This window comes from Tetrao urogallus (assembly GCF_951394365.1).
Source record: "Tetrao urogallus genome assembly, chromosome: 6".
Lineage (NCBI taxonomy): Eukaryota > Metazoa > Chordata > Aves > Galliformes > Phasianidae > Tetrao > Tetrao urogallus.
In genome coordinates this window covers 24,582,164-24,723,338 of record NC_136819.1, presented here as the reverse complement: position 1 = coordinate 24,723,338, position 141,175 = coordinate 24,582,164, and the positions used below count along the sequence as shown (strand labels likewise).

Here is a 141,175-nt window from a genome sequence, read left to right as displayed (position 1 = left end):
CATAAAGCTTTACATTTGTGCTATGTATAACATAAATAGCATTAAGTTCTCTTGCTTCATTTAGCTAAGAATCCACCCCTAAGAGAAAAAAAATGCAGCTGTTGGTTACATTTTTATATATTATCTTTACAATGTATTTTTTAAATAAAAATGATGGGATTCACAAATAGGTATTATACAGACCTTGTTAGCATCATGCGAGTTGTAAGCTCACTTTTAAACTGCATTTGGCTTATCTTTTGAACTGGAAAGACTTCAGCTCTACTGAGTCATTGTGTGGTACTTTGTGCCTACTTGTCAAAAGATGTTTTTTCCTGGCACTGACTACTGCCCAACTGACCTGCTGGCACTCAGCAGTACAGTTTTTTAAGTAAAACCTGTTTTGAAAAGCAAACCACCTTAATTTAAACAAATAAAATGCAACTGTATTGTCAGCAGTCTGCAACAAACATTTACTAAGACAGTAATTTAAACCTAAAGCTCCAGTTTAAGTAATGTTTGAACTTTTCTTCCTGAAAGATTCGGCTTTCAATTTCACCCTGTCCCAGGCTCAAATTCTGCTGGAATCTACACTTAATGAATGAATATACAGTTTTACAGTGTGCAACCAAATCTCTAGCTAGGTATCTTGAGATGTGTAGCCAGGGCCAGGCTGGCTCAGAATGGATGAATTCTCTATTTAAACAAATATTTGCTTGAAAAGCAAGTCTCATGGTCAGGCCACAGCTGTCTTTATTCCTAAATGAGCTAACTGGCTGTTATCTTCTCTGGAACCTATAAAGAAAAGCAAGCAGAAAATGAAACAAATTAAGGTGAAGTGAGTTACTGAAGCAACAATCATACAATTAGTGTTTTATAAGCTAACATAAGAGTTAGCAATCTCTGAGAAGTTTTGGAAAGTTTACAGCAGTGTTAGTAGCCATGGCTTCTTCAACACAGTCCTCAGGAGGTGGTGTCCTACTGCTGTCTTATAGAGCTTCCCAAAATTGCTTCTAGCAGCAGTTGCAAGTACAGTTGTGCCTACCTACAGGTTGTGAAATATTGACTCTGAAGGAATTGTTGAAAAGTTTCAGTCACCAAAATAAACACTCCACATGCATGAGAAACAGTTTCCAGAGTATTAGTCCTTGTAGGCAAGCCACTTTACAAGCATCAGAAGCTCTCTGCTACTGTCTAAAACAACCTTTGAAGCTTTTATTGATAACTTGCCCATCTTATATTAAGTTGCAATAGAGTGACAATTATTCTTCGGTTGCATTCCAGGAAGCTGGAGAGCCTCTTGTGACAGAAATCTGCTGAAACAGCTGGATCCAAAGCAGCCATACAGCAAATGGGTGTTTATCTCAAATTGTTAAGCACTGACAAAGGTACAGCAATGTTTCAGAAGTGCAAGAAGCACCTGACTGAAGATGCAGTGTATTGCAACTTGGTTAATCTGTCTTTTGAACAAATGACACATCAAGTCTTCGTGCATTCTCAGCCTGTGCTGCTTTATTGCTAAAAAAATTTGTATACAGGTGCAGAGTTTCCAAGTTCATTTTTAAACAGTTCCTCTTTACAGCGTCAAAAGAATAAAATCTTATCTTGAAATCCTCAAAGATGCATAGATATAAAAGCAAGCTGCCTTTTGGAAAAAACATCAGAATTTGCAGGGAAACATTCTTTTACTGTTACCATGTAAAACACGTGCAATGCAAGTACACAGATCCTAGTGATACCAGCAATTCTCTCCACTAACCCGCGTGAGTAATGCCATCAGAAGTTCAGTATAAGAAGTCTTCTCTAACCTGGTTTGTAAGTATTAAGCTTATTTTTAACAATCTATAAACACCTCTCCTTTGCCGTTAGATCACATTTCTCAAAAGGAAGATGTCTTTACTGAAGTCCTAAAGTAGCTTACTCCCCAGGTTTTATATTGGAGAGGATAAGCATGAGCAATGGATTCAAGTGTTTGCTCATTACACAAAAGAAAACAAACATAACAGTGTTTAAAACCACATGAAATGTTCAAAAAAAAACAAAAACAAAAAAAAAAAAAACAAAACCAAAACAAAAACCCAACTCAGCATTAGGTGGCCACAATTAACTGCTGGGCTAAACTTGTTTCACCAATTCCATTTTTTCTTGAAGAAGTCGGCTCAAAGGATTTCATTTCATCTAACTTCGTACAGTAAAATAGTTAAATCTTCTCTTATAACATTCCTATATTTATTTGGCAATTCTTGTATATCTAGAAAGCATTCGTGAGAAAAACATGGCCCCATTGTAAACCCAAATCAGGGTGCTTTATGGATGGTTGGCTACAAAGTATGAACAGGAGTTAACTTGACACAATTCCTTCCTCCAAGACACCACCTCTTTCTGCTTATGAAAGAGGACCGAGCCTCTGTACATGGAGAAGTTTTCTGCACAAGTTAAGCCCACCTGCAAAATTAAGCTAAGCTAGAAGTATGGAATTCTGCAGTAACACGCCAGTATTCTACTTGAAAATAGCAAAAGCGTCGGTGACATCCGCTGTGCTGTGTTATTTTCAAACCACCAGCAGAAATCCACTGCATTATTCACTAAAGGACTTGGGAGATATTACTGAAAGCAGAATAAAAGTTTACAGAAAGATGGCACCCAAGTTCCCTTTTACTTAATAAGTGAAATAAAGAAAAAATATTATATTGCAACCTGTGTTGCAGAAGATAAAGACCTTCAGTGATCAAATCTCATTTTCTGTTTTTAAAAATCTCCTTTTCAAAGAACTTAAAAAATATACAAGATTACCAGTATTTTCAGGTTCGTTCCTGCAGATGCCATTATTGCTGGCTGGTACCAGTATGCTTCAGTACAGCTGCCTATGTGGCTAGAGAGTTACCTGAAAATACTGTCTATTAAAAAGCTATTCAACACCTGAAATATATGTACTGTGCTTATTAATTTCAGTCTTCTCCAAATAAGTTCTCTCACCACAGACAAGCTTATTACCTACTGTCTGGCAAACACTACACTCATTTTAAGTCTATTGTTTCTGTTACTGTTTTTTCTTTTTTTCCACCAGTTGCTCCCCCTGCACCATGTAAGAAACTCTGCACCCTTTTCTTTGCTACAGCTGCAGCAGGTGAGAAACCTCATCTCGCCCCTAAACATGCTTAGTTCATGCCCTGCTTTTTACATGCTCAGGGCACTAATATGAACCAGACAAGAGGTTATGAAGGCGAGTTCTGCTGATCCTGGTTCCTGATTTACAGTTTTGGTGCCATGCTTCTGACCCTATCTATACATTCTGCCCCCTTCTCTACAGAGGCAGCACATTCTCTAAGAACAAAAACAAAACAATCCCAAAATTTGAGAATCAAAGCAGGAAGTTCAAGCTATTGGTATATAATTTCCTATTGCTTCATTATGTATAAATGCATATCTCAATTTACTGGTAATAACTACATTACACTAGACATTGTGAATCATGCATAATTAGAATACTAGCTCTAAGATTTGGTTTGTGGGCCTGTGCCATTTTCCTTCAGTTTCTCCATGCAGTTCTTCGTGCCTAAGGCATCACAAACCGGACACCTTTTATTTGACCTGCAAACGTGCTCATTTGGAGGGGAAGAGGAGAGAAGCAGACAAGACTTACACGGGACACGCTAAACAGTAAGCTACCTTTTATCTTTAACCTCACGTGTTGTAAAGCCTTGGGAAATCTGTCTGCATTACAACCTGGTACGTAGGCTCAGAGACAGAAACACACTCCTTGCTTATGTCAAGTACACCTACACTTTCTCAAAACTCAGGAGAAAGTGCAGAGCAGAATGAAAGGGAACAAATTATGGTAGTGTTCTGCACTGTTAAATGAGACACCCTGGTTAGACTGCTGGCTTTTGTGTGCCAATCAAAGTGCTACAGGGGCAATATGCTGGATTGTTCACTAAAAGAAAAGCAATGGAATCTAACTTGAACTGCCATTATGCAGCTCTGTACCCGAACAGCAAGCTGGATGAAGCTCTGAAGGAAGCCCAGACTCCTTACTAAAGAAGCCATTATTTCTAAGACTGGTTATCCATCAAAAAACATTCTCTTCCACACTTTTTCATTTTCTGCTCAAAAACATACTGCCAGCTTTTGTTAACATAACCCTTGTATAACATGTTAGTGCCCTAAAGCACACTACAGTTTGTTCTCACTCACCATCAAGTAGCCTTTGCAAGCCTTTTATTTTTGTCCTACATTTGATAATTATGCTCAGCTGCAGAGGTTGCAATCTGTCAGGTTGCAGCTCCCAGCACAAGTACTGGCTAGACTTACTGCAGCAGCATCACTGGGCAAGAGACTGTACTTATATGTAGCTTTTGGGGTTGCTACTGCTAAGTGGGTGGTGTCAAGAACAACCTCAGTGGTGGTCACTACACTTTTGATATCTCACAGCGTTGTAGCATATAACACTGCTACTTAGTTTTAGAAGCAGTGAAGCAAAGGAGTTCAGTTTGGAACAAAAGTCATGCCATAACACAACTGAAAGGCAATGGAATTTCCTTTGCAGCTGTGAAGACTGATTTCCAGGATAGTATACGCTGAAGCCTGAACTGAGAAGAATATGCAGATAGCTTGCCTAGCTACAAGTCTTGATTCCCTCCCCTTCTCTAAGTTAATGAGACCTTGAAAATTTCTATTCCGCCACAAAGTTCATACTTCTGAAGCCTAAACATGACCATGTTTTCATTGTTAATTTGCTGCTATGTAAATGTACTTGCCAATCACAAGCAATTTGTAATTTATTTAATGCAGTTGGATCACAAAGCTTCCAATGTTATCAATAATTCAACAGCTGGAATTTAAGCTGATTTTAACTTCCCAGATCAGTTATCCTTTCATACTCATTACATATGAACCAATTTAGACATGTTTATGCTTATCTTGGTTACTTTATACTGTTAAAACGCTCACAGCCATTAGCAATCCCACTACCAACTTATGAAGAGCCAAAAGGCTTCATTCTAGGTCACCTCAGAACATTCAAAGCCTCCCTCCAGCTGGAAACTGCATTCCAAATTACTTCAGCTTTCTAGAATAAATCTAGCCAGATAGATCTAAGCTTCTGATGCAGTAATTCTGTTCAGAATACAGTACCATCTGTGGGCCATATAGTCTCCACACACTTCTGTACCTGCACTGAAATCACAGTCAGCTATGGATGCTTTAGAACTCCTGTGGCTCCTTTATGTAACACTTCTACAGCAAATGCTTTGCTGGGTGCAGAGGCTACAGCTGTAGATCAATATCCCTTTCTGTAACCAGAGGCTTCACAGTGCTTGCCTTGGCTAGACTTCAAGCACTAACAGAAACCAATGGTCTGAAACAGAATGTTTAGCAAGTCTAAAATTATTTTTGCTGTACAGTAACATTTTTAGAATCCTGAAAATCTCCTTTGGAGTATACAAATACTCTCTATTTTATTTTATTTTTTAAGACCTGTCATTCATATAAAGATCGGTCTTTTTAAACAAAGAAGTACCTACAATAAAATTCTAATTTCAGAAAGTTTCTTTCCACAGTCCAGTATTTGGAAGGGTCTAGTTTCCCTTCAGAGGCAGAGCAAGCACTGGACTACGAAAAATGAAAAAGAAACAGGGAAACTTCAGCTATCTGAAAAGATATTTCAGAAAACACTGCCTGCTTTTTCCCAGCACTCACTGACAGTGCTTCAGATACGTGACACAGCTCAACAGTAGTATAAGGTTAATGAACTAAGTATTGAAGTGCCAAATTCCCTCCAATGAGAGGAACACTAAGAGGAATTCACCCATCTTAGGGAAAGAGACTTTTCACCCAACTCCCTGCAGCACAGAGCGCCACAAACTTATTTGGTTATTACCCACCTACTCTACTGTACAGCCTTGCTAATGCAAGTTATTTACTATCACATGCAAAACAGTTATTGCTACTAAAGTTCTATTTTCTTATTAAATCATCTTATGGCTTTGTTTGCATCAGGGATTCTTCCCCCTACGTACTGTGCTATTTTGCATTCCAGTTTCAGAGGTATTTTTTTCAATTGATTCTCCCAAGCACTAAACTACTTTATTCAATGGTGCAACTACTTCTGTTCAGAATTGAACCTAAATGAGCACAAGTCCCCCAGAACTCTGCTGTAAATGGCCCAACCACCCAATTTTCCTGGCAAAGCATTGGATGCAGAGAGACAGGGGGGATGTTGTTATCTACACTAATTCTGCAAGGATTACTGGTTTTGCATCAAAGAACATGCTACTTGATTAATTACTTTAGAGATATATCCTATTAAAATTACAAAACCGAGCCACCCGTTCCATCCCCCCTCCTAATGGCCATTTACAGGCAGGTCTCAGGAAAAACAAGATGCAGTATCCTCTCTAAACCGACAAGAGAATTTTGTTCTCGTAAAGAGAGAAGTGTGTGAAGAGCAACACTGGCACCAAATAAAAGATTTTTTTTCCTAGGAAATCAGAGGATGCCATCCACAGAGCACTACACACCTCAGGAATCACACCAGTCTCTTATCTGACCAGCCCAAGCTGCCCACTGAGTGCTAAATCAGTTCAACTTCCCCGGGTCTAAGTTTTCCTTCTGAAAAAAGCAGAGGGAGAAACGTAAGTTATTAAAATTGAGATTAGAGCTGGAAAGCAATGCTGGGAGTTACCCAAAATACGAGATACTGAATCCTCAATAGGTGGGGAATCTACGATCCATAGGCTAAATATTGCCTGCTGAACAGATACAGGCTGCAATGTTGATTTTCAACAGCCCTTAACCCTACTACATTCTCTCTTATTAAGATGTGTGTAAACGCAGGATCCACCAAAGGTGTTAAAAGATTCAATAGGACTTCAGAAAAGAAAAAAAAAACCAACATATCCATTATTGCACAAATTGATTAAGTCTTCTATGTAAAATTGGCAGATAGCATTTTGCTACCAGCAACTAAATGAGAGTAATGTATTGTTTATTGTAATTACATAATCAGATTCGAAATATATGTATGTTTTTAACTTAACAGATTTTGTAAATAATATTAAGGTAGCAGAGAGGTGCAAAAAATGTATGCTAACTCTTCAACATATTCATAATTCTGATAATATCATATGATGGGTTATACTAAAACTGAAAATGCTGCTCAGAGAAGAAAACACCTTCAACAGAGACTAAAAAGAAAAGGATAACCTGTGACAGAGATGAGAACTTTGGATGCTTACGTACACTAGTTTACAAAGATACACTGAAAACAAAACACTAATGATGATTCTATGAAGCCCATTTCTAACGATAGCATTGTCAAAGGGAGGATACTGCATACTTAGACCATGTTTGTGATATTTCTACTATATCCTTTCTATTGTTAATTACATTATCATCACGGTTTATTAATAAATTTGTCACTCTGAAATTGTAAAAATACTACTAGGCTCATGCACTGATCCTAACATGGCACTACAGTTTGCTACAAAGCACTAATGCTTATGGAACTATACACATCTCAAAATGGAAGACATTGGTGATTTTGTTGTTTTCAAACAACTTGTAACATCATTTTGTCCACAAGTATTAAAATATATATATGTATATATATATATGATCTATTGCACATGCCCCTTGTTTCTGTAATCTTTCACATAGGAAGATTTCCAACCAACACAGAGAAAAAGTGGAGCAAGAAAAAGTAAGTATGTTGAGGCAGCATTTCCTAACAGCGGCTTTATAAGAGGCTGCTGGAAAGGTATGGCAGTGGGGTCTTCTGGGCACACATTATTGGAGTATTACTTCTGCGAAAGCCACAGATCTTCAGCCCCACTAAAAGTATTATGTTCTAAGCTACAACTTGAAAACTAACGTTGTTCCATTGCCAGGGTTAGAAGTCAGTTCTATTTTTTTTCTGTTACAACACAGGGTTCCAAAACGTTGAGGGTTATTCTTACAGAAGTGGAAAGGGCTGAAAGCGTCTACTCTCTAGTCAGAAAGATCTTTAAGGTTTTGTTCATACCCACAGAAGAAAAAATTTCATTCCTGTCCCCCAGTATTTTGTTATCAAGCTATGCGAGAATCTACTGCTAGCTCTAATGTCAGAAGGATGAGTATGGGCAAGAGGAAGTAAAAAAGTACCAAGATTCAGAATCAGATGATTTTTATACCAGACACTTTTCAACATATAATCCTAAGATATTAACAGTATTTTCCATCAGTTAGAGATGGATCCTGCTTCTACAGACATCTACTATGGTAGATGTTTCCTATTGGTTTCAACATAAGAAGGTTCTAAATGAAAAATGTGCTTTTCTAGATGCATCTAGTACCAGAAAATTCAGATCACATTCAACGAAGAAATCCTATATTCTTAAAAGAAATCAGGCCAAGTTGGTGGTTGCCTCAACAGGATTAATGTAACTCATCTAAACTAATAAAAGGAACACAGCTTATCACAATGTTGCATATAATTTAAGTGCACCTCTGCTCATTACAGTGGGCATAATTTTGATACGCAGTGTCTTAACCACCCTGCTTAGCTTACATGTTTCCATGTATCAGACCCAAAAAAACGGGAAGGGCTTTCACTAAATCTTACTGTTACAATGCAAGTCTAAACACAGATCTAACCTGACTCTGAGGAACAGGATCAGTACCAACATCTGTCCTTCCTCTGCCATGGAAACTTGGTCCCCATAAAATTTCACCACATTTTATGTTTCAGAACACCACCCTTGCAATTTATCAGTAAGGTTTAAGAAAGATTTCAATTGTTGGCTTTTCCAGCCATTTTCAGTCCGTCTGGCTCTCTCCAGTAGTCTTCTGAAACAAAAGACAAAACAAAACACCCCACCCAACCATGCTATTTTTCCCCAAAACATAGTACTAGAGCCTATACCCCTTATTTGATCAAGATTTAAAAATATTTTAAGCTAAATCATATTTTGTAATGTTTGGATTAAGGTGCACTAAGAAATCCAGACTTGAAAAGGAGATTATTTTTTGTCAGGAAATCTTACTTGCCATATCCAATAACACAACAAGGAGCGTGTGAACAGTGTAAGATCCCACCTCAAAATGATTGAAAATATCTTATTTTATCACAAACAACGGAGACAGAGAACCCAGTGTAAACATAAGAACAACAGATAGCGCCTTAATTTGGGAAGGAATAAGAGGAACTAGAAAAAGGCCCACTCTAAGCATTTCTGCTATCTCTCAACTCGTACCTCTCATATGGCTGAGCTCATTCTGGGCCTAGACGATGGAAACACACAAGCCGTCTCAGTTCTCAGTCGCAAAAGAGTTAAGAATTTGATTCCATCAGCAATATGAAAAAGCTGAATCTGTGTCATGGAAGCCCAGGGGGTAAGCTGCAGCTTTATACCTTGGGTCTCTTCCATCTCATCAGAAGTTAATTTCTTTAATAAAGAAGTTCTGTCACATCTTTTCAACTGTAGAATGGTTTTGTTCCTTTTGCTGCTAAGGATCCATAAAAAGCCCAAAGGAGGGAATGATTAATGTGAACTTAATCATTATCTTGTAACCCTAGAGGTTCTTAAAGCTTCATTTTTCTTTGCTAAAAATGAAGTGGTGCAGAGTAATTTCTCCTTCTGCTCAAAGTTCTTCATAGCCAGAACTTATGTGGGTTTACACACGCAAATATACATTTTGATCACAGATTGGGATGATGCTGTTACACACTACAGACAAGGTGATTCTGCACTTGTTCCTATGCATTAGCTGCTTTGTGTGAGTTAACATCAAGACATTTATCTACAGAGTCAAGCCAGGATCCTGAACTACAGAATACCTGTTATGTGTGGGACTTCTCCAGTTGCTTGGCAAGTTTCTTCCTCGTAACAGAGCAGAAAGTATGTCCTGGTTTCTCTCTGCATACATGGCAATGCATACAGATACTTTATATGTAAGGAATTTCAATATGACACAGTGAAGAACTTAATCTTCTGAAAATGAGGAAGATATCAGTGAAGAACACCAGCTTCCACTTGCATCTGATTGCAAAGTTTTTTCTTATTTTAAAACAGAGTGCAGACAGCCGAATGAAGAGCTGGCGCTGAAGACATTTCTTCAGGTAAACTAATGCTGACTTCTGTTACTTTGCTTTTGAGTTCTGATGAAGCAGTAGGTTCCTTCTGTAGGAGACGTAATCTCAGGAATCAAATGTTGGGTAAGATGGCTGACACAAGAAGGGAAGAGATCTTTGTTCATCCAGCTCCATGAAAGTGAAGGACAGGGTTTTGTTCACTAAAACAGAAACAGCCTGTGAGCAAGCAAAAGGACAATCATCTTAAATGCTAGGAGAGGATCTGGAATTCCAAAATGAAAAGGAAGAAAGGTAGTTTAGGAAACAGAATAAAACATACTTCACATTAATACAGTCACTGGTTCATTAATTTTTTTTTCTAATGGACAAAAATAGTTGGCTTCAGATTGCAATTATCCCTTGTTCTATAAGACCTTATATACCTCATTTGGATGTCCATAAACTGGCTAATGATATACTACAGAAATACTGAACTACACACTTACTCAGAAGCAGTGCATCCGAAAGTACACCAATGTTAAAAAGCTATGAGACTTCTCAACTGTGGCTCTGACATATACTATGACAATGTTGAGATAGTACTGGAATGCACAGAGAGAATAAAGTTTGCTATAGCAGGTCCCAACTCAAAGAGACACTCTAAAGTGTTACCTAATTAATGACAAAATTGTCAGTGCTGTAGCGGGAAAAAAAAGCACTTATGACAGCTGTAAAATCACAGATCAGGTGGTTGTTTTTTTTTTTTACTCATTTTCTCCACACTTGTCCACAGCATAGACATAGTTCGCCAACTGCCATCTTGTCACTGATCTCCTGGCCTTTCGTCAGTGACACACCCAGAATTACCTAGTCACAGAAGCTGTTAAAATATGTTTGTTTTTTTTCCTTTAAGGTTGACGTCAGCCTGGATTAGAAGGTAACATGAGTACAGTCCTGCATTCTCCTATTCAACAATGAGAGATGTGAAAAAGGAAGCGTTTTTTCTCTCTACTTTCTTTCTCAGATATAAGAGCATGAGGATACGTCACGTTTTCTAACTTTTCCCACCCCTCCCTTTCCCCGGTCTGTCCTTGTGTGCCTTTCTCATATTACTCTAATTACCTTACTCCTTTAATTGTTCAGAAACAATCTTCAGGTAATAATTTTCAACTCCTATATTAGAAGTAGCGAGTAGGCCATGAAAATGGCAATACAGCACACGGCCATCACCTTTCACCTTCTTCATGAGGCACGCAAATATTTCAGCGGATCATGAGCTTGAGTATCCACGCCCACAACTGATGGGAAAGTCTTATTCTTATCATGAAGGTGAGGAAAAACAGACCTGCAGAGATGCAAAAAACACGCCAAAGATTTATAGCTAAGCTGAGAATGGAATCTAACAGTCTGTTATATATCTTAACTACCAGAATATGCCTACTTCATTTACAGGGAAAAATAAACAAATCAAAATTCTAGAAGTTGATTGTCATACTCAGACATTTTGAATTCGTTTTCTTTTACTTGATAATTGACATTTGGTGACATTACTGTTCTTCCAATCCTTCTGTTTAACAAATCTACCTTTAAGATAACTACTCTAAGATAATGGAATGACACAGTTGCTGTCTCAGAAGAGTAAAATGACAACATGGATAAGGTACTTAATAACTTCCAAAGCATTTATTCCTGTTAGCATATACACAGTTAAATCAAGGTTTACTACAAGCAAAGCCCAAGTTGAAATCGATGCTGAGACAAAATTCCAGTTCTCTAAAAGGATTCTAAGTTTTTTCTTAAAATCTCACTAACTGATGCATTCAGTAAGGGAAAGAAAGAAAAAAGGGGAAAGAAGGGAAGGTAGAGAAAGAAGGAAAGGAACAAAAAACCTGGTAAGTTTAGTATTTTATATTTAGTACCTACATAATCTTTTGGTTCGCTCACCACTATTTTTCAACACAACATTCTCTTCAGAGAATCTAGAGAGAGAGATGAAAAATTAAATGAAATTTACATCTAGGAAGCTATTCAGATAACAGATTATTATTTGCACAAGACACAGAAGATCATCTACATCTTCAAGGAACTAGTTAACACTTTGAGGCCTTTTACATTAAACACGAGGTTACTTTTCAGATGATCACTGCTACCGCCTTCTTTCAGTGTAAGGGAAAGGACGGTTAAGTGAGTCAGAGCTAAGTACGGAAGACCCAGGATGGGTAACTTTAACAGGATGGAGTGGGAAGCACATGCCCAAAACATACCTGGAAAGCTTTGGTCCAGAAACCATTCTGCTTCCTGAACTAAAACCATGTGTGTAATTCCTTCCATAGAATACAGTATAAGCAGTACTGAATTACCTTTTCCCTGGAATCTGCTTTGCTGATAACAGCCCACAGCCCATATTCATCTCATTATATCTGGAGAATTAAGTATACACCAACGCTCACATTAATTGATTGTATATATTTTGAAAATAAACAACAGTTTATAGTAAGCTATGACATGTGTCAATTTCATAGGAACTGAGGAGGACACAACAATTTCAGCCTCCAGTAAGGCAAGGAACTCTTGTATAAATATAAGCCACTATAGCAAGGAGTCAAAATACCTTTTCTCAAGGATGCTGAGCCACCAATTACAAGTGTAGTTGGTTGCTCTGAACACACCTCTCAGACCACACAAAACTACTGGCAGCCTCACCAAAGTATTCCTGAGCTTTCACCCTCCTGCACAACACAGCGCCACTCTCGGTATTTCTGCAAGCAGCAGAGACCGGCACCTCCAGAAAATCTGCACTGAGCAGATGATCCCTAGCACTGGGCTTCAGGCTGCTTGGACCATCGTCCTGTTGTCAGTTCTGACTCTCCTGATTTGAGCCCCCCACAAGAACTTGACAAGTACTGTGCAGCTTCAAGAGGCTGAGGAATCAGTAGTAACTGATTACCAAAACAATTGATTTAATAAATAACAGTTATCTAATTCTCCAAGCTTACTTATCAAGCAAATGGAAACAAGACATTGTCCAAGATTGGTCTTTGAGAAGTTGGGTTTTCCTTCACTCGTCCTAAACCTACAACTTCAGAAAGTCTTTTTACAAAAAGGCCACAGGTGACATAAAGTAATTCATGCAAAATAATGTCGCACCCAATACTGATTATTTATTTTAAGTTCACTGATTTTGGATACCCCAGTTTTTAACCAGTCTTCTTGATATGCTTTCTATCTGATTTCCATAGGTGATGTGGGAGAAGGTTCACAACAGCATCAAAAGAACTTGCTAATGCAACCAGATATAAATCAAGGCTATTTAAAATTAGCAGGCACTGAAACTGACAGTGACAGCAGCAACTCCGTAATTAAAATCTATGGGAAATGCAGGGAAAAAAGTTATTTTTCTTGTTTCATACATTACCCTGAACATATAATCTAGAACAAGAAATACCTGTGAAAACTCAGCATTATATATGTAGATTCTTTCCTGTTAAACATTTCAAAACTACTATTTTACAGAGTTTTGACCTATTGCCCACTGATATTCCTTTCACTCTACTGTAACTAAAGGTTAATTTCCATGAACTCTGGGGGGGGGAAAAAGGTCAATCTATTGACATAACCAGCACACCAGAAGTAGAACGGACACTAAAATGAAGAATATACAACTGCGTAACCTGAGAAGTTTATGAGGAAGACTTAGAAACAGGCTTATGGAAAAGGGTCACAGAGATAAACAGTCAAAAGTTATATTTGATGGAGATATGTGAAAATGCATAAAGCAAAATTAGCACTTAGGATACCATGTCCATTGAGGACTTTCCAATAGCTTAAAGTGCCAAATGTAACTAGAAAGCTGATAATGACAAAAGCTTATATTACAAAACAAGAAGTAGCATAATCATAATATATATATGCATATATACATACCATCACAGAGCAGGGACAGGGCTCTCAGAAGGGCTTGCATTATCAGCACCTTAGTTAGTAGGTCCTCGGGTGCATCCTTCTGCAATTTCAGGAGACATCCCATCTGGCAAGAGAAAACAGTGACAATTCACAGAACGGGACAGGGTGAAGAGACAGATCACTGTCAGCTCCAAAAGGATACACTGAGTGCACCAACAGTACAGAATAGACAACACGTTGGGAGTCCATAGGACATAAGAACTTGCCAGCTGATGTCCCTTGTCCTCTGCAAAAGATCCCTGACTGCTAGACAGATGAAGTAAGCCATACTCTTGCCATACTCCCTTGGCTGCTGGACAGACATCTCAGGCAGTGCACACATCCAGCTGTTAATTAGATTCCAAGCCGAAGTCACTGTAACCTGTTTCTATTTAAAATAAATTTACCCTCACCTCCTCTGAGGTTCCTAAGGATATTTCCTATCTTTTTGGTACACTGCTACTTCCTACAGCAGTAGATAAAATAGGCAACGCTGTTTCACAGCTGCAATTTCTATACATATCATAGTGACGGAATAGATAGGTCCTATGGTTCTCTACTTTTCAAGCAAAGAAACATCCCTGGTTGCACATCCTATTTTAGGGAAACTGTTTGTGCCTTTGCATCTTCCATTCAGGTAACCATCAGCACTGCTTTCAATCATCATTTCTTTTCTAGTTTTACAGGATGAACATGGGAGGTGTTGAAGAGATACTTCAGACTCTTCACAGACTTGGTCAGAAAGTTCAGCCTTAGTCGGCCCCTAATTTTTGACATCCCAATGAGAGGTGTAAGATGCACAGCCTAGGCACATATTGCATGGGCTCACAGCACCACAAGCAAGACCGTAAAGCAGTGCCATCTGTCAATGTGGCATACACTAGGGTAATTTCTTTTTCTAATTTATTTTTGTACGACTTCTGAAAGTTCTCGAGCATTCAAAGCAATTAAGAATATATACTAAACCAAATGTACTTAGTTACTGCTCAAAACTGTACAGCTTCACATGAAGAGAGCCGATAGGTTACCATTCTTCTAATTACAGTATAAAGAAAACTTATCTTTATACATTATACAATCAAGGCAAATTGCTTGGTATATTTCAATCATTTGATTTCAAACCATTCATACACGGACATGTCTAAGCAGGTATACAGCAGCAGTCTTAACATTGGGTTGCTCACAAGCTGCCCTTACTGTTACTAGGAGAATGATACAGCATAAGGGATAGAAACATGCTGCAGCACATACAAAGCATTCCTTAGGAAATGGTCTTAGAAGTAGCTACTCCTTTTAGAACTGGTTGCCAAATCACACTTAACGTTTCTTCCAAGCTATTCCATTCGTTACAAACAAATTTCTTATTATCAGGTCATGCAAGACGACGCCCCGTGTCTACAAGGGATCTAAAACTTCTCATTTAGCCACTTTGGTGGGTTATCTTTTTTTTACTTTTACCTGACAGGGAAAACGTAGCCACTTCGAACTCTGTAACAAACTAGATTTAAAGAACTATTATAAAACATGAGACAAGGCACTCCCGTGCTAGAGACGGCTTCCGACCCGTACACGCAGAGAAGGGCAGGAGGCTCTCAGTGACAGCTTACCGACGTCTAAGGCCCTTTTCACCTCCCTAGCGGTTGCCACCCGCGCCGCTCGGTTCGCCTCGAACCCCGCAATGGGCGCCGTCCCGAAGTTACTTTGCCCCGTGGATCGCTCCCGCTTTCCGACGGCGTCGGCTGGCCCGGAGCCACCACGTCCCGCGTTAAGAGGGCGCGGAGCCTCCGGACGGCAGCGCAACCGCCCGGCTCGGCTCCCCGCCCCGCCGCGGCCCGGCTCCGCTGCCGAGTTCCCCTCGCAACCAAGGCCACCGGGCGGTCGCGGCGGGCCCGGCCCGCTCCCACTCCTCACCGGGGCGCCGCCCGCGGCTCTGCCGTCCCATCTCGCCCCTGAGGGCCGCTCCAGCGGGGAGGCCGCGCTGCGGTGCGGGGGGCCGGGAGTCGCCCGGGTGCGCGCCGGATCCGGCCCAGAGCCTGGGGAAGCGGCGGTGCGACCGTGCCCAAGCCCGGCCCGGCGAGGGATCGGGGCGGCGGGATGGGCGCGGCCCCCTGATGGAATCCTCGTCCACCTGCTGCACTCACCTGAGCGCGGCCAAGGCCGCGGGGCCGCGGCCGGCCCAGCCCCTCCGCCTCTTCCTCTCACTCCGCCATCTTCCCCTCCTCACCGCGGCCACCCGGCGGGGGGCTCGCGGCTCCCGGCGACGGCGTCCCGCCCCCTCAGCAGCAAGCCTATTGGATGCCGCTCCCAGGCATCCGCCGTCCGGCTTGGACGTCGATTGGTAGCCGGCACCGTCCGTCACAGATGCTCACCGCCCACCTCTGAGGCTGCCCTTTTCGATTGGCTCCGCGAAGAGCACACGCCCGCGGAACGACTGGCTCGGGCCGCGCGAGCGGGCCGCCCTCGAGCGAATCCTCCCTTGACCTCCACGGAATTGGAAGGAGCGGCTCGGGAAGGGCGGCCCCGGCAGAACGGGCGGCGCCCGCGGGCTGAGGCCCTCCGGCCGCAGCTCGGCGGGGAGGAGCGGGCCTGCTCCACAAAGCATGCCGGCGGCCGCCCCTGGCGCCGGGACCGACGCTCCCCGCCCTCCATTCGGCGCACGTTAACGGTCACGTCCTCGGTGCCGCGTGCGGAGCGGCCGAGCCGAGCTGGGGCGGGCCGCTCGTTGGAGCGGCTGCCTCCGCTCCCACTGCCGGATCCCGTGGCGCAGACGCATCTATTTTTATCGCCCCCGCCAGCAACTGTAATTTTACGCTTGAAGACGACCGGTGAACGCATCGAGTAGTGTGAAGGAGTACGGATCCATTCACAGAGCTCCCGAGAACCACCCCCAGCGCGCACTGACTCATCACGGCTACAGGCGGCCCGCTCCGCAGGAAATCCCAACCGCGCTCCCCTACCGGGCAGCTTCGTGCCCGCGGTCGTGTCAAAGGAAACCTGCCTCCTCCACTGCTAACATCTGCACGCTATTCCCAATTTTTTTTTTTCCGGAGATCTGCTTATACGTGTACAGATTCCTTTTGAAATATTTTAAATTAAACAAAACATGAAATCTCCATTCTGTACAACTTGTCTACCACCTCTCACTTCACAACTCAAATACATAGGCTGCAGAACACTGAATAAGATACTCAGTTGTAGACAGCCTGAGCTGTAAACTAGAGAATCATGTTTTTGTAGTTTATCCTTGACTAGCAGGGGGTATGGAAGCCTCAGGAAGGTTGCTAACAATACTTATCAATCAGCTACTTCTCATGAAGATAAAAACAGCTTCTCAATAACCAATGCCCATCTCTGAAACTAGCCTATAAACTTCAGTAAAGACAAAATTCCACAAGCCTAAGGTTGCCTTCCTATTGCTTTGCATCCCATGCAACTTCTAATTGATTTGAACAGCTAATAGGAGAGTCAGATCTGCTTTTTTCCTTCCCCTTTCTTTCCTCCACCCTCAAGGAAAAAAAGCACCAAAACACCCCCCACCCTTGTTTGGAACCATGGAGAAATGTAATGCTCCTGTTCTTACAGAATCCATGTTGTAGTGCTGCATGTGCTCCTGTGGAGGTCCTGTTTTAGACTACTGGTTTCTTCCACTTTACCAGCAGAAAGAAGGATTTTGGCAATACTCTCAAAACAAAGTTACAAGAATTCATTTGTAAAGCATGCTAGCTATACTATTGCACTATTTTCTAGCCTGAGGATATCCATTACAATAAATTGTGTGTGTTTGTTTTTTAATACAGTGGAAGGTTTATTTATGGGTTGATAAATACAATATCCAGTCTCACTGGGACAATAAGGCACAACTGTAGGTTACAACTATACAGCCAGAATAGGAGAGCAACACTTTAAAGCAGATCACAATGCGTACAAGTTAAAAAAACAAAAAAAAAAACAAACAAAAACAAAAACCTACTTCATTAACATTACAATCCTATTTTACATGACAGTCAAAACATTTTTCCTCATACAGAGGTTTTTAATATGTTTCTGGACTTGTGCTGCACACTGCAAAACAAAGGAAAGCATTTTATTCTGCAATTCCTTAATTTAAAACAAACCAGAAATCCTTCAGAGACCTGCATGTTATTTTACAGAAGTAAATGAGTCAAGGAACAAAGAAAATAAAACTAATATTTGAGGGTAGTTTGAGACTGGCAGTATTTATAGAAATATAAACAAATGACAAAGAAGCAGTTGTAACACTGATTCTTCAATAAAGAAGCTCCTAGGGCTTTTTGGTTTTACTGTAAGGTCTTCCCAGACCATAGGCTGCTCCAGCTGAACTAGGTGAGATCATTTGCCAATCTAACCACAGAAAAGTGAGCTGCTGTTGAACCTTCAATACTTCTGACATCTTGATTTGATTGGGAGTAAATATATTAACTGTATTAAATGAAAGATAAATGAAAGCATAATTATCTTATACTTGCAGAGAGATTTATGTAGAAATATATTCTGAAATATCACTAGTAGTACTCAAACTTAAAATATGTACTTCCAAGCAATATTTGCATGCCCAACCTTCCATAAACACACCTAGTACAATCAACACAAATCTAAAAGACCAGGACTTCCATACTGAAAAGTGCAAATAACTGCTAGTGTCCAGGTCACTAGAATTAAGAAAAAAAAAAAAAAAAAAAAATCAGTAATGTTCCATGACACTTATCAGGGCAGTGACAGAAAGACAAATCCCAGTTTTTGGCATGAATAGTTTTCTTGCATTATGTATGCTGGTAAACAAGTTCACACCTTCAGAGGCAAAGCCACCCAAATGGGAAGAGGCATCTTAGAGTAAAGCAACCTGGGAAAGGTACTTCATGTTTCACCTGACTTCATGTCAAGTTTGGAAGCTACTCATAGGAAAGAAACATTCCTGCAGCAGATGCAGAAACTATTTAAGTGACTTAGTGCAGAGCTCCTATTTCCTTTGAGGACACCACTGTCCATCTCTACCACACATTCTCTTACTGTGCTTATTCTCCTACTGTGAATCAATCCCCAAAAGAAGAAAGTCTCCACACCATACCTCTGGACTGTTACCATGCATTCTGTGCTAGTTTGCAATGACACCATAAGAACTATATCATCTTTTTGTAGAAGTCAAGATTTGAAAGCAGGGAAGAAAAAAATTAAAGAGCCAACTAAGGAAGAAAGAGATAGCTATGATGTGAAGCCACTACTGGAAACGAAGGTGAACAATTATCATTGCACTTAGTATTTGAGTAGATACTCATCTTCAAGAAGCATTGCAGAAGGCATTTCTGTGGCATTTTCCTTTTTCCATTCTCAGATTCAGAACTCAGAAGAATCAGTTTGTAGATTAAACTGCAGTACACCAAAAGGAGAAACATTTACTCATAACGCACAAGGAGACAAGGGAAGAAGTAAAAATTAAAAATGGAAGGATTTTTTTTAATGCTCCTTTCCAAGTTCCATGGCAGCTATTTCTCTTAGTTCCTGATGCACAGGGAATGTTCACATTGGTAGAACAAATCAGTGAAGGGTTGGAGATGTATTTTATATGCACCAGTAACAATGCTTTGGGGGAAGGTGGCAAGGAAATAATGAAGTTCTATTCATTTTATAGTAAGGGTAGAAAGGAATAGGTTCTCCATCCATCAGTGAAGAAAACGAATACTCATTTTCTGCTCTACGTCCACCTTCTCCAAAACCTGCAATAAGATCCAGAAACAGTTATTTTAGTTAATTTACACAAGATATTTCTTTCTTGCAAGTAAAAAGGACATGGGCAGGAACACAGAGCATCTTCAATTTGGCATGACATTCATCTAGAGACTGCTGTACTTTGTTCTGGAAAAAAACTCCAGCCATTTAAACCTGAAGAAGGATGTCAACTAAAATACAACTGATGCAGGTTGCCAATAGTCCAGAAAGGGCTGAGCTATTCTCAAAAGTAGATTGTACAAGCATGCATGGTGAGGAAACAATGGACTAGAAGAAGGGACACAAGCAGTTGAACTGAAAGACCACAGCAGACCATTTTAAAGCTGAATTCAGAGTAATTTAAGTTCTAAAAGATTCCTGGATGTCATTTAGTTCAGCTTTCTCAGTGCTGAAAGCAGGGCCAGCTAGACTAAGTCACTGAAGGTCTCACCCAGTTGAGTTTTAAATTTCTCAAAGGAAGAGGGGTTCTGTATCTCTAGCACCTGATCCTACTAAGAATTTCCCACATTGCATTTTGTTTATGCTGCCTCATCTCAGCTTTGTCCATACATCCAGGATGTGTCCGATTCCCATCATCCATCCCATCCCACTACATTAAAATTGTTACTTGGAGGACCACTTTTTTCTGCTGACTACATAATGGCTCCTTACTGCTAGCTATTCCTGCAACCATCAGGAGATGCAATTAACAGGACTACAGCTAGGAGTCCGTATGTTAGTATATAATTGGTTGTGTAACAGAAAATATAAAGTGAAATTGGACCAACACAACTATACAGAATTACTTTGTTGTTACTGCTAGTCAGGCTATTTGTGTAGAAAGAAGCATTTATGATAATATTACATTGTTTGCTGCATTGCAAATCTCTGTTGCCTCATTCTGAGCTAGTTTCGGGAGTATATTCTTATCTCATTTTTCAGCTCTTGTCACTATTTCATTAACACCTTATTCTACAAGATACGTTTAGGATCAGATGCCTGAAGTAGTCTTCGCATGAGATGAAAATTCTGCAGTATGTTCAGTGCTGTAGCTTACACGAGACAAACATGGACTAATTATTTGCACCCTAAGAGAACAGCTTAAAAAACATCTGTCCTAATAAGCCAAATGCAAGCAGAAGAAATACTTCAACAACTTATTTTTCCATCTGCATTTAAGTCTGAACGGTCTGTTTACTAAGCAGCTGCATTTACTTGTGTCAAATATGTAATTTACCAACCTTTACAAACTCTGCAAAGGAGATGGCACAATCCCCATCTTGATCAGCTTCCTGGATTGTCCTGTCAGCAATGCTGCCAAGCTGCTCATCTGAGATGTTGACACCAACCATCATCCGTAACACCTGTAACATATATAAGTCCTTAGATTATTATTTTTTAATCATAGGTGGTATAAATACAAGTATTCTTAATATTATTTCTCATGCATGCTGCCTAGGTAATGACTTAGAAGAACAACTCAAAGATTTCCATGGAAATATTTCTGGACAGTTTGGGTAGTTTTTTTTTTTTATTATTACTGGTCCTTATACATAAATGATTTCAGGAAAGAAAGCTTTCTTCTTCAGCCAGCTTTCTCACTAAGCAGCTGAAAGACACAGAAGTAGTAAAAAAAAAAAAACTTCTGAAACTAGAAAAAAATAACATTTTGTTCCAATGCTTCTAATTTTTCCCACAAAATGTATGAATACTTGATTTGAACATCTACCATTCAAAATGCTTCCTACAGGAATTTTCTAAGTATATGCACAAGTGATAGCAGCCATTACCCCCTAACGTTTAGTAAAGCATCTTCTGCACAGATTGAAAGTGGGCAGTTTCAGTCAAAATCAAAACCTTGTCTTGCATCAAGAACCGCAAATTGCCATGTCTACCTCCCAGGATTAGCAGTATGTAATTACTCCTAGCTTAAGCCTAGCTTAAATACATACAGCCACTGATGAACTTTGATTATCTTTGCTGGTCTTTGCTGCAGTTTCACAGAGTTTTATTCTAGTTAGAGAGTACAAAGACAACCAGAAGAATGACTGCATTCACCCTTAGCAATGTCCCCTATGAAGTCATGTTAGAAAGTTGCAGAAGACAGCTCTTAAGAGACTTAGTGTATTTGTTGGATTTTTAAGCATCTCTATCGATAAGACCTTCCTTTTAGGAATCATTTCTAGTAAGATCTTATTTAGCCTAACACTGTAGTTTAAATCTAGAATCCGTGGTTTGATCAAACAATCTGGGTTACCAAATGAGATTAAGGCTTCATATATCTAAAGCTTTAAACCAGAGATAACAACCACAAATTCCTGCAAGAATTCCATCAAGACCGTTACCAACACCCCTCTTCATTCTAAATGGTGTGAGATGACAGATGATGGAATTGTCTGAAGTACCTGAAGAAGCTCATCCCTGGAAATCTTGTCGTCTTTGTCTAGATCATATAACCGAAAAGCAACTGCAGGGAGAGAAAAAGAGCACTGAATTCAAGTGCCATTGTTTTTCTTCCTGACAACTACCTACAAAAATAACAACTCATCACAAATCATTTTAAGATAACTCATGTAGAATTTTGACTCCACACAATTCATGTTCAGTTCCATAGAAGGTTATTACCACATTTTTGCCGAGAAGTGAGGAACATTAAGTACACACGTAAGTACTCAAAGTTACAGAAGCATTCTACTTGCAGAGTTAATTCTTTCAAGCCCTTAATCACAGTGGCTCTATCATGTATTCAGTGCTTTGACTTCAGAGCCAGCCATTTTTACAATTGTCCATTACCTTCCACTATACTCTAGCTGAGATTTACAACAACTTTTAAGTGCTCTGGGAAGCGCTGCCTAGTGCATTCAGTAAGCACTATATTACACAGAAGACTGGAGAAAGAAATAGAAAAGCCCATTTGTGCACAAAACATGGCTTCTTAATATGATATAACCATTGCAAACCATTTTAAAACATTTCCTAAATGTTTTGTAACAAAAGACATATATGAACTTAAGATTCAAACAATTCTATCAAATCTTATACAAATATAGGTTGACTACTGATATTCTGGACAGGTAAGATTGCAAGTTCATTTAAAAAAAAAAAATCAGGTTATTATAGGGTATCATTCCACAGGGAAAGACTGGGTAGAAGACGCTAAACCCCTTTGCTCTCTTCTCAGAGAGAGAAAAGAATCTGAATTGCTTCTAACAGAAGGTCCCTATTTCTTACAGTGCAGCTTGTTACTTCGGCTGTTCAGTGGTTCTGGTCCATTCTGGTCTTTGCTCTTTTCATTATCTTCTATGGGCCGGAAGTGGGCTAGTGTCCTCATGAATCCACGGAAATTCACTTGGTCCTCCCTGCACAAGCATTTTAGCCAGTCAGCTTCAGCATAGTTCATACAGGTTTTTTATTTCAATAAAGAACAGTAAAAATGTCTCAACTGTCCATACCATGGAAATTCTTAATTCCTATCTATCCAGGGTTTAGCAACCTGTGATCAAAGGCAACAAATATCTTGTGTGATATACAAGGAAAAAAACCTGCAAGAAGTCTTGTTACGGACTTCTCCCCTCTTTGCCCACAAGCAGTGTTTAAATTCAAGCTTTCACCTTTTACCTTTGCCTAAGTTATCCTGCAACTACACCCAAGTGTAGCAGTATGTCTTGCTGATCTGAATCCTGGCCTTCAATACTGGAAATCTGCCTCTTTGGACTCATGCTGTAAATGTCATAAGCTACACCTTAAATATGATGCAAATTAAAAAACAGAAGTTGATCTGTTAACTAAGGCACACTTAGAAGGCAAAAAAAGCAAAGAAAAAATTTAATTAGTTAACTGCAATGCTACTTCACCTAAAGTATTACTGCTACAAGTTTGCTTTAAGAATCAAAGTCCATGCCTTTGACCTTCCTCAAAAGCAGGATAGCAAGAAGAACAGACAACAGTGACATGCAGGCAAATCTTGTCACTGAATAAAGTATACAAAACTCTCTCAAAAGAGACAAGTGTCTCTTATTATGTAATGAAAGCATACAGAGGAAGCAACATACCAACATGACTTTGAGAAGTTTGAGATGTTATCACCGAATTCAAATTCTGTGCTTTAATCATCATTTCATTCCTATCAGAAGTAGGAATGTACTGACAAACTGTACATTTTGTGACTATTCACAAATCCAGGCAGTTGGAACTCACCCTTCTGAAAAAAAGGCATTGATAATTCGGTCTCCCAGAGGATTGATGGCAAGCTCCGGAATCCGCTGGAAGTCTTCACGGCTAAGTGAGGTAAGAACACAACAAGCCTTGTAAGTCACAGGAGAAATAACTGCTTAAGAAGAATTGAGATGCCAACACTATTTGTGCTAGAAGCATCCCTAGAAATGGTGCTCACTAGTTTTCAATTTAAGGACGGAAAACTTCTGAAATGGTTTTGAAGGAAAAGTAAACTTCTTAAACTATGTGTTTTGGAGCTACATCTGGCAATGATTTCTCCAGACTAGTTCACTCCAGATTCTAGGACAATATCATGCTATGCTCCTTCACATATACTTGCAGGTGACCTGCACTGTTCAGTTTCACGAAAGAACTTCCTACATGATGAATGCTAAATTTCATATTTTTATCTCCCACTAAGAAGCACTTCTATTTTAAAACAGTAAGTTCACTCCTAGCTTGTGTACTAGATGCTGCTTCACCAGTTCACTGCCAAGATTCACTGCTCTTGCCAGCCATTCTCCTTTCTGCTCGTGATTATATATATAGGCACATGCTAGAATAAGCATAGCTACACTTATTGTTAGAACTTTTTTTCTGAACTAGAAGACAAAAGCTATGCTGATCTGAAGTAATTCCTTCATGCCAGTATGATTGTGAAAACAGTGTCCATTTTATTATTAAAATTGCCCGGATAATTTTTCTTCCAGCCTAACAATATCTCCTTGACAGGAAAGTGGGGTAATCCTGTCATTGCCAAGGCAGGCATAATAAGCAACTCTTTGTAAATACCTCCAGAAACAAAGTTTTTTTCAATATAATAGAGCGCAGCAGTTCATTGGTATAAGATATATTTCATGGTCATCTGGGCTTTAAAGTACAATAACAGCACCATATTAAGGCTACAAAAACAAACAAAACCCACAAAACCAGCCCCCCTAATCCCAGACTCTTCTGTCCACATACATAACTTAACAGTTACTGCCTGATCTCTAGAAACATTGGCTGTTCCCTTAAAGTCAAATGCAACCCTGCTATTTCTGACTTTTGAGTCAAACTTTCAAACTCAGTCATTCAGAACCTGCTACTTTTAAAATCCACTCTCTCAAAAATGAATCAGCAATAAGTTTGCACTAAAGAATCTGGCAGAGGAAAGCAAAGGAGAACAAACCTATTTAAGCACACTGGCCTTCTGAATAACGGTGCGATCTTAAAGACAGGAGGAAAAATGTCTGAGAAAGATCAAGCAGGATGTTCTGACTGTAAATGAACTCTGAAGTATTCCTAGTACTTAGTTACACCACTGCACAGTTAGTCCCAATTATAGCACATCTGTTACAACATGGCTAAAACTGTTTGACCTTCTAATAGAATGACCTGATCATATTTTTAAACCTACATCTACTCTGACCAGGTCTGAATTATTTTTAATTGGCAAAGTCACCATCGGCATAACACAATCAACTTGTTACCCTACCCTCCAGGACTGCTACCTTTTCAAGCTATAGCTGAAGGGCAGAGCATGCATTAATGACTCAGGTATGAAAATCAGTGATGTGGAAAACATGCACCCTAGAAGCAACATCTTAGTAACATAACTTCAATGCTAGCATTTAGGATCTAAAAGCAACAACTGCTCTCAGATTCCATTCAAGGCAAAAATCTCAACATTTCAAGGTTTTCTACTTGTATATCACTATTTCTTAGTATCAAGCCTCAATTAACACTCAGCATTCCAACTTCCAGTTCTACTTTATAGCAGGAGATTAACAATTAACCACAAATAACTCCCCAGGTTTCAAACCTATTTGTCCTGTCATTATCAGGATTGCAGCAGACCATTTTTGCTTGTTAAGAGCGCATTACTGAGTGAGTGTTATAATTGAAATGGCTCTCATGGCCATAAAAGTAAATTAATGCATGATGCAAGTTATTCTCCACTTCATAAAGGAAAACTTCCTGCAGTCATTTGGGGCCAACTTCACGTGGCTGAGGCTGGAACTTGCAGGAAACTCAGATGCCCTCTGCTTCTTCTGTTTTAGTAACATAGCAACAGGCACTTCTAACATGGTTATTTCCAGGGCTAGGCTTCAACTAAACCCTTGCTTAAACATAACATGCAAAGCAACCTTTAACTGCATGTTATTGTGGAGACCGGATGTTTTATATGTATTCCAGAGCATTCACAGATTGCAGCAAGGAATTTCTCAATTTTAAGACTGGACTCTATTTTCCTCCCATTATTTCTGGCTGTCCACCCTTTTACTTCAAAATGAGTGGGTGAAACAAAGTAAAACAGTACATTTAACATGAGGGATGGAAAAAAGGGGAAGATGTCCACAGAGTGAAGACAATAAGAAATATTTAAAGCTTCTAAAAAAAAATTAAAAGGATATAATTCGAAGTAGAGTAAATAGCACCATGGTCAGATTTCACAGGTTACTACTGAAAAGACATTTTATTGTTCTCTTCCCCCGTCAACATCAGCTTTAACATTTGTCAGACTGTCTGATGGTCTAACACACCTCATTAACAAAAAGGAAAGTTCCTCACTTTTCCTTCTCCATTCTCTCAATTATCTTTGATTAATTAGACTAATTTTTGAACAGCTTCTCTTTGCAAATACCACCACAGCTGACAAAGATGTGCTGAGAACATGGAGAAGTGATACAGAAAGAACAATCACCCTCCTCTTTCAACAGCCATGTCAGCCATCTCATCTAACTTCATCCTTACACACAGTTTATAAAAGTTTAAAAATGGTTTCTTAACTGGGGAGTAATTGCTTTATAAACATTAGGAAAAGAACGCCAAAATAACTAGAAGAAAAGCAACAGAAAGCATTATAAATAAATGAATGGACAGTCAAGGACAGAAGCATGAACTACTATAGTAACCCATCATTCACCAATCCAAATCCATACGCTTGTTTTGTCAGTGTTAGACAAAGCTAGAAATCCTTCACATTTTCTTAAGCAAAGGCAAAGAATTCCATACTCGGAGAGTTAGCTTGTACACTGTTGTTTATGCATGCACTATCAGTTTGAACTATTAAGAACAAGCCTAGAACTTTCTCAGTCTGAGCTGATTCAACTTGCTGACAAGTCAGCAGATGGCCCTGATAGTTCATTACCCTTCTCTCAGCACCAAACGCTTTCTGAAAGTTCTCCAAGAGACAGTCTTGTGAACAGCATTTTTAAGTGCATAATTTGCATAAATAGCACAGTATGTCTGCTCTACCATCAGCTTTCAGAACACTTGCCTACCGTCCTTCACAACTCACCAGGCTAAACCGATCGCTGTACAGCAAAAAAATACTTTTGAAGTGTTTAACATGTCATTTCCCAGTGCAGAAGTTGCTGCTATACAAGAGGCTCCTAGACACAACATTATAACAAAAGACAAGAACAGTTACCCTGGCTTTTACAACCTGTTTTCATTCATATGGCACAAGTCAGTTTGGCAATTTTGTTTAAGAAAATGAAGGAAATACCATGTTTTCTCTACACTTCTAAAGAACTGATAGCATTCACCAGTTGCTGCAATTCTAAACAGAAGATAAAGAGGGGGAAAAAAAAAAACAACATTCCTTCAAAATTATCTGATGACAGTAAGCACAGTAACTTCTTGCTTACCCAGAAGTTATTTGATAGGTATTTCAGAAGCCATGCTTTCTAAGCTTCTGACCCACTACTATCCCCAGCACTGTTTTTCAGGAAATACTTTTCCATTACTTAAACCTAATGACTGCTTCCACATATTGTGAGTGCCATAACAGGTTTCAAAATTTGAATGCCACTTTAACACAGCCATGGCTGGATACGGCCACACTCAGAGGCCAAGAATGCAAGTTCACAGAACAGTTTGCACACTTGAGGATTTTTCCAAATGAACTTCATTTCCTTTTCCAAGTACCACATGGTTATCAACAGAGACAGTAAAACATCTCATATTTAACCCTATGAAACCAACCAGGTTGCCCAAGGAGGATGTGAATGCCCCATCACTGGAGGCATCCAAGGCCAGGCTGGATGTGGCCTTGGGCAGCCTGGTGTAGTTGTTGGCAACCCTGCACACAGCACAGGGGTTGAAACTAGATGATCATTGTGGCTCTTTTCAACCCAGGCTATTCTGTGAACTACTAAGCAATATGCATCTTTCATAGCGTATATGACTAACTATTCCTCTTACACAAATCAAATATGATCACTGTGAAGCTTATAAAACTTTAAATCCATCTACTGAATCCTTAAAAATTGAAGGGAGGAACTGAGAAAGCATGTGCATCCAGGTTCCAATTGTGCTGGACTGTTGTGGATACAACCATCTTTAACCAGCAAAGAAAAAATCCACACGCAGACTTTGAAGATGCTGTTAGTATTCACTTCAAGTAACTCAATTGAGACATCAGTAGTATTTTTACCTATAGATCATCAGCTAGTCTGTTAGTCACAACAGCCAGGGTTACAATTTATGATACATCAGGTTCAGTGACAGGACAGGTTTAAGCAGCTCCCGCCCATCCCGTGTCAAGACAATTGTTTCCACCCCCACACTCCATCTTGCCATCCCTTCAGCTATGCCAGTCCACGTACTTACAGTACAACCACAGTTCAAATGAGAGGCTAAAAATATCTACACAAACTAAATGGGAATTAAGTGTACTTTTAACACTGATCAAAACTGATCACTTAGACATGTTTACACAACAGGACAGCACAATTTAAATGTTAACTGAGAAGTCGGCAATTTGTGGCACCCAAAGGAATTGCATGAGTCATGGAAGTAAATGGCAGGAAGTAGTGTTATATGTAGACAGGTTTATAGATAGGTCTAGCTTTATAGGCCATTCTACAGCCACACTTTGCAAGATCAGATCATGGAAAAAACCCAGGTGATCGCTGAATCAATGTTTACTGGGTTTGGGAGCAATGGAATAGCTATAAAGAAAATTAATCCCATTCCCACCAGACCAGTACACTATGTTAGGAGGTCTTTCCTCTTCCCGCTCTGTCCTGCATCATCTCAAGCTTCTGCAGTGGTTCCAGCATATGTGAAGCAAAACCTGTCTGTAAACAGGTTAGATTCCCTTTTTTGTTCATTCTTTTGGCAAGTTTTCAGAAATGTACATTAGCTTCCAAAGATGAGCCTTGAACACCGAAATCAACACAGAAAAGCAAGAGACTTCCAGCAAGAGACTACAGCCTTAGACCAGTTCATGTTGGTTGCAAAACTGCAGTTCTGGCATGTTCAGTCATGACCAGCTCATCTGTTAGACGTCTGTAGGCATCATCAATAGAACAGTAAACAGTCAAGTATAATAAGAGTTTATAATTAGTCCAGTAAATAAAGAGCAAAACAGTAACATGTTATACAATAACCAGATAATGCTTTCCAGCAGTTTTGGTGGATCAAAGTGAAAAATATTTTGCAGATGAGATTTAAGCTTCATTTTTATTTAACTGTCTATTAGGCTTACGTGATAGGTTTTGGTAGCAAGGGACCCTCTGTCAGCAGAGCACAGCAGCTGCCTCATGTTAGGTGAGAGCCAGCTCCAACCAGCTCAAAAAAGCACCTATCAAAGGCCAAATCTGAGCCAGCGTGCAACACTGTTTACAGCTGTGAGAACATATTTAAGACCAGGGAAACAACACTGCACAACAGCTGGGAGAGAGGGGTGATAAAATATGAGAAACAAGACAAGCTTGTTTCATCACATTTTCTCTCCCAATTCTGTTGAGGAGAGGGAGTGAGAAAACAGCAAAGTACAGCAGAGCCACCAACTAGCATGAAACCACTACAAACAGCAGCTAACCAGCTCACTTCTGTGCAGCATTGGAGCATCTTGCACATTTTCCGTTAGCTACTGCTAGAAAGAAAGAATCAAGTGAGTACTTATTTAGTTGCAGTGACTTAGTTTCAGCACTTTCATGTTATTTTTGAGCACATTAACAGACATGGTTGTTGTTAAAGACATGGGGCATCATATATAATTAGAAGTTCTTGCTCTCAAAATATCTTTCTCTTGAAAACCAGGATAAGGATAACCTAGTGGAACAATTCTTTTAATAATTACCTATAAACTAGAGGCAGCTTGTAGTATAAGAAGCGACAAAAATATGGTTAACATTTCTAAACATGTGTTGTTAAATCCTCAATATCAACTGAGCTTTCCTGTATTAATTACTACAAACCTTCAGCTCTATGGCAAAGAGAATTGTTATTGAGAGTACCTTTACTCAGTACAGCAATCAGATTTCTTTCATAAAAGAAGTTTGAAATTCCATGCACACACTATGTGTGAAGGAACCTTGTTATAACAGCCTCAGTGATTCACTACATGAGAAAAACATGCACACATCCCACAACAGCAAGCCACCGTTAAAGACATTTCAACAGAAAGAGACAAATTAGTGTCAGTACTTACCTAAGAGTGCCATTTTCTCCTTTGTCTAGGCTGGTGAAGCGACTATACAAGCGAGTGATTTGACTGTGGGAGACTGAAGAAAGAAAAAAAATGAGCACATCAGTGATTCCCTGCAGGAGCACACCACACTGCACCAAACTGCACTGCCAAGAGATCTGAATCACAGTTTCAATGTTTCTTTTATTGCTGGAAATTTTCTCAACAGCCTTCACCAGTCTTCTCCATGTCATTCGAGACACTGTAGACCTTTCTTGTAGTATCTTTACTTCTTTTCTTTGTCTCTACTCCTGTTGGTTTCTTTCCTCCCACCTTTAGGTGGGAAATGTATTATTCCTCCACCTCTAGAAAAATGACTAGGCTTGATACCTGATCACTTTTTGTTCGTTACAGGATTGTCTGAATCTAAACAGTTTATTCATTTTGTGGTTCAAAGCATGCTGCAGGCTTCTAGAACAGTGAATTCAAAACTGAAAAGTCAACTTCTAAACAAGTTCAAGAGTGAGCTGAAAAAGCAAGTGGAAAGAAAAAAATTACTTCAGACTAAATCTGCAATTTTAAAGAGTTATTCCAAGGCCACTTATTAAATTTAGCACAATGGCATCAACATTACCAAAATATTAGGCATTTCAAAGGTACCAGACATCCAGCACCTTAGGGGAGTCCACGGTCAGAACATCTATCTAGAATATTAATTCTGTAAAACTGAAAGAATATTTGACGGAATATGTTGGCTACTCAGAGCCCCCTCACAACAAGTTAGTGAATACATGAAATAAGACTAATTGGGCTGTAATGTTTGCTCAGTAAAGGTGTGATTACATCCAGTGTTGAACTAGCACATACTGCAATGTTTGGATTGAATTGTTTTAAAAGCCTTCACCAGCCCACATACAAAATTTATTTGGGAACAGGTTGCACAGCACTTGTCTGATCTGTAACAACTGAAGTAAAATTATTTTTATCAGGTCTGTTCTTTTCCAGCCTATTTGTTTAGGTTCACCTGCTCCCTCTTCTAGGATGACCTGCCAACAACTGTTCTTTTTCATGTCTCCTAAGCAACCTTCATTCTTTGCACTGGGTTGGGCAACTTGCTCAGTTCCACATAAGGCAACTTCTCTCCCATCAAACAGGGCAGCTTGCTCAAGTTCAAGTTAAGCAACACACACAGCAAGTAAATAATGCTATTTTCAAGACTTCCAGCATCTGCACTTTCTTTTAGATACCATACATGCAATCATAACAATGGATTATGAAGTGAGTACCCTGGGGTTACAACTTTGGTAAAAAAAAAAAAAAACTTTCAACTCCTCCATCTCTCATTTTCAAGTCAGTGTATCCAACTCCATTTTTGGAACACATCCACAACAGAATATGATGAGTTGGCACATATTGACAGGAGACAGCATTTGTTGATATCATACTGGACAAACAGCATATCATAGCAGTATGACAAAGGAACTTGATTCAGATCCAGCACTGCACTCTTTCCTAATTTCCTATTTGACTCTCATCCTTCATGAAAGCTGCAGCATCGGACACTTTTCAAAGCTTCCTCAGGCAAAAGAATTCCCTGCTGACCTAAAGAAAACCAGAGCAAGGTTTGCAACTTACAACCGCTTCTTATAACCAAAAACTAAGACTTAAAGCTTCTTGAAACATGACTTTATCTATAATACTCATTAAGGCCCTTCTAGAAGTTTAAGTCAAATCAAGACTGTAGCTGTATCTTCTATTTTAATTTTGCTAATTAGAAAATTTTTAGTAACGAGATATGCTGAAAAATGACCAAAACACTAGCACAAGATCATATAAACATATGATGTTTATCTATTTCCAAATACATCTCAAAAATGCAATATATACAGAGAAAAAAAAAAATCAAACCTGGAAAAGCATTGCAGATTCACAGTTCTTTTTTTTTTTTTAAAGTATCTTTAACAGTGACACTACCTTTATTCTATGATATACGAAAATATATTTCCTAGGCACATAAATAACCATAAGAAAATCCATTACCTCTTACTACTTAAATAATTCTCTTAAATCCTCATATAAATGCTAGCTTATTATTAATCCTTAGGTGAACAGCTTCAAAGCATGGGAACAAAGAGTATGAACCAAAGGCTTTGAACACTGTTACATTCCAATGGCTTTCCAAAGAGCTTGCAAGAATGCTGACAAGCAACATCTTGGACATCCTATCTGTTTTTCTTAATAGTGATTACTGAAATGGCAAAGTACTTTTCTCTCAGATTGGAGATAATCTGCCAGCAAGCACAACTCTTAATGGGAACAGCAGTCTCCAGTTCCTGGGAGCACTGCCTTTGCAGATGTTTCTAAACTTACTATGCTAGTGTTTTCCATCACGACATAAAGAAGTATGTAATACAGAACTTCCCTCTGAATTTAAAATTTAATTCAAGAGATTTTTAGTGTCATTGTACGGCTTGTGAAAGACTGTGCTTCAAGTTCCCACAAAGGTATCGTTTTAGTCTGTTCAACTAAGAAGCATTAACACATAGCTTATTACTAATATTAGTATTATCAGCTATTCGGTTTTGTGCTATATAAAATTCTATCACTGAATTCATTCCAATAAGTTAAATGTTAGGTTTGCTCTTTTGTACTTAACTTCGGATGAACTAGAACAGGCATTTTCCTCAAGGAAGCCAAAACAGAATCATTCAGAGAACTTACCACATCAGTCCATCAGCGGCATGTAATACTGCCAAACTGTTTATTTCAAGAAGTCCCTTTCTCAAACTCTTTAACTGAAGTATCATCAGCATCAAGTTTCTAGCAAATGATCAGATAGCCTATTCAGTAATACTACTTTAGTATTCTTCCTGCAAACTTTGTTCCAGGTAACTTCAGAGTCCTGTATTTCTCCTATCTTGTACCTCGCATAAGTAAAGGTTCACCTGTGTGAAGCACGGAACAGTCCTACAGGTTGGTGGAATTTTCCATCTATCTACAGAAGTAGAAAAGGCAGAGGAAAATACATTTCTAGACTCCATTTACAGACTGAAGAGTGAAAAAAAATTTGATAAAGTTCAAGAGGCACTTTATGACAGCTCACAAGCAAGCACAAATCAAAGAATATCAGTAATACTTGATTAACCAAATTGCATTTTACAACAGATAAAACTGAGTAATAAAAACACAGAAATTAAGTAAATTCAAGCAATAGATTTTAAACCTTCTGATCACAAACCACTAACATGGGTATTTAAGTAAAGCATTTAGAGGGTAACTAGAGCTTGATGGGTTTATTGCTCAGAAGGTCATGCCTGTACAACCACCTCAATTTACTTAGCCATTCAAAAAATAAAACTGTAGGAATTAAACCCAATCAATAATAAATCAAGTACGAGAAGGAAAGAAAAGTAAGTTTTCCCTTTTCTTAAACTTCCTGGAAGAGCATTCCAGATTTACAGGTTTTTTTCTTTTTTAAGAGCATATTAAATAGCAAGGCCACCTCCACACTATGGATTTTTGTGGTTAAAAAAGAATATAAATGCAGACTTTTACATTCCCACTTGTTTATCATAACCCTCCTGTACAAAGTTCACCTGACACAGGGAAAGGATCTCGGAAAGTATGTTAACTCACTCAGCTGTCCAATACATTGGCCAATACTATCTTAGTTCTCCTGTAGCCTTTTCTGGACCCACTCATTTCCCTGCCACAAATAAACTATTGCTTATGACATACACAAGACAACATTTCAGTAGAAAAAAAAAAAGCAAAGTATTTTTACAGAGCAAGGAAAAACCAGCAAGCATGAACAGAGCAAGAACACTGTACGAGACACTGATTTGACAAAGAAAAACCAGAATAAAAAGCAAAGAGCAGAGCAATACTACCTCTGCTCTGATTAGATGGAAAGCAGCATCACCATCATCCCTCACCCTGAAGGTGGAGAGGCACTGGGGAAGCAATGGGTGCCCCATGGCTGGAGGGCCCAGAGACAGTGGGGAGAGCCCTGCACACGGCTCGGGGTTAAGGGACAGCTACACTTTGCTAATTGCTAACTAAAACAGAAATTTATTTTTTTCGTTACTGTGGTTCAACACAAGACTTCCACAAGTTATACTAGCTCCCCCATACCCTCAATAGCCCCAGCTGTAGCAACACAACAACTAACGCTGGGAGGAAAAAAAAAAAAAAAAGTACTACAACGAGAGAGCAAAGGCCCCCGGCCCACAACTCTCAGCGGCCTCCACGGGCACTTCCCAGCCCACCCAGCCAGCAGCCCCGCGGCCTTCCCGTCCCCGTTCTACGAGCCGTGCGAGGAGCCCAGCACAACCGGCCCAGACGCCTCTCGGCGGAGGACAACTGCTGCCCACCGCTCCATACTCACAGCCCGTCTCCTTCTTGATCTCCTCAATCTCCTCGTCCCGGAGTAGCGTAGACGCCCGGGAACCCATAGCTGCAACCAAAGGCAGCAACGAGACCTCGGCTCCCCCGGACCTAACCCGACGCGGCACTCAGCAGCGCTGAGAAGCTAGGCGGCGGCACGCCTCTTATGGCGCCGCTCCCGGCCCGGCCCCGCCGCCCGCCCCTCACTGCCTCGCGGCCGCGCGCATGCGCGCTCCGCACCCGCCGATCGGCCCGCGTCAGCGAGGTGAGCCGAGGCGGCCTACCGCTCCCAGCGTGCTGTGCGCGGGGCGGCGCCCGCCGCCGTCTCCGTGCGTGGGCCGTGGAAGTCCCGCCCCCGCATGCTATAAGTAGGCCTCGGCCTCACCGCCGATCTACTTTGCGTCGGTGCGCGTTGAGGTGGTAATGGCGCTCAGCATTCAGCGCCTGCAGGCCGCCCTGGGCAAGAGCGTTAAGCTCACCTTGACGTGTGGCGTGTTCCAGGGCGTGCTGCAGCACGTCAGTCCTGGCCGCGACCTTCTGCTGCACGCAGGTTGGGCTGACGGCGGTCTCCAAGTCCCATCGGTCGTGTGTGGACAATGTGGGGCTGTTGGGTGCCTCGGCCTTACAGTAGCCTGATTAGCGGTGGGGCGCTGCCTTACGGGCTGACGGCTTCTGTTCGTTTCTTTTGTTTTCTTGTGAGTAAGACGGCTCAGAGCGAGTATGGCCCCACAGGGCTACGGCCGGCAGGTTGTCGAGGCGGCGCCCGGCTGAAGTGGATGCTAAAGCAGGCATCAGGATGAATAAATTGTAGCCCTAAGGTTAACAATGACTGCATTTGTCTGTGCTTTCTAATATGAGATTACATGAGTGCAGCAGATTGGAATTTCAACTGTTGAGTGTATAGAACCACTGTGTAGAAACTGTTTTGTAGAGAGGTGGAACTGTTACAAAAAAATACTTAACCTAGTGTTTGTTGGATTTTTTGAGTTACTAGAACTGTGTGCTCCACTTGTCTTGCTTTGTTCTACAAGTGGTAAGCTTTTACCCACGCGTCTCCATTTTTCTACTTCCTTATTGCAGTGAAGAACTTGGAAACTGGCAGGAGCTCCCCAGGAGTAAAGGTGTTTTACAGCCGAGAAATAGTCAATGGTGAGGCCTTAATGAGTGCTGAGGCATGGGGTCACGTGCATTTGGTTCAGTCCAATTTTGGTCGCTGCTGAATTCTTCAGTTGCACAACTTTCTAATAAAACCAATGGGAATTAGTGCTGTGTAAATCACACAACTTTTGTTCCGCTGTTGTTTGCTGGTGAAATAATAATTCCCCACTCTGTGGAGATCTTGTGACTGTCCCGCATTAAAGTTTATGAGTCAAATAATAAACAGCTCAGTAGAACCACTGATGAAAATAACAGCTTGAAGTTAATCAATTCATTTGCATGCACTCCATGTTTATTTCCTGAAGGTGGAAGGAGTAATTACACATTCATTGTGTTACGTTCTTGTGTTTTGTGCCAGGCTGGGAAGTAAAATTACCAAATGTTCTAGTTAATTTGGCTTTGCTTTTTACTTGCACAGGTAAAGGTAGTCTCCACAAAATGCTTATGCAAGCACTTCTATGATTCACTAATGATAAAAATATGGAATTGCTCATATAAATTGTTTCCAGTATGTAAGGGTCCTGTGCACTTCTATTGGCATCTGCTATAAAACCTTGCTTCAGAAACAATGAGCTGAGCAGGAAGTAGCTAGAAAGCAACTACTAAACTTATCAAGTGCTTAACTGTGTCCATTTTTCTTTTTCCCATGTACCTGTATACCTAACTATATGTAAGATAATTAGTTGTAATTCTGTATCGACTTTGGTTTTGGTGGGATGCAAGCCATTAGTTAGCCTTGTTTAAATACTTAAGTTCTGATATACCCCTTTTTACAGACCACTTGTGTAAATTCCTACATCAGAATGAGTTTGAAATTATTTTATCTGCTTTGAGGTTTTTTCTCATATAGCTATGTTCTATTCTGGTTTGTATATTTCTCCTTTTTTGAGAAATAACTGTCATAAAGTTGCTACCAGTCAGCACCAGAATATAAATTGTTTACTTCTATTGCAGTAGAATTGCTGGATGAACCAGATTCACAGAAGAGAACAGCAGTGCTGTCTGAGTATGTTGAAGTATTTCCTTCTTTTCATAAAACAGGGGGTGGGAATGTATTTGGTAGGGAGGCCAATTCCTGCATTAAATATCTCACTGGTGTTTAAACCCAACTGTGCCAAGTTTGTATTTCACCTCAAAAGAGGTGAGCAGGATGATGAGTAGCAGATCTCCACTGTTTAAAAGACTTTTTCAGGCTGTAGCATATTTCTTTTTTTTCTTCCCATTCATGTTCCTAGGTATAATTCTCTTGATTTATTTGTGGTCTTGGGGTGAGTTTGCCATGAACATTTCTTCTGTGTTTGTTGAATAGTTCCAGGGCAGTTGTACATAGGAGTTAAGTTTATACAGTTGCTCTGAAACTTACATAAATGTAGCTTTAGGTAGCTGGTAAAATTATGCTTCGAGCTCCTGCAGTCTGTGGTTCTTAGATGGCTGCTTTTGAGTCTCTTGGCATGACCTGAGTAGTTTTTTCCTTTTAAGACAAGAATGAAATGATATCTAATAAACAGCCTTAAAATATAGCCAACACATGAACTTCTAATCAGCAATAGTCTTCTTGCTTCCTGTTGCCTTGTCTCTTTTTTGCTTTGAACAAATATACATGTGCACATATGCTCACTTGTGTAGCAGGTTTCTGAATTAATCCTTCACTATACCATTTTAGATGAAAGATTCTTCATGTACACCTAAATGTGAATCAGAGTTTTGTTTTATCATAGTGAGATAGAGCGCCATCTTTACAGCCCTATAATCATAGTGGTGTGGTTTTATATCAGTATAAAGGAATGTTTACTAGTAAGTCATATTTTGCTCTGAAGTAATCTTTTTTTTTTTTGTCTTGGAATGTCCTGTTGTAGCAATGAAGCATTGTATATGTGATGTATTTCAAATAGATGACTACTAACTTTTTGGTCTTGACTTGCTACTATTTGTGTTATTTAATAACCTTCTTCTAAGTATAGCAAAGTTTCAGTGGATATAACTGTTTCACCTATTTATGAACTTGTAAAACCAGCCTTCAATTATAATATCTGATCAATGATTTAATTATTATGGATTCAGTGTAAAGATTTGCAGATGTTTAAGCTGTTGGGGTCTTGAGCTTATGTCAGGCAATTCATACCTTGTAATTCTTTCTTCCCTTGAAACCTTCATAGCTGAGCTTTGCAGTGAGCATCTGTTTGGTTTGTGTTTTCACCTTTTACTTTCAGACATATATCCCAAGTTTCATGTAAAATAAAGGTCCTGGGGACAGAATAAGCTCATGTTTGAATAGCTTCAAATTCTCCTTTTAGAATTGGACACACATGATTAGGAAGTTGCTTCATGTGTAGCTGTTTGTTGTTGGATGCAGGTGGATAGCATTGCATGAAGAATTTTTCCTTGTTAAAATATCCAATCCTGTAATCACATATCCAATGTGTAATGTTTTACTTTTGGGCATGTATGTATGGCTGCTTTGCTCCTGCAGGTGCACTTCAGCTGTAGAGGAGAACAAAGGAGCAGACATGGGAACAGCACAGGGTGGCCTGGGGAGTTCTCCATGTGTTTCCCCAGAGAGGCAGCTCAGAGCCTTGAATAATTTAAACATGAACTCCCTCCCAGGTAATGTCAGTGTTAGTTGTAATGACAGAAAGACAGGGATGTTACAAAGGAAGGGAAAAGATTGTTCACTTATCTCTGAGGATCTAGCTTAGCAGAGGAAACTCCCTAGGGGAGGGATCTCCAGAAAGAGCTTTCCATGGTGGCAGTCAGCTGCTAGATGAGGTTCAAGAGATGCAGCCAGGCTCCACTCCTTCTGGTTGCACAGCTGAATTGCCTTCACCTGTGTTCCTGGGGCTGACTGGGTCTTTTCTCCAGGTGCTCAATCAGTGGGTCAGGCTGTGACTCAACAGTTTCCATACACAGTCAAGTAGTGTAGTTGCTTTGTGTTAGCCAGTATCTTCCCTAGAAGCTGCAGTTTCTTGGCTTGCCTGTTATCTGGACAGGCTGTGCTCTGCAAGAACAATGGTCATGGACAGATAGGCACGGAGCTTATCTGCAGGCATTCTTTTTGCCTTCAGATATGTACATGACATCAAAAAGAAGCTCCTGTTTTCAGGAATGTTTATCCCGTGGTTCACATCCACAGTAGAAGTGGCAGAGTAGTATCATTGATCTTTTGGATAAGTCAAAGTGCTTCAGTTGGTAAACATTCCTCTGGTGATTATTTAATCTTGTCCCTGAATTGTATGTGGCATGACAAGTAAATGAAAACTCATTAAGGCTAATGCTCTTTGTTATTGTGCTGGCTGTCATGCCTGAAAGGTGCTTGCATTGAATTGGTTGAGTGATTCCTGCTCTATGTACAACCACAGGTATGGATCTAAAAGAAGTAATAGGCTCACTGTTCTTATAAAGCCTTGACAAGCACTCACTGCTTGTGTAGGCTGAAGGAAGGTTACTTGCACTGGCCTTGGAAGTGGGGGGAGAAAAGGGCAAGGTTGACATGCTTTTAAAATTTTGCCTTATCTTTGAAATTGAACAATATCTCAGTTCAGAACATTTTGTGCTGTCACGGGTGTGTGAATGGGGAAGGGAAAATCTTTGAAAGCCTTTCTTTTGCTGAGATATTCATGAGATATTGTTAGGCAGGTGTTTAAAAATGCTAAAATCTGTCTTAGATTCTGTTAGTGCTCTTAGTCATTTACTTGTTGGTGTTCTATGGTATCATTGTCTTTTCTGTCATTGTTACAAGCTTTCACCTTCCCTGGAATGCCTGGGAATTAGGGCTGTTTTAACAGGTACAATTTCATTAATTGGAATCTGTCTTTTTCTTTTATGTATTACAAAGACAAAAAAACAGAAAAAAACGCACTGCAACTTTTGAGTATCATTTTTTCCATGGGAAAGTAAGAATTTTGATTCATGCTGAGGACTGTGCACATCTGAAGTGAACAGTTCAGAATCTGAAGCTGTGGATTCCCCATACTTGAGGTTTTTTCTGCATCCTGCAGAGGGATTGGAACTGGATGAGCTTTAAGATCCTTCCCAAACCGAACAGTTCTGAGATCTCCAATTCTTATTCTATGATCTGTTTATGTGTGTTAAGGAAGTAGAAAGATAAGAGTTGAATTGCTGAACTAGAGTGATATTATAATTGAAATATATACCATCTGTAAGAGTTTGTTCAAGCAGAGAAAACATCTTCTTTTTTTTTTTTAATTTCATTTTAGGGAAGGAGGAAGAAGAGAAAATAGAGTATACAGTTGTTAATTGTTTCCAGGAGAAATTTGGCCCAGCAGTGAGTATTAATTGAAGCTCTCATGTGGTGTATATGACTTTAAAGCCTCTTCTGTTCTAATTGTAAGTACAGGATTGTGAGCATTGCTACAATGAGTTCTTATACTGGAAATCATTTTTGCAGGCTGTAGTGAAATTTCAGTTCTAAGTAGTAACTGGCTTCTTGAAGTCAAGTAGAAATGGTGTCGGTGGTGGTGTTAAGGTATGTTTAAGTTGTGCATACATGCATAGAAAGACTTTGCAGCAAATATCATTGATTGTTGATTATGGTTTTCAGAATATATATCAGCTGTTAACTGAGGTGAGGGGTCGATATTGCTAGTAAGTGAGCAATTACTTAAAAAGGTAGCAGTACCAGGATTTGTTGGTGTTTGGAGAGAGAATTAGCAGTGCTTTTTTTAATGGACATTTGGAACTTCAGAAATGCCTGGACCTGGGCTTTTTTCTTTAAATTGTGTGTATCATCAGTGAATTTGGAAGGAAGGGTTTGCTTCAGATCTAATGATAGACTTAGTAAACCAAATAGTGTTTTTAGGTCTGAATTAGATCTGTGTGTCCTTGATGCCGTTTTGTCTTGCAGCTAAATCAGATGAGCTTTGGGTACTCCTTATATGTATAGTGCACACGTGGATAAAATAATCCTTTTACCACAGGGGAAGATTTCCTTACTGCAGAGGAATCTAATTTTTGCTTGAAAAGAAGCTGGCTTTTTTTTCCTGCTCCTTTTATATTGCATGTGCAGCATGGGTTAGTTTGTCTTAATTATCTGGGAACTTCAAGTGTCTGTGAGAGTAGCAGTTTCATTTCTTATACCTTAGAAGATGAGTTCATCCAAAAAAATACCTCCTTTGTGATCCTGAGAAAGCTCCTAAAACCTACTTAAGAAAATTTCTAAAGAGGAGATCAGGAGTCTATATTATGTAGTTAATCCATGATCTCTGTTAAATCTGTCATTGTTCCTACTTCTGTAATGCCATGTGTCTCACTGGGCTGATACTGCCTGTTTCTCTTGGATCACTGTATACTTGAGTTTTGTTGTTGTGATTTATATTTACATTTCTTAAATTTGGATCATAACCAGAAACATCCCACCTTACTATTTGTTTCTCTGTCTATTAGTCTCTGGCACTATTCATTTAATCCTATTTTTCATTAGGTGCTGCACCTGAAACAACAGGGTGTTATCAGTGTTGTTGGAGAAGGTGTCACTTTGTGTTGTAATGGGAAACTCTCGTGGCTTCAGGTAAGAAACAGATGTTTTCCAACAAGTGCCCCAACATAGTAGCAAAACTGGGAAATGTTTTGGGATTAGCCTTTGTTTAAGACTTACATAACTGTTTTGGTAAATGGATGTGATTTTCTTCTAGACAGATTAAGCGTTTTATGGAAGACCTGTTGCAGAAACAATTATGCCACTGTAAGGCAATCTAATAAGTAATCTATATTTAATATAAAGTTGTTTTTATATATGGTATGAATTAGAAGGTTTATTAAATATAAATAAACTATATAGCATATGTGTAACATTTGTTTGCAAAAAACAATATAATTTACTTGGCCTGCCATCTATATTTACTTGAATAGAGGTAGAGATATTACAATAATACAGCTGTTGTCCATTAAATAGCTACAAGGCCTACCTAATCACAATGCCAATATAACTGAATTAGATGGAAGGATTAAAATCTATCTGAAGATAAAATATCTTGGTTGATGACTGTGTTATGAAAATTTTTGGGAAAAAAAAAAAGAGATGGAAAGGAGTATTGTTCAATCTGCTCAAAAGCACCTTGGTTTGTTTTTAAATAGGCTTAGGACTGAGCAAAGCAAAAACTTGTGTGGGAGTTCTGTACTTTGAACTTGCAGAAGTGTCCACCTGCTGTGGCATGGCAAAGTAATGAATTTATATCAACTGTCTTTAAGACATCAGTTTGAACATAGACTAAAATTTAAACTTTTTCTATCTGAATGGTGTGGTGGAGAATGATGTCTTTTGTTTTTTTGGTAGCAGTTTTTCAAAACAAAAGGAATGCCATGACCATGAGAATTTTGCTTGATGGTGTCAACTGTTATGTCACCATAATAGTTGTAGGAATTTATTTGGAGTAATTCAGCTAGAGTTTACTTTTGGTATGTCTCAAAATGCTGGCTTAAAATGTGTATAGTAGACTACTGGATCGTTCTTTCTAGCTTCTGTATCTCTGCATGTCTGAAAAAAAGACTTTCTCATAGGTTAGCATTAAGGAAACTGAGCCTGCTTCCCTTAACATAAATGTTTTTGTGACAGATTGTCTTGTATGTAACAGTGCACTTTCTCCTACCTTCAGATCTGTTGTGTTTTTGTTCCTCGCTCATCTCTGCACCTCAATTTGTTGTAGATGGCAACAAAAAGTCACATTTTTCTATTTGATATTTTCCTTCTGGGACCTCAAGCTTTCAGGAATGGATTACGTACTGTGCTAGAAGATAAAAACATTTTGAAGGTAAGGGTGGAGGGGAGTGTAAGGACATTTAAGGTAGTAGGGGTGGTATATAGATGTGTCCTGTTCACCAGAGAAGTTGTGGTTGTACACATACTTGTCTGACGGCTCTTTTGTATTCCAGGTCATGCATGACTGCCGTTGGATCTCAAACTGCCTCTTTCACCAGTACAACGTACTTCTTGACAATGTCTTTGACACACAGGTACCCTTCAGATATTGTGGTTGGGAGCAGACAAGGTGTGCAGTCTGTTTCAGTTCTCACTGTAAAGAGCAAAATGAATAAAACCAGACTGGAAAAAAGCAAACAACGTTCTGTGCAGTTACTGCTGTTGGTTGCTTTGCTTTGGGTTAACAGATAAGTGGTCATAACATTTGAATTCCTTCCATCACAGGTTGCTGATGTTCTGCAGTTCTCAGTGGCAACGGGAGGCTTCTTTCCACACTCCACTTGCACATTACAGGAGTGTCTGATGCAGCACTTGAAGATACCTTCCAAATGGAAAATCCTCATGAAGCATGAGCAGCAAATGGCTTTGGTGGGTGATTTAATGAGGCACCTTCTGAAAACTGACTTGTAAGCTGCGCTTTGCCCTTTTACAGATTTTTATTTCAGTTTTTAAGAGCATAGTACTGTTTAGTGGTTGGATTGCTGTAGTTAAGGACATTTTGTAACAGTCATTTGGGAGACAGATGCAAGCTTCAGCTGCAGTATTTCTAGTATTGCTAGTATTTCCCAATAGTTCATTTGAAACTGAGGTATTGAAGAAACGCAAAACTTGTGCAATAGAGATTATGTGTAAGTTGTAAGAATAGTTAAGTGTATTATGATACCCAGAACAATTCTGAAACCTAGTCCAACAACAAGATGGTTAAAATGAATCTAGAGTCAAGTAAGGAAAAGGAAACTTGATGCTGGTGCTGGAAAAATTAGAGTAGTGGTTCAGTGGCATTTGCTGCATCTTTAGAATTCTGCCTAGTTTCAGGTGGATAGTTAGGTGAGAAGGAACCAACTGGAAAAGATGTATGTTTTTTCCTGTTGCTGTGTTTTAAGCAATTCCACCTCTGAACCCTCTTCTGTTGTATTGGCTGTATGCAGGTGGCCTTAGAAGCTGCAAGCATTCAGTAGCACTAAAGTAGATAGCAGCATCTGGAGATTCAACTGCAGAGGAACATGAAAAAGTTTTGTTATAATTTTTACTTCTTAACTAACTTCTTGTTTGCATTGGGATACACAGGAGAATCCTGATATGTGGTTCCTGAGACCCTTTCCATCTTCTCTGCTTCAAGTACTTGCTCTGAAGGCTATGTACCTTCTGCTACTCCACTCGTCTCTAATGGATAACTTCATGGCAGACCTCAGAGCTGTGGTACATGCTTACTTAAGTACTTCACAGAATGGATCTGAAGATCACCTTGGGAGCATAAAGGTAGGAATGTCCTAGCTTGTTTCTCGGTTCAGTGAAATAATCTAAGGCTCATATGGATAAACTCTGGAAGACCTAATTAAAGTCTTTTCGTTTTCAGCAGATGTAGACCCTGCTTTATGCCACATCTTGCTTTTGGTGCTTGGTAGTGGAAGTGATGGTGTCTACATCTATCTAGCTGCATTTCCAGTCAGTCTGTTAGCATAAATCCACCTTAAGTTTGTGTTGCAGATAGTGAGCTACGGCCCTTAAGGCACAGTTGTGTTCATTCTGGTCTGATATGGAACTTCTGGACTCAGTGGATGGTGGGTGGGTGTAGACATGAAAAGAGACAGGCAGCTGTGAAGTGGTGTTATCTGGAGCTGACAGAGTTGCTTTATTTTGGTAGGATACATTATTCCCCAAGACTTGTTCTATTTTTCTCTAGTCACATCATCATTACTTCTGAGTTATTTTGAATATATTTGTTCTTGAAAAATGTTGTCTTTTGTCACCCAATGATTTTTATTTCTTCCTGATTTCTGCTCTTCTGAGTTATCTGAAAATAAAATCAGGTAACATTTCTCATTGTTAGTTATGTAGATCGAGTACTATTGTCTCATAAGTACACTTCCAAGTATCTTGGAGTGGCTTTTGTGTGGTGGTGGACTCCTCTGTAATTCCTTGGTTATCTTTAAAAGGGGAGAGGTGTGCGATTCTTTTGCTAAGGAACTTGACTTTCTTTGCTAATGGAAAGATCAGTTCTGTGCAGACAAAATAGACAATTGTATTGCTGGGTCTTTTTCAGTGTCTTTAGTGAAGAAGTTATAGCGGGAATTGCAGTGACTGTGAAAAATATTGCAGCTGTTGAAATAAAGAAAAAGGTAAATGTCAGACATCCTTATTCATCATGACAGAACAGAACTAACTTGTGTTTAGATCGTGTCACTACCTCATTTTTTGCAGTTGGAAATATTTTGAAGTATTTATTAGGAAAACTGGATGCAGATCTGTCTTAAAGAATGAAATTATTTCGCTTCCTGGTATAACAAAGCATTCAATCCTGGACTTGAATCCTTTGGGTACTATATTAAGGCTCTGAACAGTAAATCCAATTATTAGGGATGCAGTAGGAGATAAATTTACGTAACCACAAGAGGTCACAGTTGATTCACAGGTAGATCTGAAAGCATGCTTGTTTGCTTTTGTTTTTTTTTTTAGAGTTTTCAATAACAGGAGTTTGTTCTGTGGGGAGAAGGAGGAGCTTGAATCTGGATTTCCAGTGTAAAATGCATGCAAAAGTAGGAGGGATACACGGAGAAAAAAAGCAGTCTTTAAAAAGTGCAGAGGATAAAATAGTCCCTAGCACTGGGTTGTTTGGAGAATTTTTAATTGGTGTCTGAAACAATTCTTTTGTAAATCCATTTACTCCATAAGATTAGCCAAGGAATTAATTTGAACTTCAATTGGCATTTTGAAGGCCTATTTAATATCACATTTAAGAAGAATCTTGTAGAATGGACAGTAAAAGTAGCCATTTTCACCATTACTTCACTGTTAATCATTTTGTTTCTGTATCTTACAAGATAATCACACAAATGAAACTCTTGTATTAAGAAAAAAGTTTGATATGTATTTATATCAATTGATATTTAAACACCAAGCAAATCTCCTTGGTTTAGTTAAATGTATTCTCTTTTTCTGTTGTCCTGGCTTTATGATTTTAGTTATTGGTATTCCGTATCATCACATCATGCAGTGCACTGGGAGTCTCAGAAGAGAAGAAATGTCTACAGCTCCCAGAGAACTTTGCTATTGTTTTTGTTTTCTGGTTGGTGGGAAAGATAAAGCTGACTGGAAGTCCTGGGACTGACTCTCTTTGCTCCCTGGTGGATCAAAGTGAGAACCTCATTTTTTCAGAAACTTATTTGATTTGGCATCAATCCCGGTAACTTGTATGTCTGCTATTATAATTAGCACATTTTCCTTCCCAGATTGTTGCCACTATTTGTTTTTTTCTTTCTTTCCCTCTTTGTTCCCTTTCCTTTTCTTCCCTGCAGCCTGTTTGGGCCAGTGTGCCTGCTGTCCCCCTCTCACAGACACAGATCTAGAAATAAATGAGTCAAACATTGAACTTCAGCCCGGACTAGCATTGTAGCATCCTGCTGATTTTCCTTGGGACACTGCCAGAATCCAGAAATTCATCATGCCAACCACTGTTGTGTATTACAACAGAATCAGGATATACTTAGTGAAAAAAGATGCTTTGGCTTTCCAGTCTGAAGTTGGCTGTATATTGAGTGATACTGAACAACAATCAATGTTGAACAATAGCTACTGGGTCAGTTAGCAACTTGTCTAATTGGGGGATTCTGTTTCTGGGAGCAGACTGAACATATTCTCTGTTGCTCCTAATCTTGGAAATAGTAGGAAGAAGCGAGTGTGCCGCCTCATGGAGGAAAGCCAAGCCTGCACAGTTGCCTTTATGAGTTACTTCATCTTGTAAGAGTTGAGGAAAGACAAGTGTGAATAAGGCTGATGAATATAATTATCTTTGCCATTCTTTGGGCCTCTGTGTGCCAGATCTCTGTAGTCAGTTTTTCAGGGAAATCTCTTCAGTGAGAAAAAGATCCTGTGTATCCAAATAGGCCCCAGTAGTGGCAGAATGCAAGAAGCACTTCCTGAACAAATGCAGAATTCTTAGAAGTGCTTGTTTTCAGACTTACACGTAACTGCAGGTACCAGTGCCTAATTTTGCCTTGCCTGTTGAAAATTCATGACTGCTAGTGAGTGAGCTTGTTTGGTTGCAGCTAGCTTACTTCACTGGAACTGTGGGTAAGATGGTATGAATAAAAATGGATTAGTGATTTTTATTGCTTTTGCAGCAATAAACCTGAATGAGCAGAATGAGTAGCAGTTACGTATTTTGTGCAAGTAGTATGTAAATGAATCTTTGACACAGATTGTAATTTTCATGAACAGTTCCGGCTCTCACCAGTGATAGTGCTGTTTTCAGTTGAGGTTTCATCCATATTTTCTTCCCCTTGTGGGTTTTTTTTTTGTTTTTGTTTTTTTTGTTTTTTTTTTAAAAGCTGTTTTGCTGGAAATGGCAAAGAACCAGAATATTTCTGGGCAGCCTTTCTGGCAAGACTTTCACCTTGCTTCTGGATGGTCAAGTGCAGTCTTCTGTCATTTGATAGCTGTTTCAGCAGTAACAGAAGATGCACTGAGTAGCTGGCCTGTGGACTGGTACACCAGGTTGGGGGAGATATACTGGAAAGGTGGCATGATGCAAATCCTTGGACTAGAGCTTCTTTTGGGAAAGAGTTACAGAAAAGATGGGTATCGAGCATTCTGCTGGCAGTTGTTAGCAACAGGAAAGGACTTCCAGTGACTATAGCAGCCAGAAAATGTGATCATACAGCACTCTAGTTGATACAGTACTGGGAGAAGAGAATGGCTGTGGGGCAAATGAAAAGGAAAGGCATCTCATTGATCTTCAGTTTCATATATCCTTGTATGTTGATGCTTTCTGTGGTTTTGTGTGTCATTACCTACAGGGAGTATTTGAATCTTCTGAGTAGTGGACGTTTCCTTCTAAGCACTTAACATTCCACCCTTGAAACAGCAGCGAAACAGTAAATTCTGACCTCCAGTAGTTCACTGTCAAAATCCTCAGCTGCATGTTTCTACATCTTCCTCAAAGTGATGATCTGCCATCACCACTAAGTAAAAATTCAACCTGGACTTTCCAACCTGAAGATTTATGCTGTTTCTCATATTTTCAGTGCAGCTTTCTGCCAGGAGTATAATTATTCTCCTTGTGGATGCAGACATGAAGTTATATGGGCTCTGTCTGTAGAAAAGAGCTAGGAAAGAAGCGGTGTTAAATTTCTTCTCATAGATGTGTATTGTGTGTGGTTAGGTGCTTTAAAATACTGCTGTGTTCTGATGCGTAGGACTTAAATTCAAAGGAAGAAACACTGCCTGGGAACCAAGCGAATACACTTGTAGAGGTGCAGTGTTTTGAGTGGTGTCAGTTTACAAGGAGAGCTTTGGAACTGTAGAGTTTTTGCTCACCACCATTATCCCTGTGCAGCAGAAATGATTTCCTATGCACTTCAAGTAAGGCTGCAGTAGATAAGATGCAGTGCAGTATGTAGTACCAGATGGCATGTTCATGGCAGGTGATGGCAGAAAGTCTGTTCTCTTTGTAAACAAAATTGCATGCTTGAACAATAAGTCTTCCTAATTGGCACGTGAGTGAGGACTGCACATGTTGTAAAGGGAATTTTCATGCAGCTTGGCCTTAAGTGATTGAGGAAGTAGGTTACCTCTCACTGTAGCATAGATACTGGGGCATTTAGGAAGCTGGATGTAAATTTGAGTGGGTAAACAGACTGTGAGTGGGGTTTTCCTGTGAGAGGTAAGTGCTCTGCTATTTTTTCTATAATCATCTCTGTATTATTTGGCCTTCATCTGGACCTCTGTGAACTTCTAGATGCAGATTTTGAGGGATGTATCTACCCCTTACAAAAGCTATGATAATGCTTTCCTGGTGTATCCAACCTTTGTATTTGTTCTTCCTGCTCTTAGTGTTTCTGCCAGTGAGCTCACAGGGGCATCTGATTTAGCAACATGTATCTTCCTGTGGACCTTCTTTGAATATTTACTGTCTTCCCATTTGTGAGTATCAGGGCAGGTTTTAAGCAAGTTGCTACTGTTGCTTGTTCAGCTATTTCATCTTCACTTCAGGAATCTCGGGTGATCTGTGCCTTGCTGTTTGTGATAAGGTGTTGGTATAAATATTTATACTGTTATCTGAAACATTGTAGGTACATAAATGGTTTTGGTGTTGGAATTGCTACATATTTCAATGTTAAATACAGGAGGGAAAAAATGTTGCATTTGTTCCTGTGCTGTTTTTGGGTTCTGCTGTTGCTTTGCCCAGCAGCGTGGCTGATGCTTTATGTGTTTCTGGAGTTTAAAGAAAGTTTTTAAAATTTGCTTTCTTATACTTTTGCTAAATAGTAATTTTTTCTAGCCTGTCTTTTGTTTGCTCTGCAACTTCATCCTTATTTTCTTCATTTTGATGTGACCTTAACTTTATTGAAGGATGGTTGCTGCATAGTCTCTGTTGCCCTGCTCTGCAGTCCTGCTGGTTTCCTTTTGCTTTCTGTGATATTTTGCTCTTAAGTAATGTTTACTCTGTGCTGCCTGTATCTCGAAGTTGTCTCTATGCTACTTGATAGGATTTAAGCTGTTTGGCTGCCTTTTCCTTCTTGTTAGCAGGCTTTATTTGTGTAATTTCCCTTTGTAAGGATGAGAGCAATGATGAATTTTCTGATGTTTCTCCAAACACAGTGAGCATTGCAATCCTTGTTAAATAGCAGCTCCTTGAATGTAATGTTCTGAATAGTGTTTCGTCAACTGCTCAGAACCATGTCAAGAAGTGCATCTCCTTTTGTGAATTTCTTAGGCAGCTGTTCCAGACTTGCAAACTACTGACTATTCTACATGAGACTTGTTTGCTTAGGATAGAAGTACTATGATTTGGAGAAAAGCCAGGAGAGGTGCTCTTGCAGTGACTCCTGCCAGGAAACCTGAACTGACTGCAAGTCTTTTGAGGCTTTGTAAGTTAGTAGTACAGAAGATCACTGGAGCAATCTCAATCCCATACGCAAAATATCACTTAAATGCTGAAGATCTACATAATAAGGGCATAAACAGTAAGGTAGGTCTAATATTCTTCCCTTTAGGCTGCCTTTGAGAGAAAGGATAAAGTCCTTCCCTGCTCTCCTCCCCCCCAGTATAGTATTTGTACAAGCAGATAGTTAATTCGTGCTGTAGATGTAATGAGATGATTGCTCTGTTTTGTTGCCAAATCAGAGGAAACTCTTATCTGGTACCAACAAAAGTAGAGCATGTGTATGTATATGAATTGTTTTTATTTCTTTTCTTTTTTTCCTTATCAGCCTACTTGCATGGAGCTGCCAAAAGAGCTGCGTCAGCTGGCAGACATCCAGAAGCTGCGAAGAGAGAAGGCAGTGAAAGAGTACAGAATAAGTGAGGATGGTCTTTTGATCAGACCAGTCATAGAATTAAATGAGAGAAATCCACAGAAGGATGAAACCCACTGAGATGACAGGGTCTGTCTTCCCCCCCCATGAAGCTGCGTGTCAAACTACATCCTCCAACAGTCAGGATCTACTTATGAAGTGAAGGAAGAAAGTCAAAAACAAGTGTCAAGTCTGTAGGAGATCCTCAGACCAATCTCAGGTTGGCTGTAAAAATCTTTGGTGCAGGTAAATTGATGTTTGTTATGTATTTGAGGAATACCTATTTCAAAGAATAAGATGGAGCTATTCCCTATGCAGAAGCACCAAACAAATTTCTTCTTTACAAGGACAGGTGAGCAGATTGTTAAGGGGAATGTTGACGGTCTCTCTAATCCTAATTTCTGACTTAAAATCTATTTTGAGATCTCTTTTTCCCATGAGCTATTTTGGCTATTGACTTTTTCTTTTAGTCTATTTTATCAGACTGTTGTGTCGGTGCTTTTGTTGTTTTCAACTGTTGCAGGTATGTAAAACTCTCACTCAAACCAAATGTGTGAATGGGGAAGCTTGTGAGGTGCCTGATCTTTGTGATTGGAAAGGGTTTGCTTGGGAAAGTTAAAAAAAAAAAAAAAAAAAATTGTGGCCAGCTCATGTGGGCTTGGCTTATAGACAGATAAGTCTCTTGGCACAGCTGTACAAGACTTGCATAGGAGAGTGCAGGAGATCACACCCTACTGAGCAGCATTGCTGGCAAAAGCAGCAGAGGTGTACAGATTAAAAAAAAAAAAAAAAAAAAGGTTCTTTTCTGCCAAGACAGAATTACTGTATCCTGACTGGCAAAGGCAGCATTCTGCTTATGAAGTTGCAGCCCACCTCTGTCAGCACTACTGTGTCTTACTCATATAGATAAGACAGTAACAGTAATGTCTGTATACAGAAAAGCATCTGTTCTCAAAGTAAGGGAAAGCGGTTAAATTTGTGTAAACCGTGTCTAGAGTTTTTTTTTTCCCAAGAAAAATAAGGTAGGCAAAACTTGTTTATTTCCAGTGTACTTGCATTGTCTGTTATTCATTAAAATATTAGACCAGAAGTATTTAAATAAAGGTTTTTGAAATTCTAGATGTATTTATTTCTGGAAGTGTTAGAAAAAAAGTTGGAAGGTGTGATTTTTGACAGTGCACTTTTCTGTATTTTTAAAAATTTTGAACAGCATTCTGTAATTGAAGTGTACAGTTGTTTTATCTTGGTTCACTTTAGAAATAAAACAGGTTTGAAATGTTTCTTACAGCTTTTTTTGTGGATGTCGAGACTTGTTTGATTTGGTCTACTAGAAGATGCTGGATTGGGCCCCTCCTCAGCACTGTTCGTCTGTAACAAGACCTTCCTAAGCAGCAGTGCATTCTCAGAAGTCAGTGAGTTGTGACATGAAATATGCAGGGTCTTCAGAACCAGCACAGAAGTGCTTGTAGTGTATTTCCAGAACTGAAATCACCTGGGCCCATCTGGTCCCATTACAGAAAAATGGGGGAAGTTGCAGGGTATTGGATATTGGGGGTTTGGGACTAATTGGATGTGAAGGTGTTGAGTCTGGGATGTAGAAGAGCGATGATAGAGTGTCCTTATGCAGGGTATGGACAAAACTGAGATGCACACCTGGGCTTCTCCAGGAGAAACAAAGTTCTGGTTGGAATAATACTATTAAAGAATAAGGATTTTCAGATAGGAGCTGGACAGAGTGACTACATCTGTGCTGCTTCACCAAAATCCTCAGGGTAAACAGGACTGCAGCTCTCCCTTGTCTTTTGCAAATGGTGTGAAGAAATAGATTGAGACCAACTTGTCAGTCTTGATGCATTAGACTGAGAACAGTCTTTTTTAAAGGAGAAGTAGGACTTCACAAAATATTTTTAAATTGGTAAATTTGTAATGCTGCCCCATGCTAGCACTTGGTATGGTTCATTTTTCTAAGCTTGGTAGTAATGTGGTGCACTTCTCTTCCTTAGTGTAACTGCTAGGCTGTGTGCAGGTAAGGACAACTGTAGAAGCTTGTTTGGGAGGTGAAGCAGTCTTGCTTTTTGTTTCTCAGCTGTTGTGCTACCATATGCTTTCTGATACGTTGTTAGAGAATGTAGAGAAGAGGTACCAACTGCTGTCTCCAAGCAGGGAGTGAGTCGAAGTACGGCAGGTGATGAACGCACTGAGCAGTGATACCAGTCAGTGGTTTCTGGGAGGTAGCCGTGCCGACAGCTGAAGTCCTTACGGTGCATCGTGCCCTCACCATCACATTCCGGCCGGCGTTGTCTCAAGCTCATCTGCCCTAACTCTTCGCGTTTCAATATACCAAAACGCACGCAGCTCTGCACGCGACAGCCGTTCTGCCGGTGCCAACCGCCGTGGGGCCGCCCACCCCCCCGCTCCCGCAGCTCGGGACCGGGCCGCTACCACCCGCCCCGAGGGACTCCCGGCTGCCGTGGCCAGCAGCCCCACCGCCCTTCCGGCGGCTCAAGGGCGAGTGCACGTCACTTCCGGTGTACATCCGCCTCCCGCCGCAGGCGTCGCGAGAGCTGCCCCGCCTCGCGCGAGACTCTCCGGCTCACCCGGCCGCTTCGCCCGAGTCCCTTCGGCAATTTCCGTCACCGCCAGACTCTACCAATCGGCCCGAGGAACGCATCGATGAGCGCAGACCCCCCGCGGGCTACGCGCAGAGCCGCCGCCCGCGGCGCGGGCCCGGGGCTCGTACGGCGGCGGCGGCGACGTCGGCGACACGGCGGGGCAGAGGCGCGGGGCCGGAGCGTCGCGCTGGCGTGCCGGGCTCGATTGTTCAGGCCTGGCCATGGCGCCTCTCCTCCCCCCCGCCATGGCTCCCCGTGTCCCTGCTCCTCTCCTCTCAGTGAGCGAAAGTGGCCGCCGCCGCCGTCCCAGCGCCCGCAGCCGCCGCCTCCTCCTCAGCAGCAGCGCGGGCGCCATCTTGGCGAGGCAGGAGCCGGGAGCGCCCCGCGGCAGGAGACGGGCAGCGGCGGCCCCGCCAACGCGCGGCGAGAGGCCGGACAGAGCGAGCGGGGCGGCAAGCCCCGGGGACACCCCCAGCGCCCGCGCCGCACCGCAGCCGGGCCCGCGCCCCAGGTGAGCACCGCGGCGGCCGCGCAAGGACGCGCGGGGCCGGTGGCGGACTGCGCCTCGCCGGGCCGCGGCTCCCCCCTCCCCGAGCGGCGGCGGCGGCCGGGCCTTTTCTTAAAGGCGCAGCCCCTTCCCCGCCCGCCGCCGGCAGCGCCCCGGGACCGCCGCGGGCCGCACCCCCCTCGCATCCCCCCCTCCACGCGCGGCGCGGCGGCCCCGAAGCCCCACGAGCGGATGGGGGGGGGGTACGGGGGGGGCCGTGCACCTGCGGGTGCACGTGCGCGCGGGGGGCGGCAGCGCGTGCGCGGCGGGGGGGTTCGGACTGCGGGCGGGGCCGCGGGGTGTCGCGGCGGGGGCAGGGCCGGGGAGCGTGGCCGATCCGCTTCCCCCCCCCCTCCGCCCCCGCGCGGCGCTGCCCGCCCGGCCCGGGGGCGTGAGGTGCCGGCGGGCGGCGGGGCGGGCTGAGAGGAGGAGGAGGAAACGGTGGCCGCGCCCCGGCCCCGTGTGGGCGCCCGGCGGCGGGGGCCTCGCAGCTCGGGGTCTGGCGCCGCGTCAGCGCGACGCCGCGCCGCTGTGGGCGGTGGTGCGCGGTCGCGGGCGGGATGTGCCTCCGGGGGTGTGCGGGGAACTGCCGTGGGGCGATGCCGCTGTCAGATGGTGGCGGGGCGGGGAGCCCCTGCGCGCCCCTGGGACGGGGTAACGGCCTTAGACTGAGACGGGGCGGGAGGAGGTTGGGCGCTGGGAGGAAATCCTTCGCGCAGAGGGCGGTGAGGCCCTGGCACGGCTGCCCGGAGAGCTGCGGTGCCCCATCCCCAGGGCGATCGAGGCCGGGTTGGCTGCGGCTCTGGGCAGCTGAGCTGGTGGGGGGCAGCCCTGTCTGCAGCACGGGTGGGACTGAGGGGACTTTATGTTCCCTTCCAGTTCTGCGGTTATGACAGTTCCTTCGGACTGCTTTTCGCTCGTGTATAGAATGGTTCAGCCTAAATCCATTTTCTTAACAAGACTTCTTTATATGCATTGCTAGAATTCTATTTTTCTCTTACACAAACCTGCTTGGATTTTGTGTACCTCATACAGCTGTGTGTTAGCAACACTTATCTGTTTTTAATTTCCGTGGGTCAAAACTGACATTCATGTGGTCACCCCCTCAGTGTGTGCTGGTAGGCTTGGGCTGTGACTTCCGTGTGGTTGGTAAGGCCGAGAGCAGTGAGAGAGAAGGGCCAGCAGCTTGAACTTTTCTCAGTGTTTGAGGATGTTTCCTCTAGGTCACTTCTAGGCCATCTCTCCCATATGTGTTGCTAAGATTGCTTAAAATCCCGCCTTGCGCTTCTTGGCTGTTAAGATGAGCAAGTTCTGTTCTGCTTAGATATAACGTAAAGGCGGTATGTTCCGCAGTAAGCATGCTGCGTGGAGAACTAAATTACGCAGTAAGGGTTGTTTAGGTGGCAAGAAGAAAACTGCCTGGGCATGGTTCCCTTTTTGTGAGCTGGGGCAAAAGGGCGACAGGCAGACAGGCAGGCTGTGTGTTGTGGGCGCAGTGTGACAGCTGTGCTCTGCATAGTGCAGGGCCCACAGTCCTAATGGATTGCTGCCGGGAGATGGGCATTGGCCCCGGGGGCAAGGCCTGTTCTCACCCTACACCACGTGGTGACATGTGTGGCTCAGTCTCTCCTGGGAGCTTTTCCCCTGGTGTAAGTGTGGGAGTGGAGCTGCCACGTGCCAGCTTCTGTGTTTGGTACGTTTTAAAGCATTCTGTGGTTTGGTTTTATTTCTGATAACGCTTTTGTAGGGCTGTATACCTTTTTTTTTTCTTCAGTCTGTGCCCATTACTTAGGTAAATAGAAGACTAGGAGCCTGTGTCACAGTGGCTCTTCTGTGTGTTTAAAAGCAGTTAAAGTGGAACTGAAATCAATGAAGTGCTGTCTCGTTCCTTGGAAAGCAATACAGAACCTTTCTACAAAAGGAGATCAGCAGAATACTGTGTGTATAGCAGTGTCTAGTTTTAACAAAGTACATTCCTTAGAAAAGTGATTAAAAGGATTTCTTAGCTATTGCAAACCAAAAAGATGCAGTTATCTTCAGTCGTGTGTGCTTGTTTGCTCAGTCAGCACTGGGTCTGTGCTATGGAGAACTTGAGTGCCTTATGAAGTGCTCTTCTGACTGGTCTTTGAAAAGCAATGGTCTCTTGGGTGTCAGAGTTGCATTTAGGAGAGTTACTGCCCTAAGAAGGACTATGTGGGAGTTGGTCTTAACTTGAAGACTGGGTGTATAATGTACTGTGGAGAACAGTTGTCAGTGTAACTATGCTTTTATCAAACTAAATGCTGTTTTTCCCCTTTCAGTTTGAATTCTCCTCCAAGCAAAATACTCCGTCAAGCTCCTTTATGCCACTCCAATTGCCTGTATCAGAGATTACACAATATAAGAAAAGGTGACAAAAATGCACCTAACTGATATTGTACTTGTGAATTTCCCAATTAAATCCTGATTTGTGTGGATGTGTATGTTTGTGCCAGGAGTGATTCTGGAGATGTGACTGCAGAGTGTCCTTACAGCATGTGCTGTTCCAAGGAGTGTTGTATGTCTGATTCATAAATTTGTTCAAGAAAAAAAAACCAAACACCTTGGGTGTTTGTGTAAGTTTGGAAAATCTTTGTGTCAAAATGCAAAGCGTAAAAAGATGGCATTAGAAAAAAAAAAACAGAGAATTGCTCAAATTGTGAGGGAACTAAAACAGTGTAGAAGGTTGTGTTCAGTTCTTAATCCTGCTCTATGGATAGGACTTCTGATGACGTAAATGGAGGTGTGAGAAATGCATAATTCCCCATGTAAACTGGGATTTTGGCTTTTGGCCCATTTGAACGTGTCATCCATGTGCTTATTGGTATGGAGGAGAGGTGAGAAACCACTCGTGTGGGTTGAAGTGCCCGAGTGAATGAGCTCACCAGCCGGCCGGTTGCACTCGGCATGCATGCCCTCAGCATGGCAGCTGAGCCCATTGGGATTAGTTTTACTTGCTGATTTGCCAAAGGCTAAGAGCAGGCTGTGTGGATTAGCCGCTGTGCTGCACCTTAGCCCTCCTTGGCAGCTTTCATTTGTGCGTGTGCCCTCAGGAGTGCGGCTACCATCACTGTGTATAATGCTTCATGTCAGCACTGGGCGTAAAGAGAAGAGAAAGTAATATACTGGGCCTTAGTGAGATGTAGAAATGCCAGTGATGGAAGGGAAAAAGAAGAAAAAGGTGACTTCTGGAGAAGCAGTACAAAGAAAACACTGTCCAGCTGGCAGCTAGGCGGGAGCTCAGAACACTTGCTGCTTATGTGGCTCCTGCTTTAAACTGATACTGGGAGCAGGAACCTGTTGGACTTCATTCAGAAATGGCCAGTAGGTATTAAACTCAGTAAGTCTGCTGTTAAGGCTGAACTGCTTCGTGAGAGCAATGATTTTGCTGGCTTGATGGTGTAAGTCAGTGGGCATAAAACTTGGACAAGTTGTATAAAGCCTGACTGCTTCCTGAGGGTGTCCTTGGATGGTGCTTCTCCAGTGCTATGTTTGCTTACCAGCCAGACCCGCTGGTGGGCAGACTTGAAAAACAAAGTAAATGAGTAAGCCCCTTACTATCATTAACACTGGAATGAGCAACATGTTCTAAAGGACAAAGAAGGTATCTTAAGAATGAACTTGGATCTGTAAGAAAATGTATCATTTTGAAAGTTATTTCTGTCAAATTGGTAGCTAAGCAGGAGAGATTGGGAGTGTGGCTATTAGCATATAAATAAATGGAAGGCTGAATTCAGTGCCCGTGTTCTTCTGTATTTAATATACATCTCAATTTGTTTAGGGCACTGCTGATGTATGTAAGGGTTCTCTGAAGCTCTCCTGTGTTTATTTGGTTATTCAGAAAGCAGAATGAACACCAGTAACTGTTTTGAAGACAAGAGTAATTAACTTGGTGTGTACAGGAACCTTTTGGGACAGTTAAAATAGGAAAATGGTGAAAAGCTTGTGAGGGCTGAGATGTGGAGCGCTGTTACTGGGCCAGTGCAAGGAGGACTTTGTTAAGATTGCTTTCATATTATTTTTTCCCTTCGTTTTGCTGCTAAGCTTGTAGAGTTTTGTTAGGCCAAGTCTCGTGCGGTGGAAAAGAGCACATTCAGTTTGTCAGTGTCCTCAAGGTGTGGTGAACCCAGCTGAAGCCAGGGATGCTGGGTGAAGCAGGAGGCACTGCTGCCCAATGTTGAGGTTGGGGAAAGCTTCCTGCAAAGAGCCGAGAGGTGAAGGATGCCTTGTGGCTGTGAGCGAAATTGTTAAATGACGGTTATGTGTGGTATTTTGGCTGGAAACTGAAGGAGTGCCATATTCACAAAATGCATGCCAGCTCTGGTTTACAGAAAGCTTTAAAAAAGTAAGAGTGATAAAGGAGATAGCTTTTTTTTTTCTTCTTCTTTCTTGATATTATAGGCATTGAATCTTGCTCTCTACCATATATAATTTTTGTTAATCTGCTCATGTGATATATATATCAATTTTGTTAATGTGATAGTAAACTGCTCCCACCTTTTTGGTATTGTTTTTTATCCATTCCCTCAGAAATCTCATCTGTCAGAGGCACAAGTTTCATGCTTCCTCTCATTTTCTCACCTCTTTATTTTCTTCGTAACCCTGTCTCTTAGAAGACAGTCTTTGATTTTAGGTGGTGCTTTTTCTTTTTGTGCTTTTTTTGCTTTTCTTTCCCAGATGGATGATGAAGAACATGACATATATATTTTAAAATTTCTTGGACAACATGAATCTTATTTATTTATTTATTCCCAGCTGAAGGAGCTGGGGATGTTCATCCTGGAGAAGAGGAGGCTCAGGGGAGACCTCATTGCTCTCTATAACTTCTGAAGGGAGGTTGTAGTGAGCTGGGGGTCGGCCTCTTCTCTCGTGTCATTAGTGATAGGACCAGAGGGAATGGCTTCAAGCTACGGCAGGGGAGATTCAGGCTGGACATGAGGAAGTATTACTTTTCAGAAAGGGTGGTCAGGCACTGGAATGGACTGCCCAGGGAGGTGGTGGAGTCACCGAGCCTGGGGGTGTTCAAGGAAAGGCTGGATGTTGTGCTGAGGGACATGGTTTAGTGGGAGCTATTGGGAATAGGTGAACGGTTGGACTGGATGATCTTTTAGGTCTTTTCCAACCTTGGTGATTCTATGATTCTATGATTTCATAGGGAAGGCTTTCAGGAGCTTTCTGCTGTCTTGTTAGCCTCTGCTTGAAACAAGTATTTCATAACTGAGGTCATCCATTTTATTTCTGTTGGGCATAAGAAGGTCTAGCATATAGAAAATTGAACCTAGACAGCTTCAGTCTAAGTGCCATTATCTCTTGTAACGGTTCCTGGCATTCTGTTGCTTATTCTCTAGGAAAGATACAAAGGCTGAATGTTTGTTAAGAAGTAATAAATTCTGCTCTGGTTCAACCACGCCTGTTAGTCTCAAGGTGGCAATCACTTATGATGTTTTTCTTTAATATTGGAAGATTTGAATCTATTCTGTAATACTTTTTTTAGGATAAAAGACTTGGGAGAAAGGTAGATGCTGACTGTAAACGTGGAGAGAACAATTAGAAGTGCAGGTGCTTAAGCTTCATTCATAAACTCATAAACAGTGTAGTCAGTAATTCAGTAACTGAAGAATTACATGTTAAATGCTTTTCAGTAAAGTGAAATTTGTTTCAGGTTTTTAGTATCTCTAAGAAGTAATACAAGCAGGAAGAATCCTTCAGAAGAACATTTAATCTTTCTAAAGCTGACTATTTTTATGCTCTATCATAAGCAAAAAATTTAGTTGGAGACATTTATTTAACAGTAAATATTATCATATTTAGGGCATTGATAGCACTTTCATTTATGCAGCTCCAGCTGTGGATTTGGATGTATTGGCATCTGGTGTCACATGCAGTAGGTTTGCCTGCTCACCTTGTTTTTCTTCTCAGAGGTGGTGGCAGCGATGATAGTTGTGATTTCCTCTCAACAGCTGCGTGTTCAGAGGCATCTGTGCATGACGAGAAGTTGGTTCTATGGCCTCGGAGCTGGGTGCCAGGGAGGATGGCAGCTGCTCAGAGCTGGCAAAACCCCTTTATCTGCAGTACCTGGAGAAAGCTCTGCGATTGGATCAGTTTTTACGACAGACGTCTGCCATCTTTAACAGGAATATATCCAGGTACTAAAGCCTTTTCTACAAGGAATACCAAGGAAAGACAAGCATTTTTATAACCCTACAGGCAACACTATAGTGGGAGTTTACTTGTTCACTGGGAATGACTTGTTCGTTATAAAACCTTGTCTTGTAAAGAATTTGCACTGTGCTTCTCCTCTCATTAATAATTCATCATATTTCTTGCCCAGGTATACAAATTAGCAAGATGTTTTAAAGCTCTTTGTAGTTAGTAGGCCAAAATTTTCTTTGCCTGCGAAAGGTAGGATGAACAAGCATTAAGTTAATTTTTTAGGGAACTGGCACGTAGCTGTAAGTGGAATACAAAGTGTTGTCAGATGCAGCATTTCTATGATAGTAAGCTGTACCATTGAGATGTGACTCATCAAGGTATGTTTCTGTCCAAAAGCAATTTACTTTTATTTCATCAGTATTTTGTAATTGTGAGCTTACAGAACTGAGAAGTGTATGCATAATAGAAAGCAGCCTGTATTACAGGCCTGTAAGATTCACACAAGGAATAAAAAAAATATGACTTTATATCTTTCACATGTACAGTAGTGCTGGGAATAACAATATTGTGCTTTGATTTGACTCAGCACTTCGTTTCTTGGTTAGTTCGTGCTTCGAGTATGAAATATCTATCTAGAGACTAGGGACACAGCTTGATAGCATAACCAGACTGGTCTGATGATTAACTGCTGCTGAGGGTTTGACGCTAAATTATTAACAGCAGTATTTGTAATGCACAGAATTACAGCTGAGGCTGCTTTATTTCTCAAACCTTTAGGCAAATGGCCACATGCAAGTTGCACAGACGTTTCTTCTTTTGAATGTTTTCCTTTCATTCTCAGCATATTATGTATCTTCTTGCAGTGATGAAAGTGAGGATGGATTGGATGACAATCCTTTGTTGCCTCAATCTGGGGATCCCCTGATGCAAGTTAAGGAAGAGCCTCCAAATGCTTTGCTTGGGGAATCTTCTGGAGTAGGGAATTCAGGAGTGCTGAACACACATTCCCTGAATGGAGTACTGCAGCCAGGTAGTCACCCACCGAGTTGAATCTCTGCTTACTGTGGGGTAGGCTGAGAAAAGCATTATTTCTGAAGAAATTTGTTTTTATCTTTTCTTTAAAACAGAGCCAAAGTCTGAAAAAGGAAGCTTGTATAACTTTTCTAAACTGAAGAAAAGCAGAAAGTGGCTGAAGGTAAGGGTATTGCAAAGTAATCTGGCAAGAGCAGAAGAGTCTTAGTTAACACCCTGTAGACAGTGACGAATAAAGGACTCTGCCTTTTCATCTGGTACAGATGATGGAATCCTAAGCATTTAACAATGTAGAGGACAAAAAGAAAGTAATTTGAGCACTTGTCAGAGCATTATCACAAATTATCACAAGTGTAATTGCTAAATGTGGTAAGTTTACAGTAAGATTAGTTGTTCCCATATCCTATTATTAAGTTAGAAAAGATTACTAAGATCGTCTAATCCAACACCCAACCCATCGCCTGTATCACTAAACCACGTCTCTCAGCGCCACATCTGCCCTTTTCATGAAAACTTGAAAAGAAATTGTTCCTAATATCCAACTTGAACCTCCATGGCACTTAATAAACTTAATAAAGCCGGAGCATTAGAGGTTTTTTTCCTGTTGCATCTTCCGTGCTCTTTGGCCACAGTCAAAGTAAAGTACTTCTTTTGAAGCAGCATACACAGCAACTGCTTGTGTTTGAGAGCTGCCTGAAATGATGTGGTGCAGCTTAATTGATGCAAAGTATCATATTGAAGGAGAAGAGTTAGAGATATAGCAATAATTGATATGTTACTGAAAACAATCTTTAAAGGACTTCTTGAATCTCGTACTATATTGGTCTGTTTTTTGCTGCACTTTTTTAAGTAACTGGAGTTACTCCAGTGTCCTTGCTAAGAAGAAATAAGGGCTTTTTTTGTTGTTTTGTTTTCTTTCTGCATTAAAAATACCAAAACAAAAAAGGCATTCTACAGAGGTTTCTCATGTTAAAAAGGGAAAGAAAGAGGAGTATGTGATAGTCAGTAGTAAGTATTGTATTGGATCTTTGGTGGAACAAAATAGGATTATAGTCTCTATGCATTTAAGGCTTCCATTTCCATTGTGTAGCAAAATGGATGGTAGGCATTTCAGTTTTGGTGAGCAGCAGCTTTTTGGTAAAATACCACAGTGAATATACATTTAGAAGCATTAAGAAATTTTGGTACTATGTCCAAATTAAAGTGAGCTTTATGAAATGTATTAAATGGACACTGGAGATTGAGGTGAAAATTTGTTTGTAAGATGAAGTCAGTACAAAGTCCAAATGAGGGGAGGAAGGAGAGAGTGGAACAGTGGCACTGTGCCATCTTTGCCTTTCATTGTACTGCAGTGTTCTCTAGTTAGTAAAAACAGGTTGCCAAGAGGTCAAGCAAGGGCCAAACCTTGTGCAAGTGGTGCAGTGGGAGAATAGAAGGACAAGTAGTACAAATGAGGTAGCAAAGCACCTGCAACCATACATCATAAAATGCCCTTGCTTATATCCTGGCTTTTCTCACTGGTAGAAAGAGCCTTTTGAGACCACAGGCAGTTGCAGTGGGTTTTAAAGTGACTTAATTTTCACTAAGCTAACAGAACTGTACCTCTCTGAAGATTAAAAAAAAAAAAAAAAAGTTTACTTGATTAGATACTGAACAGCACTGTAGATCAGAAAACTCTTTTGCATTTCAGGCATTTCAGAGGGAAGACACTTTGTAAAGGCTAAGTGTTACTAGATAATGGCCCAAGAGCATTCTGCAAAAATAAACAATGCAGTATAGGGAGTTGTTATTGCTAATTTTATTTTTATTTATTGTTGTTAGAGTATCCTTCTGAGTGATGATTCCAGTGACACAGATTCTCCAAGTGATGAGGATGGAGAGGATGAAGAAGAATTTTCTCTTTCAAGGGAGGAGCTTCACAATATGCTGCGATTACACAAATATAAGAAACTACATCAAAGTAAATATAGCAAAGACAAAGAGGTAAAAATCCAGAACTTCCATATTTCCTTCATTTTCTTTTTTTCCTTGTTGCATTATTGCATTATTTTGCATTATAGTTGCATTATTTTAACTAGTTCCACATTTTTTCTCAAAATTTGTAGTATTTTGTGGATTAGAAAATTGTTTGGTAGACTAGAACAATCTAATGTCGGTTTCAGGGAAGGGTTAATAATTCTGTACTGACTGAAAAGCTATTGATACCTTATGCTAAGAATCTCCCAACAATTTACGTACATAGTATGGATGCATGTGTACATACAGCTTCTACAACACTCTTGTGTTCATTAGAGCAAAAATGGTGCTAGAATGCAATGTTCAAACAGTACATATCAAAACTGAGATGCTGTGGCTTGGATTTTAATACAGGTGATCGCTGCTGTTCAGGATTAAAATTGTATACTTAAACCTACTGCAGTACATTTGCCTCACCATTGAGGCTGCAATCAAAGGGATGATGTTTATCTTTTTGAAAGGGAGTTCCTCGTATTCTTCCTTAGTGCTTTCTGTAATTCTTTGGGGTTTTACTTGCCTTTCTTTTTTTCATACCTTCCTTTTCTATTTTAGATTTTCTTTTTACATCCACTTCTTTTAATCTCTTCCTTCTCAGAAAATATCTGCTGCATTTCTAATTTTCTTAACATTGTGCCAAATTTTGACTGCTTTGTTTCTAATAATGTATTGAGTCATAAGAGCATTTACAAAAAAAAAAAAAAAAAAAAAAGCTGCTTTGAATTGCAACTGAAAGTGGGTCTCAGATGAAGAAAATCATCCTGTTCTGCTATCAGAGAATGTGTATGAAATAAACATTTTACATTTTGTTTTATACTGCTTCAGATTTCTCCAGAAGAGTGAAGAATTTTTTTTTCCACCCAAGTCTTTCTTTCTGTCCATTTCTTTTCTTTGTTCAGTCATTATCTTTTCAACCCAGATTGTATTGGCTTCCTGAAATACCATGTAGCTGCACAAACACTCATACACCCAGCTTCTACAAAGGTCATAATTTTTATGTTTGTGTATAGCCTGTATGTAGTTCTTTAGTATTTTAGTTGAATAACACTTGAAATATGTTACATTTTTTTATAATCACCAAATTCCTTGGTCACCTACTTTTACAAGATAACCTGAATGTTTGATTTGTTTGTGTGGAAATCTTTTAAATGCCTTTTACCTAAACCTGTCCTTTGATACCTTTTCATGTGATAAAAGTAGGACATGTATGTAACTTGGGAATCCAAACAAAACAAGTAGGAAGTCCTTGATTGGACTGTTGCATGTAATGTGCTGTTTTGCTGGGCAGCACCTGTATGGAAAATGATGTAGTGGTATGTTTTGAAAGTGTGAGCTTTGCTGCACGCTTTTCCTGTCTTATTTGACTGAGTGGGTTTGGTTCCCTCTGTAGAACTCAGGGGCCACCTGTGGGCAAGTGGTTTCACTTTGGACTCTCCAATCCTCAATAACAGTGCTAAATATGGAGAAGTACATTTACTGATGTCTTATTTACAATCAAGATGTGAACTCATTTACCTGCTATTGCTGTTATCTGCCGTATCTGGTTTGTATTAGTGTGCTCATTTACATCTACTTCAGTTGCAGCAGTACCAGTACTACAGCGCAGGACTGCTGTCTACATACGATCCTTACTATGAGCAGCAGCGCCACCTGCTAGGGCCCAAGAAAAAGAAGTTCAAAGAAGAGAAAAAATTGAAAGGTAAAGTCACTCACATTGTGTTTTTAGGTAGTTGCTGTGATTTAAACTCCTTTCTTTTATTATTGTCTTTGGATAAATGTTCATGTTTGAACATGTTCCAGACCTTTGTGTTTTGGATGGAAGGCTAATGGCCGATTCCATCAAAGAGAAATCGTAAAATACTGTGCTTTATCTGGCCTCTAGAGAACTAGGGTGAAAAAAGATGGTGCAAATTGAGAGTTCATGGTTTTAAATTTTCTTTGTGGACCTCTGGATCCAGAATGAGAGACATGCAATAAGTACTTCATAGCTATTTCAGTATTGCTTGGCTATGTTTCAGAATCCATAAATATTGCTGCGTATCATGATCCATTTGCTTGTTTCCTTTGAAACTTGATAGTTCTTAGAAAAATATAAGAAACTACTCAGTAACTGATACAGTTACTCCAGAATATGTAATTGTTCCAGAAATGAGATTGTTTTCTGGAAGTTAGAGGGAGCTGAGAATTGATGTCCAATATACATTAAAATAGAATTACTTCTGTAACCTCTCAGCTGGAGTTTTTCAGCTGCATGTTTGCCAGGAAGTGCAGTTTTCTTTCATGGCTGAGCTGGCAGCATCTGTAGAAAGCAGGAAGAGAAGACTGTGAACTGTCAGTGTAAGGTGAAGTCTGTGTATTGCAAGCACTCATGTTCGAGCTGTGTTTTAAGAAGGTTGTTTTGGGCTTCCCTCTATCCTTCCTCTCTTTCTGTAAATTCCTTTAATGCTGTATTTTTTTCCAGTAATCTTGTAGTGTCCTGTTTTTGCATACTATCGAATAGTGTATTTATTATCTGATAACAGCATCTGGTAGTTTCCTCTGAAAGTTGTGTTCACAATAAATGATAACATATCAGTCTCTTTCACGATGATTTGAGACATCTACCAAATGCTGATGTTGTTACTTTTATATATCCTTTACATGTCTGTAAGTAAAATTTTACCACAGGGCAAGAAGCATTGTATCAGATCACAGATATTTTAATTCCTAATGAATACTTCCTCATGAAAGGAAACATGCCATAGGAGTTAGTTGCAAAAGCATGAAGAAATAAGTGCATGGTACTAGTACTGGCAGGCATAGGTAGGTTTGACTTTTTTGTTGGTTGCACACACAAAGTGGCTTGGATAGCTTAGTTAGGAGAGATGTCAGACTAAATGCAGAAGGTCCACAGAATAGGAAAAAAAAAAGATTTAATGATCGATCTTGCAGGAAAGTTGAAAAAAGTAAAGAAAAAGAGGAGACGGGATGAAGATCTGTCTTCGGAGGAGTCACCGGAACACCACCATCACCAGACCAAAGTTTTTGCCAAGTTTTCTCATGACACACCACCACCTGGGTCCAAGAAAAAGCACATGTCTATTGAACAACTTAATGCTCGTCGGCGAAAAGTGTGGCTTAGCATTGTTAAAAAGGAGTTGCCAAAGGTGAGCTTGGTTAATGGCGCTACATCACTGATGATAACAAGAAAGTGGGATAAAAAATAACAGTGATTTTCTGCTGGTCAGTAATGGCCGAACTGATATTCTGCAATCTGTAAGCAAAGTGCAGTTCTAATTTCTTAACACCAGTGTATCATGCAGTGTGTTTCTTTGATTTGGCTATCTAACCCTTTTCCATGAACAGTGCAATAAACTCAAGGAGATATTTCCACAAATCTGCAGGATACCTACGTAAAGCAAACCAATGTTCTGGACCAGTGTTTAAGTTCAGGAGAGGCATGTTTCAGTCATCACAGCATATATGTCTTTTGAAACGTAAGAAACAACCTAGGGAAAGCTTCATGTCATTTACAGGACAAGCTTTGGGCATGTTTGTGATAGCTGGATGCACTGTCATTTGTTCTCTGGGAATATACTTTTAACAGACTGAATTTCTAATGACTTGAGTATAACTGATAGCTGTATCATTCTTTCTGAATGTAGGAACTGTGCGAAGGATATGTGCAGTGTTATTTTTTCAAATGATTTTGTTCATGTGAATAACATAATTTGCATTAACTAACTATCTTTGGGGAACAGTGGAAACATCTTCTGTTTGTTTCAGTGTTGACAGTGGAATAGGATTATCCTGCTTTGCAGAAGTAGTAGTTAAAGAAAAAGCTTGAAAAAGGGGATGTTTTAAATACCTCCTTCAGGAGCAGGAATGCATTTACACATGTGTTGGACAGTGAAGGAGGGAAGGTATTTCCATCAGAACCAAAAATAGTTACAGAACATGTACTCAATTATGCAATGGACTGCATGACTGAGGTTGGCAGATCTAACAGCTAGAGATGGGACAGTGATTGTCTAAAGTAGTGTGCAGCTATTAGCCATCAAGTAATTGTAGGATGTGTTCTTTTATAGGCATACAAACAAAAAGCATCAGCGCGCAACCTTTTTCTTACCAACAGCAAAAAGGTAAGTGTTCAGCTTGATGCTGATACTTGTATTGAACGTAATAAGCAAACTGTAATCTCTGTTTCTTACTGATGATTCTAGCAGGAGAGTACAGGAGAAAGAACTGTACGTAAATAATTTGTATGAGGCTTTTCATTTTTTAAATGTATCATATTGGTGTGTTTCATAAGCAGTAGAGGAAACAAGCAACATAAATTTGTGTCCTCAAATCCCACTGGCTTTCCTAAGATTTACTATGTTCATTTTGGCTTTTGTAAGATTTACTATATTCATTTTTATTCACTGATTTTGATACAGTAAATTAAAGACTTCAGTACACTTCATTAGCTTTTGAACTGCCCATTTATCCAGTAGCTAGAATTTGCAGTTTTAAGTATTCATGTGTAAATCAAAAGGGCTCTTGGAAGCATTAAAATGTGTTAATTTATGCAAATTTACATAGGAACTGGGATTAAAAACGGAACAATTTTTTTGAATAAGTGATTGCCAAAAGAATTTATTTCCTCATTTGAGTAGTCTCTGAGAAGTGTCACTATTTCTACCTAGAAGACTTCATTGTAGGAACATTTGGTAATGCATTTAAAGCATTTTTAAAGTGTTATGCTCAAGTGTGTGATTCATATATATGCCTAGTGAAAAAATAATCAAGTATATGGCTAATGATCGTCAGACACAAGATGACATAGGAAATATTATGTTCCATATATACACTAGTAGGAACGGGAATGTTTTCTCTGCAAGGAATACAGGAAACAGGATCTATTTCACTGTGGGCGTCCTTATCAGAGGCTAGATTTCTTTTGATGTCTGGACAAATATTCTGTGATTATTGTATTTGTAGATATCACAAACTGTATTTTAGCAAGTGAGTGATGCAGCAGACTTAAAAGGTTCGAAATTACACTCTTTTTTCCTTTGCTTTCATTTTACTTGATCATTTGCAATCTCTGTATGATGGAATTATTGATGTACAAATTTCAGTGGGGGAAAAAAACAACTGTCACAAACATCAAACCCAGCAATTTTGACCATTACGACAATGACGTTAATTTATATGTGCTGGATTGAAAAATGACACTAGTATGCTTCTTTATGAGATGGTAGGAAAATTGTAGGATACTCCCCCACTTTTCAGTATATTAACATGTGAATGTGATTGTGTGCTACCAATATTGCCATTGCAGCAGCCTTATTCAAACAGTGAGAAAGAGTGTGTGCAACTGAAGAATGTTTGGAGTAGAGTCACAGTTGCAGGCAGACCTTAAACTGGTCTCTGGAGTACCTTTGAAAGATCTACCCACCAGATCAATCCCTTTAAGTGCCCTGCTGTGCTGCAGCTGTCTTAGATTTTGTTTTTTTGTATGCATCTCAGGAAGTTGTTGGACGTTTATGTTCTCTCTCATCATTTCAAAAGTCTAACTGCTGAGCAAAGTACCATAGTTTTTCTCTTTTGAAGGATCAGATTTGTTTGCAATTAAACGTGATGTGCATTGCTGGTTTTCTTTAAAGCTGCTCACCTTTCATCTGCATCCAAACCTTATTTCTCCCTAGCTTGCTCATCAGTGCATGAGAGAGGTACGTCGAGCTGCTCTCCAGGCCCAGAAAAACTGTAAGGAAACTCTACCACGGGCACGTCGTCTTACCAAGGAGATGCTTCTCTATTGGAAAAAATATGAAAAAGTAGAAAAAGAGCATCGCAAACGGGCTGAGAAAGAGGCTCTGGAGCAACGCAAGCTGGATGAGGAGATGAGAGAGGTAAAGCAAAAACACAGGTTGCTGATAATGAATTTCTTGAGTAAACACAGAAATGACTAAATAATTTGAGTTTCTAAATCTGGGCTATTACGTTCATTTGTTTATTCTGTTTCAATAATATTGCGTGCATTTATTTGCTATTTTAAAGATTATAAGAAGCCTGTGAACTACCTGAGTTCTTTACTCAGGTAAATTTTAAGTGATTGAAGTAGAATAAAGGGTTAAATGAACACCGTGTGTCTCACTGATGCATGCATAACTCAGTGTTAGTTCATGCTGGCCTTTTGTGATGATTTGTACATCTTTTTGAATACAAAGGCCAAGTCACCTTTTCATTCACATTGATGTTTTATTTTTCTGCTGTAAACTAGCATCAAGACTTGCAGAGAATGTGAGCAGGACTTCTGGGGGCCTACAGAGTTGAGAATTTTTCTGTGATCACTGTTTGTGTTGGCAAAGTGTTTGGTTCCTTGACTCTCTTAGTGACAAGGGTTGAATTTAAGAAAAATAATCTTGCCAAAATTCTCTGGTGGATTTACAGTTCTACCTTCAGTGTTCAGTGGTGAGCTGATGTTGAATCATCAGAATAATTTCTATTTAGTTTAATGCTAAAATCATTAGATCATGCTTTTATGTATTGCGTTTCTCTCAATTCTTGCAAATCTGCAAACATTGTGTGGCTGAAATCACTAGGCAAATTTTACTATATCAATTTTTAGCCAGACTCTAAGAATGAACAGAGTTTCTGCAACGTCTTGCTGAAGCCAAGACAGTTATAATATCTCAGATGTATACATTTAATATATTCTTTCACTGTTCTCCTTACTTGTAAATAATAGAACATTAGAGTTACCTGCTATGATTGTATGGTGAGTTTTTTAACTCTCTGGTTCTTTTACCATATACCTCTCTGTTGCCGTTTCTTTTTTATTAATCTTTTAAGTTTTTCAGCATAAACAAAACCTCTAATCTTTCTTTTGGGAGATTATGGTATTCTTTGCCATGATTATATAATTTAAAAGAATATTTCATTTGTATCAGTATTCTATTTTAATACAGGTGGTTATGGTGGTGGCTAGTTTTTTGCATACAACTGATGCCCTGACATTTTTTAATCAAAATAATGTGCATAGTAAAACCTAGATAGGTTGTCATTTTATTAGATTAAAACTTTTTTTTTAACCATATTTTAATCACTAAATCTTTATTCTGTTTTATTGGTGGTTTTTTTTTTTTTGTTGTTTTTTTTTAACCTGTGATCTTGATAAATGCTTTTCTCTTAGGCTAAAAGGCAGCAGCGAAAACTTAACTTCCTGATCACACAAACTGAATTATATGCCCATTTTATGAGTCGTAAGCGAGATATTGGGCATGATGGAATACAGGAGGAAATCCTACGCAAACTGGAAGACAGCTCTACCCAAAGGCAGATTGATATTGGAGGAGGAGTAGTGGTCAACATCACCCAGGAAGATTATGGTAAGCAATTCATCCACAATCCTTCCTGTGCCCTTTTGGAATTTACTGTGCTATTTATATTATTAATCACATTTACAATGTCAAGCATAAAATTCCTTCTGTATAAGAAGCACATCTGTAATTACTGAAGCTTAACAGATTTCTTTATTTTTTTTAACTTGGGTTGTTGATTCTGCAAAGCTCTAACATGGAGATGTTGTTTTCAGATAGTAACTATTACAAGGCCCAAGCTCTGAAGAATGCTGAGGATGCTTACCAGATTCACCAAGCCCGGGTATGTATGTTTTGAATCCATGAAGTAAAAGAAAAAGCAGAGTAATTGGTAAAGGTACTAAAGCCAGAATCTTTAATAGCAGCCAAGTCTAGTAGGTTAGTTTGATTTCATTGCCCCTTTCTTTGTTCAAACAAGTGGAAAAAAGATAAAATATCTGGGAACAGGTTTGTTTTCCATTAATTTCTGGCAAACATCACGTGTGTTAATGTGATGAGTAAAGCCTTTTACTATACAGTTTTTGTTAACATGTTCATAATCTTCATGTATTTTCCTTTTCTTGTTTAGACTAGATCATTTGATGAAGATGCAAAGGAAAGTCGAGCAGCTGCTTTACGGGCTGCTAACAAGTCTGGTACTGGCTTTGGGGAGAGCTACAGTTTAGCAAATCCATCTATCCGGGCAGGGGAAGATATTCCACAGCCTACTATTTTCAATGGGAAACTGAAAGGTTACCAACTGAAAGGCATGAATTGGCTGGCAAACCTATATGAACAGGTATCTTAGTACATCTTGCAGATTTTTAAAACTTCTAGGATAATTTAAGTAATTAAGGTAAACTTTTTCAAAAACTTAACTAGTTTTAAAAATAGACCACATATACTGCATCTGCAATATTTTTAGAAGAAATGAAAATATTATGTAAACCACCCATCAGAATCCTTGACTTTGATCAGAACATAAATTTCAAGATTCCTTATGTGGATATTTACAGAACTGCTTATCATTTAGATTATACACTGAAGAGACTTCTGCTTCTCAGAATTGCATACAATTTCAGGCTTTGGGCAGATTGTAAATTGCAGATGGCATTGCTCTGTGCATATCCAGTTTGCAGTGTGATTGTGATGTGCAGATAGACTGAGGGGAAAAAAAAATATGACCTAGAAATGAATGAAAGTGCAGTTGATATGAAATATCTCTCAGCAGAAGACCTAAAAGAAAGTAGGTTGCTTCATTTTTCAAGTCCTGCGTGGATAAAAACGTAGTAAGACGAAAGTGTAAATTCATGGATTTTTTGCAGGGCATCAATGGAATCCTGGCAGATGAAATGGGTTTGGGTAAAACAGTACAAAGTATTGCTCTCCTTGCACACCTGGCTGAAGTAAGTGGATTATAGCTTTTTCTTGGTCTTCTTGATAGATGCATACTTCTCACATTTGAAGTGAATTCTAGATTATACAGCTTGAGTGCTTTAAAAGTCATTTTATCTATGGCATTTCCATTTGTTTTTAAGTTGTACCTTTAAAAGTTAATGTGTATATATGACTATATATGTGTGTACATATATATATAATATTATGTAGAATTATATAAAAATAGGATTTCCATTTATTCACAGAGTAACATCATTTCATATGCACTGATTGTAAAAGCTTGGTGAGAGAACAAGTTGCTGACTTAATGATTCACTGACGTTTATGAATCAGAATGACTTGTAGAATGAAGTGAAGCCCAAATTCTAAACTTCAAGACAATTAGCATGGATTTCTGTACTTAATTGTGGGGTTGTTTTTTTTTGTTGTTTGTTTTTGTTTGTTTTGTTTTGAGACACAGTGATTCTTCAGTGCCAGGACTGATAAACAAACAAAAAAAAGCAATGTGAGCTTTCTTCTTACTGCAGAAATATATGTATAGAAAGAGGTAGATAAGTTTAGGGGGAAAAAAGAAATGGCATGCAGCTACTTGCCTTAAATTGGAGGTATCGGCTGGTGGTACTGAGAGCAGAAGTAGCTGGATTAGTGACCAATGCTTGGCCATCGTCTGTGTTTGTTTATGTTGGTTTTGATGTACTTGTGATGGTACTGTCAACAATGACATTGGAAGGATGCAGAGCCAAAGTCTCTTAAGCTCACGTGTATAAAAGGGATAACAACTAGATAGGCTTGTCTTCCTGTTGGAACTTGAGATTTTTGGAAGAATTCATACGGCTTTTAATATTTCCTGCTTCCCCTTGCACTGACCAGCTTACACCAATACACTAATTATTCATCTTCTTTTTCACAAGAAGTTATTCTGCTGTTATGTGATGGAGCAAAGCTTTCCAATTCCAACTTAGGTGTACTGAAGGAGGACTGTGTTAGATATTAGGTCTGCTGTGTTTGATTCTGTGTCACCCTGCTGTTCTGGAAGGAGGTTTTATTACATTGTGTATAATTCTATCTTACATAGCAACTGTTACTTAGCAGTTGCAAAACTGTATGAAACTATTTCCGTGTTCCTTCCCCCAAATTAATTTATGGATGTTTGTTTATTTTTTTTTTTAATATGTATATTGCAGAGAGAGAACATCTGGGGACCTTTTTTAATAATCTCGCCTGCATCTACTCTTAACAACTGGCACCAGGAGTTTGCCAGATTTGTTCCTAAATTTAAGGTAATAAGAACATACAAGACAGTTCTTTTAGATTTTCTCAAAAGCAAACTGTTTGTATTCCTGAAGTCTTTGGCGCATCTGGGTGCGCCATTATCATTATCTTGCAGTTTCAAATTCTGTAATGAGTCTGGTTCTGATATTTCTCCACTGTCCTGACTTTCTGGAGTATTCATTTATCTAAAATACCTAAAAAATATTCCTTCTTGAATCATATGATTTTCATTTTGCATCAGGACTCCATCTTGATGAGGGAATTGAAGTAAGCAAGGGGTGGATGTTCAGTTCTATAATGTGTGGTCCTGGCAGTCGACCCAAGAATAATGTTTCAGTCTTATGCATCCTCTTCAGAGCAGTGTTTTCAGTCATTCCTATCAATCTGGTTAAATAAGACAAAGACTGTGTAGATAAAACCAGAATTCTAAACAAACCAGAATGAGAGACAGTGTTCTTAGAGAAAAGTAGAAGAACCATAGACAAGCAACTAGGAAGAAAGAAAAGAGTGAGTAGTGAAGCACAATTAGGTAAGAACAAAAAGCTAACAGGAAAATAAGTCATAGCCTTCAGGTGTGTAGTAATTGTGAGAAAATAGTGATGTAGAAAGCAAGAAACAGTCAGTTACTGGAAAAACAAGCTGCTTACCTGTTCTTCAGTGAAAAACATTTGAGTGTTTGGAAGGAAGGTTTGAAAGGAATATATATCACTGAAACAGAAACAGCCTTTTAGAATTAAAGGTAGACAGGTTCAGAAGCTTATGGTTACAGCTGCAAAGAAGAGATTATGCTTTAAACGTTTGAGTTGTTGACAAGGTAATGTTTGTTATGAAGAGATCATGATTAGGTTTTGTAAGCACAAGTAATTTTAATTCTTACAAAGAATTTATAAAGCCAACTAATAAAAACCACCCACTTACAACTGTAAGCAGCCAATATGCCAGTAATGCCCAGGCTGATTGTTTGAATGCCTTGGCTACTTAATGAGGTGTAGGAAAAGAGTTGGAAGTATTGCTGTAAGTAATACTTCATTTCTTGGTTCCAAAACAGTAGGGATCCTAGCTTAAAACCTGGAGTAGAAAACATGAGAATGATTAGCCAACACTGTCTATTTACTTTGTGTAATTTGCTCCAACCAGTTAATTATATAGAATAGATGAGTAACTTCCATGCTTTTTCTCCAATACAGCAAATATTTCAAAAATGCAGTCAGGATGCTTGAGACCGGAGAGCTATCTTTTTTTTTTTCTTTTTTTTTTTTTTTTAAATAAATAATAATAATAATAATTATTATTATTATTGTAAGCATGGTTTTCCCTGTTTCTGTTATTACATAGCTGTTTCGTGGGTTAGTGTAATAATACCACATTCCTGGAACAAATTTTATTTAAAAAAAATTGTAAGCTTTTGATTGTTACTGATTATAACTTTTACCTATTTTTTTGAACCAGTTTTGTTCCTGCTTCTTACCATGTTGAAACTCATAGTCATTTATTCTTACGGTAAATCACAGTGAATTCATTTCTTCCATGGCAGAATATGTAAAGTATGTAAAATATAAGGCTTAACTTTTTTGTTAATCTCATGTGTTTTTTTAATAACGTCCTTATTTCACAACGATTGCAAGAATGTTCATCCAAAGGCATGTCGTTTGTACAGCAACTTAGAGCTTGCTTGCTGGAGGATGGAGATGTTTTAAAAGCTCAGAAACCAGCATTCCTGACTTTGAGTCTTGCATTGTAGTCCTTTCATCAGACAGACGATGGCAGTGCACAATTAGTAACTCTGGCTGCTTTCTGTTCACTGCAAAGATCTGTTCTGAGCAACGGGACCCATAAAACTCTGAGTTATAAATGAATGGCCAGATTTTTTGTATTGTTACTGACTTTTTAAAAATCGTTTTATTTGTTATGTCTAGACCAGATGTGTTACCTTCCATCTCTGGAAACAGTACGAATCCAACAGAGTTGGTATTATTAGGAAGAAACAACAGGGAAAATTAAGCAGGAGAGCAAGCCTTTTAGTTATGCAGACTTGTTTCTTCCATAAATAATGTATCTGTTTTCATTTTTAGAAACATTCTTCAGGGCGTTTTTAGATCAAGATATGCTGTCTTTATATTAGGCATAAGACAAATGATAATTGTTTCTTGGAATTACGTTTCTGAGAATTTTTTGAGTACTTTCCGATTTTTTTTCTGCAAGATAAGAAAGATCATTCCCTTTTGGTTTTGAGGAAAGCTGTCTTTCTGATTTGTAGAATGCATTAGTATGAAATTCTAAAGCGAGTACATCTTTATCTGAAAAGTAATGTTTTTATATTTTTATACTGTTCCAGGTGCTACCTTACTGGGGAAATCCTCATGATAGAAAGGTCATTAGGAAGTTCTGGAGTCAGGTAAATTTGGCACGCCTGTGTGATTGGACCATCTTGGTTATTTGTGCAAAGTAAAACAAACCATTAATACACTTCATTATGCTAAGCAATGTGTGAATAACAGTGCTGTTTCTTCGTCCATGTGGTAACCTTTGTTAATACAGTGGGGTAGAAGACCAATGTTTTATTAGAGAGCAAAACAGTACGCCACAATTTAGGGTAGTATGATGTTAGTTGAAGAAACTAGAGCCCTAAAATTAAGCAGGCTGTTTTCATGTCAGGAACTGTTTATTCAAGTTGGATAATTTAAGTCAGAACGCCCAAGGCTAGCATCCCTGCAGACCTGTCAGATTGTTCCTAATTTAATATAAGTAAATAGCGTTTTGTAGAGTTCAACACCTAGCTCTTGTTTGGTGCATAAAGAAGCATCTGAAATTGATCAGGGACTAATGGACTGAAGTTTAGATCCACTAGTTGAATAACCTTGCTGTAGATACTTTGAAAAGTCAGTTGAGGAAAAATGAAGTAATAATGAGAGAAAATTATGAAATAGAAGTCTGAAATTACAGCATGGACAGGTGAACTCTTCACAGTGTGTTTATGTTATATGGACATTTGTTCTTTATTTTGTGTTTATAGAAGACATTGTACACTCAGGATGCTCCTTTCCACGTGGTGATTACCAGTTACCAACTGGTAGTACAGGATGTGAAGTATTTCCAGCGAGTGAAGTGGCAATATATGGTGCTGGATGAAGCACAAGCGCTCAAGAGTAGCTCCAGGTAATAAATGAACTGGAAAAAAATCTTTTCTTTCTATCTCTTATCTCGTAGAGGAATATAGAAAGTACAAAAACTGATTGTTACAATTGAAACAGATAGGAGACTTCAAGTGTCTTAACATAGTTTAAGTATGTACATAACTCCAACTCTGTGACAATGGAATGATCCACAATATTCCTCTTCCAAATATGTTAACGTAATTAAAGACTAACTGTGGAACAGAAGTATGAATGAAGTACAGAACAGTGAAAGAAAATGGTATTAAATACTGTTCACCTTTGTCTTAGCTACTCATACAATTCTGCCACATGAACAGTCTGTAGTCTTTAATGCATATTGCTTATGTTTCTCCATTAAATGCATCATTTTTATTGCTTTTTCGATGGCACTCCCAGGCCTTCTAATGAAATTAGAACCCTGTGAATACTGTCAGTTGCAGTAAAGCCCAATCTTTTTCATAATACTCTGCCAGAAAGCTTTATTTTCATTTCTGTATTGAGATGTGTCCATTTCTACTTTTGTAGATGCTTTCTCACAACTTTTCCCCATATTGCCACTGTACACATCAAATCTCCATTTCCATATGCTGGAGACTCTTTTGGATAGAGACTCATTCAGACTGAAATCTGCCCCTCCAAGACTGTAACATACAGCTCAATACTCTTTCCACAGTGTCCCATGGACTTTGTGTTGTAAAGTCTGAAAAATACACAAGATTACAACTGATAATAACTGTTTCTCTTGGGAAGTTAATTATTCTGGTGATAAGAGTTTATTATCATTTGTATTAAAAGTGAGTTAAAACATAGTTAGATAAATAAAATAAATGATGTTCATTCCTTTGTATTTTGTAAAAGGCTACTTCCTTCTGTAATTGCCTTTTGAAAGACTGGGCAGTAGCTGTGATGTTATTATCCAATAACCTCCAACAAAACATTTGGGAAGGTCACTAGAAGCAGCTGGTCTTAAAGTTCTTTATTTTTTATATCCTACAAAAACAATTCTCATGATTTTTTTTCTCAATTTTATTCATCAGTGTTCGCTGGAAGATCCTACTGCAGTTCCAGTGTCGAAACAGATTGTTATTGACGGGGACCCCAATCCAGAACACAATGGCTGAGGTATTCATAGGCTCACAAGAGCTGGCTTTGCTTTATCACAAGATTATGTCCTAAATGTATGTGAGCAGTTGAGAAACCTCTCGTCTTTGTGCGGGATCATGTCTTGCACACCATTTGCCAAGAAAACCCCCTAGGATCAGACCTGTTAGGGCATAGTCAAATAACAGTAAAACTGGAGATATCTGATAGTAATGCCTAGGTTACAGGATAAAAAATAGCTCTGGTAGCTGCTGCTTCTGCAGGCTGAAGTTATTGCTGTACATTTCTCACTGCTTTCTAGTGATGTTGACATATCTGGAATGGGGGAAGAATGTGGGTGGCCAGCAGGGACAGGGAGGTGGTTGTCCCCCTCTGCTCTTGTGTGGCCCCATCTGGAGTACTGTGTCCAGGTCTGGAGCTCCCAGTGCAAGAAAGACGGGGAACTGTTGGAGGGGGTTCAGAGGAGGGCCACAAAGATGATCAGGGGACTGGAGCACCTCCCCTATGAGGACAGGCTGAGGGAGCTGGACTTGTTCAACCTGGAGAAAAGAAGGCTGCAGGGTAACCTCATTGCAGCCTTTCAGTACCTAAAGGGTGCCTACAAACAGGAGGGGAATCAACTCTTTGAAAGGGTTGATAACTGCAGGACAAGGGGAAATAGTTTTAAGTTGAGGGAGGGGAGATTTAGGTTGGATATCAGGGGGAAGTTCTTTACAGAGAGAGTGGTGAGATGCTGGAACAGGCTGCCCAGAGAGGCTGTGGATGCCCCGTCCCTGGAGGTGTTCAAGGCCAGGTTGGATGGGGCCCTGGGCAGCCTGGTCTGGTATTAAATGGGGAGGTTGGTGGCCCTGCTTGTGGCAGGGGGGTTGGAGATTCATGATCCTTGGGGTCCCTTCCAACCCTGTGATTCTCAGTTAAACAAATAAGTAAAGTGACTTAGCTCATAAAGAGCTGCAAAAATGTGGGATCCTTAGTTACCTTACCCACAGCAGGATGACATACGCTCTTTTTTTTCTTCTGCCTTGTAGCTGTGGGCCCTGCTGCATTTTATCATGCCAACATTGTTCGATTCCCATGAAGAGTTCAATGAGTGGTTTTCTAAGGACATAGAAAGTCATGCAGAGAACAAATCTGCCATTGATGAAAGTGAGTGCAGCGTTTGATTATGGTGGTTTTGTGTATTGAAAATCTATTGTCTTTTCCAGCTACCAATGAATAAACTTTCTCTCATTCTGTCTGTGGGAAATGTCTTCTAAAGCAGAGTGTACATTAGTCAGATTGGAACATTGTGATGTATGTCCACCATTTGTCAAAATTTTTGTTTTTGACTGTATCATGCATAGTGAACAGAAAAACACGTGGTGAAGGTGTTGGCTTGATACCTGTCTAATCCTCCTACTTAGCAATGCAGGAGAACAAATACTTAAATTATTTGTAAATTTCTTTAGAGCCCATCGTTTTGTAGGCCTTGAGAATATGTTACAAGCTCTCTAAATAAAAAGGATAGAAAGCACTAAACGCCTTTTGAGCTTCAGAAGAGAAGTATAAAAATTATTTGCTGGAAAAAAAGAATAAGTTTCACAGTAAGTTTCAAGGGATAATTATGTTGAAAAATCTAGCTACATAATATAGATAATTTTTGATTGGAATAGAACACAGCACAGTTGGATCTTGCCACTAAGGTGAAGGTTTCAAGAGTTCTTAAATAACCCGAACTGTGTGCTTCAAGAACTCATATTAGGGAACTGGCTGAGCAGTAAGTAGGAGGACACAATATGGTTTCCTTCTCTGGTGAAGTAATTGTCCATTTTTCCTCTTCCCTTGTGTTTCAGACCAGCTATCCCGCTTACACATGATCCTGAAGCCTTTCATGTTGAGAAGAATCAAGAAAGATGTGGAAAATGAACTGTCAGATAAGGTGAGAAAAAGTATTGATCCTTAATTGGAGTATTTCAGCTTTACTGTCATAGCTCTGTTATCACATCTGCTTTTTACAGGCTAATTTGTCCCTGTGTAACCTGAAATTTGGTTGTAGACTTTTCACAGACCTGCTTCTGGCATCACATTCCAGTAATGTCATTAGGCATGAATGTAACTTAAGAACCCCTAATTAATTCACTTTTTTTTTCTTCTGGGGTAAGCATTCACTATTACAAGTAAAAAATAAGTCTGTTTAAGGTGACAGTAGCATCACTGAGGTGAAAGAGATTAATACAGCAGTGTTTGGGTGAACTTTGTGAAGAATTTGGCATAGATTTAGGACTCTTTGCTTGCTTGTCTTGAGCAAGATATGCATAATGGCAACATCAGGCTCTTCTCTCTTGGGTTGTAATTTCTTCTTAGTGGTGCTGGATGGACTTGTGAACAGTGTGTCTCATGGTTTTGGGACTACTGACTAAGAGACGTGCTTTTTTTGATGTACTTGTTAGTTTCAGAAGTGGAACTCTTCTCATAAACGCTGTTATTATGTGACCTATTAGTTGTCTTTATTGTGGGTTCCTGACATCTGTTCATGATGACTCCAAATTGGTAACATTTAAGAATAGAATAGCACAACTGAGGGCAAAATTTAAGCTGTTCAGCTGCAGCTGGTGTTTTCAACAGTTTCTTAGGACTGTTGTCTTTGTTGTGTTCATGTACTTGTAAAGTTCTGTCTCTTATATTGTTAACTAAGCTTTCTGAAACACAGCTGCAGGTTAATTGCTTTCCAGACTGGATCCTGAAATACAGATATGAACACAACTGCCTGTATATATATATTTGAGAACACTAAGATTTACTTAATAGGAGTTTTCCCTTCTTTATACTGATGTGGTTGTGCTCTGCCTCTGAGAGAGAAAAAGCTGAAACTTCATTACTGTTTTGCAGATTGAGATTCTTATGTACTGCCAGCAGACAAGTCGACAGAAGCTGTTGTATCAAGCCCTGAAAAATAAAATCTCTATCGATGACCTCTTGCAATCTTCAATGGGCACTACTCAGCAAGCACAGACCACTACTAGTAGTCTCATGAATCTAGTCATGCAGTTCAGGAAGGTAAGGCTATTTTAAGTAATAATTTTAAAAGTGTATTCCATTGTTAACTCACAGCTAAAGTACAACTTCTAGAAAACATCATATAAAAAAACTTACGGCATAGGCATGCGAATTTTCATGTGATTCTTTGTCTTTCTGGAGCAACGTTGCACAGTGTTGGGGTAGAAGAGCTTCAGGCAAATGCTGCTTGCATCTGGTTCTGTATCAGTTGTTGAAGACATCATTTACTTGGGGAAGAGAGGGAATAGCTGTGAAATAATAGGAAAATATATGATGCAGTGTTCAATTTGAACAAATGTACCAGAATGGCTGTGAAATTCTAGCCAATGTTAGAGTGAGCGGTAGTGATAGTTGTCTTGGGATGTAAACACTGCATTAGCCTGAATTCATCTCTTCTTTATGTCTGACGTGCTCCCTTTCTTACAGGTGTGCAATCACCCAGAGCTATTTGAGCGACAAGAAACTTGGTCTCCATTTCACATCTCCTTAAAGCCATACCCAATTTCAAAGTTCATCTACCGTCATGGACAGATCAGGGTCTTCAACCACTCACGGGACAGGCAAGCAACTCCACTTCCTCTCCAACTTTGTATATTTAGTAGTATGATTTAGACTTATTTTAGCTTTGTAAGCACTAATTAACACTGTTACCTGGTGAACTTAAACAGTGTTTGCCAAGCAATGCATTCCTAGTTTTCTTTCATTTACACAGCTGTTAAACATCTTATATCTGGTGTTCCTTCTTATTGGAATTCTGATCATCAAATATTCCTTTGGTTAAATAAGAAAGCAAGTAAAAGGAGTTCAGAGTTATTGCTGATGATGTGTAATGGAACTATCTTTAACAGAATTTTAGAAAAAAAAATGTTTTCCCTTCAGTGGTTTTTCATGTGTACGGAAGCTATCAGTATCTGCATGTAGTGACACGATATATTCTATGTACTTGTGCACTGACAGCTTTTAATGCTTACCTTGGATGAGTAGAAGCTGCCTGAGTGCACTTGGCTGATTTTTCTGACTGGCAGTTCCTGAGAAGTCTGTTTTTATTAGCAGTTTGAGAATGCTCAAGGCAGAGATGAAAAAGACATGTTTAAAGATGTGACTAACTGTTCTGCAGCATAAAACACAGTTCAAAAAAACAGTGGTGTTTCTCACTGTCAGATTAATAGTAATGCATGTGCACTGCTGATGCTATGCAGTTCCAGTTATCCAGAGTGCAGGAACACTTACAAAAAAATGGAATTACTGATTACTTTACATTTTTTGCTATGTGATTGAATGCTATATGCATTAACACCTTCTTAGTGCTTTTGTTTGTTTTGTTGCTTTCATTTTCAGGTGGTTACGGGTTTTACTTTCGCCATTTGCACCAGACCACATCCAGCAGTCTCTCTTCCATAGGAAGGGTATGTTTATGGTCCTGGGAAGCAAGTTGGGTCACACGCTTGTATGTGTGGTGTAATGTTCTTTAGGAACAGAACTGAAAGTTCAGATCAGTTTGTCCTCTGGGATAATCTGATTGGAATTTGTTAGAATTCTTCTAAGCTTTGTACCTGAAGAGAAGTCAATCTGTATTTTTCATGTAAGGGGAGTATGGAAGCAGGTGGAAGGATGTTCTACAGACTTTAGTCTCTGCTTAATCCTACTTCAAACTCTTCTCCTATACCTTGTCTTTTTTTTAAGGTTACTTTAGTGGATTAATGCTGCCTCTTCAGTTTAATGTGGATCTTTTCAGAGTTCCAATTCAGAGAAATCTTGGATTCATTTTAGTACAATCTGTAGTGTATGTTACACTTCTAATTTATTTCAAGTAAGAAGTAGGAGAATGCAGATGACCTGGGATCTAACTGAGAAACAGAAAACTAAATAATCAATTAACATTGATAAATATAGTTTGTCATTATAGAAGAGTGAATATTTTTTACTAAAAAGAGTGAGCTAGATTGCTCAGCTTCTCAAGTGGGGAAAGTTTTAGGAGAAAAAAGCAGAAGAGATCCTGGCTGTATAACTCTGCTGAAGTCTGTTAGTGTGGACCTACTTAGCCATGCAAAACTTTTCAAATAAGAAGAACCAGGTGCAGCAAGAACAGTCTGCACTCATCTATAACTCCCTAGATTTGGAGTGTCTTACTAATTATTCTGGTGTAATGATATTTGTATTAGGCTTATTTGATATTCATAATAGGCTTTTTCTCAGGTACCATAAAGGGAAAATTATTTTGGATATATAATTTTTTGTGTAAAAGTTAAACATAGAATCATAGAATGGGTTGGGTTGGAAGGGACCTTTAAGATCTAGTTCCAACCTCCCTGCTATAGGCAGGGACACCTCCTACTAGACCAGGCTGCTCAGAGCTCCATCCAGCCTGGCCTTGAATACTTCCAGGGAGGGGACATCTGCAGCCTCATTGGGCAACCTTCTCCAGTGTCTCACCACCCTCACAGTAAAGAATTTCTTCATACTGTCTAGTCTGAATCTACTCTCCTCCAGTTTAAAACAAATTCCCCTCATTCTGTCACTACATGCCCTTCTAAAAAGTCCCTCACCAGCTTTCCTGTAGACTCCTTTCAGGTACTGGGAGGCCACTATAAGGTCCACTGGAGCCTTCTCTTTTCCAGGCTGAAGACCCCCAGCTCTCTCAGCCTGTCCTCGTAGGGAAGGTCCTCCAGCCATCTGATCATCTTTGTGGCCCTCCAGCAGCTCCAACAGCTCCATGTCCTTTGTGTGTTGGGGGCCCCAGAACTTGGTGCAGTACTCTGGCTGGGGTCTCATAAAAGCAGAGGGACAGAATCACCTCCCTCGACCTGCTGGTCACACTTATCTTGATGCAGCCCAGGATATGGTTGGCCTTCTGGGCTGGAAGCATACATTGCTGGCTCAATGTTGAAGTTTTCATCAACCAACACTCCCAAATCCTTCTCAGGACTGCTCTCAGACCATTCCCTGCCCAACCTTTGTCTGTGCTTGGGATAGCCCCAACCCAGGTGCAGGACCTTGCACTTGGCCTGTTGAACTTCATTAGATTGGCATGAGCCCACCTCTCAAGCCTGTCCAGGCCCCTACGGATAGCAGCTCTTCCTTCTAGCATGTCAACTGCACCACTTAGCTTGGTGTCATCTGCAAACTTGCTGAGGGTGCACTCAATCCTACCGTCCATGTTGCCTACAAAAATATAAAATAACACCGGTCCCAACACTGATCCCTGAGGAATGCCACTTATCACCTCTCTCCTCTTGGACACTGAGCCACCGACCACAACTCTCTGACTGTGACCATCCAGCCAATTCCTTATCTAGCGAGTCGTCCATCCATCAAATCCATTTTTCTCAGATTGGTGACCAGGGTGTTATGTGGAACAGTGTCAGATGCTTTGCAGATGTGTCTGTTGCTCTTCCTTTATCCTCCGATGCTGTAACTCAAAGTGTAAAAAGAGTACACTCCTTCTATCACTACACTCAAAGTGTAGAAAGAGTACACTCCTTCTATGATCTAGTGACCCATCTGGTGGATGAAGGAAAGGCTGTTGATGTGGTCTACCTAGACTTCAGCAAAGCCTTTGACACTGTCTCCCACAGCATTCTCCTGCAGAAGCTGGCAGTCAGAGGCTTGGATGGGTACACTCTTGGCTGGGTAAGGAGCTGGCTGGAGGGCCGGGCGCAGAGAGTGGTGGTGAATGGAGTCAAATCCAGCTGGCGACCGGTCGTGAGTGGTGTTCCGCAGGGGTCGGTGCTGGGGCCTGTCCTCTTCAATATCTTTATAGATGACCTCGATGAGGGCATCGAGTGCACCCTCAGTAAATTCGCAGATGACACCAAATTGGCTGGAAACGTGGATCTGCCTGGGGGTAGCGACGCCCTACAGAGGGATCTGGACAGGCTGGAGAGCTGGGCTGGAGCCAATGGGATGAGTTTCAACAAGGCCAAATGCCGGGTCCTGCACTTCGGCCACAACAACCCCAGGCGACGCTACAGGCTTGGGGCGGTGTGGCTGGAGGACTGCGTAGAGGAAATGGACCTGGGGGTATTGATTGATGCTCGGCTGAACATGAGCCGACAGTGTGCCCAGGTGGCCAAGAAGGCCAATGGCATCCTGGCTTGCATCAGAAACAGTGTTGCAAGCAGGAGCAGAGAGGTGATTGTTCCCCTATATTCAGCACTCGTCAGGCCGCACCTCGAGTACTGTGTCCAGTTTTGGGCCCCTCACTGCAAGAAAGATATTGAGGCCCTGGAACGTGTTCAAAGAAGGGCAACGAAGCTGGTGAGGGGTCTGGAACACAGGCCATATGAGGAGAGGCTGAAGGAGCTGGGAATGTTCAGCCTGGAGAAGAGGAGGCTCAGGGGAGACCTTATTGCTCTCTATAACTTCCTGAAGGGAGGTTGTAGTGAGCTGGGGGTCGGCCTCTTCTCTCGTGTCATTAGTGATAGGACCAGGGGGAATGGTTTCAAGCTACGCCAGGGGAAATTCAGGCTGGACATGAGGAAGTATTACTTTTCAGAAAGGGTGGTCAGGCACTGGAATGGACTGCCCAGGGAGGTGGTGGAATCACCGACCCTGGGGGTGTTCAAGGAAAGACTGGATGTTGCGTTGAGGGACATGGTTTAGTGGGAGCTATTGGGAATAGGTGAACGGTTGGACTGGGTGATCTTTTAGGTCTTTTCCAACCTTAGTGATTCTATGATTCTATGATTCTATGATTCTATGATTCTAACTCCATAAAAAGTTGCATAAAAATACATGAATAATGTTGGAAATAAAGGTCACATAGATGGACCTGAAAAGCTTTATTAATTAACAGTGGGACATGTCTTCCCTGCTCTCCACTGTACCTGTTGCATCCTTATCCTTGTACTCACTCACTTTCCCCTACCGGTTCCTACATCTCCATCCAACATGTTTGACTCACTGGTTGGGTGAGAGGGAGTATGTTTGGCAGACTGTCCTTAAGAGTGTATGTTCTGGTTAGCTCTCTGGGAGATTTGTGGTCACACTAGCAAATGCGTAACTGCCTCCTGATTCCTTCTAGGTCAAATAAATGTCTTTACTGATAGCACATTTTTCTGTCTTTGTAAATACGCTTCTCTTGCCCAGACTGGAAAATGAACTGTAACTTGGAATTGGGAAACAGCAATTAAAATGTATTTTTCAGAATTTCTAAGAGATCTGGGTTAAATTAGGATCTCCTGTTTATTCACTCAGATTTTCTGTATTAGAGAATGTGTATCTTTAATGGAGTTTACCACAGTTGAAGTGTATTCATTGTTTTTAGCACACGTTGTTGGGTGCCTGTAATATGTCCTGGCCTAACTTCAGTATTTCTGTGACATAGGCATCAATGAAGAAAGCTGTTTCTCTTTCCTCCGGTTTATTGATGTCTCGCCAGCAGAAATGGCAAACCTCATGAATCAGGGACATTTAGCCAGGTGAGGACATTTTTCTCTCTCTTAATAATTATAGGAAAAATACAGATGTTGTTAAGATACTTCTGTAAACCTGTGTTTTCTGTGCCTCCTAATATTTGTCATTTATCTGTCATTAAGGAATAAGTAAACTTGCAGAGTTTTCTCCAGGTGCAGGGCACTATTATGTGAAGTAATTTTTAATGCTTCTGTCAGAGGAAACCTCTATTACAAAGATTTTACATTCCAGATATACAAGATGGTCAAAGGGCAAGAGAAGAGTTTGCTTAGGATCACGCTGTAGGTTGTTGGCATTATGAAGTACAAAATCCAGACCTCTAAAGAACATCTTGCTGTAATGCTCATCAGTTGTACTTGAGTGTATATTTAACATATGTGGAATAGGCTTGCACTGTGATAGTTGTTCGTCAACTCCAGTTCATATTGTCTCTTCTCCACGTGTCCTGTTTTTAATATAAATTTGAATTCCATGGTACAGGCTGAGAATGGTGGATTTTTAATATTTTGAGCTGTCTTGACTTGGAAAGGGAAGTGAATCTGTTTAAGATGGTGTTTTCCATAAACAGTACTATGGCTGACATTTAGTAGTGGCTGTAAGAATTTTAAGATAAAAAGCAAGAATATATTAATAAATGAAGGTGTTTTCTCTAGGGCTTTGTTTTAGTCTGTTACTGTTGCAGTTATTTTGGACACCTGGTTTTTCACCTGTGTTTTAGTAGCAGTACAAATTTCTCTGATCTTTGTGATAAATTCTGCATTTGTTATACAGGTTGCTGTGAGCAATACATACATGGAATAATTTACAGAGAAGTCAGAATGCAATTTTTGGAAGTAGTGGCTAACTTGGACTTGACCCTTTTAAATGAAGTGTACTTCCAAGTGTATTCTAATTTCATCATTTGGGTTCAATTTAAGCCATTTTAGAAAAAATAAAAATAAGAATAGTATAATTGGCAGATGTCTAGTGAAAATGATTGCCCTCAAGCCAGAACACTGTCAGCCTAAATTTCTGGGAAAAAATCAAAAACCATTTGTGAAATTATTGTTGTTAAATATATTCAAGCTTTTGTTTCACAAAATAGTGAATAAATGTGTCTGCTGTGGTTTGTTTCAGATGGTTAGCTCTTTTCCTGTCTCTGAAAGCCTCCTACAGGCTCCATCATTTGCGCTCCTGGATGGAACCAGAAAGAGAGAAACAGCAGGGCTCACACTGTCTAAAGAACAAGGATTTCTTGCTTGATGTAAATTTCCCACTGTCTTTCCCTAACTTGCACAGCTGCACTTTGCTGCAGGTAAGCAAAGTAGAGATGTAAGCAAATCCCCATGAGGGAAGAATGGTGAGAACTTCTTGTTACAAAACAGAAGGAAACATAAAATTAGAAACAAGATAACTTTATTAGTTCTCTCTCTTAGATGAAGTTCAGAGTGCTGAACAGAAAAATGGCTTGACTTCTGTCTTCCTCTTGTATAGCAATACATTTAAAAACTTGTTACATAAAAATAAATTAGTTGATTAGAAGTCTTAAAAATATTATTGGAATAGCTGAACTAAGCTCTTCATTTGTTGGAGGCAGATTCTATGTGTAAGCTTGCAAGTTTTTTGTAACTAACTGAAACCACTGTTTCTCAAATTCAGTACATTGTTGCAGCAACTGGGATAATTGGAGGCTTCATTCAGTCTAGCAATGTTTTGGAGCTGGTAGACAGGCATTATCGATAGTCATCTTTCTACTCTGACATTTGTTTCTACTGCTGGCTATTATATTACAGATGTGTTCATTTTACTGTGTAATGCAAGATCATTTTCTCTAAGCCTTACTCTAGGATGTGGGTGAATGTTTTGTCACTATCTAGTTGTTGGTTTCTTGAGTTATAATTCCATCAAGTTTTGTTTCATTGGAAAATAAAATCAAAAAAAGATTAGCATTAGGGTCAGGAAAACAGCTAGCATATAGCTGAAATTCTCCTTTAGTGGCAGTTATATTTGCAGTGAAAAAATCTTTTCTGAAACAATGAGATCTTGCCAGATTTCTCTGGGGAATATTGCTTCACTTCATGAGTCTGGAAGGGGAAAGGAGATAGCCAGAATTCAATTGAATAGCGTGTGGAGGAAGTTGAAATTGAAGACATGTAAGCAGTAGGAAACCAACCTTGAGCCTGGTGTCATGTTTTGCATCGTTAACAGCAAAGCCAATAAAATGAGCTCTCCTAGTTATCAAACAAAGATCAAGCCAAGTGAGTGTGTGTGCCAATTAACTCTGCCTGTGTGTACTCTGTGTTTAAATATTCTGTGATTCCCTATCTAGCATGATAAAACGTCTAAACTGAGGATTTGCTTGCAAAATATTTTTTTAAGTTGTATTTAGCCATTTGAGTACTATCTGTGTATTGTTTGTATCTCTGAAACTACTCTGTAGCTCTGTCCTCTCTTGAGTATGGCCAAGGAAGACTTGTGTGTTGTGGAAAATGTTGCAGCCTAACAGAAGGAAAGTAGAGGATGATGTCATTGTAGGCCATAATTAATCCATTGGGTTAGCATATGTAAGTGTTGAAATAAAAACTGTTATAGTTTCTTACAAAGCAGAAGGTGGGCTTACATTATAGATGTGGAATATGCATATCTAGCTTTTAATACTAAGAATGGAATGAAAAATAAGTGGATAGACTTGAGACTCACCTGTACCACAGTCTGGAAGGTCTTAGATGTGTGATTTTGTTTCTGCAAATAAATCATTTGGATTGATTCATGAAGCTCTTACTGGTGTCTCTGGGGTTCCCAGGGCTGTGACTGTCATAAATCGTGTTTCACAGAAAAACAACCAGCTGGGGAGTAAAGTTCATAAGCTTGTGCAGTACAGCACATTTGTGATAGCCCCAGTAAGGAGAAAGGAAGTTTAGCCTTGCAGTTACAAAGGATTCCTTAGAAGTTTTCTAACCTTATTATGGAGAAATTACTACTTGAGATCACTTTAAAATAAGTTACCTTTGCAGAATTTTCCAGATAGCTTATGTATAGAGTTTCTTAAAAATGTGCAAAACAAAAGTTGGTGTAGAAAAACAAGTAGTCCTTCATGTTTCTTTCTTTTAACAGGACACTTTTTTTTAAAACTTGGCCCAAATTTGAGAAATTTTTAATGTAAAACTCCCAGAGGCTTCATCTAGGGCTTTGCAAGATAGTAACATACAGGGAGTGGGGAGGGAAGAAACAGAGGAAAAAGGAAATGGTATAAATCTGGAAAGGCTTTTCTTAACTGCTCAGGTCAGCATTTCCTATGTAAGACGCAAACTATGAAAATAAGTCAGTAGACAAAGAAAAAAACCTTTTTTTTAATGGTTCAATCTAAAATTGAAGTAACATCTGTCTAAAGGTGGTATGAGTTTTTTCACATAAGCACAGAAGTCCCTTGCAGTGAAATCTGATCTGTTGATATGAGCCCTTCTCTCCTTTGCTTTCCTCATTTTCTTTGTATAAAACTTTAGGGGTGTTAATGAGCGTAGGACAGTGCTGGTAGCCATATCCCATATTTGTTTGCTGCCATCTGCTAGATAGGAAAGCCTCTTTCAGCAATTACTCTACTGCTTGGTTGCAGTAGACACATACATGCGTATTTGTTTTAACACTCCTGTGTGTGTGTGCTTAGCTTTGGTGTACTGCCATTTTAGAGCCATGCTTCTGTTCTGCTCTGTAACCTTATGCAGGCTTTTTCACATTGGTGACCGATGGCAAGCTGGTTTCCACTGTACAAGAGCTGCTTCTAATATTGTCTGCTTGTAAAAATAATACTTTTATTTTGGATACCTTCTTGGAAGTTTTTTCTTTGCTTCTTCCTGTGTATTTCTAGTACCAGCTATACCTCCTGTATATGGGCCAGGGAGGAAATGAACTTTAACCTAAAGAAGCTCTTCTGAGTCTGACTAATAGCTTGCTGTTGCTAAGAGAAGCCACTCTTCTCTGACCCTTGTTTTCATTTCTTTACTCTAGCTGCTGGATCCTGCCTCCTCTGATATGTGCCCTTGCACTCAGATACCTGAGTGAGCCAGCTGTGACTATTTTCTGTCTGCTGAATTTGTTCTCTGATTTTATATGTAGCTGAATTTTTGGTACTCACATGTGTAAGTAGTCCACAGCTGTGTATCCCCAGCCCTGCACTGTGCACTATGCTATTTCAGCACAGTCTGCTTTACTAGCTGATGGGAAGGATCACAGAACTAACATGGAGTGGGCGAGCAAGGGTTTGTTTTCATCTTGATCCACTTCCGAACATGCAGACAATTATGCCAACAAGCAGAAGGGGCTCTGTAGATGTGGGAGTGAATATGTGAAGTAGTTTCTGCTTAAGATAGTGCTACTTATAAAGAGTTGCAGCTGAGTAAGAGCCTGCTTAGGATGATGTTATCCCATGTGGATCAAGCTTTGACCAGGGCTTTTTTGCCCTGCTGAGTGTCAGTGAAAGTCTACCGTCAGCCTTTTCAGACATCTTCCATACGGGAGCAGATATTCAGTTAGAGTTGGAACTTTTTGCTTGATCACAAGTCCTACTGGTAGCAGCTGAAAGATCAGCTTATGTGCTAGGGTTGTTTGTATTTCATAGGTGATCAGAGCACTTATGAACAGTAAAGGTATTTATCTCTTTTGTCAGGAGGTTCCAAATTATTCTACTTATCTCTCTTTCATTTAGTGTAATTCTTATTACACTATTTTCTTTTGGTTTCTGCTTTTGAACTGTGAACTAACCCAATCAATGTAAAGATCTGCTGATGGTGTATTGATGTGGATGAGTCACCTGTATGCTAACCATCTGCTTCTCATTCAGTGCATCAGCATCTGGAAATAGGGCCAGGAATGTCCATGGTGGGGTACTGCTGTGGCTATTTGGATGTTTTCTAACGTTTTTGAGATACTCTGGATATAAACTTTCAGAAGTATGGCTTGATGTGTAGGGTTTCAGACACTGGAATTGTAGAAAATTGGGAGTTCCTGTCGATTAGAAGTAGCATGTGGTGAATTTTGGTGCAGTAGGATCTAGGGCAGAATAATATTGAAGCTTTTGGTGCTGTTCACATTTTACTTAAGTGAACTGCTAGAATTGTCTGAAGGGCACGTTCTGTGATCTAACAGCAGCAAGAAGTTTGCCTCTTAATGTTTGTTTTTTGTTGCTTGTTTCCTGTAGCATTCAGAATAATGATCTCATGTTCTTGTTCTTGTGATTACATTGGGTATAACTATTGGTTGGTAAGAGTGTAGAAGAGCTAGAATAAAAACAAAGTAGCAGAAATTGCTTAGTCTATAATCGATTCATTTCATCATTTGATGCAGATATTAACATTGATAAAGGAAATATAACTGATGCACACAAAGAAAATCTAGTTTTGTTGTCTGTTATTTTTCTCTGTAGTTGGGCATCTTCAAAGAGCTGTCCTTGATTTAAACTTTAGTGTTGACTGAATGGTTCCTACTTGTCAGCAGGGGTAGTCAGTATATTGTTCTATATCAAAAGGACATCGATCCTCTTGCAAATTCCAAGTTTTACACATTGGTGTGTTCATGTGTCAGTAATTGTGCAACACCTGGAAAGTTTTGGGGATAATGTTCAAAGCCTTTTTGCACTGGAAGGGAAGAAAAAGTTGGAAAAAATGAATGTCTAAAGATTGTCCAGTGTTACCTAGTGTCTTAAGTCGTCTTCTGTGCCAGATTTCATTTTTCCCATACTTCAGAATAAATAAAGAAGCAGCTAGAAAATAGCTTGAGAGTTATTCTACTGGAATATTCCTTCATTATAAAAGCCAAGATCAGAGGGTTCAAAAAAGCAGGAAAAAAAATGATTTTTAGTTCCAGCTGAATGTAAAGATAAATATGGATATGAGCTATGCTGATTTGAGGCATTTCTGTATTTGAATGTTGTGATAATTGCTCAGAGATCTTGTACATTGTCACTGCAGATGTGTAGAGTTCCCTCTTTCCAAGAGAAATACTTGCAGTGTTCTTTTTCTGTCTTTGTCATAGGTGATTACAGGATCTGAGAGGAGTTTTTGATTAGAAACGTAGTAACTTCTCAATTTTAATTTTGTTTTTAGAACCTTGTGTTCAGTAGCCACTGCAAAGCAGTTACTGGCTATTCAGATCATGTCATACATCGAAGGAGATCAGCTACCTCATGTGTACGGTGCTGCCAGGTGACTGAGCTGCCGTCCTTCCTGTGCATAGCCAGTCCACGGGTAAGTCCAAGTGAAGTTATAAATTATGTATTTTCTATTGTGTTTTAAATCTTGTTAGAATTGTGTCACAGGAACAGGATGATCTATTGCTTTCTTTTGGTTGGGTAAAATTGTGAGGATATCCTTTTGCTACTGTATTCTATAGTGCTTTTTTTCATAGAGGAAGTGACTGCAGTGGCTATTGAAGGGAAAAGGAAAGTTGGGAGATGCACCCAAACAAGTTCTTGTGACATACATAGATTTCACTTTCTCTCCTAATAACAAAAACTGTAAAATTGTAGAAAAAGATTGTGAGGTAGATTCTTCCCATATAATCTAAGGGAAGTGTAGGTATGATATGAATGGAATGGTGAATTCTCATGTCAAAGGGAGCTGAGAAGTAATGCTTTTTTGAAAAGGACACTGAGTTTATCTTGTTGCATCAGCTTGTGCTCTAAAAAGAAACACCAGATAGTAGTATAAAAGGACTGAGTAGAAAGTTTAAGATCTTCTGGATATTATTAAATGGTACTGCTTGGGATTGTCTATCAAATAGTAACTGAATTTTGGAATTACTTTAGCTGAAGATTTCTGGGCTGACATGAGGGACCTTCAGAGAAGTCTGTGGCTATTGTGTTGCTGGATCTTGGCAAAGCTTGACAAAATGTACTTAAGATTCAAATCTGGGCTTCAATCTACCATTTGTCATCATAGTAGATAAGCGTATCTGTAGAGAGTTTCCACCTTCAGAATGACCTTTTGTGAAAAAGGAGGTTCTGACCTATGCTCTTGTTAAAAGATAAATCACCAAATGTTTCTCCTAATCGCATGGATGAACATCAGTTTTGAGGAAACAGCTGAAAGTGAGATAAACATGCAGTAGATGCCACTGTGCTGGGTTTTATAGCATGCTGAGTGAGTTACAGAGGTAAAGTTCCATAGAAGTCGCTGGCTGCTGGGCACATCCTTGGTCGTGCTTAAGATAAGAAAGCTGAAGCTGTGCTCCACCAAGTAGGCAGTATATAATTAATTTGAGAAGTTGTGTCTCTAGATTATTTATTCTCTGCCTCGTAGTTCTTTACTCTTCTCCACTTAAGTTGGTGAATGAAATCATATAGATGATATCTCCAACAAACAATAGTTGATACCACACCTTATCTTGTATTACTTCATGATCAAATAAAAGGGAAGGAAAGAAAAAAAAAAAAACCAACCAACAAACCCTTTCTTTTTCCTGTAGGAAATCAATCTTACAGTTCCAATGCTTTTTTCTGTACACTATCACATACCCAAGACTTCTCTCCATCAGCCTTCTGCTCTTGAGGAAGAATCCTGCTATAAGTGAACAACAAGCATCAGTGGGGCTTAGAATGAAGGCAGACACCTGCTTCAAGTTACTTTGAAGCAGTAACAGGCCAATAAAAGCCCTATTATTTTGAGGTGTCTTAATACTGTTTATGATGATACAAAAGCAGTTTAATAGTAGAAGATTCATTACCAGACTATCCAAATGTTACATTCTTTAATCAGCGTTGATGTTATTGATACAGCTTGATCAAAATGTGGCTGTGTATATATTTATATGTTGGCATCTGGAGAAGGGAGGATGGCTGTTAGGTCTCTGCTTCCCACCTGTGTGTTCCTTGGGTTGAATTCATCTGTGCCTGCAGTCCTAAGGGCCAGAAGTATAACTGAGTTTTTCAAAGTTGCATATTAGTACAGTCACAACATACTGCCTGGTTTGATGACAAGCAGTTACTCCCTTTTCCTTTAAATTCCTTCAGATTTCCAAGAAAAAGATTTGTCACTCTTTGTGCTTAAAGTTGAGTTACTTCTGAAGAATGTGTTGAATGCTACCTAAATATTGGGAAAGGGAGAAACAGGTTTAGAAGGCCAGGTTTGCAGGGAAGGGTGAAGAGAGATCATATCATCATGATGCTTATTCTTGTGAATAAAGGTGCTTGTTTTAATTGGCTAGTGTAGCAAAATGATGAAATGAAAGCATTACATTTTGTTTCTAGGAATACAAAGACTTCTATGTTTGTTGGAAACTTTTGGCAGGAGTGTAGAAGACTTGAAATAGCAAAAAGGACATGTTCTCAGAAACTATAGCCTCCTGTTGTTTGACCTGTGATGAATTTTGAGATGTTAATGGAGCGAAAGAAATAGGAGCATGTGTTTATGGAGCAGCAATTCTGGGTAGGGGGTGGGGAGGAGGTATTGGTGAGGGTGATTTGGCGGAGTAAATTCCCTTCTACAGGAGGCTATCTGCCTGATTACAGGTAGTGCTCAATCACAAAAAGTTGAGGTACGCAGAGTTTATCTCAAGGCTGTCTCCTGGCAGTGCTTCCTTTAGGGAAGGTATTGCTTGAAGGAATGTTCTAGTTTATCCTCCGTAGAAATAGAAACTGAAGAGTGTCCCTTAAAAGAAACAATACCAATCTCTGCCATAGTTTGCAGTGGACAGTAGTGCTGAGGCAACAAAAATTGAATTTGGAACTGTGAGAGATTTTGCACTCTTGCACAGAAGACAGTGCCATGCTTGGACTGCAGGTGGCAGTGCAAGATAGCATCAACCCCAGCACCAAGTGGTGGAAATGCAAACAAAGCCTTACTCAGTGAAGTCCCTTTCACTTTGCAGTGTTGCATGCAATTTACCAGACAGTTTGATTTAAAAACAGCTTTTGGCATCTTGCAAAACAGTGGCTTAGCAATTACTGCTAAGATTTTGTATGCCTTTCTGGTTTTTGTTTCAGTATGTCCCCAAATTGTACTTACAAATCTGTTTAAACAAGCCATTGGTACTTGCAAAGATAAATCTGTTCATGAAACAAATTTATTCCTATGAAAAGACCATAGGTTTCTATCAGAAAGATCTTGTTTTGTATTTCCTATTTTCAGTTAGCTGGTAAATGTCCAGAGAGGAGTAGGCAGCATCTAAGATATCAGACAGCTATAAGATAATTCTTCCACTGTATTTCAGGTTTCAATTGTCCCATTATGAAACCTGTTGCCACATGTTCTCAATTCTCCAGAAGGCTCAGTTCTTTGCTGTTTAACATCAAACCTACAGATTCCCCTAGTATTTCTTACTATGCAGCTCTGTCTCCATCTTAAAATGTGAAGATTTTTCAAAGCTTTGATTTCTTCTGTTCTTTTGTGTGTTTCATTGCTTTTTGTCCCTGTGTAATGTGTTCATTTTCCAGAGTATTAGGATTCATGAGAATGTTTGCAATGTAGCTGAATCTACCTGGAAAATGTTTTTTTAGTATTATTTCTTGAAATAGCAACAATGACTTTGCTGTCAGGTAACTTACAAAGTACTGCAAATTTATACTTTTTTCTGGTTTAATCCCACACTGTAAGGTTAACTGTGTAATACTGAATTATGGTTTACTTTTTAAGTGATCTTACAACATATTAATAAGTCTCTCGATAGTCTTAAATTATCACATGAATTTCTGTTGAGGCCAGTTTGTAGATTTCGTATTTGCTATGTAAGTGCTTCATTGTGAAGAGCAAAAAAAAAGAACAAAAAAAACAAGGCAAAATGAAAGATGCAGCAAGAATATTTTTCTTTTACTGTCAGTTTTGCTATCAGTTGTATAGCAATTGATACAAGACAGTGTGTATCAAAAGACAAATAGTCCATGCCTGATTGTTCATGGGGCTTTTTTGTAGGGAGGGAAGATGCCCCATCTTTCCTTATTTTAAACTGGTTTAAGGTTGTTTTCCATTTATATGTGTCGGAAATGATGTGGCTTTTTAAAACTTGAACCAGTGTGAAGGTAACTGAGATGGGATTTGGGGATGAGGATGAAGGACAATTTGAACAAGAATGTTGATTACATTTTTACTTACAGGTAACAGCTGTGCCACTGGAGTTCTATTGCAATGATCGAAGTGCAGAATACGAGCGCAGAGCACTAAGGGAAGGAGGAAGTCTTGAAGCAAAGCAGTGTTTAGTCAATGGAGCCCCTGAGCTAGCAGCTGACTGGCAGAAACAAAGCTCCCAGTTCTTCCCGGAATATCCAGGAGGACTGCTGGGGATCAGGCCTCAGAATGGCTGGTCTTTCATCAGGATACCAGGTGAGTTTGGAGCTTGTCATGGAATAGAGCTAGGTAAAGGCCATCTATTCTTTGGTCGTCATGCTGCTTGCTTATGATTTTTGTGTGGTTTTGTTTGCACCTCCTGAGTGAAAGTTAACTCTGGTATCTTAAATTGCACTGTGATTGCACATCCTCTGTGAGCAGTAAAGCTGTCAGTGGAGACTGAACAAGTCTAGTACAAGCTTTTCTAATGCTTACAAACCTCTCTTTGCATGTCAGTCCTCAAAGTGTCTGTGAAGAGGTGGGTTTGCTAAATGAACCACAGTACTCTCATGACCCAGACAGTAGTTTGAGGTTGAAGATAGAGATATTGCAGGAAAAGTTTTGATCATGCTTTACCTCCTGATATGTTGGAAGACCTTTGTACTGATCTGAGATATTTTGTTGGTCTTGGTAATGGAAGGATAAAAAGTACTTGTCACAGTTCACCATGAGTGGAACGGATGCAGGGACCTAGTTCAGATGAAGTTTTCCTGGGAAACAAGGCATGCAGGACTTGTAGAGTTGAAATAAAGAAAACTTGTTCATATTTCCTAGTAAAATGATAAATGTAAGTGTAAGCGCATGTCACTTTTTCCTGGAATTAGGCTAAAATAATTCAAGATTTACTAGAATTTGATTGCTGATACTACAGTGACTTGGGCACTGGGCATGGTCTAGTTGTCAGAAGATGGTCCTGAGCAGTGAGCAAGTACTGCAAAAAGCACTAGAGATCTGAGAGATAGCCAAGAGGAAAAACAGCTTACACTGCCAGATCCTAAGTTATTCCCAGACCCTTTTGGGTCAAGGATGTTTGGCAGGGGAAGTTAGTACAGTAAAAGGAGAATGGCCTTTTGCTTGCTAGAGTCCGGTTTAAGAAAGTACATCCTAAGTACATAGAGTCATTTGAAGAACACGCACATTTGTTCCTATGTAATAGAGAAACTTTTTTTCATGAGTTTGCACTTGATTAACATTTAGTGATTGATTTAATAGTTTCCTTTCTTCAGGAATTCGTGGAATCATTTACCAGTTATTTAGAATTAGAAGATGAGGAACTAATTAAGGGATACATTAAGATAGAAGTCATGGACAGAAATGAAGAGGATGATGTAGAATTAGGGAGAGGGCTGCTTTCTCGTGAAGAGACTGAGAGCTTTGTTAGCAGCAAAAATGTGTAGAGGAATAATGATGGGGAAACAAGAATCTTACAGGAGTGAGTGAATAGGTACAAAATTCAACAAATTGCTGTCCAAGCTCAACAAAGGATTTGTTTGTGTAGCTGGCTTAATCTGGGAGGTGTAGTGCTAAAAGTAGATGAAAAAAAGTGGTTTTGTACAGCTGTGTTTTAATTAGGTGGAAAGACGCATTCAAATCTAAACCTACTCTAAGAGAAGAGGGCACATACTACAACAGGACTTCTGTGTTTATACATGAAAAGCAGGCACGGTGCACTCCAGAAAGTGACTGATAGCCTGAAAAACCATTTATAATGCTGAAGACCAGCAAGTGTAAAATGGGAGGCATGGGTGTGAAGGTCCATGGTAAATAGGTGACAGGAGCAAAGGGGAAACCTCTCTGTCCTAACCCTGATCTATCCTCTTCCAGCCTCGGCATTCCCAGTGCCCTAGCAGCAGGCTCAGCTGCGATCACTGTGGGAATCTCTTGAGGCTTTTCCTGTTCTTTGAAAGAAAAATGGTCCTGGATTAAATGGCAGGAAGTGTCTGAGTCCTTTTAGCATCGATAAAAAGCACCGGCCTCACTGGCTGTTTACTGTGAGAGCCAGCCAGCTCCTCACTGACCCCATTGTGCTGCATAGACTGTCGGGAGGGGATCCAGGGGTGTCAACTGGAACCCAGGCTTTATCTCTCTTTCCTCTGCATTTTGCATGTCCAGAGGCACTTTTTCTTATTCTTCAGAGAGCAGTGAGCCCAGCTGCAGTCATAAGCCAGTTCTCCTGACTGGGGTTATTTTGAGTCATAATCATTTCTAGCTGTTCTTCCCAGGCCATAGGAACCCAAAGTATCTCCTTGTTGATAATTATTGTCCACAGCTGGAGGCAGGAGCTTTTTTTCAAACAGAAAGCCACAGAGTAGAATTTTACAGTTGCTGTCCTTTCGTTGTTTAGTGTCTGTCATACAGTGCTAAAGAAGAACCCAAAAAAATGTGCCTTAAGAATCATTCTTTGAAGTGTAATCCAAGATCTCATCACCTGACTAGTTCAAAATTTTATAAGTTCATTTGCTTATACTATTAATACGTATATCAGAATACATTGTTGTTGAAAGCTTTCACTGATTATTAAAACTGTAGAACTGCGAATTTTGAAAATCCTATTTAATAAAAGTGGCCACTTTCTTTCGCCAGGGTAAAAGGAGGTGAGAAATAGCAATGGGAAAAACTAGAGATGGAAGACACTTTAAAATAATTGAGATGTTTTCCAGCCATGGGGCAAAAAAATATTACGCTTTTTGTTAGGACTTTGCACAGGCTGTCCTTTGAAGCACTAGGTGGCAGGCTTTAAGCACGCGAAAACATGACTTTGGAAAACAGCGATATTGAGATAGCGCAGTGAAGTTGTCAGGCTTGTAGTCATACGGTTTTCTCTTCCAAAGATGACAGATCTTTTTTTTTTCTGTTGGTTTTGTTTTGCTATCCTGAAAAAGCTTTCTCATCAGTGCAGTCTGCTCAGATGCTGAGATGTTAGACAAATTATGAACTGTTAACTAGCTTTTCAGACTGTAAAACCATCTGTAAATCAATTCTTTTAATTTGCATTCTAGTGCAACTCGAAAATAGCTACTTATGTAATGGAATATTAAGGAGCCAGTAGCAAAGGATATGCATCATTTCCATTTCACAAAACTTAGTTCTACCTATCATGCTTGTTGTAGAAAAACAGTAGCTTTTTACTTCTGGAAACGTGATGTATCAAACTGAGTTAGTCTAGATGGACTTGTGAACAAACCCTGTTGGTTCTCTCAGTTTCCTTTCAGACAAATGGCTTTTGGTTAATGATCATGTTATTTTGGCAAGCATATCTAGACTTTTTGTGTTACTTAGGTCTATTTAATTCATTCTGAAATAGCAGGTTGAGCAATTTGAATAAAATCAAAATGTCATGACTTTGATTTGATAGCAAGAATAACATTTAGTGTAAAGAGTAAGGAGAGTAACTCATTTCCATTTGATCTAACTGCCGAAGTTAAAAATTTGGGTTTCCTTAGAGGAATGTATAAAATTATTAACTTGTATTAATTTGTATGCAGTTGAGACTGAGCTCTATTCTAGATTTCAGAATTATACACTCCATTGTAGTTAATACAAATGCCAGCCTGAGCTGTAGCCTTGAGTTTTCCTTACAGTATCTACTTCACGTGGCTTTCCAGTTGGTGAATTCCATGAGATAGTTGGTAATGATTCAAGTAATGATATGGTACTTCTTCCTGGCAAAGCAACAAGGTCACCATCAGATGAGATTTTTCTTTATGAAGGGAGAACGAAATAAAATACAACAGTGAGCATCCAAATAGGCAGTGAAGCAAAAATGAGCAGAGATTTTGTGTCTCAGATTTTTAGCTGGTGTAAGCAGAAGGACAGCTATGCACTTAGCAAGGCAGGTAGCATTCACAGCACCATCTTACAGTGCAGATATATTACTAATAGTTCTAACTGACAATGATAGTTCACAATTTTTTGAGTGTCAGAACACAATTCTGTGGCTTCAGCTTCTGATGGCCTGATACAATTGCAGTAATTCCAGCATCAAGCCCATTCTTTATATTTAAACTTAAGAATGTAGTTTTTCTTGAGATCTTGATTGGAAAGACTGAAATGATGAAGAATCCATCATGTTTCTGGATAAAACTTTGGCTCACTAGTTTTTCCTTCTCTGTTAGGAGACTGAGGAGAGAAGCATGCTCAATTTTTATGGTTTTCACATAAATTACTGGATACTCTGTATCCAGTATAAAGTTCTCTTCTGTTGTTGAAAACTTTTGGCCAGAAGAAAAACCTTGTGTATTGCCAATTGGTCTTTGAAAAATCGGAGTTCATCAAGTTTCAGAACTCCTCACTGCAGGAAAAGCTTTTAAATGCACAGAAATCTGGAGGATTATTTTCCCAATGCTTCTCTTTTTTTTTTTTTTTTTTTTTTTTTTCCTCAACTTTTCATAAAATGACCATAAACCTTATCGTGTTATTTCAAAATAATCTTTTGAATTATGTAGAAGAACAGCTACTTGCCTGCTTTTTCTCCGTGTGGTTGTACACGCAAGAACCAAATGTGCCACATCACTGCACGTGGACAAAAACTTTGTTGATGTGATGCTCATGAGCATTTTTAGGAGCAGTGTTCTCCACTTAAGCTCTGTATTCATCTTTTTCACAAGCGTGGAAACTTGTGGTTGGTTTTAGCTATACTAAAATGCACTGTGCTCAGATGAACAAATTATTTTTTGTATATACCGTTTGTTTGAAATATAGTACAAGACTGTCAGCTGCCTCAAGGGAAGCTGGATTTTCTTCAGACTATCAGTTAATTTATTCAATGCAACTGGAACTGTGGGAAACATTACCTGCTGGATGCGTTGAAAATATTTTGACTCTGTACTAGCCTGTACTATTTGCAGTTCTCAACTTTCTGTTTTGGCTGTAGACCTAAATTCAGACATGCCAAAGAATAAAGAATGATCGGTGACGTTCCCAACAGATAATTTTTTTGGAAGAAAATGTCTCTTCATCCTCTTTCAACAGTAATGTATTGTTTACTGAAGTTTATGTAGAGAATGTACAAACAGGAAGATCTCCTTCCTGAAAAATACTTCATAAGCAGTGCTGAAATAGAGAGGACACGAAGTATAAAATCTGCAATGATTTACAAGATTGAAGTTTGGAAATGTTTCTTAAACAGAAAAAAAAGGTGGAGGGCAGGAAAGAGAAGTAAAAATTAAGGCAGTGCTGTGAAGGGGCAGTTGTTTTACAGTGACCTAGAGGACTGTTTTTCAGCTTCTGTGCTGGTGATGAGTTTGGTCTTGAAATCAGGTTTGTGAGGAAAGAGTCTAAAGCTCAGCAGTGGGTAGCAGCAAATGTCCTAAGGACAGCATTATAGTGTGGGAAGGGAACTGTAAAGATATGTTACTGTTGTTGAACTGGATAGGATTGATCCTTAGAAGGGATAAATGACTGTCCAAAGAACATCTGTTTCCCTTCTCATGAGCAGATCAATCTGTGATGTAATTTGCCAAGTGGATAAGTTCATGTAGTCCTGTCCCAGCAAACAAAAGTCACTGTCAGCAGCATTACCGTGAGTGTCAGCCAGAGGGATGTTGCCATCTCTTCTGTCACCATTTAGGAATTATAATGTTGTGAAGGGCAAGCAAAACTTAGAATTTACTTAAACCATTGCTTTGTAGCTATTTTGACTGTATTACTTCTTTTCTTCCATTTCTTCTTAGACAAGGAGAGTCTGATCACCGACAGTGGAAAACTTCATGCTCTTGATCTTCTGTTGACAAGGCTGAAATCTCAAGGGCACAGAGTTCTTATCTACTCTCAGATGACACGGATGATTGACTTACTGGAGGTAAGAGAGCTGTAGCCTACAGGAGGCAAATTCTGAAGGTGCAAATTTAGTAACTGTGTTTTGGAGAAAATACAAAAATTTGGATGCAGCAAGCCTGACTTAAAAGTGGTTACACTGAGGGTTACCCAACAAATGCATTAACGTGAGTGAATAAGATCTGCTATACAAAAGTAGACTGAAGGTCTGACTTGTCAAACTTCCAGCAGTGTACAGCACAGATGGTTAGGGGAAGATGTATAAGAATAGTGATACTTCACAGTTATTCTCTGTGTCCAGTATTTTGCAGCTTGAGGACTTTCTGAGCCAGGTGGCTTCTGTATGAAATTTTTTAGTTACATCTTGAGTCTTTGTAAATTTTTGTCGTTTGCACTGCCCTGTGGAGAGATTTTACATGGCTTAATTAGCCTCTTTTGCTGGTTCTGAACTGCTTTCTTCTGGTTTCTTTTGATGCCTGTGTATTGGAAGGAAAAGTGAGAACAATCATCAATTTTCTGTTATATTAATGTTGCTGGTAATTTCACAGACCTTTACTGTTTCCCTCTGTCATTTTATTCCAGTTTGATAGACATTAATAAGAAGAGGTTATCTGGCATATATGATAGGAAAGAAATCAATAACTAAGTGATGCTCAATATTTAAATACAGCCAGTCTGCCTTAGAAGAAAAAAAATAATCACTATTTGATTAGCAGCCATGTCACTATAGAGCTAGTCTGAAATGACGTTAGTGAGAGGGTTATTGATTTTATTTCCTATTTGTAATATTTACAGTGTTTTGAAAAAAAAAAAGTGCCTCTTTCTCTGGACTTCTGTTGAAGACAGCAAATTTTCGGTTTTTTTCTCTGGATCTGGGGAAAAAAAAAAAAAAGAGATTGTCTTGTGTTGCAATGCTTCCATCCTTTATCAATGAAGGATTAGTCATAGTAGTTTTTATGACTATCTAATTCTGAGTAGGAAACTTGATGTTCAGTAATTTCAAAGAGATAAAATTTTCTGACTGAATATGTAACAGATAAGACAATATTTGCATTTGGCAGTGTAATTCAGCCCTGATAAAACATGAAGGTCCTGTGATACTTCAGCCATTAGTACTAGATGTACATGGGCTCCCTCAGCAGTGTTTTACTTGAGCTGTTGTCTTCTCCACTAGAAGAGAACAAATGAAAAGCCTGAACCTAATAGCTGTCTCAGTCTCATATGAGGAGGAGTGTATTTAAGGTCAGCAGTTAATAGTGCAATAAATCATCACAAGCTGTGAAGAAAAGAAGAACTTGCATGGTTGCAATGGTGTATCTCAGCTTTTTTCCTTTTTTTTTTTTTTTTTTTTTTTTTTTTTTGTAAATGTTGGATGTGGTCCAGGTTTGTTGCCACTCTGTTACACCATCAAACTAATAAACAGAGTGTTTGATGCTTCTTTGTTTTCTGTTACATTCCATTGCAAAGGCTTGGGAGCACACCATTTTGCTATTGTACCTCCTAAGTTTTCAGCTTCACTTGTTCAGCATTATTGCTCACGTAAGCCACCTACCAAGTCTCCTGTTTTAGTTTTCTCCCACCACTTAATGGAAATTGAAGCTAAGCAGGCTACAAGTGAAGCAAGGACTGAAATCCCTCTTTTGCAAGGATTTTCTTACAGTAGACTTTTTTCCTTACCAATGATACCAGAATGCATCCCCTCAGCCTACTTGCATGTAAAAACATAAGATATCCTGTTTCTTTTAACAGTATTTTGATGGTGTGAATATAACTGCTGTTATTATATTGTACTTAATCTGTGCATGACAGAGAGCGCAAAGCGTATTGTTTACAAAGTCAGTGTTTGTTTGATTTAGCTTCAGCTGAAGAACTATGGTTAGTTTTGCTGCTATGAAATGGTAAGTATAAATGCAAAGAGGAAAAAGATTTTCTTTTGGCTGAAAGAGATAAATAGGATTTCAGTATCATCATTTCAGGCAGATGTTTATTTTGTACCTTCTTAGATTAATGTCATGGGTTTTTTTGTCTTTTTTTTTTAATATGATTGTTTTTTCCTGTAAGGAAGAATAATTGTTAATTATTTCAGGGGGAATAATGTTTGATGAGGACTCAAATTATATTCTGAATGAAGTTCGATGCATTAATTATATGCTACCAAATGTGTATTAGTTGTGTTAAAATGTAACAGTACTTGATCTGGACTATGAAATAACACGAAAGTAAAAAAAAACAGTTTTTGAGAGAAGTATCAGCACTGAAGACTCAAGGAGCACTTTCATAGCTTGTTCTTCTGTAGATTGTGTGGTAGTGAAAATGTCTAAGGTCTAGGATAAATGACTGAGTGGAAGTTGTTTTCTGTTTGTGAAGTTTGGTTAGAAGATGCTGACGGAGAGGTGGTAATTCTGAGATGAGGGAATACTAAAGATGTTGAAATACTAAATCAGTGTAAATGCACATAGAGACAGTAAGAAAGAAATGGAAAGAGAAAGCCCGTGTGATAATTGAAAAAGGGTCGATCAGATTTGGAGAAAAGGTCACGTAGCGCCTAATTGACAACTGTATTGCTCTGGTTTCATTTGGTGGCAGAAAGCTGATGTAGATGTGGAATAAATCAATAATAAATTAGGGCTTGAGTGCCTGTGTGGCTAAGCAGTTGTTCTTTGCTTCAAAATTCTGTTGCTTTGCTCCATAAATCCTACAACCCATAAGCCCTGCTTTGTAGAGGTAAACCACATGTGATTTTTGGCCTCTTCAGCATTGTTAATTTTATTTACCTCCTTTTCTCTTTCATCTGCTACATGTTGAAGCTTCTCTCTAGCACAGCAGTCTTTTTCTCAGGTTCCTTACAGCATGGCAGCTCTTTCACCTCTTCTGCACTGATGAAGTAAAATGAAGGAGAAGCAGAAGCCCTAAGGCTAGGTGGAAAGGAGAGCTGAGCATGGTACTATCAGAGGAGGGTTCGTTAGAGTGCAAATACTGCCATGTCTTCACACTGCAAAGCAGTTTATCTGCTGAATGTTGGAGCTTGGAACAAGATGAGTCCAATAGTTCTTGCTGCTAAAGCACCATCTGTTTCCATTCTGTCTTCATTTGCAGTCACAGCAGCTAGGAAACAAACACATGCACCAGTAGAGTTAAATCTAACAAATATAACCAGTAGGAGTTGTGCCTTGTCAGCCAAGGCTCACAGTGTTAAAATATCAAAGGGTATATTTGTAAAGAAACAGTAAGGATATATGTATAGCCTGCAGAGCTTTCTGTGTAATTCAGATTGTATTGATAGTTGCACAGTTACCAGAAAATGCTAAGTACTTTAGAGCATGAAAAATGTGTTTCATTGGAAAACTCTTCTGCCTACAGCATTTCTGCTTGATGCCATTTGATTTTTGTCCAGGTAATGGGTTCACTTCTGCTACTGAGGGCTAACACCAGTATTTCCATTGCTCATTGGGTTCTTTATCACTGAGATAAAGCCTGGGCAGGTGTTGGTGTACAGTACTAGGTTTTTTAAAACCACTGGTCAGAGGTTCATAATTAACAGGCAGCAGGTACCAGTGGTTAGTCACTGGCACAGTGAAAGCTCAGGGATTGGTAAAAGCTTAGACTTTATGAACATAATTTTCATAGATTAATGATTTTTATTTACTTAATAGATTTATTTGTAGAAAAAGTGCTGTAACAACACTGTCTGCAGCCCAACTCTGAAGTGACATCATCATTCACCTTTTACCTTACAAGAAATACAAAAACTGTCAAGTTATTAAGGGTAGCTTTCATTTCTGAAATAATAAAGTATTGTTTGCGTAAGATTGCTTATAGCATTTACCAATGGCGTTTAGGTGTTCTTCCCCCCAAGCAACAATTCTGCTTTTATTGTGTTGATCTTTATTTATTTATTTATTAGCCTCTTTATGGTGAATAATCAAGACCAAGCAGTTCTAAGAGCAACTGTATTTTTCTGGTGTGTGTTCTTTGCAGGAATATATGGTTTATAGGAAGCATACCTACATGAGATTGGATGGTTCTTCAAAGATTTCTGAACGAAGGGATATGGTAGCGGATTTTCAAAACAGGTAATATATTTTAATAGATGTTTGTGTGGTTACTCATGTATATGTAAAGAGTAAGTGTAAGATGCAATGGAAATAAATGACGTTTGTGCTTTATAATATCTGATAGACCTCATTTAGCTGAAAGTTTCCTGATGGTTTGCTGGCCAGAAGTCAGTTGTATTGATGCTAAACCTATAGAAATTAATCATCTGTGAAACAGTACAGGAAGCAAGTTTTAGTGTACTCGTAATTGTTTGTTTCAGTCCAAGTATTCTATTGCTTATAAAGAAGTTGAATAGGAACGGGGAAAATATTCTTCAGTTATTATGTACTCTGAGAACTGACACAATAAAGAAATGGAAAATCTTGCATGTGCTAGAGCTTTGGAAGTGCTGTGCTACAAAACGAGCCATGTCACTTAAGCATGTTTCACAGAGTAGCAGTGTAAATAAATGATTTTATCATTAATGCAGAAGGATTCATTAAGAAAGCTTGAACAGAGAGGGAGGCAGGGGTGAGCAAGTGTTAAGTTGTAAGACATGCTGCCTGTCAGTTTAGAAAAACAAGATGGATAAGGCTTGGTAGGATATTACTTTGGTATCGTAGTTATTAGTAAGGTTACCCTCCCTGAATGTATGCTTTTAAGAAGGTCACTTTTGTTTTTCAGACAAGTTAGGTTCACAGATGGTTTGCTGCAAGGTGAAAGCACATAACTCTAGTCCTAGTGTTAACTGTCCCAGGGTATCACAGCTGAAGGTTGCAGGAGCTCCTCAGAGCAATAGAACTTGAAAAGCATGTGTGCCAATGTCTGATGTAGAAGGATTGTGCAGTGCTTTTCTCCCTGTTCTGTGCTGGCTGTGATGTCCTACTGGAATCCTGACACTTCTTCCTGTAAGGTCCTTTAACCGGAGAAGTCAAGAAAATTGTTTTTATTAATAAAACGAAATTTGTTTTTATTAATGAATAGAACAACTAAAGAAAAATAATCATTTTGACAGGAAATCCCTTTGAGATATAGGTCAGCCAGTATAAACAAGAGTTCCTATTAAAATGTTATTTGAATTCCTCTTATACATGATTTACTTATGAGAATGTTTTCAGGAAAAAAAGCCTGAGTGAGACTAAACTATGCTGCAGGATGTCCTAGCAGGGTGCTCAAAATATGTAACCACAATTCGTTCCTGTAGTCTGTGGCACTGTCCTCTTTCTTTCCTTTCCATATGGCATTTCCAGAAGCATTTCAAAGCTGGATGTTCAGGTGACTGTCTATATGCATGTTCCACTATTGTTGGAAGAGTCAAAAGACTTCCTGGCCAAGGATTAGCTAGATAGTAAATAGCACCTGCTGGCTTCATTGGCTTGGATACCTGACAGATAAAGTCTAGAGTTGGTTAGCTTGGCTTTAATTCCTCTCAGCTGCCAGCAGCTCAAGATGGAGTTTATTTATTTAATTCATACTTTAAATAATTGTTTTAGCTGTCTGTTGGCATGCAATGGCATGCAGTACCTGTACTTGCCCCAGCAAGGGCTAGAAATGCACCTTAGAGGACTCAGGGATAGACTGCCTATTCAGCAAGAGCTTCTGGTTCCTTACTAATGTTGCATGCATCAGTGTATGGACATGGTGGTACCGAAAGGACGTGGCATTGCACAGTGTCTTCTCTTAAGCACTTCTCTTGCTGTGCCCCGTCAAAGGGTGTCAACCTCTTTGAGGTCCTCTTTACTTCTCTTTGCTTTGTGCCAACTTGTGCACAGACAGACACAGTGTACATGCTGCTGGCCCCGTACCAGTGGCACTAGTGAGGTTCACAACCTTAAAAGAAATCCTGATTTCACTGTTACCACTCGGGTTTTTGTCACTACTTGGTTGTCCTGCATATGGGCCTGTCTCCTTCATTTTGTATGTATGTAAGAAAACTGGACGAAAGAGAACAAAACTTGTAATATAACTCAGCAGCACAGTTAGGGCTAGAGTTGGTTCCTTCAACTGAAGGACATCTGTTTCTGCTTATAGACCCTTGTCTTTTTATAATGTACCTCTCTATTTGCCAGCGTACTTTTATAGAAGTTTATTCTTTTTTTTTTTTCTGCAGAAGTTGTTTGTTCTCTTCAAAGCATCGAAATTAGAACAAAAATTGCACTTAGTGTGAGCATTAATTTTTCTTTATCAATTGAGCAGTGTTAGTGCAAGTTTTTTTAATTTTATTTTTTAACATTGCTCCGTTCTGTGAAACAATAAATTACTCTTTGTCTGTGTCAAATCTTAATTTCCAATGTGGTCAAGATAAACAAGCTATAGTTTGTTTTGATAAGAGATAAGAAGCTGCTTTTGCAAGCTGAGTGTTTGCTTGTTCCAGCAGTCTTGATTTTTATATTAACTTTTTGTATGTTTTTCTCTTGCTTATGAGCAGCACAAAACGTTCTGAAGTGTTCAAGTAATAAAAATAGCCCTGATAACTTGGGTCAAAAAACTTACTTCCGTGGTTACTTCTTGTTCAGCATGCACAAAATAAGGTGTTTTTTTAACCTCTTTCTTCTCCAGGAATGACATTTTTGTGTTCCTGTTAAGCACAAGAGCTGGAGGGCTGGGCATTAACCTTACTGCTGCAGATACGGTAGGTGAAGTATCATAAAGTAATACAGAACAAAATGAATAAGCTTACTGATCTTTAGCTTTCAGTTCTCATATCCCTCCAACCACAGTTTTTCCCAATCTGCTTGTTTCATGTCTCCTAGCCCCACTATTTATCTAGGAAAATTGGTGTTGCTGTGCAGAAGCTGGAACTCTTACACCCATGCTAATCAATATTATTTTAGCAGTGCTATTTGCATCAATTGCCTTACTTACTTTGCTTGTATTTGTAATGCAATGTTATCTTATCGATAAAATTCTAGAATATTGGGCACCTGGTTTAGAGTTTTTGGTTGCCATTAGATATACTGATGTATGTGGCAAGAAGGAATGTTAGACAGTCTAGAAAGGTGTTGGATGACTGGGCTTACTGCAGGTGCAAATACCGTTTTCATACATTTCTTCTGTGGCTGCTTGCTCTAAAGGTTCAGCAGCAAAGGAATCAGTAGCACAGGTAACAGTCATCCTGAAAATCAGAAATCAGAAGAAAGCTATCTGTGGGATTTGCAGGGTTGAAAAGTTCTCTCCATTGAAGTTGCTTCAACAGAGGAAATAAACAGATGGAAATGCTAGCGTGTTCTTGCAGGCTCCTTGGATGAGTGTTCTTTGTTGTGTGTTTGTGTAGCTTTCTCAATACTTTGCAAGCTAAAATTTATTTTCATATCTGTGTTTATATTTACAGTGCATAAATTGCAGTTATAGAATGATAGGGTGAAACAAATTTGGTATTTCAGTATTTCATAGTAAAAACGCTGGAGTTAGACTAAACTAGGCTTTATTCAGTTCTAAATAAAAATTGTGTAGGATTTTGTGAAAAATCCTGATTTGATGGGATTTTTCTTCTTAAAGAAAACTTTAAAATGGTTTCATGATGTAGTTGGTTATAGGCTGATTGAATGACAGTGACTTCATAAGGTGATAAAACAATTTTATCACCTTGTTGAGAGTTTTGTGCCTCCAAAACAGAAAATGTTTAAGTTGTAGTACAACTTAACAACAAAAAGTTGAAACATTGACAGTGTGGATTTGTTTGAATGCATTTGAAATGCATTGAAAAAGATTTTAGAAGACTGGCCAAAGCTGAGTGAACGCAGCCTGCAGTTAGCTGGTCATTTTCAGAGGCATATAGTGGGACTCTTTTTTTTTGGTGTGTTAGTTTTTTGTTTAATCTCCAAGTACCCTAAATATATGGTTTTATTTAATTCATCTTGTTCTGGGATTTTCTTACAGGTAATTTTCTATGACAGTGATTGGAATCCAACAGTAGACCAGCAAGCCATGGACCGGGCACATAGGTTGGGACAAACAAAACAAGTCACTGTGTACAGATTGATATGTAAAGGCACCATTGAGGAGCGCATCTTACAAAGAGCTAAGGAAAAGAGTGAGGTAGGAATAAAGAAATTATCTGGAATAAGAAGATACAGTACAGAAACAGTATCAGAAAATGCATATCAGAATCAGGAAAGAAATATAAAAATATCTGCAGGGAAACAAATCTGTGTCCCAGACACAGCATCATTACAGCTGCATTATATAAACTGGGAAGAAGCTAATTATTTTCACCATGAATTCATGGAAATTACTTCTTATGATACAGTGAAACTACTCAGGCCTCTGCATCTTTGCTGTGTCAGGATTTTGCTGGAATTTTGTCAGGAATTGCTATACCGATTCCTCTAATGTTACCATGTCATACCACATCTGTTTTTTTTTTGTTTTTTTTTTTAAAAGAAATTTGGAAAATAACCAAGGGACAGTTACTGAGGTGTGCGGTTTGCCAGAAGAGCTGTGTCCTTGCAGCATCAAGCAGTGAACGTATTAGAAACTTTAAACCTCATGATCCTTTACTGGCAAGAAAAAATTACTCACAATCACTTTTTTTGTTAGCAGTAGGTATACTATATGAAAGGCTTAAATGTTGTGTATGCTCAGGATTTCTTCTAGCTTTTTTTCTTAATTAGATGCTGATCATGACACTGCAGCAACTGAAGCATCCCCAGCTGAATGCATTTGCATTTCTCTTGTTCAGTCTCATCCGTTTTGCTATAGTTATACTGCAGTTAATCACCTGACATCAACCTGAAAGTGCAGTCTTTTTGCTGGCAATCTAAACCATCAAAATTGACTTACACAAAAGCTCTATTGCTAAGTTGTGCCTCTTACTTCTTTTCAGTAGAGTTGAGGTAATAAGAGTTGGAATTAATTACTTGAGCTGAGACGCTGACTGAAGTTAAAATCAATTTGACTTTACACACTTGTACTTGTTTTTTTTTTTTTTTGCCTGGCTTTCAATGAAGAGTATGATAATATTGCCTGGCTTTTTTGTGTAATTTCTTCTTCTCTCTCTCCCCTAGATCCAACGAATGGTAATTTCAGGTGGCAATTTCAAACCTGACACTTTGAAGCCAAAAGAGGTGGTCAGTCTTCTACTAGACGATGAAGAACTAGAAAAGAAATGTACGTGAAATTCATGTTACAGCATTTTCTCCATCTTCCACTTCATTAGCCTGTGAAATCTGTGTTTTTATCTCTACAAACACATGTATTTCTTACAGTCTTTCCTGGCCTATTTTGTATTACCACTCTTGTTAGTACAAACTGGTCTTGTGTCACTGCTGAGCTGAGGGTGAGGTTGTGCAAGAGAGACATGATGATGAAAGTTTTTATTGGCATTCATTCAGGATCATGAGGTTGTTCCTGAAAACAAAGCTTTAGCAAGAGTTATATAGGTCACGACAAGGAAAGTATTAAAAAGAGTATTGCATTTCATTGTAGTTTTGAAGCTGTACCAGAGGTACACATGTTTGAAAGAAGACTTTTGCTTTAACTGTAAGGTTTCTTAGTAATTTGGACGCAGAGTTTTAATATATTTTTGTTTATCAGTTTTTTTGTTTATCAGTGTGCTTTGGTTTTACTGTAGGTGACTTTTCATCACAGCTGTGTAAGAACCAGAGTTTATAAGATTCAGGAAAGAAAAAATGAATTATCTTTTCAGCGGTGACAACTTGTGTTTCTTTTCTGACAGTGCGTCAGCGTCAAGAGGAGAAGCGACAGCAAGAAGAAACAAATCGTGTGAAGGAACGTAAACGTAAAAGGGAAAAATATGCTGAAAAGGTATCTTGATATAGGAGAGGTTTTTTAAATCATTGACAGAGAGCCTGAAAGGCTTCAGGCATGCTATTATGTGGCACGGAAGTATTTTTATGCAATGTCTGTCTAATGAGTAAAGACTTCCCTTCATCACTGAACATCAATCTGGTACTTTCTTAATCAGAATACAGTTGTTACAAAATATGTAACACATAGCTTCCAATATTTTCATATCATTTGCAACTTGAAAAAAAGTCAGTACTGTGTTTTTACACAGCACGGATCATTGGCAGCCTGCAGACAATATTGGGAATCAAGTTGAAAAAAAAAAAAACAACAATTAAATGATCATTTTATAGCATATAAAATGGAGACTTAATTAAAATTTTGTTCTGCAAGGATGAAAATGAAATACAAATGAAGCACCAAATATAGATAAAACCCAAATAGCTATGTGGCTTGCATGGAATGAGGGAATATTAGTTTTTGTTTGATTGATTGTTTGTTTTTAAAGAATTTATAAAAATTATTTTATGAATTATTTTATGAAAAATGTTTATGAAAATTCTGTATTTTTGAGAGTGGAAGATTTTGCATTAATAATTTTGTATTAATGGTAATGAATTTCAAGCTTACTCCAGAAGGCAGTAGAAATCAAAGTAATTCCCTAGGAATAATTCTATGGCATTCCAGCTTTTTTATGAAGAAAAAGAAATCTGTTCTTATGTCTTTCAGAAACTTGTTTTGGATAGTTCTGGACATGGCATTCCTTGAGTTATGATACTACATTGGATGTTGAAATTTTACCTTTCTTACTCCATTTATTCTGTTTTAATTACAATTTTTATTCTTTCTTCTGTTTTATCTATTTCAGAAGAAGAAGGAGGATGAATTGGATGGGAAGAGAAAGAAAGAGGGCATGAACCTCGTGATCCCGTTTGTTCCCTCAGCTGATAACTCCAACCTGTCCGCTGATGGGGATGATTCCTTTGTCAGTGTAGACTCTGCCATGCCCAGTCCTTTCAGTGAGGTGGGACTTTGCTTCTTTAAACCATATGCTATTTCAGTTGTGATCTTACACCTTGTAGAGTTCTTGCTTTTCAGCTGGTACAGAGTCCAAATATGTAGGTACGTGGGATGTCTTAACGATGAGCCATGGAAGAAAAAGTAATTAATTGAAGCAGACAGTAAACTACCCACTGTAGTTCCTCTGTATTAACATACCATTATGCCCCCTTTACTTTGCTCTCTATCTTTTCTTGGAGCAAGCTAATATCATAAAACTCTCTTCCTTTTACATCCCCTGAAATTTCTCCATTTCTGCCTGCACTCCCACTATCTTCCTGCTTTCCCTTTCTCCTTCCTTTGTTATGTCTGTATTTATAACTGCTTGCCCTCCTTCTATGCCATTACCTTCCATAGCAAGAGCAGTCTTTCTGCTCCTGAGCAAAGCAGTATCCCTAGACTAGCTCCTTGTTTCGGTGTCTTTGTAAGTACTCCTCACTAGTCTCATCTGCATCTCATCTCTACTTCCTTCCTTGCTTCTGATTCTGAATCAATGTGTTTTTAATCCTGAATTTAGACTGTAAATTTCCAGTGGTGCACATCCTCTTTTCCTTCATCTGTTTTTTTAATTGAATTGAAAACAATTTTTGGCAACAAATATGTTTTGTTCTATACTATGTTGATTGAGATTCGTATGTTGTATTAATTCTCTTTCTGATAAAGATTTTTCTTGGTGCTACTATTAGGTTAAGAGTCCTTTTGTTTTCTCTCTAGCAATCAGAAAAATGAATAGTTGTGCAGCAGCTTTCTTAAGTCTTTGCTGAACCTATTAGTTTCCTGCTTCTTAACATTTACATTCATCAGTTGACATTAAGTAACTCTTGGAGGTTTTTACTGCTGCTCAGCATGTAAATAGAGGGTGTGAGTAGGCAGGATATGTATCATGCTGTTAGAGAAAGTGAGAGAAATCAGAACATGTGCTATTTAATTACTTGTGATTGTGTGTCTTATTGTGGTTGTTCCCTTCCTTTTCCTAACCTGAGAAGATAACACTTTTGTTCTTTCTGCTTGTGTTTAGATATCCATCAGCAGTGAGCTACATATGGGCTCTATCCCTCCTGATGAGAGCAGCAATGATATGCTTGTGATTGTGGATGATCCAGCTTCTTCAGCACCTCAGTCGAGGGCAACAAACTCTCCTGCTTCCATTACTGGCTCGGTTTCAGACACCATAAATGGTTGGTACTCATGCCTTATTTACTACTAGCACTAAAACTTTACTTTGTATGCCTAGGTGACACATATTCTATAACTGAACTAAATTCTGTCCATGATTGGCAAGATTTGCACAAAATAATTTACCTTATCATTGAGAAATAATTTCTGATTTGTTAGGAAATCTGTTTATTGTCTGTCATTCATTACAATTTCCTTTTTCCTGTTTTACTCTCCTAGGAGTTTTACCCCTCTTTCAATATTATAGTGGGCCCACCTTACCAAATGATGGACAACCACAGAAATATTTAATTCCTAAGCCTTTCCTTGTATTTGCCATAGGGCTAATAATCAGTTCTCTATTTCCATGGCATGTTTGAAGCAGCTATGGTTTTAAAGTATGGTAAAAGTTTCTAATTACCATAACTTTCTACTCTGAAACAAAGAGAGCCATTGTTCTTTAATGAGTTTCTATACAAATAGTGAATGGAAAGATGAAATGTTCCTTCAGTAAAAAAAAAAATGCTTCATCCTGAAGTAGAACTCAGAATTCTCCATCTATATGCGGGTAGGATTTGTAACAATGACGAGGAATTTGAGTTAATAAAATATAATCACTGAATGTTCAAGAATATATAATTTCTTTTCATGAGATGACAACTTGAATGTCTGTGTTAATGTAAATGAACAGCATCAGTTAACAGGAACAGCACTAATGTAGATAAGAGATAGTTACGAGGCTATATTCACTTGTGAGTCATCCAACATTCCATAGCGGTTACTGTTCTACCACTTTTTTCATGAAGGAGTTTCAGTGCAAGATACACCTCTCACTGGCAGGGGCCAGTCAAGTCGAAACCGCGGTCGTCCTAAAGGAGGGAATGCTGGATCTAAGGGCACCGGGAAGAGCAGAAGCCGGAAATCGATAGCAGGAAGCGCGGCTGCAATGGCAGGTGCCAAAGCCGGGGCGGCAGCAGCCTCTGCAGCGGCGTATGCAGCGTACGGGTACAGTGTCTCCAAAGGTACGTGGGGAAAAGGGGGCAGCAGACCTGAGCACAGCCAACCACGTGAGTTAGGGTGTTGGCTTGTTTACGGCCTGTCAAAAAATAGATAAAACCGTTGGATTGCTGGTGTTGCTTGTACAGCATATTCTGAGATCCAGGCAGAGTGCAGTGTAATGCTGTGACGGTGTGAGAGGACAGCCATTGTCACCACAGAGGACTTTGAAACACTAGTCCTGCAGAAGCTTCATCTGCCATTTGAATTATCTCATACCAAATACTTCTCTTTCATTTTTAATTTTGTCACCCAGACAAATGAGATAGTGCTCTTTATCCCATGGGTTTATCTGTTGCTTTTCTGTATTGCTGTCATGTTCGGTTTACAGCATTAGGTTCCAAAATGTTCTAAATGGGTTGTGGTGGAGCTTCAGCATTTACATTAGGTAACCCAGTTGACCCTGGGTATAAATGCAAGATGTGTATGTTAAGGCCATCCCTCTTAATCAAAGTCTCAAAAATCATGAATATGTTGTACTCTTAGGACTAAGTGTTAGTGTATTGTTGCCATTTATTTTTGTTGTTGTTGTTGAAGTGCGACATGGACTTGGTATGATGTGCTCACAAGGAATTTGATTCTCTTCTGTTGCTAGGCATGTCTTCAAGTAGCCCTCTACAAACAGCAATTATTCGGCCTTCTGGACTGGCAGATTTTGGACCTTCAAGCGCCTCTTCTCCTTTGAGTTCGCCTTTGAGCAAAGGAAACAGTGTTTGTGGTACCCCCAAAAGCTTAAACCTGACCAGCAGTCTTGTATCAGAAACTGCCATTCGGAAGCAAAGCAAAGGTGCCCACTCCTCAGGTGCTCGGTAGTAATTTTGAGCCCCCAAAGTTTGTCTAAACTGTGTTGGCTATTGGAGAAGACCACCCTGCAAGCTGAAGGCATGCAAATGAATGCCTTGTGCTGTCATGCAGCTGTGTGAAAAGAAAATCAAAGCACAATAGGAATGGGTGGTTTATGTGAGCACTTTGATTATGTGTATCCCAAATAATTATCTTTGCAGACACTGCGAGAAGGATGGAAAGGGGTCTGGAGAGAGTGTCAGATGTGGTTTTATGATGTGTATCTGACAGAGATTCCTGAGAAAGCATCCAGGTACTCCATGCAAAATCCCGAAGCTGTGTGTAACTTGAAGTCACACCAGTGTACTTTCTCTCTTGTAGCTTGAGGTGGAACTCAGCTTTAGTTTTATTCAATGAAATCGGTATCTGAATGCCAGAGTCAGAAGACATTTCTGTACTGGGAGCTGGTTGGTGTACGTGCAGGGGCTAAGTGGGGGCCTAGCTGAGGACATGGTGTGATCAAAAAAATCTTGTATTCTTCTAGTGTGGACCTCTGGTTGTTTTTTTTGTTTGTTTATTTTTTTGTTTTCTTGAAGGTTTGAAATGCAAAGGAGGGTATCTCAGGGGGTTTCTGGGGAGCAGATTCTTGTCAGCACGGTTTGTCAAGAATAGGGTAAGAGCTCTGACAGGTCTAGTGGGAGCAGCAGCACTGCCTCTGCTTTGTACAGTGGAAGAAGCCACAAGCCAGTGGTTTGGTTTGTGTTTCAGAGTTCTTACCAGTGTGAGCATTCACTGTACTTAGAATGATTTTTCTCATTTTTGAGGTGTGCTGAGCTCGTAAAGGCTCAGGAACGCAATCAGGCTCTACTTGTACAGATCTCAAGAAGAGGGAAAGCTGCAGTGCCGAGGAAGAGTTTGCTGCTGTTCCTCTCACTGTGCCATAGCAGAGCATGGTTCTGCAGCTAGCAGCTCTGCGAGCGGAGTGATGAAAAACAGCACTGAGAAAGAGAACTGTGCCATTCCCCTTTCCAGCCAAATCCTGGGGAGAAAATTTGTCTCGTATCCCAGCCATCCATTGATTGTTCTTCCAGTGTGTTTTCCCTTCATCTTTGTGATCATCAGACGTAGCTTGGTTGAGTTCCCTGCCATGTGCAGGTACTGGTAGCCATCTCCCATAGGCTGATAGAAGCAGGGCTGCCAGTGCCCATCTGTGTTCTCATTCTCCTATTGCTCCTTCTCCTTCCTCAATGCACAAACCCCTCTGTAGGTCCTTGCTTTGCTGTAAGCATTGTCTGCATTGCACTGAGATGTAGGTGTGGGGCAGTTCTTCTGTCTGACACATTGAATTAAAAGGCTGTTCTGCCAGGGCACTTTCAATCCATCAAGAGAGAAGCAAGTTATGAGTTGCAGGTCTGGGCTATGACAGTGGAAGATGACTTATTATTATTATTATTTTATTTTTTTTCCAACCCCAAATCCTTTGCCTGGCGTCCTACAGTGTGGAGCAAGTGCTTCCTGTTGGCTCTGCCTCTAATTTGCACACCTGAAAATAGCAGAACTGAGCTTAGTTAGATTGATTTTTAAACAGATTTGCAGGGGATAATTGAGGGAGAGATTGTGTTTAATTAACTCATCGAAGATTTCTCCCTTCCCCTTGTATTCACATGTATATATGATAGTTAGAGGGAATCAGACAAATGCCAAGCCTTTTTTTCTCTTTGAATGTGCTGTCTATTTTTATAACTGAACTTGTACATATGTATAAAGAGAGACACACCTTTCTTTTACTAACTGGAGAAGAAAATCTTAAATAAAATGGAGTGAGATAATTTTATGTAAATCAGCGTCTTTGTGGTTTTTATACTTAAAACTAAACAAATGAGAGGGTTAGGGAAGAGAGCATGGAGGGTGCACATCTGCAAGTGCACCTGGGGACATGCTGCTCAGTGTAATGCTCTGGTGTGTTTACATTCCTCCGAGTGTCACATTCTGTAACCTTTTTCAGCTACAACTGTGCACGTTATCCCATGTCTGTATACGGCAATTATGTGGCAAGCTGCTTTGGAGCAGGTACACAACAGGTCACAAGAAAACAGAAGCAGCTGTAATTGCATAGTGGTATCTGAGTTACGAGGGGTGAATTTAACACGGTTGATTGTTTCGGGGCGTCATTCTCTACAGATTTTTATTTTAAAAGAAAAATTCCTTAAAAGCAATTTTTTATTTTTTTTCCCAGTGAAGTGAAATGACTTGGGTTGCAACTTTTATTTTTGCACTGCGAGATAATGGTGTTAATTTCATGTAATCTGGAGTGAAGAGAAAAATACATTTATCACTTGAAAAGACTGTGAAAAACGTATACTGTTGTGTGTGTGCTTTTGGAAGATCGAAGTATTGATACTGTGAAAACTGACAATAGCATATTAAAAACGTGTTTAATCTTCAGACGAAATACAGAATGGTATCACAAGTTTTGGCAAAAGTAGCAGTAGCCTGGCTGCTTGCAGACCAGCAAATTCAGGAAGACCAAACATGGCAGTAAAGGAACTTCTAGATCAGATCCAGTTCAAAATATGTGAAAAATGTAAACAGATGAATTCTTTGTATTATATATCATAGAAGAGCTGGGATTCTGAGATATTGATCAAGGAATTAGAAGGAGTTCATGTCAAGGCTATTCTACTCATTGATTTGGTTTGGGGAATTAAGTAGTGCTAGATAGACAAAGACTGGGAACACTTTTAAGGAGATGAGGGAAGTTTTGTGATCTACACTGGGGAAAAGAACTGTTCCTAAAATGGATGTGCATATTGCAGTTTTGTTCTTTGAGGTTCCAGTCTGAGCATCTTTTCACTCTGTGCCTTGTGTGCTTGTTTTGTGGGTTAATGGCAAGGAATGTCCCTTTCCTCTAAAGGAGTGAGGTATTTACTGCTGGCAGAAACAGAATATTGAATTAATGGAGTGTGGTTGAAATGGTGAAATAGATGTCAGTGTGCTTTATGGGAAGTTGGGCTTGCTGTGTATTCCTCTTATTATTTCATGGTAGCGTTGATATCTTCACTCAGCAGTTACTGCAGAACAGTTAAATACAGTTCCCTGAATATTACTCCAAGCCATTTTCTCATTCTGTTGTCCCCTTTTAGTCAGCTGCTACATCTTATTTTGCGAAGAGCTGAACAGGTTGCTGGGGAAGAATTTTCATCTAGAATTGCCTCAGTTCTTAACTTCACTGTACTAATATCACAGTGACCAAATGTAATACTATTTCTGTGCCTTTTCCCTTTTCTGTTGCATGCTTTTCCCACCACAGTGTCTCTGCTGTATCATGTTCTGTTTGTGGAATGCCATCTGTCTGCCTAGGGCTGTGGTTTGCTTTATTGCCATTTTCCTGAAGTATTTCCCTTAGCAGCATTTCTCAGGGGAAAAGGCACATCAAACTCAGTGGGAAAAGCTCTGTGCCAAAGGAGTAGGAATCTTGCTTTGTAGCACAGCTCAGCTGTGGTTGGGAGGAGGAAGAGCCCAACTGATAGAATCTTTTGGGGCAGGATGTGGATCTAGCGCTGTGGAAAATGCTGCCCTATGAGTGCAATGCTGCAGTCCTGATGTACTCCTGAATGCAAGGTGAGCTGCTCTGCTTCTGATCCCAGATGTGTTTAAAGGCTCTTCCTCCTCTCACTTCTGCCTCTTTCCTTTTGATTGACTGTTCAGCCTGAAACACACGCTGTAACTCTGAAGGAGCCTTATAGGCATGTCTTGTTCTCACCTTCCTGCTCAACAAGAGGTGATCATGCACTCGATGCTGTCCTCTTGGAACTTCTGTGCAAGTAGCTGGGAAGCACTTGAAAGCTGTCTGCCTGAAGAGATGCTACTTGGATGTTAAGTGTAACCGAGACAAATATGCTGAAATAAAGCATCGTATGCCCCTAGGCATAAGCACTCTCTGAACTGTGAAGGGTTTATTTTTCATTTGCAGCATGCACCAGGTGTGTAGTGGTAAGTGAGAGGGGAAGGGGCAATTCATTTCTTGTAGGAGCGCCATTGTTACGGTGATACAGGTGGCCTGAGCATTCAGATCCAGCCAGCAGATCTGCACTGTAAACAGCTGTCTTTTTTGTAGCATTCAGATTACTGTTCTGAAAAGCCTACGCCAAATGCCTTACAGAATGGAGAAATGTGTGTTAAGATAAGCTGGATTTCTTCCAGCTCTGTTATCCTTTTAGCTCCCACCTCTCCCTCAGGAAGGTGGATTTGCCACAGAGCTGATGGCTCTTCCATGTGTTTTGTACTGAACTATTCACACAAGGCTCTTCCAGTGGCATGTGAAGGTATTCGTCTGCATCCCAGGCATGAGGAAGTGTTTCATTGCTCAGGTATGAAATGGCAGCTCCTTCCTTCCTTAACTGATGAGCATCACTGATAGAATGAGGTAGGGGAGGAAGAGATTGAAACCACTTCCATGGCTTCTTGAGTTTTCCCAGGGGCTGTTCCTTCCTTCTTCCAGTGTCACAGTTAAACCCTCCCCTCTGTACTGCAGCACACGAGCAGAGAGATGTGATGTGGCACAGGGTCCCTCATCATAACTCTGACATTTGTCAAGCACCTGTTTTTTCCTCCTTGCTCCTTAGCATTACCTGGCTGTTCTCAAGACCAATGGGCTGTCTTTGGGGTTTTTGGCCACAGGGGAACTTTTGTTTTTAAACAAACAATCCTCAGCCTTGCATCACAAGGTTGTGGGAATAGTGAGGGGAAAAAAAAAAAAAGCTAAGCATACACGGTGTGCAAGCATTGTAACACTGAATAAACCTTCACCAACATTAACAACAAGCAAACAAACGAAAAGCCTGTAATTGCTGCTCTGTGATGAGAAGAGCCTGTTTGGGAATTTTCTGCTGTTTTGGACTATCACAGAACTGACGTAGACTTTCTTCTAGGAAGGAGTAAAGTCACAGGCAGGAGACTGCTCTGCGAGGTGAGATGTCTGTTCAGGTTTGTTTGATTTTTTTTATTATTTTTTTATTTTTTTATTTTTTACTGTTTTCTCTGTTGCATAATTCAAACAGAAATTCTTGTGTTCTTTCATGTTGGCTCTAAGATCTGACTTCATTGAAGAGGTCATCTTTGGTAGTCCTTACATCATTCATGGTTGTTCATAGTTTGGAAGAAGTTACTATGTCTGCTCTTAGTCATAATTTTAATGTGATATGTGTACCGGTTAACATAGAAAAAATAATTGCTAATTGTTTAGTATAATTTGTCACACAGCTCAATTCCTCTTAACTACATTGGAAAGTTACTAACATGAAGCTGAATCTATGAAGTGCAGTAGGTTTCTAAACACAGTGTGATTTGGGACTGGAAGCCACGATGGGCTGTTACAACCCCAAGTGATTGGTGTGTTTTGAAACATACCATTGGGAGCTTTGCTGAAAGAGATTGGCTTCTCTGGCTTTGACAATTTGCTGTTGCCATATGCAATCAGAGGTATGTATTGTGTAATGAGTGTAATTTGGTTACAGTGCAGTTTGCTGTCCTCAGCTGTATATTTGTGTCTGTCTGAAATTGAGTTATTTGATGCTAAGAGTGAGTGTTGGGTCAGTAGAGTATTTGCAGACAGGTTAGAGAGCCCAGCTCTCCCTTGCAGTGATATAATTGATAGCAAATGAGAGAAGTAATGTTGTTTAAATTCTTAATTTAAAACAGAGCCTATGTCTGAGATGTTACAGAAATAAACACGGGAGAGGTTTGGAACTGCTGGCAACCGAGCTGAAAATCCTGGGGGGCTGCAGCAAATCTGGATGTGTTCTGAATGAACACACACATACATCACACAGTAGGTGAAGTTTTAAAGAACAGTGAATTACTGACCTTGCAAAGCCTTGGATTCTAATTGGACAAACATAAGGGTATCCATGAAAACTTGTGATGCCTTTTGCATGTTTGCATCATGACTGAGTGCCGATCACATCAGCACACATTACTTTTTTCCCACAGGGTTATCTCTGAACACCTGATGTACAGTTCAGATGCTCTGAAGACCATCATCCCCTAATGTTTTACACTGTGTGAAGTCACTGTATGCTTTTGAAATTATGTTCTCGATGTCTCCGTTCTCTGCCTGTAAAATACAAGTGATGCCTCTTCACAAAGGTGATGGGAGGCTGACTTAAAAGTTCGCAAAGGTCTTTGGTGGTTTTCCAGAGGAAAAAAAAAATGGAGGCTGGTCTCTGTTGTTTGGAGCAAGGTGTGTGTAAATAAACACAGGGCCGTATGGGAGAAAAAGGAATGGGGCTGCTGTCTGTGTGTGAGCTTCCTTCCATCAAGTGAAACAAGGCAAGATTCCTTTGGAAGAAAAATAGTAGATTTGTACTCTAAATGAGGCCAGACCCACAGTTACTTCTCAGTGCAGAGCTCACGGGTCCTCAAATTATAGGATGTGCTTCCAGGAATAGATGTGATATATATGTAGCCTAGAGATGCCAGCACTGCCAAAATGGAGTGTGCTATGTGGCACGAGGAGATGCGATTTCATCTGGCTGCTGTCTGGGGGTCCGGCAGGAGGGGAAGATAGAAGGCATCTGTCTGGGGCTGGCATTGCTGCACCTGTCTGTGTGATAGCAAAGAATGCCTCAGAGTACAGCATGCTCTTGTAAACCAGACCAAAAGAATGGATGTGTGTATATGATTTCCAAACCTGCTAGCTGTTTGAAATGTACTTTGGGATCTGTTGTGTTGCTCTTTTGTTGGTTTGTTTTTTGTTTTTAAAGAAAAGAAGTACCTCATTGGAAAACTAAAAAAGATTCCAGTCCTGGATGCCCATGGGAGCATCCTGAGGACAAAGCCATCAATCCCACTTGTCTGTAACAGTATCTACCACGTGTCTGCCCTGATGCTGGGAGGTCACTCCCAGCCGGGCTGTGCCGAAATGTGAGCAGGGCAGCGGCATTGCGTGGGGGATTTGGAAGTGCAGCGACCCATCTAGACACAGAGAGAGCAAAAGGCTGCCCTTTTGGTGTGTTTTGCAAATGTTTTCAAGTGACACGTGTACTTTGTTGCGGTTTCCCCCGGGCTGTTTTCAGTGGGGCTATAATTGCTGTAAGCAGGCTGGATAGGAGTCTGCGAGGGGGTTCCAGCATCCGTGCAGTCGGTGTCAGTTCGTCTGCAGCCTCAGCTCATGGTGGAGAAGCAGAGCAGGTATCTGAGGCTGTACCCCGGTGAGTCCTAGTGCCCGTGCTAGCTCTGACTGCTCTGGAGCTTTCTGCACACGGAGGTGTTTGGGACAGGGCCTGCCGTGCAAACTGTGCAGGACACATGGTGTGTGCGATGTGCTGGGAACACCTGTGAGTGCTTTGCGCTGCCCCAACTCTGGTGGCGTAGGCCTGCATGTCCCCAGCACGTGCCCCAGTGTGTTAGTCATGTTCCTGAAGGACAGCGACTGAAACCTCCTCTGTGCTAAAGTCATCCTCTGAGTTTTCTTTCTGTGGGCAAAGCAGTAGCAAATTTCTAGGTGCTGCAGTGTGGGGGCGGAGGGGGCAAAGCAGTGTGCAGAGGCTGCTCCTGCTGTGTGAATGCTGCAGTAAAACCCCTCGGCAGCTTTTCAGGTGCCAGCAGCCAGGCTGATCACTGGCAGCCTTCATTGAAATGGTCCATGAAAATGCATCCCATTAAAAGTGAGATGAGGGACGCAGAAAGTTACATAAACAGGAGGGTCCGAGAGCAGCCTTTGTTTCTGTCCCCAGCGCAGCTCAGCGTGGTCTGGAACAGCATGGTGTCCCCAGCCAGGAAAACAGCCCCTCTGTTCTGAACTTCCCTGACCTTCCTCGTTATTTCAGTCTCGTTCTCTGGAGTTCAAGGTACTGGCTGTGCTTCAGGAATTCAGGCGTATAAACACTCATCAGCTTGGCTGGCACTGCTGGGAGATGAAAAGGGAGTTGGGAAGGAATAAGGCACATCCAAAACCAAACAAAAAGTGCACGGGGTTTGTAAACACAGCATGTAGAGCTTTCACAGGGCTGTCCCAAGTGCCCCTGCCCTCCTCTCCTAATGCAGTTTCAATAAACTTTAAATACAGCACACAGATTAGGGTGGCTGTCACTTAAAGCCAAGGCAACTCAGTAGGAGGAAGTTCCAGGCTTGCCAAGCAGCCACTACTTTTGCTGCAAGCACAGTTTTTCCTCAGCCTGAGTCCATTCCTCATCCCCTCTGTTCCTCTGGAGCTGGTGGCATGTCACTGTCACCCTTATGCTGGGACCACGCTTGTGCCTCCCTATTTGCCAGCTCTGAGCAGCCCTTTGGATCGCATGCTGCTGAAGCCTTTGCCTCCTGAAATGTGATGGTACCAAAGCAGGAAATGTGACTTGAGGAAATCTTCCATCCCAGCTCTGCTCACTGAACTGAATGCAATACAAACCAATTTCAGGTTCTGTGAAGAACTTTGCAGGCACAGGCTGACTTACAGCTTTAGGCTGTGGGCAGTGCTCCCACTCTGGCACTGAGCAATGAGGAATGTGTTACTGGGAAGCTTCACGATGCACACCTGTTGAGCACACCTGTGTGTTCTGTGCTGGGTGGTTGAGGCTGGTTCATGCAAAATCCAACCAGCTAGCAGCCCTGCCTTTCCCCTGCCTCACCATTTCTAGGCCAGACAAACACATCCACACTGTAGAATGCGTGAGGCTCTGCTCAGCCCCTGTTGCAGATGGGAGTGCCGGACAGAGCGCAGCCGCTTGCAGCGTCTGTAGCAACCAGGCGGGCGGCTCCTCGCTCACCAAGATGAGGCTGGGACTGACCCATGCTGAGGCCGGGAGCCCCGATAAGTGCCCTTTGTTTTGGTCTTCTACTTTTCCCCTGCCTGTGAAGCATCTGTTGGTAATTAAGTGCACATTTCAGCCCGCCTCCTCAGTGGCAAGCAGGCACATATGGAGCAACACATGTGCGACGCACAGCCCGCCTCACCCCCTGCAGCAGCTGCTGAAGTCGGCACGTGCCACCTCCTGCAGCTCGGTGCTGCCTGCACGCGCTGAGGGCACGTGTGGATGCCCCCTCCCCGCGGCTCCCTGTTGCTCCCCAGAGAGGTGCTGGCTCTGCTCTGGATGTCCAGACATACGTTGTCCTCAAGGAGGCTCAGCCGAGGCGTTGCTGTCTGGCACACAGCGAGGAGTGTTGCTCATTCCCTGCCCCTCCTGGCTTGGGCATTCTGCAGTTCTCTCCTCAGTAGAGAGACAGCCCCATTGAGCATCTGGAGCTCTGGTGAGCTTGCAGCTTGGTGATGCTGTACGTAAACCACAGTGACTGCATCTGTAATAAAGGTGGATCATGTGAAGTGTGCTGGTTTTAGACTTGGGAAGTACGTGGTGGTGCTTGCAAATGCATTTCTGTTAAAACGGGGAAAGCATCTGTGCTGCAAATACTTTGTTGTTCAAGATGAGTGCACTTCCCTGCAAATAAGTTATTGTTTTAACACTTGAATGTTCTAGCTGGTGGCTAGTGGCAAGCCAGAGACACTGACAGCTGAGATCTGACTGGCTGCCCCACTGCAGTCCACAGCAATTAAGTGCCAGGAAACCACAGCTGGAGGTGGGTGAGATGGGACTCTCTTGGGGCTTTCCCCAAAGGACCAGCTGAATACCAAACTGCCCATCAGCTGTGGTACTGCTTTCTATCACAGGAGAATAACAACTGGACATTTCCCACATGTAAGCATCTCTAGAAAGGCACTGTGAGTTACTCCGAAGTTGTCTTGTGGTCCTCTGTAGGGAACATGATGCTGCTCACAGTGGTGGCAGCAGCAGCTCATCCAGGAGCCACGCTGCTAGCAGGCAGCAGCCCTCGCTTCCTGCAGCAGTACCTGGGGAAGATGCAGCTGCTCAGCTGAAGTGAGAGCCTCCAACAGAACAGGGAAAGCAGAGTTTTCTCTAGACTATTACTTGCCTTTAATTAGTGCTAAATTAAGCTGTTTCAATTAGTTTTCACTCTGTAACTCCTGTCTAGAGACAGGTAATGCAGGAACGCAATGTTGTCTCAGCAGGGAGGCAGCTGGTGATAAGAGGAATCAAGGCAGCAGGGTAGCTGCCCGGTGGCCCTGCACACACAGCAGCTATGTGCAAGGCAGAAGAGGATGTTTCTCCACCACAGTCAGCAGAGCCTGCTGCAAATGGCAACTTCCTGGTACTGTGCTGTTACTTCATGGAAGCAGCCAGAGTAAGGTCAGCTCAAGCCCTTTGGCATGCCCAGAGAGCTGCATTGCTTTTCCCGACAAGTGCAGGCAGCAGGGCTGGCTTACAGCTGGGTGTCAGCACAGTGCTCCAGCATGGGCTGGAAGCAGAGAGAATGACTGAACCCACTCCTCTTAAAGTGAAATATTGAAATGGATGTCTTCTAGGAAATCTAGATGAGGGAAGCTGCTTGACATCAAGACTTTGTCTCGAAAGGAACTACAGTAGCATTACCAGTTAAGTTTAGAAAACAGACAAAAGTCAAACATTAAAAATAAGAATCAGTTTGAAGTCAGTAACTTAAAAAAAAAAAAAAAAAAAAAAGTACAAAGGACTGACTTTGTCAGCTTGTTTTATTACTGGGCACAGCACAGTACCAGTTCATATACATACAAGCCACAGTAATGGAAACATCCCCTATTTTTTATCTTTATTTAAAAAAAAAAAAAAAATGTTTGGGAGGAGTCAAGTGTCCTAGAGGTCAGCTCTCAGGAGTTCTTTTGCTAATTGCAGTAGCAGCAGTTTCCTTTCCAAATACTATAGGTTTTCATGCTGTTAATATGTGAAGCTGAGAAGCCTGAGCTTGCAGCACTACCTCTGCTTCTCCTGACAAAGCAGGATCCAGGATTGCATTATGTTCAGTGATGGTCCTTTACAGTTAAGTACAAATCTACCAAGCACAGTTCTGGGTATGATACTGGAACCCTCAGGTTTTTCTCTGAAAGTCCATGTTACCCTAAAGCACCAGAGGGCAATTCAGTACAGGGCTGGTTAAAGTGCTGCTGCATCAGACAGCTATCCCACAACTTCTACACAGGACTTTACAGCATCAGTTGAGCCTGCAGCAGCACAAGGTCACAAGTCTAGAGCAAAGCTGCTGTCACTGACACAGGCTCAGTGCCTCAGGAAACTGAGCTAAAGCAAGAAGGCACCAATGCAAAGGTGAGCCTGGGCTGCATCCCACAGTGGCACATAAGCAGCCTGACACCTCTCCTAAGGAGACACACAACACATAATAAATACAACAGAACAGTTTAGAAAAGCAAGTGCATTCGTGTGATCCCTTGCAACACCAGGAAGTAGGACCCACAGAGGCACATTCACTTTGTATTGCACTGGAGGTGGGACATGGGAGGGAAAAAAAGATCATTTGGCAGAACCTAGCCAAGCTCAACCACCATGCAACAGCTTTGGCCAGCCTGAGGTAGAACACAAATATACTGCTAAAACCCAGTCAAGTCCTGCTCAACCAGTCTTTGAGGTTTAAGAAAAAAAAAAAAAAAAAAAAAAAAGAATAAAAGAAGTGCACAGAGGAGCCTCTTTCCCCTCCTGAGGAAGCACGCACTCCAGGTCTCACCCCAAAAGATCAAGCCTTAGGGCACAGCTCTAGTCAGATCCACACTTCCCACCTGGAAAGTGGTGATGGCTGCAGGTGCTACAGTTAAGAGTGTAACAGGAACCCTGCAGCCTCTTTGCCTCCTCCCTCCCTCCCTCCCCGTTTCCTTTCGTCCACTCGGCCCTGTGTAGTTCTGTTAGAGCTCAGGCCGTCCCGATTGTTTCGTCCCTCCTACTGGAGCCCTGCAAGAAGTTCTCCCTTTCGACCTTCTGCGGGACGCCGGGCGCTTCCTCCAGGGCTTTGTCCGAGTGGCACAGGCAGGGCAGGAGGGCAATGAGGGCCTCTTCGATGGAGAAGAGGTGCTTGTCCTCCACCTGCGGGCAGAAGTAGCGCATGAAGTCCGCTAGCCGCAGGAGGTACTCCACGTTGTGGCCCGCACAGCCGCTCGAGACGATGATCTGTGCCGCGATGTCTTCTTCTGACGCCGGGCCGAGGTAGGAGGGGTTCTGTGGCGTGGCGATGTAGACGAGGGCCTGGATGGGCTCCCCCGCCTCCTTGTCCTGCGGGTGGAAGCTGACCAGCTTGGTGTCATAGCCGCCCAGCACGGCTTCGCGCACGTTCAGGTACTGCAGCGAGGCAGCGACCTGCTGCTCCCCGCACACCTCGTAGGCGACGCCCCACGTGCACGCCTGCAACGAGAGGACGGGCGGTCACACCCCGGGGACATCGCACCTGCCCGCGGCCCCCAGCACGCCACCGGCCGCCCTACTCACCCCGCGGTCCTCCAGCAGCGTCACCACCCGGCCGGGCTGTGGGGAGAGAGCAAGGAGACAGCGTTATGGCCCGCTGCCGACCGCCTGGCCGTCCCGCGGCGCCCCGCGTCCCGCCCCGCGCTTACCGCCCGCTCGCTGCCGCGATGGAAGGTGTCCCCCTGCCAGAAGCGCCGGCTGTAGTCGCGGATGAAGCCCACCTTCCGCGACGTGAACTCGAAGCCCGGCCTCCACACCAGCGAGCCGTACCCGAAGATCCACAGCCGCGGCTTGAGCTCGGCGGCCGGGTCCGAGGACGAAGGCGCCGCGGGCGGCTCCGGCCCCTCGGGCCGGCCCAGGTGCTCCTGGGTGCTCTGCGCGTCCCGCTTCATCGCGCCGGGCGCCTTTGGGGATGCGCGCGTCGCCCCGGCCCTTTAAAGACCGCAGCGGCGTCGCCCCGCCCGGCCGGCCCGGCCCATTGCGGGTGATGCAACGAGGGCGGGCTGTTTCGCCGCGCCGCGCATGGGGCAAAGCGGGGCGCGGGTTGCGTCAGGTGGGGCCGTTACCCGCAACGCTCGCCCTGCTGGCAGCGGGGCCGGCTGTGTGTGAGCGGGCGGGCACCGGGCACCGGGCACCGGGCACCGAGCGGGTGAAGCCGTGGAGCTGGGAAGCGCGCGGGTCAGACGGGGGTTGTAAAGCGAACCCAAAGGCGGTGAATGGGGCAGGATGGAGGGATGCAGTGCAGGTTCCCCAGGCTGGAGCGTGGGGCTCCCGGCCCGCAACGTGTCGTGCAGCCCACGAGCTTTCTGTGTGTGAGCGCTGCGCTTGGGCCGGCGTTCAACCCGCTCCGAGGGTGGGCGCACGTTGCAAAGTCGTTCGTTTTGGTGGCGGAGGAAACGCAGAACCGCTTCCCGTTGTTCTGCCCCCTGTGCTCATCACCCCACACGGCCCGTCCGCACTCCTTACTTCAGTTTCCTATTGGCCCTCTTCCCGCGGGCCCCCACCTCTCCGTCCCACATAACAGGGCGTTCCAGCTCCAGTGCACACAGCGCGGGCAGCTCCCTGGACCTTGGCACCTGGACTGTGGGTGGCACAACAGTGCGGCCGTCGCATCTGCCCTACCATGCCTTATATAGAGCGTGCCCTGCTCCCCGCTCCTGGTGCGCCCTGCTTGGTGCCTTGGTTGACCCATCACAAAGTCAGCTATAATGGAGCGACAGACAAATCGGTGTCTAAGAGATAAAGTGAAGATTTTGCTAGGTTCTTAGAGAAAGTGGTAAAAAAAAATCTAGCCTCTTTATCCAGCTTTCCTCAGGATGTCAGTGTCTGAGAAATGAGTTGTGTTAGGCATCAGTCTCACAAGTGAAGCAACCGCTCCTTTATCTCTTAGCACAAGCTAAGGAATAACGCATAAAGAAATAAAATACGCTGCTGGGAACTGGCTGCATGCTTGCTGAGTGAGGGAGAGAAATAGCTCCTTTCCATTTCCATCATTTGCAGTCAGGAACCGATGCCTAAAGCAAGACCCGCAGGGGGCCTGATTCAGATCCCACACCAGCTGAACACTGCAGGTCTCTACTCCCTTCAGTGCTGTTACACCCGGAGCAATTAGGTTTGAGGTTAGAAATTAATTTTGAAGTCAAGTACCTGATTTTCTTGAGTAAAGGTGTTGGAATATTGCTCTATCATTAGAAGCACAGCCTGGGGAAAGACTGCTTTTGAAATTAAGTCGTGTGCAGCAAGACTTGAAGAATGTTGTTGGTTTCAAGTTTTCGTTAATCTGTTTCTCATTGCTGCCTATACCTTCATTTTACTTTGGTTAAAACAAAGGTTGTGAGGATCGGTGGGGGTGAAGGGGCTGAGCAGCACACGTGGGAGGTAGGAAGAGCAGTGGCTACTAGCTGTAGCTTCTGTTTGTAAGGCAAGGAGAACAGCCTCCAAACTAAGCCACTGTAACGCTCGGGTAGGTATGAGGGAGAATGCAGTGTAGCAATGCAGTGGAGGAACAGGAGTAGAAGGTGATGGAAAAAAAACGTAGATATCAAACAATTTGAGAGTGACAAAAGGAAAAAATGAATGGAAGATAGTGGCCAGCTATTAAAAAATACACAAATTTCTCCCTGCCACTAAGCATTTTATTATTATTATTATTGCTTCTCTTCAGGAAGGGGGACAAAAACCAATTGTAGCTTTACTTGTGACATCCTGAAACTGGTTTTCCCAGGCTGCAGGAAAACGAAGACCTAGTTTCTCTTTAGCAGTATATTCTGTACTTCCCCAGCGTGAGCATCCTCCATGTCAGTGCCCGTGACTAATGCTGTGCCACTGCTGCCTGTTTTTCAGGATAGCAGTGAATCATCGCAGAGCCAGAGGAACCAACAGTGGGGCTGGCATGACACAGAGCAGTGGATTGAAACCGTCATTAGCTTCATCTTGCATTTCGGGCTCTCGTTGCAGGGCTCAATAAGCTGAGGACACACAGTGGGTTTTACCAAAACTTGTTCTGCTCAGCAGGCACGGACTGGGGATGGGAAGACTGCTGTTCATTTTCAGATGCCACATCTTTCACCATCGACTTGGCACCGCTTCCCTCTATCTACAGTGAGCAAACAAGAGATTCTAAAGAACACATCTGCCCCTTTTCCTTAAGGCTTCAGTAAAGATTACAGCTATTGTGAAGTTCAAACAATGCCACAAAAATTTTCTAGTGATGTAAACCAATAACCAATCCCCTGATATCTAGGTTGCCACATCCACACACATCAGAGTATCTTACTTCTGTATGTTGAACCCAACTCTTACGGCATTTATGAATCTGCTATCAGACAGGAGCATATAATGTATGAATACACAGATGTCTGTGCTTCAAACACAGGCAGATGAAAATGGCATTGTTAAAGCTTCCAGATAAGAGCCTGGGGATCAGGAATGTTTAATGAAAGAGTAGGTAGTGGTTACTTGGACTTGTTTGCTGTGTCTAAAGAGAAGGCACTGTCATTACCAACTGCTTTAACTCTGGGGATAAATGCAGTCCTAAGCAAAGAGAATGGAAAAAAAATAGCAAAAGATTTGCCAGTAGTTTAAGGAGAATAACACTAACTCTATTAGATACAGTACCATAAGGGCTCCAGACTGAAAAACAAGAGCCTGTGCAACTAGGATGGTAGAGTTTCTGTGCATACAGAGCACCTTTTCAGGTGAAAAGCAAAGCAATGAAACATGACTCCACATCCAGGCACCACGCATATCAACAGTAATAATAGGTTTAGTAGTTTGGAGGACATTATGCAGGAGAGAACAATAGGTTTAGTAGTTTGGAGGATGTTACTCAGGACAGAACTTGAGCTGCTGCTGCTGATCCTCCTCAGTGCTATGGCTGCTTCAGCACTGACGGTGGTCAGTTGTGCTGGGAGTTTTTGCAGTATGCCTAACTCATACTGCAGTGACTGCTGCATGCCCACGGATAGGGATGGATTTTAAGTTGTGACAGACTTGATTCATATATAAACTAGATCCATGTAGAGGGAAATAAAGGAAAAAGAAAATAAAAAGTAATCCATTGATCCAAAAGAAAGTTCTCACATCTGTTCCCATGTCCTGGTAGTTTACTGTCCTACAAAGAAAACCCCACATTATCTTTTTGGCTTTTGAGTCTTGTACACAGAAGGAACCTGCTGCAATATGGCCTTTGCCAACTTCCCCTTCCATTCTTACTTGGAGCTCGGGGACAGTTTTGACCTAATGGCAGGAGCTGGTCTCAATGGCTTTGGTCAATCTGCTGCTGTAACAGCTGAGTACAGAACCTCCCCCTGAACCCACTGAATCCCAAGCCAGGAGCTCATCCAAGTGCCAGGCTGTGAGCCAGGAACTGGATTGACTCACAGTGGTGCACTGTAACTTGCTGTGCTTGGCTCCCCTTGGCCTGGCCTTGCTGCCCAGGCATGTGTTGACACCCGGGAGGGTATTCTGAGGACCTGGATGGATGTGCATGGCAGCAGCTTTGCAATGAGACCGCGACAAGAGATGGCAAGGCTCACATGGGTTGGACCGGGAGCCTCAGCCTCAGCTACAAATGTCAGCACCTCATCCAGGCTGCTTCAGTGGCATGGTTTAGTTTCACTTCAGGCATAAAGAGAAGAAAAAAATGGGCTTATGGCTAAAATTTTATTTTAACAAAGTAGATCTGAAAAAAACTGAAGGAACTTACAGAAGCAGGTAGACTGAATGTTGAAATATGGAAGACCCTCAGTAAAGGCAGAAAGAGATTTGTAATTAGCAGCCTTAGCAGGGAAGGACAAGTGTTTAGGAAAGTAACCCCTGAATTCAGACAGGGTATAAGAAGTATTAGGACACTCATGCAGGATGGAAAAGAGAAACCTCTCTTCGGCACTTTGCTGTGCTTAAAAAAACAACAACAAAAAAGTACTGTACTTGAAGAAAAAGCAATGTTCCTAAAGCTCCTGTGCTTGTGTCAAGGGAGGTGAAAGAACAGGCACACCAAGCGTTTATAAGCGAGGAATGTAAATATATCCAAGTGGAGCAGGCACCACATGACTGGAAACCAGAACAGTGCTTGTATCTGAGGCATGAAAAATACAATGTAGTGTAGAAAACCAAAGACCTGTTAGCCTGACCTTGGTAACACAACAGTTTCTAGTATGTGCTTTGCTAGGAAAAATAACTTGGGGTGTAAATACAATTGAAACGCACATCAGACTTAGCAGAACAGTTCACTGCAAATTAACTTCACAGCTTTCTTTGATAAATGACTTTTGTAGACAAGAGAATGTACAGTAGATTGTGTTTATCTAGGTGTCAGCAAAGTATTCTGTATGGTGGTCCTTGGCAAGCTATTAGCTGCGACATAGCCAGGAGCTGGTGAAGGGGAGATGACTGAAGTGGATGAAGAGAAGCAAATCAGGGTGCATCAGCTGGGTACTGTTGTTTTGCAATGCAGCTGTGTGGTTCCAGGGCACATAAGGGCAATATCTGCCTGATCAATGGGAGTTGAATTTTTAGTGGGTTATTATGCAGCAGCATCAACTGATGGGCTGCAGTTCCAATGAAAAACGAAAGCACAAACAGAAGAGGGAAGAGCTGCTAGGATGAAGGGGGTGATAAAGAGCCCTCCTTCCTGGAGGCTGCTGGATTGCTTAATCTGGCCATACGTAAACAAGGGAATAGGACTGTTTTACATCACAGGGTTTATCCCAGTGTCTGGGGAGAAAGGGAGAGAAGGAAGCTGTTGTGTTCAAACTGAACTGGCACAAAAGTACATGAACGTTATGTGGACAGGAAGAGCTTAGCCTGGAGATCAAAGAGAACATCCTGACCTGTAGAGAAGCAAGCTTTTGGTATCCCATGCTCACTTCCCCATATGGAGAACCAGCAATAGAAAAAAAATCACTTTATCTTGATTTAACTGCAACAGAGGTCATGCAATGCCATTATGTCTGTTACCTATCTCTCCATCCAGTGCATCTGAAGAACAGAAAGTTTCCATTTGAGGAGCAGCACAGGGAAAAGCCCAAGTAGAGCTTCAGTCAGTTGGAGCCCAGCTCCAGAATTCCAAGAGATTCCTAGTGTCAGAAAAGCTTAATCAGTTTGCAGTGGGACTTGCTCACAGCTGTGTCTTCACAACAAGAACTGTCTACATTGTTTGTCTGAGGCCTCAATATTAGGAATTCTTTTTCTACTAAAGCCAAGGCACTGCTAGCAAAAGGATGACCATAAAGCCTCTGGCAGGTAGAGTCCTGAAGTGTCTGACTGATGCACCAAGAAACAACACAACAAGAACTCCTTTCACACTGTGGCTACCTGCAGCAGGTGCTAATATTCTTTATCAGAGGGAGGAAGGGACCCACCTACCACTCACTTCTCTGAATCCTTAACAAAGCAAAAAGGAGGCTGAGGTTGGTTGTTTTTTTTGGGGGGGGGGAAGAATGTGTGTTTTTGCTCCTCTGCTCAAAGCAAGAAATTAACCATTCAGCACATCAGAAGAAAGAGAGGTAAGCAACTGTGTTATAGGAAGCTGCTCATTCACCACGTTCTTTCTCCTTCACTGCTTTTTGGTGTGTGTGGATGTCATGTTGCATTTCAGTTTGAATGCTTGAGCCTTGCTGTGAGCAGGGGAGCTAACAGGCGCAGTGCTGAATGCAAAGGAAAACAGAATATTTTTGTAGTATAAGTAAACATGAGTTGCATTTTTCTGAAGTTACTGAAAAGTCTGGTTGTGGTCTCCATATGATCACCCTAACAAGTCCTGATGTGGCAGATCATAACAAACAGGCTTTTGTAGTTACGAATACTGGCAGATTTTGCTTCATATGTGGCCATGCAGGGAAATGCTTGGTGTTCATTAAGACCACGTCTCTGTCTTGCATTCCTAGGGAGAAATCCTTTCGCAAACAGTTGAAAATCTTTGTCTCTATGTTGTAGTACCTCTGGTATGTGTATCAAAAACTGCTTTGGTACTGGAAAAATAACTAGATGTTTTGCATGTGACATTGCATTTGTTTTCCTGATATTAACTGGAGATGTTCTGGCTTAACAATAACAGTTTGTTTTGTTATTTTCCGCACTGTGTCCACTTTGGCTCATCTGTACCAGAATAAAATGCAGTTTTCTTCTTCCCTTGGTCTGATCATGTAGGTCCGCCACTTGCCTTGCTAAACCTTGCCATCATTACCCCATCAGACCCAAATACCTGTCCTTATTAACTACAGGTTCTCTTTCCAAAGAGGAAGAGCAGAACCAGCCAATGAACCCCATCTTACTTAAAGCACAATGCTATTTATTTAGAACAAAATAGCATGGAAAGAAAAAAAAAAACACTTATTAAGCCAATAGATGTCTTGCACACCTCCTGAGTGATGCCCATCTTCCTTGTGGTGCACTGTCAAATTCAGTAAGGAAGTTCTGCCAGCTTCTTAATTCAGTGAGAACATCTGTGCATCAGACTTTGTATTGGGCCCCAAAGACGAAGCTGTGTGCCAGGAGAGCAGGCACAGAGGGGGGCACTTGCATGCGTGCTCTCAGGCTCCATAGAGACATTCTTATTCAGCCTGGAGTACAAGTGCCCAAGTAGCATGTGTTACCCAGCAGTCTGCCAGCCCATCATGTCTGTGCTGTGGGCTAGTGACTGGGAATAGGCTTACCAGTGAGGTTGTGGAGTCACTGTCCTTGGAGATGTTCAAGAAATGTGTAGATGTGGCACTTAGGGATACAGTTTAGAGGGCAATCTTGGTGGAAGGAGGACAGTTGGACTGGGTGATCTTAGAGGTCTTTTCCAACCTTAATGATTTTATGACTTTGTGCATTTCCAGTAATGGGTACCATCCTACTCTTGATCATGCTTAGGACCAAAACAGGAAAAGCATCTGCCTGAACAGGGCTGTTGTGTGTTGGCTCTGAGCTCACCCAGGGTGGTTCTGGTGATTTCTATGCTTTGTAACCTTGAGTTTTGGTGTAGCAACATTTCTTGGTGATGATGCTTCCATTATGGGAATATCATGACTCCCAAATACTTAGCAACTCTTAAAGGTGATGAGGGTAAATAATTTCAAAATTAAGCCTCTTTCTGTTTGATGTAGGAGATAGAAAGCTTCCAAACCCACTGAATTGAGAGGTGAGGAAATGCAGCAGTAGTGAAATAGAACAGGTAGGGTGTGTAGTGTCAGGTTGTGGCTGTGGTGGTAACAGAAGGCAGGTGGGAAGAATGACAGTGGCCAGGCCTTGGGAATTGCCTGCCTGGCAAAGGCTGTGCTGGCTATGAAGATCATCAGGGTGAATCAGAGCAAGAGTATAAAGTGGGTTGAATTCCTTGTGGCTGCTGTATGCAAGGGGATGATTTGGGGAACGTGATTGCAGGCACATACTGCAGCTGGGAGCTCTGGGCTGCTGCATCTTGCTGCTCATGACTCATGCCACCATTCATGGAAGGGCTGCCTGGGACTGCAGCGATGCAGCAGCTGGGTTTACCCTGATCCTCAGCTTCTGCCCTGTCTCTGTCACCAACATCGCATCTGGAGGCACCAACTTCTCCTTTCCCCAGCCAAAAGCAATAAGTGACTGTCCAGAAGCGGGGTCCTGTGCATCCACAGGTGTAATGACACTGTAATGACACTAATGACACATCCACTGGGTATAATGACAGTCAGGTACATTTGGATGATGTTCTGGTAGTGCTGCTGTGCTGTGATCAAATGTCTAAACAATCAGGGTTCTTGTGGTACAGTTCAGCCTATCCATTCATCACTTACAGCTTCTCTGCTTCCAGCACAAATGTGGGGTGAGAAGGCTGCTGTCAGCTTGAAGGTCAAATGCCCAGTAAGGACGAGTAGCTCCCCAGCTTTGGTGAGGTGCAGAGATGTTCCAGGTGGGTTTTCTTGCCATGTGTGGGAAGTGTTGACTATGCATTTCTGTGCTCCTCGGTGCTAATTGTGAGGCCACAGGAAAGTGACTCTCATGGCATTGTGTGCTCTTCTGTGCAGGGGACATGGTGATTTGAAGGACAGGTGCAGGGCCACAGGCTAGCAGTGAGACTGGCTGCAAAGTAATGCAGGCTGGCAGTGTCAGCTCTTGGCTGGTTAAGATCACTTGTGAAGGTGTTCAATCTGCACATAGGAGTTCCTCAGCCTCTATTAGCCTGTGGGCACCAGGAAATAAAGCTCTGCTCTGTCGGGATATGTGTCATGCTTTGCTTGTGGTTTAGTTTCTGTGGCCAAAGCCAGCACACAACACTGGCAGAACAAGATGTTTACTTTTGCCATGTTCTCACATCTGCTTGGGTAACCTCTCTGCACATGTAGCTGCAGCAACCTCTGAACATTTTCCTGCGCTCGCTGACCATGTCCTGATGTTGCATGTCTCTTGGCTGACTCTGGCCTGTCTATATTCCCTACAAGACTGTTCTGCCTGCTCCAGTTCCACCACTGACCCCGACCTGGCTCCAACCTTTCCCAACTGTGCCATGACATAATTCCGTTGTGGACTTCTGTCTTGAATTTCTATCTTGTTGTATCCCGGAGCCTGCTACATGCTGTGCTTTTTGGAACTGACCTGAGTACAAGCTAAACATAGCTATGCTGAATTCAACAGTTCACCTATTTATACCAAGTTTTCCTTGCGACTTCCCCCACCGCCACTCGCCACTGTCAGCTCTCGGCAGCTCTTTGATGACTTGAGGTGCTGTGATCTTTTCCCAATGCCAAATATCCTGTCTAGTTATTTATGTTTGCATACTGACAGTGAAAAACCCAGCAGATAAGAATGGAAGTGCAGTTGCTTTGACTGGAGTAAAGATAGTGCAAATCTATAGACTTGCTGCAGCTTGAAAATAAATGAGACTTCTTTGGGAAAATGGAAAAGAGGAAGAATTGAGGTTGATGTGGCTTGCATACTTTTTACAAATAATCAGCTTGAAATCAGTCACTTGGTACCCCAGTACCTCACCTGCAGCACTCATTTGCCAGAAACACTCAGCTGGTTGCAGCAGCACAGGGCAATATGTGGTGTGATCTGGAGCAATCTGGATCCAAATTTTACCAGGGTACTTGGCTTGCTAATGGCCAGCATGAGATCTGCCAGTGAGCTGTACAGTATGGACACTGGGGAATTTTTTCCTAGAGCTGTGTGTACTCTGGCTGCGCAGTGCTGGAGGTCCACTGCTGTGTCAGTGGAATATCAAAGTCATAACTCAAGTGACTGGTACATGATGTAATGATTAAATTGGAATGCTGTACACAAAGCAGAGGCATCGTCACCAGCTGTTTACTAATGCTGCTACTACCCGTAGCCTGAGGTTACATAAGGTCCAGCCAGATTTTTGTGAGGCAAGAATGCTGTGCTGGTGCCAGGACAACAGCTGACAAAGTCAGCCTTCTAAACGATGTGTGAAACCCGTCTTGGTACAGTTTGCACTGCTGAGGAAAGACTGTTCTGTTATGTGTATGTATCAGATAGAAACCAGTCCCTTGACTCCTTCCCACCTGTAAGTAAACAAACTCTTACCCCCACAGCCCCCAGACCATTGTAACAAAGCTGTTGCAGAGCTGCTTGCATTCCAGCTTCTAATGAATATGGGATTGTTTTCTGCACACTGAGAGGTGCACTGCCCATTCTTACTCTTGTGGGGTATACATGCATCCTGTTTCACTACACTGAGGACTTTTTCTTACATTTTAGTCTTGATTCTAGTAGAATTCCCATTTGTGAACTACCCATCTCCTTGTGCAATCTTATTATCAGACCCCCTGATGTTTAACACAAGAAAGTAAGGATCTTATCAAAGCAGGACTCGATCACAATTCTTCACACAAAAAGTATTTCTGTGAAGACTGAATGTGTTTAGAATGCGTTTAAATTCCTTGATGCTGAGCTTAATCATGTGCTTAAAATTAAGCAGTTAGTGACTTCTTTAATTTGAGTTTGTGCGTAACAGATGCCTTTGGAGTCAGAGGTATGAAGGATCTTTCTGAACCTGCCAGCACCTCTTTTTCTTACTCCTGGAGATGGCTGAGGTGATCAGACTGCTTTTCAGGAACTGTTTAATAACTCATCTCTCATTGAATTGTTGGCTGCCTACTCCCGTCCTGTCCCCAGTTTCATTACCTCCTGTGGAGCCTATAACACAGGATCTCCTAGTAGTGAGGCTGTGTACAGCTGTTCTCTTCCAGCTTCATGTGGAAAACTTACCACTCAGTCTTCTTTTTCTCACTGCCCCTCCAGACCCACTTGCTGGCTTGTGCGTATCCATTTTTAGCTTAAATGAGCAGTGCATGCAAACTGCTATGCAACAGGTTGAGCTAACAACTGATGGCACAGCAGTTCAGAGGGCACATCTGCCTCCAAGCATTCCTCTTTTCCTTTATCTATCTCATTAAAATGGCTTTCCAAGTTTGCATTGGCATATCGTGCAAAGCAGTGAAGCAGAGCCTGATTTCTTAGCCCTTGGATTTCAGTGGGTGAGCAGACAGCTCTGTTTTTGTGAAGGGCTTGGCCATGGGTGAGTAAATTGTGGGTGGATACCTGTGTAGGCAGACTACGTGCAAACACTGAGATTTTGCTGCATGGTGATGAAGTGTCCTGAAATGGCAGCTGCAGAGGGATCTGTTCAACTAATGCAAAGCCTATGAGTTGCATTTCTTGCAGTCAAGTGATAGAAATAAAAGCAAGGAAATCTAAGCCAAGAACTGTATCTCTTTTCTTCCTCCTGTCAAGTTACAATACAACAGAGCCAGGGTGGCTTGGCGTGTGCTGAACATTTGGTTAATTCTGCCATGCCTCTTCTTTCAAACATCAGCAGGTGTGAGGTTTTTCTCATGCAGTGATGGGTTCTGTCCCAAAAAGAGTCAAAACCGGACTCCAGCAGAACCTCTGGATGAGAAATAACTCCCTTGTCAATCCCCATCTGCTTTCCTGTAGCTGATTTTGCCTGTTTTCCTTGAGCTATTTTTGGCTGCTCTTTGGACATATATGTGGCACAGGATGATTGAGAGTAATTAAAAAGGAATTACAAGGTGCTGTGCTGGTGGTAATGGAAGAAAGGTGTCATCGTATGGGTGTGTAACAGCTAGCATGTTTTGCATATTGCTCACGCTACAGTGCGTGGTGAGGCGAGTGGAGCCAGTCTCTGGGCAGAAGGGTCACTGTGGCATGCCACAGTATTGGTGAGATACTTAGCAAAGGTTGCATCAGATTCCTGGGCACTGGCTGTAAAGAACACAAAGGAATCCTAAAACGGGAGAAATCCATGGGGGTGAGCCAGCTGGTGGCTGCACTGGCCTTTGTCAAGAAAAAATTTGGATCAAAACAGTTAGAAGCTGAATTCCTCAGATTTTCTGTGGTGTCTGCTGATCACTTAGTGCATTGGACTTAACAAATAACATCAGAGTCTGTGACTGGACTACTCAGAAAGCAGCCATAACTCATTCATTTCCAAGGACATTAACCAGAACCATTGCCCTCCCAGCAATCTCTAATCTGTGTGTTGAGAGATGATGTAGAAGAAAGATGCTGATAGCCAGGACACCTGAAATGATTTGACGCCTTCAACAGATCATGATGGAATCATAATGTTGACCATGCTCTAATCTGTGCATTCTTCTTGCCTGAGCAGGCTCTGACATTGCATCAGTATCCTCTAGTAATGCGCAGAACTCTTTTTTTACTGTGTCTAATTGAGTGTAACTCACTGAGGCACATGAGTGCCTCACACTGTCCCTCTCAGAGGTGGGTGAGTGAGTATCAGCCCCACTTCACACCTGGAAAGAGCAGGGGAGAGAAAGTAGCTTGCCAGGTCCAACTGAACTGCTCGTTTCCCGTACTCCATGTGCCAAGGCAAATCTTCAAGTGAACCTTTCAAGAGACACCACTCTGCTTATTTGGAAGATGACAGCATATTTTATATATATTTGTGGTGCAGTAGGTAGGTCAAAGATATTTAATGGTGGAGAGACAAGAATTTTTTTCTTATGGAGCAAGAGAGATAAATTAAGCATTGGGATATACATTTTTTTTATTAAATATCATATTGCTTGCTGGTTGCTAAGTACTGCACCAGGCAATGTATTGAGAAGGATGTGGGGGAGCAGACTCAGGCGCTAGTCATATTGCCAAGCAGAATAGCAGCAGTAGTGACACAGTGGCAACAGGCATGCGATAGCCTGCTGAGTGCTGGCAGGACAGCCTGGGTAGTCCGATGGCAAGAGGGATGCTGGCCCTCTTTCAATGAATCAGTCTGGCTGCACTGGTGCCCTGGTTGGTATTTCCTTCCCTCTTCTCTAGAGAAAAAACAAGATAATTTGGAGCACAACGCCAGGACTTTGCCCTCTGGAGAGATTTCAGGGTTGCAGATGAACTGGGCTCTTTGCAGTGCTGCTGGAAAGCAATTACATTTGTGGTTCAGAGGAAGGGGTGAGGAGGAGGGGGACTCAGTGAACTGACAGCAGGGATAAGGTAGCTCATTAGCACATCATCTTTCCTGCGCCCTTCTGTGTGGGAGCAGATCTCCATATGATGATATTCAGAGTCTGGCAGGAATGTCATCCTCAGCTAGCAGGAATTTCTCCACAAGGAAGGGCAAGTGGAAAAGGCTAGAGATCACAAGCGAGCTTCTCAGTGGCCCAAGAGCACAAAGGTTTATCCTATGTAGTCCTTCTCAAACATCACTATCAGCTGCTGGCCTGGAATACAAAGAGGATGGATGGAAGTAATTAGATATTTATTTAAAAAGAGCAAACAAACAAATACCCACAGGACCTGCAGCTCCATGGTGAAGTTCCTTAAGGAAAGCAAATCAAATGTTTTTGAAGCTTAAACAAGGCTTTTCAGCACTGCCTTCAGCTTGTGCTCTTACAGTAACTCTGGTAAATCCCCCAGTGTTGACAGTGAGGTGGAGGACAGAGCAGAGAGGTGTTTGTCTTCAATGAGGAGGCAGCCTGTGCTGACAGAGGGTCTCAAAGCTCTACCCCCCACTGTAGGCTGTAGTGCAGAGCCTGAACATAAGGTGCAGGGAGGAGAAAGGGAATAGATGCTTTACCCTGTGTTCCTGTGATCCTGATTCATACTCATGTAACTCTATTGGAGCCGGTGCAAGTACACTAGTATGAAGTTGGCTGAGAAGTCAAAGCTGAGCGCCCTGCCTCTTCACTGCTTGTTCTTCTGTTAGCACAAGCTTTCCTCACGCTCCAGAATGGGATCTGTCTGGGTGATAGGGAATGGCATGCTGGAACTGTCCAGCAATGCTTTTATTCGTAGAAAAGCAGAGAACCAGAGGAAGATATGAGCTCTATGTGCACAGGTTAATGCAAAGGCAGTTTGGACCTATTCATCCAGTGCTAGAAAATTATAAATTGGGCTACTCTCTACCTCAGGGCAATTCTTAGGGCTAGAGCTAGTCTCTGGCTCCATGGGAGCTCCCAGGTTTCTGAAAGAGTAGAGTCTATTCCACATCTTACAGACCTGGGAGAAGGGAGATGGCTTTTTGGTCTCATTGGAAATGCTCAAGTTGCCCCCCTTTGTCTATACTGTAACATAAGT

At 40.9% G+C, this 141,175-nt stretch overlaps 4 protein-coding genes across 4 annotated transcripts; 2 read left to right on the top strand and 2 right to left on the bottom strand.

The window, feature by feature from the left end:
- Window positions 1-19,647: 19,647 nt before the first annotated feature.
- CHP1 (calcineurin like EF-hand protein 1) lies at window positions 19,648-34,765 on the bottom strand (the record flags this gene model as incomplete). The annotated part of the gene is made up of 7 exons (XM_079537386.1): window positions 19,648-19,701; window positions 20,935-21,057; window positions 22,099-22,160; window positions 22,925-23,052; window positions 23,891-23,971; window positions 30,336-30,408; window positions 34,699-34,765. 7 exons carry the CDS (start codon window positions 34,763-34,765, stop codon window positions 19,648-19,650), a joined length of 588 nt encoding a protein of 195 aa, XP_079393512.1.
- Window positions 34,766-35,120: 355 nt separating this feature from the next.
- Window positions 35,121-50,162, top strand: EXD1 (exonuclease 3'-5' domain containing 1; the record flags this gene model as incomplete). Its single annotated transcript, XM_079537438.1, has 11 exons — window positions 35,121-35,247; window positions 35,778-35,846; window positions 36,810-36,861; window positions 38,326-38,459; window positions 40,070-40,137; window positions 41,293-41,379; window positions 42,515-42,619; window positions 42,741-42,821; window positions 43,012-43,155; window positions 43,855-44,046; window positions 49,998-50,162. 11 exons carry the CDS (start codon window positions 35,121-35,123, stop codon window positions 50,160-50,162), a joined length of 1,224 nt encoding a protein of 407 aa, XP_079393564.1.
- A 9,099-nt stretch (window positions 50,163-59,261) lies between these two features.
- INO80 (INO80 complex ATPase subunit) lies at window positions 59,262-114,869 on the top strand (the record flags this gene model as incomplete). Its single annotated transcript, XM_079537609.1, has 35 exons — window positions 59,262-59,404; window positions 60,275-60,441; window positions 60,539-60,606; window positions 62,265-62,426; window positions 64,035-64,155; window positions 65,388-65,602; window positions 66,524-66,577; window positions 68,129-68,332; window positions 69,616-69,811; window positions 70,018-70,085; window positions 70,371-70,580; window positions 71,107-71,187; window positions 72,364-72,459; window positions 74,787-74,846; window positions 75,465-75,607; window positions 76,644-76,728; window positions 77,736-77,853; window positions 78,540-78,625; window positions 79,576-79,743; window positions 80,170-80,303; window positions 81,082-81,149; window positions 85,070-85,163; window positions 86,275-86,452; window positions 91,236-91,376; window positions 95,219-95,444; window positions 100,901-101,028; window positions 104,982-105,076; window positions 107,598-107,670; window positions 108,918-109,076; window positions 110,045-110,147; window positions 110,716-110,804; window positions 111,655-111,810; window positions 112,864-113,023; window positions 113,807-114,022; window positions 114,652-114,869. The coding sequence occupies 35 exons, from the start codon at window positions 59,262-59,264 to the stop codon at window positions 114,867-114,869; spliced, it is 4,683 nt and encodes a 1,560-aa protein (XP_079393735.1).
- An 11,720-nt stretch (window positions 114,870-126,589) lies between these two features.
- On the bottom strand, window positions 126,590-127,527 carry CHAC1 (ChaC glutathione specific gamma-glutamylcyclotransferase 1; the record flags this gene model as incomplete). The annotated part of the gene is made up of 3 exons (XM_079536690.1): window positions 126,590-127,075; window positions 127,160-127,195; window positions 127,285-127,527. The coding sequence occupies 3 exons, from the start codon at window positions 127,525-127,527 to the stop codon at window positions 126,590-126,592; spliced, it is 765 nt and encodes a 254-aa protein (XP_079392816.1).
- Window positions 127,528-141,175: the final 13,648 nt, after the last annotated feature.